The sequence below is a fragment of the Pseudopodoces humilis genome, chromosome 4 (genome assembly GCF_049639895.1).
Source record: "Pseudopodoces humilis isolate 2021_Gansu_Grassland_sample_001 chromosome 4, ASM4963989v1, whole genome shotgun sequence".
NCBI lineage: Eukaryota > Metazoa > Chordata > Aves > Passeriformes > Paridae > Pseudopodoces > Pseudopodoces humilis.
Window position 1 is genome coordinate 49,521,966 of NC_142203.1, and position 104,637 is coordinate 49,626,602.

At 37.1% G+C, this 104,637-nt stretch overlaps 3 protein-coding genes across 3 annotated transcripts; 1 reads left to right on the forward strand and 2 right to left on the reverse strand.

The window, feature by feature from the left end:
* Positions 1-2,433: 2,433 nt before the first annotated feature.
* On the reverse strand, positions 2,434-23,590 carry LOC106628166 (uncharacterized). Its single transcript, XM_014252223.2, has 7 exons — positions 23,538-23,590; positions 20,355-20,525; positions 18,345-18,467; positions 16,326-16,373; positions 13,880-13,968; positions 12,494-12,586; positions 2,434-5,021 (listed from the first exon to the last, which is right to left on the reverse strand). Exons 2-7 carry the CDS (start codon positions 20,464-20,466, stop codon positions 4,833-4,835), a joined length of 654 nt encoding a protein of 217 aa, XP_014107698.1. The 5' UTR covers positions 20,467-20,525; positions 23,538-23,590; the 3' UTR covers positions 2,434-4,832.
* An 11,836-nt stretch (positions 23,591-35,426) lies between these two features.
* On the forward strand, positions 35,427-84,514 carry BRD10 (bromodomain containing 10). Its single transcript, XM_005522755.3, has 8 exons — positions 35,427-36,163; positions 38,441-38,641; positions 45,316-46,745; positions 53,879-53,955; positions 59,299-59,388; positions 71,106-71,221; positions 77,903-78,090; positions 80,281-84,514. The coding sequence occupies exons 1-8, from the start codon at positions 35,427-35,429 to the stop codon at positions 83,883-83,885; spliced, it is 6,444 nt and encodes a 2,147-aa protein (XP_005522812.2). The 3' UTR covers positions 83,886-84,514.
* Positions 84,515-96,446: 11,932 nt separating this feature from the next.
* MLANA (melan-A) lies at positions 96,447-103,250 on the reverse strand. Its single transcript, XM_005522684.2, has 5 exons — positions 103,208-103,250; positions 102,301-102,390; positions 99,688-99,784; positions 97,558-97,659; positions 96,447-96,606 (listed from the first exon to the last, which is right to left on the reverse strand). The coding sequence occupies exons 2-5, from the start codon at positions 102,372-102,374 to the stop codon at positions 96,538-96,540; spliced, it is 342 nt and encodes a 113-aa protein (XP_005522741.1). The 5' UTR covers positions 102,375-102,390; positions 103,208-103,250; the 3' UTR covers positions 96,447-96,537.
* Positions 103,251-104,637: the final 1,387 nt, after the last annotated feature.

Genomic DNA, 104,637 nt, shown 5'->3' on the forward strand with positions numbered 1-104,637 from the left:
GTTCATCTGTATGTTTGTGTAGCTTCTATTGAATTCTTTCACTCTTTGGATTAAATGCTCTGTGAGTTCCAAGACACAGAAGTGTCCTTTGAATCATAGGATCACAAGGTATTTTATGTTGGAAGGACCTGCTGGAGGTCATTTTGTCAAACCACCTGTTCAAAAGGGTTACCTTCAGCATCAGATGAGGTTGCACAGAGCCCTGTTCTACTGAATTTAGAAAAATTCAGAGCATGAATACTTTGTAATCACAAAACCTGCTCCAATTCCTGTATCCTCTGTGTTTTTCTTTTTCCTTACAGGCAGTGAGAATTCATAACTTGTGACTTCTGTCTATTGTTCTTCCGATGTGTACCTCTAAGGAAAGTTTGGTTCCATCTTCTCTGTAATCCCCCTGCAGGCAGGTGAAGAGCTTGCTTCTAATCTCCAGTGTCAACAAAAACTGCTGTCCTAGCTCTTCCTCCTCATGTGCTCCATCCTCCTGACTTTCTCATGCCTCTGCACAGCCTTGTTCTAGTATGTGTTGGAAAGTCCAAAACCGAACACAGTACAGCTGTGTCATGGGTGGATTGATGCACTGCACTTGTAATAGAGATGTAACAATGTGGTTTTTGGTCTAAACCAGTTATTGAACAAAGTTTCATAGTAAATGTGACAGGGGTTTTATTAGATTCGATGGAAAAGAGCTCTTAAGTGTTTTCTGCACAAAGGACAGGCAGAGCTATCAGAGATTGTGCTGTTGAGTCATCAGGTTCAGAAAGGACCCTGCTGCTTTCTAAACTTCTTTCATGAGGGGAGGTCATGCAGCTACATCCAGACTTAGTCCCAGAGCTGGTCACTCTGGGAGCTGGTCACTTTATGTCACTTAGGCAGGATTTCAAAACTTAGGATCCTGTTGATCACCTTCCAAAGATCTGTTACAACAAGGAATCTCTCAGCCTTGAGGATTAACCTTGAAAAATGTCCCTGCTCAAAGGGAGATCCTGGCTGCAGCCTGTTGTCCCATGGGAAAGCTCAACGAGCCCTGGGCTGTCCTTTGTTTGTGGAGGAGGATGGTTGACTTACACAGCTGTATTTGGGGTTTCCTCATACTCAACTTGCCCTTGCCTGTTGAACAAGAATTATGGACCTTGGCTGCTGAGCAAGAGTTATGGCCCTGAACTATTGTATCTATCAGTCAGATGCACCACAAACATCACTGGTGGCCATTGCTTGAGCAGAAATGGGGGAAGTGAGGGCACACCATCACATGCAGACATAGCCTTAGAAATGCCAAATAGACGGGGAAAGTTTTCTTTCCTTCTCCTGCTAGTCTGCACCCTTTAGTCATTCCAGATACAGAAGATCTAGGCTCTATGTAATCTGGAAATTAATATCCAGGTTTGGAAAAAAATTGGTTTTTTTTCTTCTCAGCTAATGGAAGATTTTTATAGCTTGCTGATGTAATGAAATGTGGATAGCAGTTTACAACAGACCACGAGATGGTGCTAGAGATGGACTTCAAGGAGCTGTACAATAGCAGCCCCTGTGTCTTTTTTCTGGGCACCAGCTAGCCCATGTAATTTGCCAGAAGCAATGAAGGGAGGGGATGGTAGAGAATCTTCTTCTCTGCAGTCTCTTTCTATAAACAGCAAATATGAGGAGTCACATTTAAAGCACAAAAACTATGATTTCTTTGGTTAGACAAATTATGAATAAGCAGAATCAAACCAAAATGACACTAAAATAATGTCTGTTTATATATATCTTCAAAATTAATACCATGTATATATAAAAGTAGCATCACTTAAGGCAGAGTACTCTTCTGTTAAGTCATATGGGAATTACAAGACACGCATGTATTGTATTTACTGTGATGGCACCCTGACCACATCATTCTATCTAAGTAAAAAGAACCCTTGGCATAAGATTGTGAGTGCAAGGTGAGAATTTAACACCAGGGAAGAGGCATAAATGAGTCGTTCTACTGAGACATTGTGTTACTGAAGATAATGAAACTGCATAGTTTGGATTGCTTACAAGTTTTAGCATAATCGCAATTGCACCAATGGGAGATTAAGATTTGTTTAGACTGTAGAGACATTCAGTGTCTACTGAATGTTGAACAAGAATTATGGACCTTGGCTGCTGAGCAAGAGTTATGGCCCTGAACTATTGTATCTGTCAGTCAGATGCACCACAAACATCACTGGTGGCCATTGCTTGAGCAGAAATGGGGAAATGAGGGCACACCATCACACGCAGACATAGCCTTTAAAATGCCAAATAGATGCAAGAAAATTACAATTTCTAATTCTAATTTCTAGTCCTTTTGGCTCCCTGTAATGAAGGGAGTGTATGTAACACAGAGAAGGATCACCTACTTCACAGTTATTGTAGTTCTTCTCACAGGTTTTATTGTAGAAAGTCACAAATATGGTCAAAATACTGGAAGCTATATATGAAGAATACTTGCGTTACATTGGTCTAAGCAAACAAAATGCAGTACTTTATTTAAGGCACAGCTTTAGAAGGGCAGAAATACAAGAGCAAAATATATATTATTATTTTAATAATTATCACATCTGTTAAATGAAAGTTAAAGAATACCATATTAGTTTTGACAGAAAAATACTAATATTTCATATTAAAATGTTAGACACATTGGATTTTTTTAATTGCAAAGTATTAGCAGCTATATTATCCTAAAAGGCTAACTGGCTTTCATTTTGTATTTTAAAATAAAATTTCTATGTGATTTCCACCTCACATAATAAAAACTTATTTGCCACACACAAACTAACTTAGGTTAGTGGAAATTGGAAAATGTCCAGTTTGAAGAGATTTTATGGTCAGAATAAGACTCCAGCAAAGATTAGGATAGAGAATTTTTTAACTTGCTTTACTAAGTAGATTTAGAGTTACAAAGTTGCCTGACTTTACTGTGTTTTATGAGAAAAGGAGTCCAATGACATTACTATCTCAGATATAAAATCTGAAATTTCATGAAATTGCCACTTCTGTTTTCCATAAGGGCTTATTTTCCCTTGAATTGTTAAAAAAAATTAAGATGGAAGATGGCAAAAGTACAAAATTCTGCATATAACCATAACTTAAATTTTAACTATAAAACAGACTCAAATTTAGCTGAGATAAATGTTACTTTTGTGGTGATATCAGCAATGCTGATTTCATTCATTGCTTTGTACAAGCTTTATGGTGACTTGTCATATTTTCATCAGCTTTCCATCTAGCTCATTCTGTAATTTAGTGAGGTGATTACACTACCAAGAATAGATGTATGACTATGAAGTGTTAGTGTATCAGATAGTGAAATTAACATGACTGAATCTATTTCTTGTGCTGAAATAACTTGATTCTAGTGTGATAAATGCTGAGATTAATATCTAGAGTTTTGGAGTTTTTTCTTCATGCTAACTTTATTAAAAACTTGGCAGGTCCAGAAGTTTTAAGTATTATTTAGAAAATACTTAAAAGCTCTCTTCAATGAGCATAATCAACATAAAGAGTTTTGCTATTTGAAGAATACAACAAGCAAGCTGTGAAATCTCTTAAGGTCTCACAGACCTTTGGAGTTTAGTTTACAGCAGAAAATTGCCTTATTGCAATGTGCATTGGTGTGATCAACTGACTGACAATAGGATTCCTATTTCAGGTGTGCATTGTTTATTGTACTTACACAGGACTAATCCTACAAGTGTTGTGTTATCTTGTAGGCTGTTTTGTTGCAGCTAGGCAGCAGTCTCTTGGCATAGATGTGTCATGTCTAGAATTTATACACATACAGTCTCAAATTACTTACATCACAGAAAATTGCTACTAAATCAGAGTGGAATTCCATGTACAGCAATGAAGAACCAGATCTTTAACACCTAGTGATCCTGATAACTTTCAGGTTGTTTTCTCAAGTATTTCAAATATGCTTTGCAGGGTATAGTCTATGGGCATTTAAGCGTCAACATCTTCCATTTAACACTGACAGACCCTGTTGTTCAAAGGTAGGTACCCTTATGTCTCCTCCAGTGTACTCCACCACATAAGCACCTAGTGTTTATTTTATTCAGTAATTTTGAACATTATTATTTTTCTGATGTTGTTCTGCACTCTGCTTTGCAGAACACACGATTGCATTTCCCTCTATGACTCAAAAGTGGAAGCCAATATGTCAGAGCAATTTTCTGCTGTGTTTGCAGGCATCTGTTATGGCCTGTCAGTTCAATGTGTCTCCTTCCCTCTGCCTGCACATTGCACATCTGATGCTCTGTATACATCTTTTTCGAGAGGTGCCATGCTGGAGAGATGCTGAAATTGCATAATGGACTATATGGGCTGACTTGGTGCTGTCTTCCAGCTTCCAGCATCTTCCCTTATCCCCAGACAGACTCAAGACACCTTTTCTACCTCTTTCTCAAAGTCAGTCAGTCAGGATTTGCACATAGGCATTTAACAACTTCTGAAAGTTTTCTTGTCATATTCAGGTGAACTTATAAGAGACAGTTTTTAAAAAGTAAAATGTTTACCACATGGAGAACTAATAGTACATTTTATGATTATATATGTTCCTTATTGTTGCCATCTTTGACATATCCCCTGTATATTTTCCCACACCAGAATATTTTGTTTCCTTAAAAACATAATTGTGTAGGTTGGACTCAGAGATTGATCAGTTACTAAATTTTTCAATTCCTCTTTTGCTATTAAATGTAGAGAAATAAAGGAAGTTGGTGACTTAGAGATTATGAAAATGTAAGTATTTATCTCAAACAGAAATTAGTTGATATCAAACTTCCTCATCTTCTTAGGAGGCGTACTGCCTCTGAAAGGTAGGCAAGTTACTTTTCCTGTAAATATGACACCCTGAAGTAAAAATTTTTGTCCTCGTTGGGCTCTTTGTTTTCCAGCTTGCGAATATCAAGTGAGTTGTTGTTCACACACAGATAGTAACTTCTGTCTTCATAGCATTGGAACTGCACTGAATCTCCTTGGTAATGCATGATGAAAAAGTTATTATCTTCACTCAGCTATGGAAATACACAAAGTGAAAAACACATTATATTTCTAATGCCATTCTATAATGTTAAATATGACAAAAAATCACAGATGTTGTTGGTTTGTTATATTTTATGTTTGTTATGCTTTTCTGCAGTGAGTCATATTTGCCGATTTTTAAATAAACCATAGGCAAAAACTAATCATTTTGGGATAGATTCTGTGATAGCTATGAATAAAATAATACCCACCTCCCAAAAAGACTGAGTAACACCAGACAAATAGGTGCATTCCTTTGCTTCACAAAAACACTGGCACAGTTTCCCTGTAGTCATTACTATAATTTAGGTTTTTTGTCTGGTTTTAGGCCTACCCTGTCAACTGCCACTAGCAATAAAATGTCAATCCACAGTTTTTCTTGCCTCTTTTGAAGTAAAATTAGAATGTTACAGTAGAAATTACTCTTAAACAACTGCTGTATTACCTATGGCTTTTTTGTATATCTCTGGTTTCCAATGCACTTTTTAAAAAAACATACATCTCTGGAGAAATAGCTATTGTCTAGAAAGCTCCTCTGTCTGTGCGTGTGTATGTGTTTGGGCTCACTAGGCACCTCAGGATGGGGATGGACAAATAGTTACAAAAATTCACGCCAGAGAGAGAGAGAGAGTATGTGCTGAAATCTGCAGAAACTGTTAAGTTTGGGGCACCAAAGGGCTGCTGAATCTGATCGTGGTCTCCAGCACTCCTCCAACACCTACCACAGGTTGTGTAATCCACATCACATCCAAGGGGGCAGTGGCTGCTGTAGTGGGACAAAGATTACAGAGAAGTGTGTGTGAACACAGCTGCTGAAACCAGGATCCCTGGGTGTGACAGGGCACAGCTGCTTGGACCCCACTGGGGTGTGGGTATGAGCCCCTGCTCCTGCCTGTGTGCACTGAGCAATGGAGTAACTGAGAAAACTGTGTAAATGGTTATCTGATGCTAACAGTGTAAGACATTAATTAATAGAAGGTTGAGATTTGTGTTTCCACCAACTTACCCTCCTGCCAGAGAGCAGGAAATTTATAGTATCTTTTGGGAAAGACTGAACATACCATAATCAAATTATTTAAAATTTCCCTTTGAGTGAACTCATTGAACATTCATATTCTGCCCATGAGACAGTTCTACAACTCTGACTAGTCTGCTGTGTTATCATTGCTTAAGGGGACCTCTAAAAGGAAACGGAATTCTTGAGGGAAAGCAGGAGCACATTTAAGGGTACCAAGCTTGCTGGATATTACAGCATTGGCAATAACCACCTTTTGACAGAAGGAGCAATGTGTCCTTTCAGCCCATATGACAACAGGAGATGGAAATAAAATGTCCTGCAGTTATTGCAGAATACCTCAAGGAAATTTGAGTATATACCTTCTGTTATCAGCAAAGCTATAATGGGAAGCATTGTGTTGTGATCAACTCAATGTAACAACAGTGTATCTGCAGCTTCAATCAAAGAAGTCTGTTTTAAAAAATACTATGAAGATAGTTGAAGAAAATTTGTCTTTGGGAAACAAATACCTTCTAGGGACTCAGAATTGTAAAAAGTAAACATAAAAGGAATAGGAATGTTTGGTGAAAGTAAACCAGTAGAAGAAAGGAGAGAGATTCATACGTACAATGTAGAGATTCATGCTAGAGCAAGGGAGATTCCAGTGGGATCTTGTAAAGCAAAAATTACATACTTGCAAAAGCAGATTGAGATCCAGAAATTTAAAAAATATGCTGCTGTACCTGCATAAAATGATGGAAAATTAGATGGAAAACTGTCACAGGAAAATTATTTGGAGAATGACATTATGTGACTGGGAGACGAAACATCATTAGGGCTGGGAGGTGCAGCAGGTTATTAAAGAACAAAATTTTTTGCAAGAAATCATTTAAGATGTGATTTTCTATTATGACCTATAAAGAAGGATGATGAAAAAACCTGGAGAACTGCCATATAAAGTTCCTCCTGACAACAGTTTCTACAGTAGCAGTCAAGACAATTTGCAAGTTCCAAGAAACAAGCTACTTATTTTTAGTTACAATCTGATAATTTGTTTTCCATTGCATTAAATGAGGAACCAATTTAAAGTTTAGGTTTCACATTTAATGACAAAAATTACACTTTTATTCATGTCCCACAAGTGATTCACAATGCACTTGAAATAGAATACATATGCTCATGCTGGAAATGTGATACAAATATTGTCTTTGGAGGGTAAAGAAAACATGTCAGTGATGGGAACTGAAAGAGATGTGAGTAGTAAAGTTTTAAAATAAATAGACTCAAAATTATATAAAGGCGATCACATATGACACAATGAGCATTACTCCAAGCTAGGGTCAAGTTCTGTACCTAACTTAGGAAGAAACTAGAAGATAAAAAGGAATGGATTTGAAGGCCAGCAGAAAACAGAACATCTTGTGTTGTTATGATAAGTTACACAAAGAGGTATAGAGCACACTGCAATCTACATTTGCCTCAGATTAAGCAAGGAAATGATCAAAGAGATATGAGTCATAAAATGATGATGCAACCAGTAAAACTGAGCTGCCACCTTGATTGCATTGAAGAAGCTAAGGACCCTGGAAGGCATTATGTGGATGCTAAATGCAAAATGCAAGCAGGGGACAGAGACTGTGTGAAACTAGGTCACACAAGCAACTCACTCTGGCCTGAGAAAGCAAAAGAAAGAATCCAAACAGTCCTTGGTAAAGCACAACAATCTTTGCAGGTGTTGTTTAGGAAACAGTCAAGGAAGGGGTGGTGTTCCACTTATCCCATAATGAGTTGTTTTAATGACCAATGAGAGTTTTACCTCTCAGACCTTCTTGAATATGTCTATAAAAGAAGAACTAGAATAATTAACTTTGCTCTCTTGGACAATGAAGCTAAAAGAGTCATGTTGTGCTTCTTGCCATTCCTAATATAATGCGACAGCATTACAAATTAGTTATGTGGTTTGTGGCTAAAACAGGGTTGATGACACACCAGCGAAAATTTTGGCTGCTGTTGTGCAGTGCATGCAACATCATGAGCTCCTGTGTCTTCCCACTCAGCCTCAGTGCTGGGATGGGGAAGAAGGCTGGGACAGAACACAGCTGGGACAGCTGTCTCAGAGTGGTCAAAAGGATACCGTACGCCATGTGATGTCATGGCCAGTCATAAAGCCTGGTGTAAAGGATGGAGAATGTGGGTGTATGCTTAGAGAAGACTAGTGCTTAGAGACTGGCTGTGCATTGGTCTGTTTATGGGGGGAGATGAGCAAGTGCTTTTGCATCACTTGTGGCTTTTTCTGACCTTCACATGTTTTACTTTTGAGTTTTTTCTTAAAAGTTTTCTTACTTTTGCTATTCTGTAATAAATGGATATTGTGATGGTTGCTCTTATGAATGTTAAATATATGTTACAAGGCTAAAAGAAGTTCTGTTAAGATCTGGTGTTTTTTCATACAAATTTTGTCATGTTGAAAGTTGATCTCTGACCATTGGGCAAGTCAAAGCAAGAAGGACTGCACAGACTCTGAGAGGCAGGATGAAGGAGGAGCCAGGTCAGAAGAGTGACATATGCATGAGTGTGGGGAGGGTTGGCTTAATAGGGGGTTGGCTTGTCAATAGCAGATATAAGGATTGTTATGGGTGTGGGTGGTGTGCCCCTGGCTGCACCTAAGCACCCAGCACTGTTTCTTTTTCCTTGTTCAGTCCCGTGTTGTGGTTCGATAAAACTTTTGAAATTTTAAGAAGGGAGGTGTTGTTTCTCACGTATTCTCTCCCCTGTCCACTGGCAGGGAATGGATCTGCATGAACATCTGGGGCAGGGGCTTGGAAGCTGGCTGGAGCAACACACCTCAGTGTATTTTTTTCCCACAGATGTCCTGACAAATGGTAGGGCTGTTCTTCCAGCCCTGGGTCAGTCAGCTCTGGGTGTACCGGACATCCCTCCACTGAAAGTAAATTTTGACCTGCACACTGCTGCCACAGTGATCAAGAAAAATGTTTTGGCAATATCAGCTGTAGCATTCACTCTGCCACCTTTTATTCCATTCATACTGAAGGTGCAGGGTCTCTGATACAGCAGCCTTCAATGATGGTGTGACTTTGTTCAGCCCAGAACAGTTCACTTTCACCCACCATCAAACTTCTACACTGGCCATACGTGACTACTGAAGGGTGAATGAGGCTTGCAGATCCCTCCTTGGCTTTTCAATAGATGAATCACCTTCTGGAGCAAAAAAACCCAATAATCCTCAAGCTGCATGCCAAAAAGGACTGTGCTCACACCAGCCTGCTGCCAAGCACAGTAAAGATGGCATTGTCACTAGTTACAAGGTCAAAACTTCGGAACCAAGGCATCTTGGTGAGCCACACCAAAATTTACCTGTTTAGAATTTATTTTGGCCTACTTAACTGGAGTAAAAAGTAAGTCTATTAATAAAGTCTTTCATGATTGCATAGCCTCTGGTATAATCTCTCTGTTATCTACCTTCATCAAACTACTCAGTAAAACAGAGAGGACTGTGGAATAAAAACTGTTACAGTTCTCAATAGAACTTTTACAGCTGCAGTCCTTCAGGTCCCAGTCCACCCACGCTGGAGTATTCCCATCAGAATTTTGGGAAATGCTATCCAGATACAATCACCTAATAACCTTGCATTATCCAGCAAGATAATGCTTGAAGAGAAGCAGCCAGATCCAGAAATTGAGATGGTTGAATTCTATCTTCAGTATTCTTTTAAGAAAATGTGTTAATTTGTGGAGATTTGAAATGGAGGGAAAACTGAGTGTTACTAGTACTTAAGAAAAGCTGAGAGGGTAAAGAATGCATCTTTGAAAGTCTGAGGGTAGTAATGGGTCAAGAATAGTAAAATATTATGATTGAAGAGAAGTTACACTAAAGTGAAATACTATATATATGTACTGAAGAAGATGTGTATTTCTTAGATAACCATTATATACCCACTAATTTCTGTGTGCACTTCTGGAAGAGTAAAAAAAAAGAAACAGCAAAAATTGACACATAACTAATGCAAATGGTAAAATGAGAGCTGTCTTGCCTACTGGGAGAATTATCCGCAAGGGGTGGGGGAACTGGGAAAACCTTTTAAGTGGAGGATCTAAAGGAAAATACTGTTCTGTAGCTGAGATCATTCTGTTGTGTGGTTAACTGCATTTTCTTTTATGATATTATTAATTATGATAAGCATGCTCTATTACAGAGTGAAAATAATCACAGATGTAAGTAAATGTTTTTGAGTGAACCACTGGCTTCTCCACTGCTGCTCTGGCTGGGATGCTGCCACTTTGTGAACTGTGTGAAGCCATAGCTGTGTCTACAGTGCAGTTTTCCATTCCTACCACAACAGCATTGCAATAAGTATTGGTTGTCACCTGTGCTGCCTTTCTGACTTAATTCCCAATCAGAACCAGATCTTATTGTAAACTATTACTTGCTGTAATTAAAAAAAAAATCTATTGTTATTACAACATAATTAATATTTTTGATTAAATTTAATAAAAGATGTTTCAATTAATATTGATTGTGAACCATGTTTTGATAGCCTTGGTTACAGATATTAATGTTTACACCACTATGTGCACCTATTCCTGATATATGTATATATATAATTGGGTCCAAAGATTCTCATGTTTCTGCTAATTCTACTGGCAGTCTTCAAATAGAAAGAAGGAAATGTCTGTCTTCAAGATCTACTATTCAAAGCTAGAAGAATAAATATCACATTTCAGCCCTGCATAGCTTTGTCATTATCTATGAGAAGTATTTCTCCACCTCAGTGCACTACTCCCACGCCCTCTCATCCTAAGGACAATGCAGGCATTATTCATCACACTAGAAATTATTTACTGGTCGGTTCACTCATTTTAGAAGATTTATTAAGAATCTCATGATTCAGAGTTGCCTCTGAATCTTGCCTCTTTGCCCTACTGGATATGATTCAAGTGCAGGCTTCTGATTTCTCCTCATACAAATAAGTAACAATTTTTCTTCCCTTTCTTAGTATCAGCAAGAAATGACGATGAACAGATAATTTTCTGTCTTGTTAGGTAATGAATGGGCTTCCAGAAAGAATTTTTTCATTTTAGCTATGTTTAAAAACCCAAAGTGATATATAGGTCTCTACAGGCAATTGTTACTGCTCTTTCCAGATGTCTCCCAAAATTTGCAGGAATAAAGACATTAAGTCTCTGTGAACAGCTCCACAGAAAATGCATGTATTTTTATGTTAAAAAAGTGTATGAAATAAAAAAGTGTATTAAATATAATTTGCAAGATTCAATATGACTGTGATACTTTACAGCATACAAGGAGAGGACTAAAAGTTGCATTAAAAATATCCTAAGCTTTATTGCTTTCTCCTTCTCTGTTGAGCCAAGGAATATTAGTGGCAGATGGGTAACTCAGCTGAGCTTAAACTGAAGGACGCACTTAGATTTTCCAGGCCCAGAAGACAGGAGATTTTTTCAATAATTATTAGTAGTGTAGCTCATACCTTTTGGAAAACATTTCAGATAGACTTCAATTTACCAGAACTGGTAATTCAATACTTTCTGATTTAGGAGAAAGGTTATCATTTTAGAAATTTTGGGCTGGGAATTTCAGGTTTTCAGGGTTTTACAGTCCCTCTTATGAAGTTCTGAAACTACCTGGGTCCAAATAACTCTAATTTTGCCTATTGAAATTGGAAAGATTGTCTTTTCAGTTGCATAATAAACCCACAGGGCTACAATCCTAATAAAAATTATTACTAGTCACATTTCCTTAGTTTTGCATTTTCTGTAGGGTATAATGTCTATTATCCTAAAGTTTAGATATCCCAAAGAGCAACTAATTTCCTTCATGTGCCCACTAAGTTTTATCAATTCTATCTAGAGAAGAGCCAACAAAACCAAGTTTTGTCACAAAAAACATGATAAGAAACCACCCAGCTATCTGTATTTCTGTCCACAATGCATTACTACTGATTTATAATCATCTGATGATAAGAAATTCAGTCTGAAAATATGACATGGCTTTATTACTACTTCCCAGAAGTTTATGACTGATGGATTCATTGGTTCTTAAAACATCATAACTTTTGTAATCTGATCCTTATAGATCTGCTAATATACTCATCCAGATTTTCTGCATCTAAGAATTTGTACCAGATAAAATCTACTATGTATCTCCCTCCATTTTGTATAAGCATAGTAATACAGGAAACATATCCACCTTCCATGTTTTAATTGAAAGTCAGATATTTTGCCTGGAGATTGAAGGATGTAGTCATAAATACAAGTCAAGGGAAATTTTCTTATTTTCCTTTTCTGATAAAAACACAAAAAAAACAGTTGAAAGAAAAGTAAGTAATTTGTCACTTAATGAGTAACAGGATTAATTTAGCTGCCTTTTTACACACCAGTATTTGCATACACAGTCTCACACACAGGTGTGATTTAATCATGATTCTATACCTGTTTAAAGTCAGGATCTTCATGGTTGCATGTTTTCATATTGCATCTCTCCACTGAAGGACAATCTGGCTCTGAACAGGATGCTTTTAAGACCTGTATTTACAACACACAGACTTGTTAATTTTGTAATTAATTTGGCAATTTTTTCTTAATATTTTGATTTTTAAACCCATCAAATGTGGCATTAATTCTAAAGGAAGCAATATTTTGTTTTGAAGTTCATTTATTATTAAATTAAAATAACCAAAATCAATATCAGTTAAATTTAATTATGAAATTAACAAATTCTTGGAAAACTTCCATTAATATATTCCTCTTTTATCATTTGCAATGCAAAAAAAAATGGGTTGAAAGCAAATACTCAAGACAGTCCTTCAAACTGTGTAATGCCCAGTTCTATTTAGAAATGCAGCCCTGATTGAACCATATTGTACCAAGATACCTAAACTTTATCCCAGACAAGAAGCCTTGTCCTGTTCCATACAAAAATCCCTGTTGAGATTAAGGAAATTACTCGTATTAGGCTGGAAAAAGAAAGGTCCATGATCTTTCCAAGGTTTTTACACATCTGGTGGACCAAAAAACCCATATAATTTATGTCTCTTACCGCATAGATTACCTTAGAAAAATTCAGGAAATAGATTTTATGGAGAGTCATTTGTGAGTTAAAAACAAATGAAAAGCATTGAAGACTTTTTGAGGAAGCACTTGGTGTTTTACACCATCATGCATGACTGACATTAGATAAAGGGTTATTTTTTATCTCAACATTCCTGCGTAAACAGAGCTTCTTGGACCTTTGCTCTGTTTCAGACGGTAAATTGCGACATAGCATTCTTCCTCACGCAGATTTTAGCAATGGTTATAATCCCTCGCAGAGTAAGACTAATCTTGCCATCTCTTCGTTTCAGAAACAAACCACTACAAGGCTGGATAAAATGGGAATGCTTAGACACCAGATGGCAAATGTTCCAAACAGGATGTTCAGCTGTGTTTTCTTTTCATCAAATTCCTTATCTCATGATGTGGGTTCATTGGAAGAAAATAATTTCCATCTTAAACTCATCTCTTTCCAAGGCAAGATTCCTGCTTTTTACTCCCCTCTTATTTTCCTGTATGTTTTCTGGCTAAGAAGCTGCCTCTTCCTCCACAGAGAGTGGACTCCAACATTCCTGACTGTCTTGTAGTGGCATTAGTGAACTAGCCAACCCAAAAATTTTTGCAATAACCTTCTCTGAGTATTACCCAAGAAAGAATAAAAGGACATACTTGGATGTTATGAAATGTGGAAGGTAGTAAATAAAGTGAATTTGAAAGGATCTGGGGGAAATTGTCTTATAGTAAGAGAGCACCTATAAGTTATAAATAAAATAAACAACTTCTTACCTTCAGAGAGAGATGCTTCTTACCCTTGCACAACAGGACAAATTCATTTAGCTTTGATCTCTGTGTGAGGATCACCAAATTTTTAGAATCTGTTTTACACAGAGGAGAATATTGTAATAATATGAGTATCACTTTATAAAATGAAGAAGAGCTGAATATGCTCTACAAAGAGAAAACATCATTTATAGGCATAGGAATAGAAATAAACACAATCACTCTTGATACCATTCTCTTGTCTAGTATTTAAAACCTGTGACTTTGTAAGACTTTAAATTTGCCATATATATAGTTTATTTCTCTACTTTTATGATCAATGTATGAAATATCAGTTATACATTACTACACATCATATGAACTACAGAGGCATATGTAGTAGTAGAAAAAATGTGTAATAAACATGCTTATGGTGTACACCTGACTTTATACGTGCCAATATGGAAAATGTAGCATTTTTTCCCTTTTGTTTTCTGCATGTTTTTAGATCAAAATCCTTCTACTATCAGAATTGTGGATCCATTGTATTAATTCAATTTTTGAGCTAATTATGTTTTTTCAGCTACAGGAAGTAAGACAATATCAATAATATCGGACATTCTTCAGCCTAATAAACTGACAATGTTCATTGTTACCTTCTCGTACTTCAGGGCCTCAGCAAAAAGGAAATAAATTAAGGTACCCTTTGCCAACAGACACAGCACACAAGAGCATTACCTAGCAAAACCCATGACATTAATGACTACTCAGTGATGCTATACCTATCTGACTGGCTTACAAACTTACTTCAAGAATTACCATTTGTGCTTTTAGAAGTAACTCAAGTGTACCATTTAAGGCTAAAAATATAAAAGAAAGTGGCAGCTGATCTTTATGTTTAACAACACAGCAACTGAATACAAATTTAAAAGATATTAGATTATTATGCACTAACACTTGCAGTTAAGGAGTCTGTAGTTTTTTTACACATTACCAAAGGTATTTTTTAGCCTCGGAAGGGTATTCAGGATTAGCAGAAGGTATTCATCCTGCTTGACTGATTTTATCTGCTGTTTGCTCTGATTTTTGTTGCCTTAGCTTTCCTTTATTGAAATGCTTTTGTATTATTCTTCTGAAGGAATTTTTCTGAGGCAGCTGTAGTATGAAAATAGCATAAAGATCCTTGTTAAAAGTTGAGAAAAACTCTCTAGCCTAAACTGAGTATGCTTTATTCAGCTTACTTGACTATTCAGATAAATATGGTAGACTGTAGGTCTACGATTCTATCATTGTTATTACTGCTTGTGACATCACCTTAGATTGCCTCAACTGCAATTGTCCAATTTCAGTTATAGCATTTAAGAGACACAAGCCAAGAGTTTTTCCTCTTGAACGCAGGAGTGACAACAAAAGAGGTATGCAGGAGTCCATCCAGTTGAACAGGGACATCCATCAACATGACTTACATCCTAACTATTCTTGTCCATCTCCATCTGTAGAATTTATTGTGACTTGCTTATACATTGTTTAGTCTGAGCAAGTCCAAACTTACTCAGCCCAACTTCGTCTATCTAAAAGATGTGACAAGTGGTCTATCAGGCATCCAGAGAATGGCAAGGAAAGTAAGGAACCTTTCCATGATTGTATTTCACTTTCCATGGTATGTTTTCACTTTCTGATGGCTTTCAAATTAATTACCTTGTTTCTCTAGTCATTAAAACCTTACCAGAGTCTAAGGGGCAATTTTAAAATTCATGCAAAGAAAATGGCTTGAAATTATATGAATTAAATAACTTCTTGCTTGGGATATCCCTAAAATACAAAGCTTTGGGATTTGGGAGGACATCAGTATTTTTATACTGTTCCCTAGAAATCCTCATTTGTCCCTTCTTCAAGGTGCAGTACTGGACCAGATGGATATTTGCTCACATTGGTTACAGGAGCCCTTGAGGACTGGAATTAGAGTGTATTTTTCTTCCACTGTAATACCTGAACTAATATATCTTTAATTTTTACAATCATTTCTCAAGTGTAAAATATGAAAGTTCCAAAAGTGTGCCTTCTCTTTCTTCATATTGATTTCTTTTTGGTTCTCCTTTCCTGCTGAAACAGGCCTTTGCTATTTAAGACTCATACGCCAGCAATGGAACACCTACACTTTTCTACAAAAAAAAATGGTATGTTCCAGTTTGTATACAATATATTCCCTTATATACATTCATGTTCAGTCCAAGCCACTACTCCTAATTTACAAATTTTGTAACGTTGAAGATTTCTTTTTATGGAACACAAAAAGGTCATTTTATTTTCAGACCTGTTCAGTAACCTGAGCGAAGTGAAAAATCCGATATATTACTTCTAATGTCAAGTCTATGTGTAAAATACTACTACCTTCTTTTCCTACTTTCAAATGTATCTTCAAAACCAGACCCTAACAAAGAGATGATACCTTTTTTCCCCACAAGACGCTTACCAGTAACTGCTGCTTCACTCCTTGTGAACACGCTTAACCACGCAATATCTAAAACAGAGGTATTTAACAAATATGTGGAATTAGAGAGCTACATTCCTCAGATTTAGAAATAATACAAGTAATTTAAAGAATTGTTTTGAAACATAACCTGAAAAGGAGTGTGTAATAGCAACAGATATCAGATTTCTTTTCTTGAGGGTCTCTGAATTCATTTAGCCCTGGAAGGCTGTACAATTAGACTTGTGGACAGGTACACTGAAGCCTGAATGCTGAGCCTAAAAACTGTATTGATTGCTTAATTATCTTTTGCGACAGAGAATGAGATATAAGAGGTTGGTGACCATCTGCAAAGCCTAGTATGATATTAAAGAGGAGCCTGAAGTGCTTTGGCAGGGAAGGTGAGTACCCTAATAAGAAACGTATGGGATTGGAAGGGAAAAGATAACAAGTAGCAGGTGGTTTCTGGCTTTTCTAATATGAGCCTGAATCCCACAGCCAGTCAGCTGGGGAAAACATCACCCACTTCAGGTAAAAATGTCACAAATTACAACTGGTTGCTAATATTAATTTGTCTTAACTGTATCACGAATATATGTCTGTGGTGCTTGTGTGCACAAGAATATTACACAACATTTCCTTTTTTTTTTTTTTGTCTTCTAGGACTATCACTTCTGCATCAGGCTTGTCAGGTTGTGTATCTGTTCACAAACTTCTTCCACTGTTCATCTATACAGGTTTTGGTTCTGTTCATAAATTAACATCAATAATTTTCCGAGTGACTTCAAAAATTTTAATGGAGTTATTGAAGAAATTATACTGAAAATAATACAAAACACACTTAAGTACACTATCAGTGTAGCTGTCATTATTCTCAATTTAATAGAATAAAAGTTTAAGTAATTCAATAGCTAACTTAGAGATTTTAACTTTTTCCTCTATTTTGGTTAAAAATAGGGTTTTTTTGACGGGTTTTTTTTTTCCTATTTTCACACCTCTGGAAATGGTACCATTCTAGAGTAACTGCATCATTCTAGAATAATTGTATTTGACAGACATTATTTAACTCTACCAAAATTATATCCTCTAACAAGTCTTTCCATGATGATAGTTATGATAACATCTTTGGTGTCAAATACAGAAGCCTCATTTAAGACAAAAGAGTTTGATGAAAAATTAAATAACCCCACAAATTCTAAAATATGCTCTATTCTCCATTTCACGTTTGTTCTTGTATTTTGCATTTGTTCTTGAGCATTACCTTTCCTTTCTCTCTCTTAGTGCTGTATGTCTAGACTACACACTAAGTCAAATGACCATGAACAATGTAATCTCATCATTTAAATATATATCATACCTACTGTAAATCAGGATAATCAGGATAGAAGTTTTCTTGTATCATTATCAATATTCATTAAGATTCAATATATTGTTATGTTTACAGAGAACAGGATCATAGAATCATTTAAGTTGGAAAAGCCCCTTGTTATCATTGCATACAACCATAATCTGACACTGCCAAGTACACCGTGTTCCTGATAACCACTTTCAAAAACCTATGTCCCTACAGGGGCAGAGACACAAACCCTTCCCTGGGCAGCCTGTTCCAAAGATTGGCAGCACTTGCAATAGAGAATTTTTTCCTAATAATTAATCTTCAGGCACAGCCTGAAGCCATTTCCCCTCATCCTGTCTCTCGTAACCTGGCAGAAGAGGCTGACCCCCGCCTGGATACACCCTCCTGTCAGGCGGCTGTGGAGAGTGATAAGTGCCCCCCTGAGCCTCCTTTTCTCCAGGCTAAAAACCCCCAGCTGCCTCTGCTGCTCCTCACAGGACTTGTGCTCCAAACCCTTCACCAGGTCCACTGCCCTTCTCTGGACATGCTCCAGCACCCCTATGTCCTTCTTGGAGTGAGGGGCCCAGAGACACATGACACATAATAGTACATTTGAAAATGTCCTGTTTTCCATACTATAGAAATATACAAACAGTTGGTGAGTTTTGGCACTTAAAGAACAGTACCTTCATGGGATTGTGAATCCTTGGTACATATTTCGTGATGACCATCTTCATCTATATCAAAATGCACGGTTTTTGAATCTTCAGTTAGGATATAACATTTCACTGTTTTTCGCAGACTAAACACTAGTAAGAAATGAGTTATAATTAATTTTACTATCAACAGAGAAATTACAACATTACATTGGAAAAAGATCAAGTGCATATTTTTAAACAATCTTTACTTGATAATCTATGTATATTTGAACTATGAGCAGTATAGCAAATGTATACTAGAAGTTACCAAGTGGGCTTAAGCAACTGTTTTGAGGGTTTGGTGCTGGTGTGAAGAAGGAAGATAAATATTTCTTTGCTTAGAAGGTTATGTCAGCTAACAGAAAAGATCCATCTCAACCTTTCAGAGAGATAACATGTGAAAACTTGAGTTTGACAAAATAGATTCCAACCCAAGATCCTGAGGAATAGTCCAAGAAAGAAGGATGGTGGACAGCATGCAATGTGTTGAAAAAGACTAAAGACTAATGGGGACAGGATGAATTTGAACGTGGGAGAGTGGGTCTGCATTTGCATTTGGCTGGTGAACAAGCAGACTTAGAGTAGCCAATGGAATTCTGTGGAAAGCCTGAGCCAAAGGAAGGCTGTTTACAGAACTCTTTGAATGGAGAGATATGAAAAATAAAGTTGTAAGTTTCATTATGAAGAAAAGAAGAGATAAAGTAGGGATTGTTTCTCTGCATACTGTTTATAGACTAGTTTCCTGTATTTCATAGGTAACTACTTGTCTGTTTCCCAATTTTGCACTTTGAATTTTGGATCCAGGTATAAACAGGACTTTTAGGTTAGAGTGCTTATGGCTACCTAAAATAGCAGCATTTAGTTTGGGGATCAGACATCTCATACTGAAAATAAAACAAAAAATCCCAGGTCTTTCTAGCTAAAAGTTTCCATGAGGAAAATTGTTCCCTTTCATTCCTGAACACAACTGTGTTGTTCTGGATATCAGAAGGATGAATGTCCAGACACTTGGATATTAGACACCTCCAGAATAACACTATGAGGCAGAATTTTGATTATGTTCAGCTGAACATTGTTTTACTGGAAGAGGTTTGATACTTTGAAGTGCAGTTAAGACATTTCTGAGATCACACAGACCTCTGGGGCATGCTGCAAGATAAAATCTCCTGTCTTTGCCAGAATGATTAGGCAAGCAAAACAATAGGATACACAGAATGCATCAGCAGTGGCATAATGTTCTAGCAATGTTTGACTTCATCAAATATCTCATTTTATAATGAAATATCTCCTCTGAAACCTCTGTATTTAGGCAAATGTTTTGAAAAAATTGTATTGTTGCCAAGAAGCTTTCTTTCCACCCTGTTTGGGCTGAGCAGAAATTCTGCACACACAATGAGACAGAAGGATGATGCACATTCTGACCACCAGAGTCACACCCTCCAGAATTGGCAGGTTCTGTGTTGGACCTTTGATTACATGCATAGCTTGTTTATGGCTAGACAAAGGTTTCCTCTTTAAAGGCTGCTGGCAATCAGGCTTCCAGAAAAAAAGATGGGTTGTTCTAAAAAGCAACAGGACAACAACTACAATAATCAATACAGAAAACCTTTTAAAAATTTTATAATGATGTAGTAGGAATATAGTAGGAATATAGTAAGAATTCTATTTGCAACTAGAATTGCAAGAACTAGTACAGTGCCCAAACTAAAATGATTGGCAGGTCCACTTACATAATTCACTCATTTCCAGGGAGATACATTTGTACTTCAGGAATTACTGGCCTGAACGTGATGGTGTGAAAAATGTCAGTATTTTAAGGAGTATTTCTGTTCTGGTTATTTTAAAGGTAGCTTTTGTGATCTATTTTACACCAAATGTTGTTATTTTGGCAGAATTATAGAAAAGCTGTTCCATGTGCTTAATTTCATTGGAATTTTCTTTGAATTAGAATATTCTTTTCAAGATTACAAACATACCTGTCACTCAGGTAAGAGTTACCTGGCTTTCCAGGAGTTGTTCTCATATGTTCAAGCAGAAATTTCTTCTTCACAGGCTGCCTTCTCTGGCGAGGCATTTGATACGGCTTTATACGGCCTGAGCGGAGCAGCATTGCATAGGCACTGGAGAAATGCTGCTGCTGATGATCTCAGTTGACTTCCTTTCTGAGTCCTAAAGTAGGAGTTGGAATTTGTCACAAGACTTTGTGTTTCCATTGAGAAACAACTGTTCAAATATAATTTTGATAAATGTTAATGGAAGTTGATGATTTGATGATTTTGATGTTTGACTGCTTGCATGACCCAAGCCTTTGTCTTGGATAGCCAAAACACTGTGTTTCCAGTGATCATAAATCAGTTAACTATCTAAATTTCCACTAAGATGCATGCTAACATGGATAACACAGTTGTGTTGAAGGAATGTATTTTGAAAGACTTCTCCTTAGATGAGATACAAGAAGTGTTTGTTTGTCTTCAGTTTATGTTTGTCAATCATAGCTAGCTACATTTTGCTGAGTTGGAAAATCTCATTCATTTTGTGAATACAGTCTAAGATAATTGTCAAAGTATTCATAAGTGATTGAAAATTATGCAAACTTCAAATCAGCATAATCTGACTCTCAGAGGTATATGCAGGTATATTGCAATCTTAAACCAAGGTTCAGGAAATCTTGCCTTAGAAATGAGGACTGGAATTTGGAAATTTGAGGAATATATTGTAGTTTTTAAGGAATATCAGTTAGCTTAGATTCCTGAAGGAGAGGCTGATGTCTAAGAAAGTGAACTACTTTGATGGTGAAACCACCCAGGCAGTAACTAAGGTATCCTGAAGTTGCAAGCTAAATCACTGCATTTCAGAAAAGCTAAGAATTTTATTTTGATTTAAAGAAAGGGAAACTGAGATTCTGAAGTCTACATGCTCTCCTGAAGTCACCTGTTTATGACAAGTGTCTATGGCAAGTGCAGACCAAGAAAAACAATGAGCTTCAATTCTGCCTGGTATCCTGGTGAATGAAGCTTGTCAAGATGGGTACAATTTTAGCCCCATGTGGCTTTCAACAGAGTAACTAAATATCTATCAGATCAGAGAGATCACAGCTCTGACACAAGTGTTATGGCTTGTAAATTCACCCAAGGGAGGGGTAGGGCAGTTTTGTTTTCTCGTTTGGTTCACTTCCCTGATTCAAAACTTCATATTAATTTTGTATACACAATTAAAGATTTATGTCCCTGGCAATTCTCCTGTTCCTGGACTAAACGAGATAACTAAGGCTCTTATTCACTCTCTTCAACTCTAGTTATAACAACGTTCAGTTAGATCACTGAAAAGTGAAACACTTATTTTATGGGATTGCCCTTCCTTGTAAATAGGGCTCATATAATGAACAATAACTTGCAGTCAGGGGTAGAAAGAAGAGACTGGGTTTTCCTCATCTTGCTGAAACTGCTTTATCACTGAGCATTCTAAACAAACAAAAACATTTTTTGTGTTTTTTCACTAGAAACTCTGGAAACTTCCACCTGAATCGGACTCTGGTGTGTGTGGACAGTAATACCACCTTGTGGATCCTGAGAGATATAACCTTTAGGTGTTCATTAAAACTTTGCAAGGTCTATGAGGCTTAAAAACAGACAGTCACTTACTCAAATTTCCTTCTGAAAACAAGTATAATTCTAGTTTGGTTGCTCTTGATCAAAGTTCTGAAGATCCCAATTGCTGATTTTATCTATGTCAGAGTCTTGCACCAGCATTACTTACACTCAGAACAATAAGAAAAATAAAGGAGTTTTTTCTATGAAGGATTCCTGAAGAGGGCAGGCCAGTTCAAAGACATTTTCAGAAACATATTTAGGAAGTGGATTAATTCTTAAGAAACATTCTACAATGAATGATGGATAGGTAATCTTGATGTTATGAAGGACTACACTGAAATTTAACTATTTTGTCTTGTTAAAACAAGTAGAACGTAGAAAAGCCTGTGTTAGAACTTCACCTCTGTTGGCTCTCCAGAAGCCAATTAATTGTTCTCCAGAAAAATTAACGCTCCCCTACAATAAATAAAACAAGCTTTCACACCTTGAATTGCCTCTTATATTCCTTAAGACTGAGTGACATATAACTACTCCCATTTCAATAAACTTTTCCTGTCATTACATGTCGTTATATACATGTCACCTATGCTCACATTTTTCATTCTTTGTAATAGGTTTTTATGCTGTGTATATCTCCCTATGTTGATTTCTCTATCTTAATGTCTTTCATATATATTTCTTCAGTTTTTTTACCTGTTCTATATGTTATACATTGAAGAGGACTAGGACAAATTGGATATTGCTCTTGGCTGCAGGCCTGTCAACCATTGTTTTGGAATCTTGGCTCTGATTTGTTTCATTTTGCATCTAAACTAAGTATAAGGGAATTAAAGCTCTTTAAAATACTGAAACTAGCAGCGGTCTAACTACTCCTAACAAACTAATGAGTATGCCTGTGGCCAATGACAACAAGATCACACTAAAAGCAGAGGAAATTTGATTTTTTTTTCCTACTACAAAGACTACATGAATGCATTGATATGAAGACAGCAAAGAAAATCTGTTATACAATGGCCTCTCTTGCTCCTGTTGTGGTCTTGTTTGTTCTTAGCCATCATTCTCTCTTTCTTTTAACCCCAAGACACATGTGATAATAAAACTAAATTAAATAAAATTCAGTACATGAAAACAACATTTAGAATGTTGGAGTTAATTCATATGTTCCAAATATTATCTCATATTGTGTAAATAAATTCATAACAAGGTATGTCTAAGATACTTGCAGGGTCAGAACTGTTTTAGTTGAGAGTATTTGGTTGCAGCTGTCAGTCCTGCTAGCAAAGATAGAAATTCCTCCAAGTTTATTCCAATTTAACAGTGGATTAAAAAGAATTTTTGTCATCCTATGGCTAATAAAAAATAAGGTTATAGACTTTCAAAACAGAATTTACAAAATCTATCATCTAAACTAGACACAGGAATATATAAAAATGCACATAAACTAGATGAAGAAAGAGATTTCTTAAGAAAACTTTAAAGTCAACTGAAAAACATCATTATTTCATAGAATCTCAAAAAACATTTAGACAAACAGTCTGATAATATAATATTAAATTATTTAATCCTGATGTAATCTACCATTCTTGCTTACCTTATTTTGTGTATTTTTTTCTCTGTTGGGATACTTCTACTGAACAGAATGCTAGAAGGAGCTCTGTTACAGCCAATTTATTGCCTGAACAGAGGGCAGGAAGCCAAACCTCTGAATAAAACAAAAGTCTGACGCAGACCAATCTTCTAGATCTCTACTTTTATTTATACCGACATTCCAATGGTTGTAATTACTCCTGGAATTACAAGAGGGCTGGAAATTGTAGGAAAAAAACTTTTAAATGTCTGTTTCTGTAAGATGCCACAGAAACTTTTCTGCCTAGAACTGCATGCAAATTTTTAGCCTACATACATAGTTCTATGTATTCTATTCCTATATTTCATGTCACTAATATTGTTCTTGTTATCTGTCATTCTTCCAGGGCTGAGTCACATGCAGATACTGGGTTTATAGTAATATAGACACATTAAAAATAGGAGTGTAGCCTAGTTTCCATAGTTTCAGGGAGCTCAAAACAAATGTACTGCTTAAACATTTACCCAGCTATGAAACAGGCATCAGTGGGAATACTTGGACTGCTTGTGACATGAATGAACTGGTGAAAGTGGATGTGATACATTTCTTTGCCCATGAAACCCTGGTAATATCTATATATTGAATGCAGCACATTCAATTGGCCTAATCTATCTACCTATTTACATTTCTAATGTTTCACTCACCTATTGGTGAGTCCTCTCCATTCATATTATCTAACTTTTTTTTTTAATTAGTGAGCCTTGCATTTTTACAGGAGTGAATCACACTTTTATTTACCTCACTGAAATGATAAAAATTCTCTAAAAAGAATTACTCTGACTATTTTTCTTTTTGCCAAAGTTTTCATAAAATCAAGGAGCTACAGTTTTTATCTAGATTTTGTTCACTGTGTAAAGAAAGTTCTATGTTTTACCTGTGTTTGGTTTAGGAAAAGTGTTTTTTTAGTTTACTAAGCTCTCACCAGACACTGGTAATCTCACCGGACTTTATTAAAACATACATTTACTGACAAAGCAATGTGATACTTTGAAATATCAAGTCTTTGCCTATTACCCGAATAGTCTGCAAAATGTGGAAAAGTTTCTGAATGGCATGACCTAAGATTGTCCTTTCAGTACACAACTGTCCTGATTTTGTGTGAGATAGAGTTAATTTTTATGCTGGTATATGGTATAATGCTGTGGTTTAGATTTAGGATGAGAATAATATTGTTAACAGGCTGATGGGTGAACTGTTAAGCATTAAGACAAAGGTTTTCTGTTTCTCACATCACACCACCAGTGAGGAGGCTGGGAGACAGGAGTAGCCGGGAGGAGACACAGGTGATATAGCTGACCATGAGTGACTGAAGGGACATTCTGTACTATATGGTGTGAAGCTCAGTAATACATCTAGAGATAAAGCTGGCCTCGGGCTGCTGCTTGGAACTGGCTGTGCATCAGCTAGCAGGTTGCTAGGAACTGCATTGTGCATTACTTGTTTTGTATATTCTAATTTTTTAATGATAGCTATTTTTGTTCCCCCTCCTGTTCTTGCCTATTAAGCTGTCTTTATCTGAATGGGTGAATTTTATGTTTTTTCCCCCAATTCTCTTACCCATCCTAGAGTGGTGATAGGGAAGTGAGCAAGTGGTCTGTATGGTGTTTAGCTGCCTGCTGGGTTAAACCACAACAGTCCCTTTTGGCAACCAACGCATGGGGTGTGAAGGGTTAAGATAACCACTGTTCTGATGTGTTAAAACAAATTTGATATAAGCAATTAGTTGCATTGGTTTAATGGTTGCTGGCCACAATGTTGATTTATTGGATCTCAATGTAGTTGCGTGTTCTCAGAGCTGCATTATGTAACACCTTACTTGTTGTGTGTGTTCCCCATTGTGTCATTTCTCAGCTCTGGGGTAAGGTTATGATGTTGTTGTGCTTTTTAACACGAGTTTTTCATATGATAAGATGCCTGTTGGCAGGACTGAGGCAGTGTGTGCACCCGGCATCGCCGCTGCACCCGCTCAGCAGGAGATACCTGTTTGGAATGGCACCTAACTTCACCTCCAAGGGCCTGCCCACGGGAATGGTACCCTCCACCATCCTTCCTTTCTCCTCCAGGCAAGTTACAATAGCTCTTGGAAAGTATCCCCAGGGTGTCCAAACCAGCACTTTGCATTGCTGTGATGCATGAATGTGTCTCACATCTCATGTAAGGTTACACAACTGGGTAAGAACATCACCCAGGGATCTGCCCTAAGGCAGTGTAGGGATAAGTATCAGGGAGTGTGGGGTGGGATGGGATGGGCAAGTGCCTAGGAAGTGGGCACCTTCCAGTGTTTTGTAACTTCACCTCTGAAAAATGTGGAATCCAGAAAAATTTATTAAAATATTTGGAAAAGATGAGCTGACACCAGATAGTTCCAGAGAGACAGATATCACTGCATTGTGAGGGGGCCTTGTCTGGGCTGACTGAACCCTGTTCAACAGAGCTCAGTGTCCACTGAAGGAAGGGAAGGTCTCTGGGACTGAGAGCAAAGTGACAGAGTCCGTGGCTGAACCAGGGAACCAACCTGTGCCAGTATTATCTGCCCTTGTATGCAAGGAGAAATGCTGGAAGCAAAGGTGGATGTATCTAATAATAGATGAAGGAGCTGCCTCTAAGAGAGATCAGAGAGCAGACTACTCTAAAACAGGGCTATCACAAGAAAATGGTGAGGAAGATAGGTACCTTGGTGGGCCATTAAGAAAGAGAGGCAATGTACAAATGGATTTGTGAATGAGGGATGGACTTACCACAGACTTTATTCAATACCATGCACCGTCTCTTCAGCCCTGAAGGTCTAGTATGACAGAAGAAGCCTGGACCCATGGACTAAATTTACCCAATGGACATTTTAGATGGATGAACCATAGACTAAGGGAATGATATCTGTGTGTATATATCAACAGACAGGGAAGGACACATTGAGTAGAGTGGAACCTGGGCATGATATAAATGATACAAAATAAAGAGAGGATATTTCTCTGGTTTTACTGGGGACACAGTTAATTTTTGCCCTTGCTGGTGTAATACTGAGTGACAGATTGACGATAGGAATAATGTTGATAGCACAATGATGTTTTAGGTTTTAATAAGTGGTATTTACACTAACTCAAGGAATTTTCAGGTCCTCCCACTGCCACGCTAGGAGTCTGGGACACAAGAAGCTGGAGGGGACACAGGGGGAGGGTGGTGGTGGAAAGTGAGCCCACAGCTGTTTAGCTACCTTCCAGATTAAACCGCAACAGGGACAAATGCTATGAAAAATGTATTATGTGGCAAAAGCATTTTAATTTGTCTTAACACAGTTGTTCAGATGCTATACTGAGTCAAGATTTGATGCTGCTTCTGTAGCTGCATTTTTTTAGTAAGGAGCAGATAGATACAGGTTGCAAAATGTAGACTGCATGTCACATAAACCGTGCTTGCAGGCTGTGCATGTACCTGGGCCAGGAGGTAAAATTCCAGGTTTAAGTATACCATCCCTATAGCCACAGCACAGAACAATCCCTTATTTTAAAGGAGCAACTGTAGGGACATCATAATGTGCTACATCAGCACTACTCTTGAGGAGCTAAATAACAACATACACCATCAGCAGCCACACACACAAAAAATCTAATTGTAATTGATACAGTGTGGGTGGATTAAGCCATAGAAATATTGAGAATGCAACTACATTGCAGCTGACTTTCCACCTTAACCTTTACAGTTTATTTTAAACCTTATTGTTTTATTGGTCCCATCAACAATAACAGAACCAAGAGCAGAAAAAAACCCAAAGATGGTTTTGTGCAGACATTGATGAAAAGTATCAAGTTGCTATGTTAGAGGTGAAACAGAGGAGGACACCATCTGGGCAACCCTGCACACTTCTCTTCTAGGTTGGCCACTGGGAAGTATTTTCCATCCTCTGTCTCTTTCCAACACTACCTACCCCACCCCTGCTTCCTGGCACCTATGTCTCCCTTTCTAAATCTCACACTCTTTTCTTTCTTTGCTTGCTTGCTTTTCTTCTCCAAGCTTCACCATTAGAGTTAATGTATTTCATTGGTATGGACCCCTCTTAATAACTGTATCACTACAGTTGCAACATTAGGTTCAGTCCATTACAGGACAGGTTTTCAAAATTCTCTTCTAATTCAAATTAATATGTCATATTAAATTACTGAAAGGCAACAACCTCTCCAAAACAGTGATAGAGAAGAAAATATTTATGAAATTACTAAAAAAATACTTTATGTATAACTATTGGCATGGAAACTAGCAAGAAAAACATCTGCCTAGAACTGATTTGGGGTTTTTTTTTGTTTTAGATATTCATCTGCAAAAAGTAAATATTTGCAGAAAAGAGAAGAAGGAAAAGTTTCCTGGTACCACATGCTACTGCATGAATAATTTTGAGCTTACTGTAAATACTAAGCATTTTATCAGCCATTTAAATGGCCAACAATTTACCAGAAATCTAATTCAAAATCTCTCAAGCTGGAAAAAACCTGGGACATAGTCCATGGACTGTACCACACAAAAAGATCAGGTACTTATAATTTGGACTCCAGTGTATAGTCAGATTTACACTGAGGAAAAGGTTGATTACAAGTAGTAATTGTGTGAAGAAAGCTTTTTCTAAACATTTTCAGTGAACATGATTGAAAACATTAAAATAGATTGTGCAAGGTAGGGTTTTCAGATTTTGGAGATGTCAGCTCAAAAAAACCTTCTCTAGTTTACAGTACAGGGTTTTATTCTAAAGTCCAGAATGTATATTAACATTGGTATAAGTTCTTTTTCTTCACACTGAAGTCTTTCTTCCCTAAAGGTATAAACAAACAAACCAAATATGTTTAGCAGTAATATATTTTCAAACTGACAGAAACTGGCATGGTAATCTATCAATGCATTTTTTTTTTTCTTGGAAACTGCTGGGTTTTTTTAATATTCTAAGAACATTTTAACATGAGCATTTAACTTCCAACTTAATCTTACTTCATATCCTGTTTACATGGCATGCCAAAGACATATATAGGACTAAACAGAGCCTACTGTAGCATATCTATTGCTCCCAGTACTTCCAAACTGTCATTAAATAATTCTGTTCCATGTGCAGTCAAGATCTCTATTACTGAAAAGAGCAGGGACTTAAACCTTCATGTGTTTCTGTTTACAATGGAAGACTTATGACATAGTAATGTCTATGCTGACCACTGCTGTAAAATCTACAAGTTTTTGGAAGTTTGTTCTCAAAAACATACACACAAAAGTGAAAAGTGGCATGTATAAATGAAAACTATTTCTGCTTAAATGCTAAATTACTGTTTTGTAACATTTCTCTAAGTCTAGAGTTCTTACACCAAATGTTACTGTAAATGTTTTTTATTCATTAAGGTTATATTATTTTTGGTGTTTCTCGGAATAAGAGAAGGATGATCCCTATTGAACTTGATGGCAAAAGGTGTCCTCTCTTCACTTGCTAGGGGACACACAGGACCAGGCATACAGCAAAAGGGTCCACTGGACAGTAATATTTTGAAGCCATACAAGGTGTGGCTGAGGTCACTTGTCCTTTCCAGTCTGGAGAAGAAGAGACTGAGGAGAGTCCTCATTGTAGTTACAACTTCTTCACAAGGGGAAGATAAGGTACTGATCTCTTTACTGTGTCAGGACCAGTTACAGAATGCAAGGGAATGGCCTGAAGTTGTGTCAGAGGAGATTTAGGTTAGTTATCAGGAAAAGGGTCTTCACCCAGACAGTAGTTGGGCATTGGACAAGGCTCCTCAGGAAGTGAGGAAGTGACAGAGCTAACAAAGCATTTGGAGAATTATCTCAGGCACATGGTGTGACCCTTGGGATGTCTTGAGCAGAGCCAGGAGATGGACTGAATGATCTTTGTGGGTCCCTTCCAACTCAGGATGGTCTATAACTCTAACACCCTGGGGTGCTATAAGCCATGCACACTAACTGCAAATAGGGGAAAATATAGAGGCTGTCAGGGTATCTTCTTGGACTACAGTAGTTTGTCTTTATTGCATGCAAACCTTTCATGGAGCCTCTATCCTTGAAGGTATTCAAAACTCAACTGAACAAGACACTGAGCAAGCAGTTCTGTTTGCCCCTACTTTGAGCATGGAGGCAACAGACACATGGAGATCTGTTTCAACCTCAACTATACTGTGATTCTGTGAAATCAATATTAAGAATATATTATGGGTTTTATATTGATGAATTAATTACTCTGACTTTTCTAACTCTCCTATTTTGCTTTGAAACAATTGTATTTTCTCTTTGAATGTGGAATAAAACCAGACATATAGAAGAGATGTGTCTGAATGAGACTAAAGACTGTTACATTTTGACCAAATTTTGCTGATAGATTCCTGTAACTTTTGTGACAACACTTCAGAACAAGACTCAGTGTTTGTATAGATAATCCTTTTAATTTATTCTTTCTAAATATTGCCCAGTCTTTCCACTATTCCTCACTGCTGGACTAGTACAGTAGCATGTAGGAGTTGTCTTGAGAAGTGCTCTTTGTGTGAGGCATGTCTACATTTAAGGTGATTACGCATTGCCACTTTCTTTTCTTTCACATCATCCACCAGGAACAGTGACATACAACACATACTGTAGAATTGTGGATATCATGAGCATATTTGGAGGAGTTCTCTTTCCCCCTGTCAGAAGCAGACATTCATATCTGTGTGACTACAGTTTTAGCTCTTGCCCATAATTTGTCCTCTCAGATACTGCATAACACAGTCTTTACTGTTAATGATTATATAGGAACTGAATGGGAAATTAATGGAACAAATATTTTAGTCATCCAAACATTGACTCTCTGTGCATTTTAATCTTTGCACCTAGTCATTCTCAAAATCTCTCTTTGCTATGAAAATTATATCCTTGTATTTTTTTCTCTATTCTCCAGCACTGGGAAAGGGAAATAATTGCCATTTCTATAATACCGCAAAAATGAAAAAAAAAAAAAAATAGTTCCAGGTCTGCAATTACACACAACAAAGTATAATTGCAAAACCTTTCACATAAATAAATGTTAGATCTGTATGAAGCAATTTTGTTGCCTTTCCTGTCTTGCACAATTACAGAGAACAGAATAAAAATAAACAGTGTTGGAGATTACTAGGTTCCTGCTACCAGCTGTCTAAGGGACTAGGCATATGTAGTTGTGTTGTCTGACTGTTCTATCCAGCCACTTTTTAATCTGCTGGACAATTTTAACTAAGTTCGGCAAAGGCATAGAAGGAGGAAGCTTAGTTGAAAAAAAGGACACATATTTTCAAGTTCTGCGAACATCAGCAGATGAACAGCAGAAAGACTGACAAACATTGCTAAATGAAATACTGCAGCCTGGTCTCATCAGTTATGCCTCCAGCTTGGCTAAGGACCTAGTTTTCAGCTGGTATGTACAGGATGTCCAGATGTCAGGTGTAAATGGCAATCATCAAGGGATCTGAACTCTGGAGTTTATTACAGAACCAAAGAGATTAGATGTTTACCCTACTTGATTATCTGCCACAATCATTCCCTCATGTCACATTCCTAGGTCTCAACCTGCAGGAAGGTCTCTGGTGGTCTGGCATGGTTGGGGAGGAAATCATGTTGATTCCTGCTGTGCCACTTCCTGCAGCAGCCAGCTGCCTTAGGTATTAGTGGTAAAACTCCCTGGGCATCCTACAGCACTCATCTTCATACATTTCTCATGCAGAGGACTCCAAAGGCCATCTGGAATCAAGAAAAAAAAAAACATTTGAATGCACACAATTGCTTTATTCTTTCTCTGCTTCTAAAAAGACATCATAACAGAATTTTGGATCATAACATGTCATGTTAATTAAAAAAATACTTATTCATGGTCTTTGTTAGAGAGTGGATTTTTGATGCATTGTAACACATTGTAAAATTTTAATTCTGCCTTAAGTTGCTGAGAATTACTTATTTTAAAGAGAATTGTAATTTTTCAGTACTAAATGCTGCAGAAGCTTAAATGCAAGACAGTTTATGGCTTTGAGGACTCAAAAAGGGAAGAATGTCTCTAAAGTGTAGAACTCAAGGACAGTTTCTTTGTTTTCTGTTTGTTTGTATTCTAGTTGGCATTGAGGACATCACTGGCACTAGAAAGTAGCACTGTATCCTTAAAAGGGAGAAAGATGCAAGTAAAGGTGGTGGGAACATGAGAGAGGTTGAAAAACATCAGCAGAATAAGTCATCTGAAACATTTCAAAGATGGATTATTTTCTCCACACTCCAAAGCCCCTGCTTCTTCCCCAAGAATTTTTGTGCATCTCATAAAAGGAAACTTCAGGTGGAAGATCTGCAAATGGAAAATACATTGATAGTGTTTTCTAGAGTTTGGTGTTCATTTTATTTACCATTTCTATATGTAAGCAGAAGGAGCATGTAGCTACTTGAGCATACAGTTTAAATGGCTCTGGTGGCGATGGTAATCCAGTCACCTCACAGTAAAGTTCCAAGGATCCTTAATGTGGGCTATTTTCTATGTCACCATGAAGGTCATCAGGAGCAGCAACCTGTACTTTGGACCCCTGGCTTTACTGTATGAAACAGAAGAAGCAGAATGAAGGAAAATGGGAGCCACTCAGTCACTATTTATGACACTGCCAGGAAAAGAAGAAAATTATACACTTAGTGAATGTATATGAGATATAAAAAGATTTTTTTCTGATTTGTGAAGTGTAATATCCAGTATGGGCATATGATAAAAACTTATACCCAAATCAAGGTTTAGGAAGAGACTAATTATTTACATTAATGGGGTGTCTGTAGAAATTGTGGGTGCTTTCATGGTCAGGCTGAGATACTGTCTTTACTTTAGATCCCTGAATGTGACCTCCATGACCTGCCAACACTCGGTCACTCAAAAATCACATCAGAGGGGAAGGATACTGGTCATGTCTGACAGTTGTCTCTTTTCCTTTGCTAGAGCATCCTGTCATTTGTGAACTGCATATGGAAGATTTCTGTTTCCCAAGCATGTTTCTCTCTTTCTCATGGTCTATCTTTATCCACTTGACATTTGCACTGTTCTGTACCCACCTAAGATGCTGTGGAGAATACTATCATGACAAAAATTCTTGCTATCTTGCTATCTTTGTGATGAAGGCAGAGATGCTCACTTAGTGTAATATTCTTTGAGAAGATTATGCATACTTGCAACTATTTTTTGATATTAAATGTTAATTAAACATTAAATTATGTAAATATCTAGCATGCCATTTTACAAAAATTGTATATCCAATTCAGATGTGTGGAGAAACTGTAAATATTTATCAGCTCTATTTATTCCAAAAAGTTTGGGTTTTATTCTGATATAGAAGTCATAGCTCCTATCAATACTGAATATGTAAAACGGAACCCCATTGTTACAGGTTTTCCAAAATGTTTGCTTCTGCTTTAGCAGTTCTACCCTTGTTGCATTGAGTTGGGAGTGTTACCTCTAATTTAAGGCAGGAACGGTACATGGCGTTTATTCAACAGTGCACTCGTGTGGCAAGACTCAGGAAGTACATAGATAGTGTATCAGAATTCCTTGAATACAAAGTATTTTTCTTATTACATGAGAAAATACAAAAAAGTTCTTATAGATCAATACAATTATATTTCCCAGTACAATCTTTTCTTTTTTTTTTTTTTTCTTTTTTTTTTTTTCATTATTTTTTTAACCTACTTTGATTGCATACCTAGAAAAAAAGTCAGAGCTCCCAATACAGGATATTATCTTGTTTGGTCATATGTGAGCCCTTCTTCACTGAAACTTAATTTCAGAGTGTAAACTCGATATCTTCATTTCTTTCATCACAGTAAAAGTTCAAGTTTTGACAGGAGACCTGAATATAACTGAGATGTTATCACACCAAAATCTCTGAACACATTTTGTGGTTACTCAGCCTATGAATTGTATGCAGTATGATGACTAAAAGTTCCCATATTCTCAAAGCAGGGCCACATATATAGCAAGAAGCAAAAACTGCTAGTAAGTTACTGGGTATTATTGCAGAGAGTATAAATGAGCCAGGAAGTGAGTGTTGCAGGCCAGACATCCAACAGGCACAAAACTTCTAAAAGAGATGCCAGCTGCATCTCGTTTCATTTAATTTATACTAGAAATTCCCACTCTACTTGAATGGTTGCTTTCTTCAATTATGTTTTTCCCACAGTTGATTAAATCACCAAACATGTTGCTGGAGTCCATCCACCACTCCTGTCCCTCTGCTGATGACCCTCTACCTTCAGCTTGGAGTGGACAAGACAAACACTATTCCTGAGATCAGTTATTAAAGAAAACACAGCATTCCCTCTGTTTTACAACAGGACATACAGATCCTTATGATCCCAGTACAAGAAAGACTCTGCAAAGTATCATTTCAAAAGCAATTTCTTAGATATAACATCATAAGGAAAGAGAGAACTGTTATCCTAGAGCATTTCAGATCCCGGCAAACCACAAGCAATGCAGCATCAAATGGGTCTGTAAAGGGGGTGCATCACGGAGACCCTGTCTGTGGAAGAGCTATCCCATTGCAGTCATTCAAGCTATACGAGGTTTTCCTTAAAAGAGAACAACTTTATTAATAATTTCTACTGTCAGAGAGGATGTTTGAATAAGGACTTCTGGCTGCAGCTTTAGGTAGAGGCAAGGTCATAGAGATGCCAGTACAGTGTAGGAGCTGCCCACAGCTGCTCTAACAGTGCACTGCCTGAATTTATCCTGTGGCCGTGGGCTGTGCACAGCACAACGCAGATTTGAAGGCTACACTTGGGTATGGATCACTACAGTCTCTGCACAATGATCCTTCCAAACAGGTCCACCTTCCTGCAGGATGGAAGCTTTTATTCCTATTAAGAGAACTCCATTGCAACCAAGGTCTCTGGAGTGATCTCTGAAGAACAAGAATGCCCCTACAGAAACAGAGAGGTTTTCTTCCTGCTCCCTTATATTCATTCTCTCCCCCTCCCCACCCCAGAAGGGTGCCCTCAACTTTTCATATAGTTAGCAATGTGAAGTGCGTAAAACCTAAACCACACGCAGAAGTGTGTCTCGAGGTGCTTTGCAGTGCTGTGGAGACAAGTACAACTGTGGAGTTCCCTGGTGCCCGAGCAATGTCCCTTAGGATCTCGTACAGAGGTGAGCAGGACTGGACAGAACGTAAGGGCAAACGTGAAAGGACGACAAGTGCACCCCAGACCAGAAAAGCGTCGTTAGTAGCAGCCTCCCCTCATAAGGCACTAATTCCGAAAATAACCCGGGCAGAACAGAGCGTAGAATTGATTGCTTTTGTGAGCTGCTGCCTCGCTTCGGCGGCTGAACACCTGTGGTGGCACACCTCTGACATGAGACAACAGACCCGTTACGGGGCCGAAATCTCAGCCGCAGCAGCACAGGATCAGGGCTCTGCGGGGCCGGAGTGCGCTGCCACGGCCACCCGCGGCCGGAGTAGCCTCACCCAGCCCGTGAGGGGCTCGTTACCCCGGCCCGGCCCGGCCGCGAGGCCCCGCCCCGCGCGCACCAGCGACCGCCCCTGCGTCGTCCTCGCCGGCTCCTAGCTGGGCGCCCTCTACTGACGTCACACCACACCCGGCGCTACACTCCGCCGCGGGCGCACCGCCGCTGGCCGGGTGCGCGCATGCGCGCTGGGGTGAGAGGCTCCGCGTCCTTTCCCGGTCGGGGGGGCCGCGCCCCCTCTTTCCCCTTAACTCGCACTGCCCGGCGCGACGCCCGTTACTCGACGGACGCCGCGCGGGACCGGCTCGCACCGCCTGCCTGTCCGGAGCGCGCGCGAGCGGCGGGAGGTCCCCGCCGGCCCGGCGGGAAGGGCGCACGCGGGGGGTGGGATGCGCCGGTGCCGCCGCCGGCGGGTGGGGGAGAAGGGGGCGGGCCCTGAGGGCGAGGGCGCGGTCCCCGGGCGGGCGGGGCCGCGCGCCAGCCCAGTCGGTGCCTCCCTGCCGGCGGCCGCGCCCCGCCCCCCGGGCCGGCGGGGCGCTGGGCGGGGTCTGTGGGCGCAGGGGGGGCCGCTGTGGATCCCGCAGCCGGGCGAGGCGCAGCGCCGCAGTCCCCGGCAGGTGCCGGAGAACGGGCCCGGGGCGGGAGACATGGAGTCCCGCGGAGACCTCCCGGCGGATCGGCCCTCGGCCCTTCGGAGTGGGATAGAGGAGCCCGAGAAGGAGACAGATGATGAGGGAGGGAAGACTGCCTGGCAGCAGAGCCTGAATCCCGAGCTGCAGCAGGGGTACCGCATCCTGCGCGAGTTCCTGCTGGAGAAATACCGGCCTCTGACGGCGCCGTTCCTGAAGCCCCTCGCGGATCAGGCATTTTTCGGGGAAGAAGGCGCTGGCTCCCTCTCGGGCCGTAAGAGCAGCCAGTCCTTGCAGCAGCTGCCAGCTGGAATATGGTTATTGAAAATGGAAGAGAAATTTTCCAGTGGGCAGTATACAGGGATAGCAGATTTCGTGTGTGACTTCAGGCTTATGCTGGAGACTTGCTATCGGCTGCACGGTGTAGACCACTGGCTCTCCAAACAGGCCCAGAAATTGGAGATGATGCTGGAACAGAAGTTGGCGCTACTATCCCGGTAGGTGTAGAGAGCTGTTGGGGCCGTTCCGCGTGTTCTTTACACAAAGTAGAACAGGAGGGTGTGTTTCTTTACGTAAAAAATCAGTTAAAAGAAAACAAGCATCGAACAAAACCCCACAAGAGAAAGAATACTGGAACTTTCAATACTTTCATGAAGATTAACATTTCCTATTGGGAACTATTCAAATCTTAATTCAAAACGCTTTGCAAATTCCAAACCTCAAAATGCCAAATAGAGCACAGCATTTCCTGGCTAAGATTTTCCTTCTGAAAGAAGCCTTCTGTGAACATGGAGAGACACTTGTTTACACAAGATGTCAAATGCTTCTTTCTTTATTTTATTCTGTCATGAAACTGCCTGAACTCTGTATGAATATTTGGCTCTTTGAAATTGTTATTTTTGCAAACAGTGAAATTTTTACTGCTCTTAAAATCGTAGAAATAAAATATTAAGCCGAAGTTACCTGCTTGGAAATGGTGTATTTTTTGATAATTATGAAATAAGAGACAATGCTTAACGTACTATAGTCTTAAAGGGCAAAATGAAAGTCACGGTAAGTTGAAATGTTAAGTTCCTGGCAGGAACTTTCTTACCAGCCAAAGCAGCTGAAACATAGAAAGCTCTCGAGCTGTATAATTTAAATCACAACTGAAGTACAGGCTTTCTTGTGAGCTTGTCATAGGCATAGTTTAGTCATTATTAGAAAACCATGGTGGCTTCTTACAGTGAAACGCCCACTGGTCTTCTGAATGACAGTGTTCTGCATGTATAAACCAAGAGGTGTTTTTGGTGAAGGACGGAGGTGAAGAAGGAATTGGAAGAAGTATTGGAAAATATGTAAAACTCTGTGTCCATCAGCTTCAAGTTTCCTAGTGACTCACAGAATGAACTGATAAGCTGGTAAGAACGTTGCTTGTGTAGGAAGAGCACTTCAGGAGAGTGGTGCAGAAGTCACCTGAAAGCAGAGTGGCTGTATAAATTCAATATATGTTGCTGTAGCAATGGTATATTTGAAACTGTTTCTGTGAAACAGCAGTTTTGGGGCAGTCTGGTAGTAGAAGAGAAGGAGCTGAATGTAGTGCTTCTGGTTTGCTTGAGTAAAACCTGATATTCAAAAAACCCTCACAATTCCTGGCTTAATAGAATTACTGCTGGCAGATAACGAAATGCAACTTGTAAGATTTTGTGTTTTCAAATAGCAGTATAGGTATTTACTAAAAGATAAATTCAGTTGCTCTTGTCATTCTTCCATTCAATCCACGATATTTCTCAGATAAATATTAGGAAATACTGAACTGTGTGAAGATAATCCTTTCTCAGTGTATAGTAAGTTTGTCTTGTATTAACTCTTCAGAGATTTGTAAAGATTTTTTTCATGATGTCTGTGTGCACTAGCTTAGTAAAAGTTTCTTGGAACTCTAATTATAGAGGATTATGGAAAAAGTCAAAGTTCTTTTACAATTTTTAATTAGACAAATTTGGTTGAACGTTTAACATAATTTTATTTGTAACATGAAATTGAAGAGCTACTTCTTGGAACAATTGTTCTTACGTCATTACATAGCAGTGTTTGAGTCAACGATCTCCTTCAACTGATTCAAGGGAATCAATCAATATTGTATAATTCCTGTATAAGTTCTGGATGCTGCAAGCCACAGAAAATTACCTTAGAATGGAGGTTCCTTTTGAGTAGAGGTGGGATTTTTCTCTGTCCCTCAAATCTTTTTACAGGTGGTGAAAAACTCATACTAGTTTTAGTGGAGTATTTTGAAACACTGTAAGAGGAAATGTAACTTTGCAGACAAATTTGTAGTGTTTTGTCTTTCAGTTTTTGTAGTTTTAACTAGGACAAAACCAGTGTTTAACATATGCTTCCCCAGCCTAAACTAACTAATACATCTTTCCCCTCACCACCAAGCCCTCTACTTTTAGGATTCTGCTAAAAACGATATTTTCTTATCTTAGGTCTTGTGTAAGTTTTTTTCTTTCCAAATACTTATGGATTAAGATAGAGAATTCCATCTCCAAATTATATTTGGTAGCTTGTGGTAAATACACTGTTTTTAACTGGTGTGAAAACATAGGTCATATTAGTGTGCTTGGTTTAAGTTTAAAATTTCTTAAAGGAATTTTCAAAGTGGAAAAAATTGCAGGTAAAAAAATACCTGATTTTTTCTGAATAAATAGGCTCAATCCATGGTTTATAGGCTAGGCATTGAGGTGCTGCTGGTATTGAAGTTCATAGTTGTGAACTGTCTTGCTTTTTTCTTCTAGGCATTTAAGAGAGAAAACATCATTAGCTGTAACATCTAGAGGATGCTATGGGCAGGATGAGGAGAAAACAACAGGATGCATTTCTACAAGACGTCGTTCCACACCTCGCAATTTAGTAGGTTTGTCAACAGGCATGTTTGAGTCTGTGATGGTTCAGGTTCTAAGACAAGAGGAGCAACTGAGAGCAAAAGAGGAAAAGAGGTAATAAGTAAAACGATTTTGTTTTAGTTTTAAATAGTTGTGTCTTCCTAGTTTTCTAGAGGGGCTAGCTTCTTATGGCTTTTTTTAGGTTAATAAACATTGTGGTGCTCTTGTCGTCTTAAGTTTATGAGTTCAATACAGTGCATCCACAAAGCAAAAGAATGGGTACCCATTTCTTGAAAAAATTAAAGTTTTAAATTAAATTACAGCTGCTCTTATTTTAGTGTAGCAAAGCTTCTAATATTAACTAAAAGCATCCACAGTAATTTCCTGCTAGTGCATTGTGGTTTATCATATGTATCCTTGGACAAACTACCAGAATGCTTAACTGCAGTCTAATTCCACGATCTTGTCACTGCCTCTCTCACTGATAGCCAGAAGCAAATTATCTCTGCCAGTGCCACTGCTGTTACCTCACTGATGTGGCATTTCAGGTTGTCAGTTAAGTAACAATTTTAGATGGTATATATAAATAATTCTGAGATTTTATGGTCTTCTTAAATTTAAGTTTTATATTTCCAGGCAGTGTTTAATTGTAATATGTGTCACTTTGAGGAAAATTAAGCTTATATGTTTTTTTACTCTAACAGTAATTTGAGTGATTGTGTCTAAAAATGGCACACAGTGGTGAGACAGTATTTGCTTCAGAAAGCAAAATGTTGCAAGCTTTTTTTGAAGTTTACAGCTTTGTAGTCTTTTCCCCATATGCAACTAGCTTGCTTTTAATTTTGCTGGTATTCTTAATTTTCAGCAGATTTGAAGCTATATGGCTGACTTAACTCTTAAACTGTTAGACAGTACTTTTTTTTCTGTAGAACTGCCTTCTTTTTTCTTATCACTAATGTTCTCATCACACTTCGCTAAAAAAAAAAAAAAAAAAAAGGAAAGATCACTAGGGTTATTGTTTCTTTGGTGAAATTCTCTTGTTCCAGAACTCAGAACTTGGTAACAATGTTAGGAAAAAGAACATTTTGATTGGATTTTAATTCATTGATAGAGTGTTAAACAGTTTGCCAAACAAAATAAAAATTACGCATTCATACACCTGTTTTAAGTATGTTGCTGCAAAACTGTAGTAATTAACTGTTAAATCCATGTATCTGGATATACTCAGAAATAAAGTCAGTAAAGTCTTACTCAGTAAGATCCTGGGCAAAAGATGATTGATTCTACAGAATGTTCCACAATAACACAAAAACACCACAACTATCTTGCCTCTTTATGCCCTAAAATTTTGAACTGTACCACATATTAAGAAGTAATAAAAATCTGTCAGTAGATAGCTGGTTTAATGTTTGACTCTATTGACCTCTCCAAGTAATAATGCTTCAGACATCTTCTCTCACTATTATTTCTTAATCATACCATGTTTTCAAAGTAATTGGGACCTCTCTGTACCAATTCTTTCCCAGCTCACCAAAAATGGCCCAAAAGTACCTTTTCCGAGCCCTTTTATGAAAAAAGCTTGGAAGTTGGAAGCCCTATAAAGTTAGTTGCACATTTCCAGTGAAGATCATATTTTACAGTATATATAGATTTTCAAAGTGTACATATAAATGTACACACTTTCAACACTGTTTTTAGTTGAGAATGTATTGCAACTTTCTCAACTTACTTTGGCTTATTGCTAAAGTATATATTACGTTATTAAGAAGAGAAAATGTTTTTTCTGATAAATTTTTTTATTTTCTTCAGAAATCTGATATACTGAGGTTGGTACAGAAGAGGTACTTTCTAAACAGTATGTAAGATTGCAGCCTTTGGTGTTTTAGTTGGAGAGCACAGTGCTGGCAAATGAGTTGTGTTTGGATTGGCAACATTTGCTCTTCACCCAACTTTAGAATGAGTTACCAGGAACATAAAAAAAGGGCTCAGTTTCTGGCCATCTAGTGGGTGACTTAGTATGCTTGTAGTCGTAATTTATGCTTGTAGCCATAAATTATCTTTGTTTAGAATGTCTCAGAGTTGCATGCTCTCAGTCCCAGAATAGTAAGATGGCAAATGCAGGGGCCTTTCTATAAAATTTATCCTCATATCTAAAGAAATTGCCTGTTGAAGTCCAAGTTTATATGTAATTCTTTGCTTTAGATATTTAGATACTTTCATAAGACACAGGCATCTTCTGATGAGAATTAAATTAAAATTAAATTTAAAATAGTCAAACATATAAATAAATATAATCAGGTATATTATATAGGAATAAAACTAAAATACAAATTAAATTAGTAGATTAAATCCTTGAAGTACCTTTTGATTATTTATTTTCCACAAAATCCTGGAAATTTTTTATTTTTTTTTTTCAACTGCATATTCTGGAAGAACATTCTGAAGTGGGTTTTTTTATCTTCTCTTCTGTAGTTAACTTCAGGGAAATCCTGCACCAAATCTTTTAGTTATACAGGTATCCTTTGTTGAGAGTTCTCTTTTTCTTGTAATTTATCCATTTCTTGCATGATCAATTTCACTTTTATTTATGTAATGTTTTATAACTTTCCCCAAGTGACAGATTCATGATGGTAGACTTGACATATAAAAACTTAAAAGATATCATTGCGAAGTTGATTTCACTATTTTGCAACTAATAATTTTTTGTACAGCAGCAAAAGCACTTCCCCCCACTAAGGTGCATATATGAGAACATCTGATTTATGTTTATTGTCAGTCTTTCTTGTCAGCATTCCTTTTGTTCAATTGTTGTAATTACCAGAATATTGACTATCTTCTTCAAATTATTAATTACATTTCTATGAGTTTCTACTGAGCTGCTTGCTTACTTGTTAAGTAAGTAATAAATCAATTAATTTATATATTAATTAACAATAAATAGTTGTGCAATTATTCTATAATTGGAAATGATTGACTAGTTAGTTAGATACCGAAATATAAAGGTAAATTCCTACTGAAATTTTTAAAACCACCAGTGAATGGCAGATAACTGGTTAATTTCAGCGGGAATCAAGTGGCTTTGGTTTGTTGAAAATTACATAGGCAGTTCTGTATCTTTCATCTCTGAAAACATGTGCCTGGGATAAATTTATGACATTGCTTAAAACATTTAAAGAATTGAATTCTAGCTGCAAGTTAGTAATTTAATTAAGGAAATTGTGGAATAAGGTATGCTTATATAGTCAATTTTGCTTTTTATGAGGATATTAGCATGCAATTAACTGGATCCAGTGGAAAAATATAGTGTATGTAATAATAAGATATAAGATACTTGAGATTCAGAAATAAAGTTATATGGGCTTCTCCAAATTTAGTATGTTCTAGCTACTAAATCTTGGCTTAATTTAGAATAATATATAATATTGCTAATCTGTATGTAACTTTCCATTTTATTTTTTAAAAGAAAGTTTGTAGAAACGAGTTATTGTGAATTAAAATAGTTCTCTGTGTCTTGTCTTTAAGAATTCTGGTGTCTGACCTTTAACCTGTGAATCAACACTTAGGTTATTAGACTTATACCTGGTTACACTAGACATGGTAATTGGGAGAACAAAATTACATCTAGTCTTTGTCTCCTCTCCCCACCAAGAAATGTTGCAAGCAAGAAGCAATTTGCTGTTGATATGAGTCTGCTGCCTTAAATAAGGGAGGAAATCATAAGAACAAGGAATTATGTCTGGACTCTGTTTTAGGTGTTATCTCTACTTGCATATCATGTTTGCTGAGTTTTAAGGTCAGATGCCACTCTTCTTATCCACTAATGTTCTCATCACACTTTGCTAAAAAAAAAAAAAAGCAAAGATCACTAGGGTTATTCTGCAGCAAAACAGCTGCTGCAGATATGTTCTAGGAATATGGCTGTTGTTAGTCTAGAAAAATCAACTTCACCTTAGAATAGTTTTGTTACTACTGTAAGTCCAATACATGTATGCAAACATATTTCTAGTAAATTTAAATAGAAGTTTGAAACAACAGGATATTTTACAGTTGCTGTCAGCATGAAAGCTAAATATATAAGTCCAGAGAATTTCTCAGTATAAGGATATTTGTGCCACTAAAATATCAAATGTCTTCTTCTTACCTCCCTCTCTGGTTTCTCTCTTCCTTCACCCCTGCTCCCTTGTCCTGTGTCCTATTCCCTCTTTACTTCCCTTTATCCTCTTGAAAAAAGCTATGCCTTTCAAAAGATGAGCAGGAGGACCTCAATAATGAAATGAATGAAATGAAAATGTGCTATCATTTACAATTTTTTCTTGAATGTCTGCTGAGAATGGAATGACGACAGATATTGTGATAAAACAACAGCTTAAAAAGAAGACAAACTTTTTACATGAAACAACTTACAGTTTTCTTTTTAAAGAGCCTTTTGAAACATTCTTAAAAATGATATAATAATTGTAATTTTATCTAGGCAGAGGTGGATCTAGGATATTGTGTTTATCTTGATAATTCTACCTTGATCTAAATTTTCACTTGGTAAAACATTGAAACTGCTTGCAAAGATGATATTTTTGGATTGCCTACAGCATACTGAAATGCTTTTGTTTCTACATATGTTCCATCTCACCATGTACTCACTGTTTAGTCTTGTTGCCATACTATTTTAATAGAGTTCACACTGTTTGGAGGCAAGAGGTTATTAGGAAGTATGTTTTACATTTAGGAGGAACGAGGCAATGGGATCCAAAAGTGCTGTGAAATTTATATTAGAGACCACTTTCGTGTAATATAATATCTTCCTCTGCCTCACTTGGACATTAGTTATTTTTATTTATTATATCAATGCAATATTAGCATATTTAAATAGAACATAAATCAGAATAAAAATAACACTCACTTTAGATGTGCAAGTAGTATTGTCAAATGTAGTGGTTTATTCACCAAGAAAGGCTAATAGAAGTTTGTGCTGCAAAGTGGGATTTTGTCTTTATATTCCATCCTTTATATTCTTAAGTTAATGATGCATTGGGAGACTGAAGTTAAGAATTTACTGACCTGTTTGCTTTTACCTTTTATGTTTTACATAAGTCTGTCTTTCTGAACTTACTAGATATATAAATAACAAGGATGCATATATGTGGTATTAAGAATTTCTGTTCAAATTATGGTAACAAGTCACTGAACATTTAATTTTATTATAGAAGATCAAGTATTTAGTAAACTCTTCCTGTGTTTTATGTTATTTTGCATACACATGACATGTTTCTCCTGTGCTGATACTAAAGTGTGGACAGAGCTACTTTGTTGCATTTATTGCATTGTTAAGATAGCTAGTCAATAGTTTATGCTTGAAATACATGCCCTTCAAGCTAGAAGCCACTATCAGCTTCATGTTGCCAAAAGAAAGATTTTAATTTTTCATTACTATTTTGCTGAATTTGGAAGGCATTGATGCTTTCAATGGATACATAGCATTTATTTGCTACTTGTTTATGAAGAAATAATATTGGAGATTACCAATTTGGAAATAAGGATGTGAAAATTCCAGTAGCAGGTCCCATTTGTGTTAGAGGCAGGTGATAGTTTTCACTAGTGATAGAAGCTTCAGAGAAAAAAGAAGCTTAGGATGAGCTCTAAAAAAATTTTCTGTAAGTACAGCTCTATCCTATTCCTGTCTTTTGTAATCTGGTTGTGCCTTTAGGCAAAAATGTTAGTTTACTAGTGCAGCAGCATTGAAGAAAATTTCCTTCTGTTGGTAACTTTTGATATTTGTGTGATTCATGCAGATGTCCAGTTTTCTGCTTTGGAAATAAATTGAGATATCTTGTATCTTAGATGGTAAGCTACATGTAATTGATTATCTGAAATGGAAGCATTTCTTTTTCTAGCATGTGTTGCCCTTAAATTTCATGATGAATTTACAAATAAAAGCAAATAGAAGTTCCCAGTCTATCATAAAAGGTTTACATACTGCTGTTATGTTTCCTTTTGCTAGTGGTTTGTGTGGACTCCCAGATAACTCAGAAGTTTTTACAGGCCTCTGGTTACTGATAACCTTTTTCTCCGAATGCATGTTATTTCTGCTCTATCCTGTTTTTTAGATAGGGGGACCAGAACTGAATACATTTTTTCAGGTGAGGGCAAACCAATTAATCTAATAACAGTTTATTTTTGGTATTATATTCCATCACATTCTTTGTGTGTCCTGATACCTGTTTCTTTTTTGACCACCATTGCAAACTGACTAGTAACATACCTCGGGATGTGAGCGAAAATGGCTCTTGTGCTTGTAAATGAAGCACTTAGCAATTAGGCATGTATACTTGTGTGCTGAGGAAGGGAGGTACAAGGCTAGTGATGTGAGCCACAGGGCAACCATTTGAAAACAAGATTTATGTGGAATTTGTTTCAGAGATTTTTATATGGATAGTTTCTTGTAAATACTCAATTTTGATTAAAAGGGATTGAGGAAGGAAATACATTTTTTTAATAACTGAAAATCTAAACAACTCAAACTATTGATTAAGTACATATGCTGGGCTTTTTTCTTATCTTTCTCCCTTTTTTAAACTAGTGGTTATAGAAAAAAAAACCTACAATAATTTCCCATTTTGGTTGATGTGTTTTGCACTGCAAAGTAAGACAGACTGAAGTAAGACTTCAGTTTTACTGTGCTCTTTATAACTTCAAGATAAGTATGTTTGACATAGTATAGTCCTGATGTTTTTTTCCTCTCTCATTTCTTTTTTCACCCAATATCTGAATTTTCATGTAATTTCTTTTAATAGGCAGAGAGATCAAGAAAGAAAGGAAGCCGAAGAAGCTAGTCAGAAAGAAATAGAAGAATGGGAAAAATCACTTTTAGCTCAAGCAGCACCTACAAGGATGGAGACAATGTGGGAGATTCCAGCTATTGGTCATTTTCTTTGTTTAGCACAACAGATTTTAAATTTACCTGAAATAGTATTCTATGAATTGGAACGTTGTCTTCTGATGCCTCAGTGCAATGTTTTTTTATCAAAAATAATGACTTCGTTGTTAAGTCCTCCTCATCGCAGGCCTACGTTGCATCGCAGGCCTACATTCTCCTACAGGACTTGGGAAGCAGCACTCAGAAAGAAAGTGCAACACTGGTATACTGTTGTGGGGCAGACTGACAATCCTAATGGTGCTGCAGAAAAACTTGGATTGTGTCCCCAGTTTTTCAAAGTGCTTGGAGAAGTTAATCCCTTGGAGGAAAAACCATTTCATGAGCTACCATTCTACCAAAAAGTATGGCTGCTAAAAGGTCTCTGTGACTTTGTGTATGAAACACAAAAGGATGTTCAGGATGCAGTGCTAGGTCAGCCTATCCATGAGTGCAGAGAAGTAATTCTTGGTTATGACTGCTTGGAAAATGCATACGTTCACTTTCCACAGTTCTGTGGTGCAGATGTTCGAATTTACAAACAAAAGCCTTTTCAGGCTCCTGAATTCCCGTCTCTTCCCATCAAAGTTAGAAAAGTGCAACGTATTAAATCGGAAAGAGTAAAACATGAATATGGAAGCAAAAGCAATGGGGAGGTCAGTTCTGCTGGGACAGAACTGCTGTGTCATTCCAAGACAGAAGGAGAAAAAAGTACGGACATTGTTATCTGTCCAGAAAAAAGAACACGTTTAGGTAGCTTTAGAGTCACTACAGAGGAGATGAAGATTGATTGTGAAATAAAAGCCTCGAGAGTTTGTGACATCAAAAAACCTGGTTGTTATAAAGAGAACTTCAGGAATTTGATTACTTCAGGAGAGATTGTTAATATAGGTGTTCACCCTAGTTCAGAAGAAATAAGAGATGTGGAGAATGGACAAAGTTGCACTGAAATGACCAGAGTAAGATCTGAGCTGAGTCCGTTCAAGGAGAACACACTGAAAGCTTGCCAAATGCATATCAATGGCACTTATAATGAAAACCAGGGCAGAAATTACCATGAATCTGCTAAAGAAACAGTGCTAGAAACCTTGATGCAAAATAATAAGAAACTAAATAAGATGCTGGCAAAAAAGAAGAAAAAGAAAAAAAAGAAGTTGAAAGATATTCTAAATGAAAATTTACAGAGAAAACTTGATGACTTGCAAAGAAAGCGTGAGATTCATATTCATCCATTCAAATCATATAAATCTGAAATCCAGAACAAGTTATTTATAATTAAAAAGAAAGCAAAACATAAGAAGCACAAGTCTGGTAAGTTGACATTTTTATTTATAGGAAAAATTAGGAGGATATGGATTTATTTTTTTTTTTATAGTTGTTTTCTTAGCTGATTAGTCTACATTTTATTTTGTGAGAAAGGAGAGCCTTATTGCATTAGACAATTTGGATATTAATCTTAGAGTCAAAGTTACCTACCCAATAACACAAGCATATAAAATGTGAGCGGATTAAACTGTGATTCATTTGCAGAATGTATCTTTAGAGAACATAATTAATTGGAAGGGTCAATTTGCTGCAAAAAATATTCAGGAGAATGAAAGTGACTGCCTGCTTAGCATCAGACAGTGTCACTTGAAGGCATTTCATAGTATCTTGTATTATAGCAATTATGGAAGTGTTTCTCCCTTTTCTGGTAATACTATCTTATCCAACTTATGAAGAAACACAGAGTAATTACATGAGATGATGAATCCAAAGTCACTCATAATGTAACTGTGCAGTCTTAGGTCACCAAAGAATACTGCTTTGTGGGCCTCAGTCTAACAATCAGGGTACATTGGTATCAGAATTTATGCTGATGACATTATTATTACAGAATTGGGCAGCATCTAGTTAAGCGTTTCGGGTAAGTGAAACCCAGGTTTCAGTTAAATCAATGGAAAATTTCAAAGGTATTTGCAAACAGTAAAGTTACGAAAACCTTATGTCAGTTCAAGTTGTTCAGGTACCTGTAGTATTTTTGATGTCATATGAAGCAATGTAAAAGCTTAATCCTTTAGAGTCCTGGACTAAGTTATCTGTGCTAGATTTTAGCAGACTCCTTCAAACATTATATTTTTTGAAGTGACAGGCTGCTTTTCAGAACAGTGTAGACTGACAGATAAATATTTGATTTCATCTGAAAAGCAAAAAGCCAAAACCAAGAATCTGGGTGACAAAAAAATATCTTATGGAGGTTAAGAAGCTAGCCAAGGTCTGATGGCAGGGCATGTAGCTAGAAATCAAAATTTAAAGCTAAGAGAACAAGTAATATTTAGATCCTAAGTATTTGCACATAAAACCCCAAAACTGTCTTGCTATTCAAATCACAAATTCCTCCTTCCAAAATATTTCACTGCCTACATCTAAACAGAAGTTTTAAGAGTTGCAGTTGAAGTTCATATATGTAGTATTCAGGGAAACTGATGTATTTACATTTTCTTTTGTGACTGTTAGCTCTCCAAATGTGTCACTGTTTTCAGTCTTCTTAAAACCAAGCAAACTGAATAACTGCCCAAATGGCAAGCAAGGAGTCTCATTTGGGGAACTGTTGTCCTTTATGTCATGTTGTGTTGAGGCATTTCCCATCTTACTCTGACTACTTCTTCATTGCTGGAGAAAATTTTGTAATAACTTCACAGCATTGCAAGAAAGCGCTTTTCTTCCTATGTTTGTTAAATGTCCAGTGGTCCTGTAAAATGTCCAGTGGTCCTGTAGCTGCTAGGCTGAAATGGATAGCATTGGATTCAATTTGTGCTAATACCTTGTTGTTTTGTAATGTTTCCTAATGTTTAAGGTTAAGTAGTTCCTAAAGTTTAAGGCTAAGTAGTACTTCTTAACGATTCTCTGAAATTAAATCTTCTGTTTAAAGGTTCCCTTACAACGTAGAACAGAAAAAGTAATTTGATAAAGCTTGTCTTTATCATTTACAAAAATACCTGATTTAAGTCTGATCCTAGCCATAATAATTCTTTACAATGTTCTTTAAGAGTACAGTAAGTAGAAGAGAACATCAGGAATATTAAAGTGAGGACCTTTCATTACTTTTTCAAAACCAACAGTTATTTTTTTCCTGCTATTGGTTCTTTTAGGCAGCTAAATGTAACTGAGTCACAGTTTGTGATTCTATTGAGATGATTTGCATATTCCTGACTTGCTGTGGCAGTGGTACCCATAGTGAATATAGACTGGTCATGCAGTTTTTCCATCTGAAAACTTCACAGAAATATTGTGAACAGAACTTCCTGGAGAATACAGCTATGTTATGACCTCTAGCATAGTGACAGAGTTTTCTTACAATTTATGAAAAGGTGTGACCACTTTATTGAATCTATGTCTTTAAAACAAGGTGATGGTTATTATTGCGGCAGTGTTCTGTGTCAGTATTATTGGCAGAGTAGTACTGAATGTAATGGAATGAGTCAGAGCAGTTCTATAAAGAGCTGCATGCTGTGCATTGATTTTTGTAAGTTATTTTCTTACTGGAGTTAGATAGCTTCAAGTGCAAGGCACAGTGCAAGAGCATGAGAATCCTACAATTGCATGTTTGAAACGTGGATTGGATGAAATTCAGAACATCTGTAGGGTTGAGAAAATAGAAGGGACCAGAGGCTGCTTGAAATAACTGATGTGCCTGAATCAGAGGTTGAAGTAAGTGTAAACTGAATCTCTTTTTATTGAAGTTGGTATAGAAAATACCAGTACAGCACACAACTTTACGAGAACCTTGGATGTAAATTCTGTTTACTCATGCTCTGGAAAATTCATGGTAGTCTTCCTGCTTGAAGCCCATTTTACTATATATTTTATTTTTTAGAGTACCATTGCATTTTGTACATGAAGTCAAGCATTACTTGAATATGGTAAAATTAATTTAATTTTTAAAAAAATTAAAATTAAAAAGCAGCAATTTTTAGTGCCTGGTTTACTGTCCTTGGGAGTTTAATCTACGGAAGTCTCCTGGAGACTCTTCTCTTCAGTGTTGTAAAAACTTTGTTGTGTTGTCTCACCTGTAGATAAAAGAACAGCCTGTTGATCACCTTGAAAACATTAAGTGAGGTATTCCAGCAAGTAACAATGTAGACCATGCATAAAGCTTCAGTGCCACTGTCTTCAGAAGCATGTACCACTGAGGTTTTATAAGGTTTCAGATGTTCTGTACATCAGGAATATTAATGCACTTGTTCAGACTGACTTAGATCATTTGACCGTATAAAAGTGTATGATGGGTCAATATGGAAGCTTCAAAACTCTGTAATAATGCTTCATTTTCCAGATTGTATCATGATATATCTGCTAAAAGAAGAGCTGTTGGGAGCAAGATAGAAAAGTAAGAGATTAAAAGGAAATAGGATATATGCAGTAGTTGCCAAATCTTTGAAAGACAGGAAGTGTGTTGTACAAATTTGTTAACAGAAAGATACAGGGCCTGTTAATTAATATGAGAGCACTGCAATTGCTGCTAAAATGTACTGAACAAACAGAAGTTCTTGCAGTCGGACAGGGCTAACTTAGCTGTATTCTACCATGACAAATACTACTGAGTTAGTGTTTGATATTAAAAACATCTGTTGCCCCATCTGGGATAACAAGACTCTGCTCCATATCCAAGAAAAAGTTGCAGTCTTATAAAAAATAATTAGTTTAATAAGTTTTTATTCAAAATTTCTGTGTTGTTACTTTATAATTTGAAGCATGGATTAGCTTTGCTTTTGCTCATCAAGGAGAAGCCACAAGAACTCAAATACCAGAGTTCGTAATAAAAAGTTTTACCAGATCTGTAAAAATGTTTCTGTTTTCAAATCACATTGATCTCAATGTAGAAAAGGTTAGAAATAGGTTGTATTGTTCTTGCTGAAGAAATTGCAAGTGTCAAGAACATTTCTAGGGCTTAGTGTTTTATTAGTCTCATTTTTATGCCAAAAATATTACTAGAAATACCTGAATTATCTCTTTGTTTCCCCTTCTTTACCCTTAGATGGCAAGACCAGCTTGAGGTGGCTTATATTTTAGTTGCATCTAATCTCCGCAATGTGCTTTTTGGATGCTCATAATTAGTCTTCAGGTCCTAGTTGTTGTGTTTGTTAATTGCTTGCATATCTATTCACTGACAGTATCCGTAGAATTTGCCTCGGCTTGAAAGGAAAAATTATGGCAGTCAGATTTCTCCTGGACCTACTGAACTTAAGTTTAATGTCTAAGAATTTTCACAGAATTGGCTAAGGGGTTCTTGGATAATAAAATCTTGACTTCCTATGAATTCCTCTTGGGGGTGAGATGCCTCATAGTCTCTTCCAGTCTGAGCTGAAACCAAACTGAGATGTGAAGCCTTTTGGAAAAGGCTGTGTGGAGACATAATTACTAATTATGGCACAGTAAATTGTTAGTGGATGTAAATTTACACTGGAATATCTTTAAATATGGGCAGGAAGCAGGCTGTATTGAATTGAGTAGATGAACTAAGCAGATTACGTATATGAGATTCTTAATCATAAGTATTTTTCTAGTAAGGATTTAATAAGGTTCTAGTGAGGTTTACTAAGGTTCTACTAAGGTTCTAAGTTTTTTTCTAATTGACTCTTTTAGTTAGTAATTAAGTGTATTTGTACAATAAGTATGCTCTGAAAGGCACAGTGCTCCATGATTCAAAACACACTGTGATCTAACTGCTGTCAGAAACATTACTTCATCTGCTCAGGAGTTAATATAAGTCTTTGAGATAGTTTCTTCATCCAGGATTATGGACAAAAGATCTCTAGCAGACCTTAGTGGAGTGATTTGAGAAGTTGCTTCTCACTGGTGATTTTGATATCCCAAGATGGCATTAGTTTCTGGATGTTCAAAACCAATTACATGGAAAAGATAGTTAAGTTTATTGCACAATTGCATGTCTGGGTGCTGGGTGGAAATCCACAAAACCATCACACCTCTGGATTACAAAACTGCATTTTTATACACTTCATAAAAATGTATTTCACTTATGTAATACATATGAATTACAGATAACTGTCAATTGCGAAGGACTTGGTTTCTGTTACCATCGTTTAAAACTGATAAAAGATTTTTGGAAAAACAGATACCATCTTTTTTAAAAGGGAGAAATTATCAGTACTACCACTACAACTTCCTTCTAATATCGATTTTGTATTTTGAAAGGGTGTTACTGAGGTAGAAGGTGAATTTGCCCTAAGTAGTTTGCTGTATATATTAATTCTCTCCCATGGTACAAGTATCTGTAGGTTTTTTTTAGTTTTTAATACATTATATCAAAAATGCCTGCACCATAGGACAGCTGGTGTCAAAAAAATGGGAAAAAGACTGTCATGCTGCTCTAGACAGATATGTACTTAGCTCATGGCAGTTACCAGCCTGGGAATTTTGTTGGCCTTTTGGTACATATATTCCAACTGGTATGCTTTATATGTCAGACTCTAATTTCATGAGTAAGGCTCATTTTCTTGTGCTTCTAGATGGTTTCTTTTAATTCTTGGTCTGTCTGTAACTCCATATCTTTCCTACTTCATGGTTTTCAGATGCTGATGCATGGAAAGAAATCTTTATTTTATTTGGGTTTCTAATTATTTATAACTCTTCCTAAAAATTTTCATCCTCCTTTTCATAAGGATATATTGGGGAAAAGAGAAAGAATATATCTGTTTAACTGTTACTTCTTGAATTACGCTGCATCGTACATCATATAGCACTGGATGCTGAAAATAGTAAAGTAAATACTTGTTAAAAAAATATTGAAAGTATTCTGTAAAATGAAAATTCTCTTTTAAAGATATTAAAATTTTCCTTTTTGTAAAGAAGCAAGACAATCTAGCTGCCTTATTTTCTGTCGTTTCATTTAATTATCAGACAACATTTTGAAAAAGGGCTATAGCAAGGAGCCAACATGTGACCAGACTCCTTTTTGAGTCAGTTTGTCAAGAAAGCTTTTAAGCATCTACTTTAATTCATTCAATGAACAGCATTGTTTTCAGTAGTAGCATGCATCTGAATTCATAAAGTATGTAACAAAAATGCTGACTTTTTTCCCATTGTCAGAATGTTTGGTTTATTATTCTAATAAATAAGCTTCTCTGTTTTATCACATATTCTCTGATGTGAAATATGTATTTCTTTTTGGTCATTGAGGGCATTTAAAATTTTTAAATATGGTTGGTATGGGTGGTTTCTAGGTTGTTTTATTGATTTTAATATAGCTTGATTTTATGTGGAGCTTCAGATCTAGATTCTTCAAGCCCTGCACCTCGTCCTGTAAGTGGGTTTATTTCAGAGTCAGGTAACATGTTCAGGAAACTCACAGTGTAATAAATTGGAAATATAAATGCCTAGACATCTATGAATATTTGTATGTATGTGTGCATATGCATATGCAAACACATAAAGCATCTGTTAGGAAGAAGGTTAAGTGAAATTTTTGCCAGTATTTTCATTAAAATAAATATTGAATCTGCCTGTGCTTGTACTATTGCCAAGTGCCTGCAATCAATCTAGTTGACAACAAATTCCACATTGGATGATTATTTTCTTCAAGCTCTCTTTTTGTCTAAGGTTTTTAATTATTGTTTAGGACTCCTGAATGTGAACGAGTGATAATATTAGAGTGATGATTTTGGTCTGAGTGAGCAAGTTAAAAGTGATCTTGTTTGAATTTACCACATGAATGTAGAAATAACCATATAAGAAGCTTTGCTGTCATGCTTGATGACATCACTAGATTTGAGAAATGTATATGACTTGTAAACTCCTGTACTGCAGGCAGTAAAGCACTTGCCTTACCTTCACAGAGATTTTTTTCTTCTGTTTGTATATAGCACAGCTGCATGTGAAGTGCTTTATAGGAAGTTTCTTGCCTTTTTATAAAAATGTTAGGTATTGCCACAAGCAGAAGAAACAAATCAATCTAATTTCCTTGGTAAATTCAGTATGTTCAATCAGGGATTTCTAGATACTGCTTGTGTTTTGAGGGTATCTTTTTACTAACAGATACAGAGATGGCAGATCCTAATGTGTAGCTCTTTAGAGTGTTAGAGAAACAAATCTTGCAGGTAAGATGCTCTGTTTCTTAGGTTTGTGTCTTAAGTTTGGGATTTCAATTCTTTGAGAAGAGTGGTGGCAATGTTACTTACAGAACGTATATTTTTAGGCGCTGTATTATTGAAATTGTAGTAGTTTTTTTTCTTTTTTTTCATTCCACTCCACACAAAAAACTGCAGTACACAGATCCTTGTTCAATGTTTGCTTCTGCTGAGTCTAGTTCTGATTCATCATGTTTACATGACTTGCTGAAAACCATATGTTAGTTGCAGTTTAATTTACAAGTTGGTAGTAATTTAGTTTTATTAATAAAGTACAATGAACAGCATTATGAAGCTTTTCTCTTTTAATCTTACAAGGAAAAAAATCACTATCTAAAAAAGCAATCACAAAGAAGAGAAAAGGTGTCAGAAAGTCTACCATACCGGAATTTCAGGTAAATTATTTTAATTTTTGTTTTAAGCACTTGAAATCTGAATGTCTATAAAATAAGTCCTTTCATTTCTGATAGAGATCTTGGAAATATTTACTGAAGCTTCTTCTAGTTTTAAAGGTTTAAGCTGATATTTTTGAAAGTACATTTCTCCTTCTCTTGGTAAAAAATATTTTATCATTTTTAGCATGTGCAGCTTGAACAGTATTTTCAATGTTGTTTATGGTCCCAGATACATTTGTTACAGTATAAAACCTCTGAAAACTAGGACTTGTTAAAGACATTTTTAAGGTAGATATAATTGTTTGGGTTAATATTACTTGGTTTTATATGAGGTGTGACAATGTGGTTCTTGAATTGAAATATGCTTGGTTAACTGAAGGACTTGCAAAAAATTTGTAACTGTGCTTTCCATGCTTGCAGCTGTTATTCCTTATCAGTATGTGATTTCTTGGCTTCTAGGACCTCTTAGGCTCTAGAAAGCAACAAAAGTTTTAATTATGCTCATATGGTTTTATGGTGCTGTAGTAGAAGTGTGACAGTACATCAGTTCTAAGTTGCTCTCTCTCTGTATGCAAAGCTGCTTGGATTGAAGTCCTCTTTTGGCTTTTTTTTTTTTTTCTTCTTTTTTTTCTTTTTTTCTTTTCCTTCAGAGAGCAATCTGTGCAAGTTTGGCCAGTAGGCTTGCATTGAATCACGGCTGTTTTGTAATACCCTCACCCTGAATCAGTTGAGCCCATCATGATCACATGTTTCAGATGGAGCTAGTAGAATTTATTGTGTTAAAATTGGGTACTAACAGTCAATGTTGAGAGATGACTGATATTTAAGTGTACACTGACTTTGTCTATATTATAATGGTGGTGACTGAAATGTTTCCTAACAGCTCCAAAAAGTAGGTACATGTATAATTTTTTTTTCCAAGAATATTATCACCATACCATGGATATATACAGTTGGTTTAGAAATAGTTTCTTACATTATTGAACAATTTAAACTATTCAACTTGTCTGTCTAAAACCTAGCCCAGCCTTTTAGCTTCAGATAAAACATACTTATATCTGTCTAAGTGTATATTTCTCTTCCGTAAAAACCTTATATTAAAATGTAACAAAATACTTCTGGCTCTTTTGATCAAAGCTAGAACTCGTATCTGTTTTAGGTGAGGCTCAGACTGATCAGTATTGAGCAGTTTAATCTTATTGGGGAGATTTTTAACAACAACTTTAACAGCTTAGCCTCTTTCAAAAGGTATGACTGTTAGAAGAATTTGCAAATATTAAAACTTTTATATTTGGAATATTACTAAAACCTTTGGAGTCTAGTAATGTATGCTTCAATATACACTTCCCCACATACATGAATGGTCAAACTATGAAATTACATAACTGGTTGAAGGTAGAAGGATATTTTTTAAATATTTGGGAAATTGGCTTAGAGCTAACAGGCCCTGTGAGATATGCTGGGAGAGTATAACTACAATAATATTGCTACATGTCTGCACATCAGTTCTTTTGGAGTGAAAGTTAATTTATTAAGAAATAATATGTTTCATATGCCTGCAGCCGACAAATGTAAAAAAAAACCCAAACCCAACCAGAAGGCACTGTAGTTTATAAGATTAGGTCTTGTACTTAAGTATAGATCTTCTGAAAATCTTGACTTGGCTTTAAAGATGAGTAAATTAGTATTAATAAGTCTTTTAATATGTGCAGGGACAGAAATCAAAATCAATTATTAATGAAAATTCAGTAGGTAATAGTGCTACTTAATCTAACATCTAGAATGTGATTTTTACAATATATACCTCAAAGCTGCTTTAAAAAAAAAACCTTGCAAACGACAAAATAAACTCAAATCAAAAGCAGATGCAAATTAAATTCTTTTTATCAAATAAAAATGCACAAAAACCAAGTCCTGGTTTTAATATTTTGAAAATTACTGGAGAGGTGAGTTTACAGCTTCACAGATCATGATTTAATTGTCTCTTGCTTATTATTCTGAGTTCCAATCTTACTACTGTTGCTCATTAACATTTTAAAGAAATTAACAGTAATTTTAGTGCTGTACAGAAGGGACACTAATGTATTTTGTGTTTTTTTCCCAGTTACAGAGTACATTTAGGTTTGGTGCTTCACTCAGTCTTTTCTCATTTCACCTCATGTACATTCACATGTAGTTGTATATACCTACATGTATGAAGAAGAAAAGGAACATGCATGCTCTGTTTCAGTGTGTCTTTAACATTTTCAGTTTTATCAGCTACAGTCTAAATTAAATGCAGATCACAGAAGGGGGCTGTGTGGATGTCTTCCACTTGTATATGTCAGTGATAAAAGATCAGCTTCATAGGAAATATAATTATTGAGAACAGTCATTACACAAATAACTTGAAATATTCAAGTGTGACACCTTGTTGAAAAGAGGAAAAATTCTGCAAAAAGTTTGTCTGAAGTTAAGGGGGCAAGGAAAGAGCATCAGTGATCTGATGGAATACAGTGGGTTTGTATTTATCAGTAGATCCACAGATTAGATATGGTTCTATGATGTTAAAGAGTTCATATATAAGTTGATTACAGGAGAGTCCCAAGTTGGAATGGAGCTTGATCCCCCTGTCTTCCTTTAAAAAGTTCAGGGCAGATTTTTTTTTTTGTCTTTCTTCCTTGAAGTCCTAGGAGTCAGTGAGAGTCTTTGAGATCTGAGATTGCATCATAACATGAAAGTTGAACACTGAATTTGAAATCTTACTGAATATCTGAAGCCTCCACTGCATACAATTGAAAAACAGGATGCTTATTGCCTATGAAAAATAAGTCCCTATGTAGCAAGTACTGTGCCTGATATGATGGTGTCTTTGTTGCAGTTAACATGTACACTTCTAATGAGACTATGTTGATGTAAATGTTTATAGCCTGGATCTTTAAGCCACCATGGAGTGTTCTAGGGAATAGGGACTAATCTTTTACTCTCTCAGATAATTCAATACAGAAACATTTTTTCACTTCAGATTAATTTTCCTCATGATAGGTGATTAGAAGGCATGTTCTTTAGAACTACCAGTAAGCTATCAAAATGTGACAAATTATTAGATTGTAACATTAATATTTTTTTTTGGCCTTCATGGTAACTTACTTACTCATCAAAACATACAAAACAGATTAGAAGGCAATGTTGTTTGTAGAAAATTGAATTGCTGAATTCCACCAATTACCAACCATGAGCAAAGAACACTGAAATATGAATAAGAATATCATTGGGAGAAATAGCATCTAGAGTCCATATCAAAATATATTTTCATTACTGTTCTTTTCATCCTACCTTCAAAATGCTAGCTTCATTCTCTAAGATAGGGAATGTTAACCATATGAGAGAAGTTTCAGAATTAACTTTTTCCCAGTCAGTATACATCTTTATTTCCTCATCTCAAATCGTATTGTGAATGAAAAAAATCAATTTTTTTTTTCTTGAACCGTTTTTATAGTGCTTTTCAGTACAGTATTAGAGTATTTAAAATACTAAACTAATTTTGGCTGTAAATCCTCCAAGCCCAGCTGCTGTTACCTTCCTTGTTTTACCAGTAGGTAACTGACACACAGTTATGACCCTCAAATGTACATGTTATCTGATGAAAATTGTAACATAGACACTTGATTACTCTTGCCTGTCACCCTCAGCCCCAAGGCAATAAAACTATTTATTTGCTTTGTTTTTTCCCATTGATGTAGTTTGGATTGGTCTGATAGGAGAAAATAAAAAGCAACAGTAGAATTTAGTAACTGAATTGTCAGGTGTATAGTCAAAAAATGGATTACAAGTGTGTAGGGAAAACCTTTATCCATGCCTTTATTGACTTTTGTTAAGTACTTTGTGATGTACTTTTTTGCTTAATAATACAGTGTAATAGATTTCTTCACAGGCCAGAAAAAGCCAGTATTTGGCTTCAGTTTGTATTTTAGGTATTGGTACTCCTTAAAGTGCAGGACATGCAATTCGAACCTAATAGAGAGTTACCCATAGTAACTCTGTTTTCTGGGTTTCACAAGTAAATTTTGCATAGATGGTCTGTGCAAGACACTGCCAATTTCCTTATTAATTTGGTATTCTACACTTGATAAATGTGAAAACTGTAAACTCTGATTTGAGTCACTCCATTTCCTCAAAGCTCCAAATGTGCACTGTTATGAAAATAGTGACATGTGTGCACTAGAGGTTTCTGAAATTTATTTTACTAAAAGTGTCAATTCAGTGTTTTAATAGTTACTATAAAAGGAGCATTTTTTAATATTAATTTACTGAAAATCTAAAACTGCACATGAATTTGAAGTAAAAATACATTGTTATAAATTACTGATTTGTGAAAAATACTTAACAGTTGTTTGATAAAAACATTTTAGTGAGGGTGAGTTTTGTATGGGTGTTCTAAATTTCATTTTCTTAGGTTATTGCAACATGTTCTCAGTAAAGGAAAACATGTCTACCTAAGGGCATTCAAAAGAAGCAAGTCTTAATAAAGACTATAAATCCAAAAGAACCTAACATCTTAATAATTTTTAGTTTTCTAAGTCTTAACTTGCCCTAGATGATGGCTAGACAAAATACACAGATCAACTTTGGCAATTTTTTCAAGAAAAGAACATCCATTTCTGAATGCAAAAAAAAATGTAAAAAGCTGATTTCTAAAGACAAGAATTAGAAGAATATAATACTTTTTCAAAACATACATTAAGTAGGTAGATCTGGTAGATTACTAGGTTGCCTTAGAATCATCAATGTTGGAAGAAATGTTCAAGAACATCCAGTCCAGTTGTCCACCCAGCACTGCCACTGTCACCCCTATGTGGTTACATCACCAGATCCAGATGCCTTATTGGAGGCATCCATACCCAGGGATGGAATACTCTGTGTAAGCATGAAAATTTATGTTCAAGAAAAGTCATACCAAGTGTAATATGCTATAAATACAGTATACTACAAAGCTAGTATACTTACTTTGCCAGGGAGTTGTTTGGTACTCAAAGATGTTGTAAAGTCATCACTGTACTTGAGACAAATTTGGTAGTTGTCATTCACAGAAGTTTTAAGAAAATACCTACATTTTGAAATGGAAGCTTACAGGTAGAGATATGGTTTATGTTTGAAAAATAAGAGTATTTTCTACTTAGATTTTCTTCCTCTCAACAAGTCCTGGTGGTTTTTTTTTGTTTGATTTTTTTTTAATGTTTAAAAATACTGTAAGAAAATAAAAATCAAATGGTGGCACTAAGTAATAATGTGCTTTTAAAGCTTATTTAATTTCACTGTACAAGTCCCACATCACCAAGTGTTTGTGTTCATTTGTTTTTTTAGCTTATTTGCACTAATCTTGATGAACTCAGGGAATTAATCACAAAGATTGAGAATGAACTCAAAGATCTGGAGGACATTAAAAAGAAATCGGTATGTGACATTAAAAGCTTTCTCTTGTATGGTTATGAAACAATGTCAGTTACTTGCTGAAGCCTGTCAACTGAAGTTTTTTATGGTGTTCCGTAACTGCATGAAACCTCCTAAGGTTGATACCTGCGGACTGTAATCTTAATCTTTCCTGGGTGTAATGTTCTGTTCTCAATGTTTTTATGATAAGTGAATTCAGTACCTGTGTTAGCACTTCTCCATGCCAAAACAAAATATAGATAGTGATAGTACCTTAGAACGAGTAGTTCATCTCCATCAAACATGAGACTGTTTTCCCTTGAGGACAAGTTCTTACCAACAAATAATTACAGGAGAGAATTCTCAAATCTGCCTGTGCAGTGTTGATCAGAACTTCCAGTGAGCTAGAATTCTTAATTCCTCTTTTTTGCATGTGTTATTAGAATTTACTTTGTTTAATATTTACTGAAGGAGTTTGTACCAGAAAGCACGCTTTTGATATCAGATTGAGATAAAATTTTAGCAATATACACTATATCACTGAGTCTGTGCAACTGAAAACCTCCAAGGAGTAACAGATAAGAGAATCCAGCATGTCTGACCTTTTGTAGGAGGCAGTGATTCTTATTAAGATGATGGATGGGTTTAAATATGTGAATAGTATTCATTTAAACAGCCCTCTATAGTGAGCTCTTACTACTTTTTTCATTGCAATTCTGTTTATTGAACCTTTCATAGGCACTTCTATGGTGGCATTTCTATTCTTCTAGTTAGAAGTGTTGATTTTTCTATATTAGAAGTCAGGCTGCTTTTAATTGAAATGAAAGTTTATAGCCTCCTGTAGAATTGATATATTCTTAAGTTATTTAAAAAGGTGAGAGAGCTGTGGTAGAAGAGAGACAAAATAAATTAGGATTCTGAAAGACAAGTGTCAGTGTAGACAATTAGCATAATAATTGTTAATGTAGGCAAAGGAATAATACCAGCTTAATCTTGAAATTATTTTGTAGTTGCTAAATTGCAAACTGCCTTTATCATAAGAAGGTTATGAGAAGGGCTGTGTCAGCAATAGGATAAAAAGCCAAAAATTAGATTGAAATGCTACTAAAGCAGATCAATAATCTTAGTGTAGTTGAGTCTTTAAGTCTGGTAGAAAACTGTAGGAACAGGACTTCTTCAAGGGTAGACAAACGCTAAATATGTCATAATTGCACTTTAAACTGAAATCTGATAATGTCATTATGTAAGTAAGTTGCATGACTTCAGCAGGAATACTATGTTTAGTTCTAATCATACCATCTTAAAAAACCCAAACAGTTAAACACAGGGGAATTAAGATACAATTCATTCAGCATTCAGAAGTTGTGAGGTAAGGACAATCTTTTGTTGTGCTTTTATAGACCTAACAAATCATGATTCTGTGTCTCTACACACGTGTGTTGTTAGAAGTTCTATGTAAAGAAAAAAGGTTAGGATTAATTACTGAAGAAGTGGTTATGAGTAAACAGTAAAGTGAAATACCGATTCTGAAAAAAATATTTGTCAGGGAAATGTCACATTTACCTTTTAAACAAACAAATAGAAAAGTGCTATATTAGGCGAATTATAAAAAAAAACCCCTCCTTTGCTAAAATGAGGTTTTGCGTTATAAGGAAAGTCTTTAGGATTTCATTTTTGATGTCTAACACCATGTGTAATTATGTTTGGTGTCTGAAAAACTGGAGAAAATGCAGACTTTCATTCTTCAGCTCTAATCAAATGACAGTGGCAGTTTCAGAAGCATCCAGAACTGAGTTTGTCCAGTTTTTCTGAAGTGCATTTGTTAAGTAAAACAATATTCTAATTTGATAATGGAAATTTGACCTAATGTGAAAGTTTATTTTAATAGGTTGTCACTTACTTGCTGTTCATGGACTTCTTTCTTGTTTTGACTGAAAGATGGTGATGTTTTTACTACTTCATGGTAATTTAATATTGATTTTTGTTTGCAATAATGACCTGGGTGAAGCCATGGGAATCTTCTTCACAAGTAACTTCCCTGATAATTCCATGTTGCTGAGCAAAACCTTCAAGGCGGCTTTAGAAGTACACATTTTAGAAGTACAGCTTATTTAACTTTAAATTAAGACTTTCAGCTATAACCTTCTCTTAGTTGTAACCTCCCTTTTGTTACTTTGAAGACCACAGTCGAGTACACAAAAGGAATTCTTTCTCCAGAATTTGGAAGTAATGGGTGCATGATTAAAGAGCTGAACTACAGGGCCTTTTTAGTGTGAATAAACCTACACTGTTTTCCCTCATTTTTTTTAGGTAGTTGGACTGGTGGTATCTGATACTTTACACAACATCAGCTTGAGATAACAAATGACCTGACAGATTTTTGTGTGGCAAGTTAAAAGAAAATTAGAATAGGGTTATGTAATGGAAAGTAATGGATAATTTTAAATGTGGGCATTTCCACAAGTTTCTTTTACAACAATGAAATTATAAACCTGTTGGAAAGTATTTTCGCAGATTGGTTGATTAAAACAGTTTGGTTCTCTACTCTTATACACCTGTATTATCTTTTGAATTAGCTATGTGTAATATTTTTCCTTTTAAAAAGCCTTGTGCTTTTTCTTGATTACTGGTGAGTTTGTTATATCTGTGATGAGATTTGCTTTGTGCTAGTTTGCTGTGACTTTTTAGAGTGGAAAATTAAATTTGACCTCAGTTCTTTAATTTTGAAGAGTTCAACTTTGTACTTGAACTCTAGACACTGTTCTGAAGCAATACTGCAATTTCACATATGCATTCAACTGACATAAGCCAAAACTGCTGCCAAATAAATAGTTCTTACTCCCTGTGTCTCTGGAAGATTCTGTTTTCTGTGCCATCCCATGCAAGAGTCTAGCAAAATTCTTTGTTCGTTGCAAGGTGAGAGTTAAGTACTTTGATTTATCACATTCTGTTTTGGTTGGTGAATTGTTTATAAGCCAGACCAGTTTACTAATGCAATTTATCATGGAGTTGCACAAATACCTGTGCTTCTATTCTGCTACAGTTTGAGTGGTCATTGTAAGAACAGAAATGGCCATCTACAGGCAAAAGGAAGTGAGACAGATTTTGACAGGAAAAGCACCTTTGTGTAGCAGGTGAAGTTGTATGTGATATTACTATTTTGGGTGTTCTAAAAAGTCTGTTCCTTCAGCTACTGAACAATTCCTCTCCTTACCACATATTACATATCCAGAAGGAGAGGAGAAATGAGTCAGATTTGCTATTGTTTGAGTGACTGACTGGAAATAAGAATGTGAAAGGTGCAGAAAGGGGACTTAAAGTTTAATGTTTTGTGTACTGCCTAGTGAAAGGCTGATTCCCTAAGGAATGTCTAACCTAGAATTTCTTCTAGCTCTTGTACATTGCTTAGGACATGTGAAGCTGCATTGTTTAATTTTAAAAACTGGAGTGAAGGTTGAATTGATAGAAAAAAGCCCAGAATTTACATTAGTGAGAATTAGATACTAGTAGAAATTAGGCTTCTTTTGTTGCTAATACTTAGATGAGGCGTGGGTGAAATTACAAGCAGTCAGTAAAAATTATAAACCTACAGTAGGAGAACATACTGGCTAAAAATTCTATTGATTTTTTTAATTGCATTTTTAGCTCTTGCTTGTTTTTTTATAATTTAGACTGTGTATGTAATATGCATAGCCATTCTGTTGAATGTGAGCTTCTAGAAATTTTCTATAACTAGCAAATTGACCAGGATATGCAAAGTAGCCTAATTCCACATTTGCAGTGGTATTGCTGAAAAAATAATTTTGACAAACACACATGATAGGGAAGCATTTTGCTAGTATATTTAGGATCACATAAAGACTTCTATCTAATATATGAAATTTCTTTTATGAGAAGAGGCAGTGAAGTAATGCATTTGGATCACTACAGAGGATAACAGCTACCAGTCTCTGACATTTTGGATCCCACTTTTTCCTAGGTCTTCTCTGTATGGTCAAATCAGTGGGACTTGCAATGTGAATGGAAATCTTCTTACTGCCTTTCAGATAATCTCCCTCTCATGTGATGTGAAGTAATTTTTTGTGTGTGTGTGAAGCTGTTAATTAAGCTGCTTAGTTGATAGGTTGTATGTACTTAACTGTTGCATATCATAGCAGAATTTTTATTTATTTTTTTATTTTTTCAAACCCTTCTTGACATTGTGTAGTATGAAAGTGACAGGACTGCAGGTACTTGCGTATAACAACAAACTTAGGGCTTTTTTGCAGGTGCTAGCTGAATTTGTATTAAAATGAATGGGGTTTTAAACATGAACATGGAAAGATTTCTTGTTTACTGAAATACAAGACTTTATTTTGGTAGCACTATTGGATTTGAATCATGCCCTCTAAGTCTAATTGATAAGTGCATAGCTGTCTAGGGGGTGAGAAGGAAGGCTGGAGCCCAGGATTCCCACAGTTAAGAGAAGAGAACCTTCCCACAGAAAAGGTTAAAACAAATAATGGGCAGTACCTTCCTGAGAAGGAGACTACATCATCCATCCAGAGAGAGAAAAGTCAGACAAAGATTAAGGGAAGGAGAATTTTTTAATCAAAGGACACCAGCCAAGGTAAACAGGTAATTATGGTTTGGAGAAAAGGCTTTATTGTTTGCAGAGGTCTGTAACACCCTGATGTTCTTGACTTAATAGCCAAAAAAGTAAAATCCTCCCTTTAAAGGTTTTGTGTTGCTATTGTTCCCGGAGCTTATAATGAGATGGTCCCAGGAGGTTGAATGCCTTTGTCTTTGGAAATGGATATTTGTTTTAGGCAGGTAAGTCAAAAGACCTCAAAGCAAGCTAAGGTTTTCTGCAGCAATAAGTCACCTGCAAAAGTATGTATTTCAGAGTATACCTGAAAATTTAAAGTGAAATACCCAGTGGTTTAGGTCAGAAATAGAATTTCAGACAGAAATTCATTTATGAGGCTATTCAAAGGAATATATTTCAATGTCCAGGGTGGAACATACTTTCCATGTTTGTTTTTTATGAGATTCCAAATAAGCCACTGTTAAATTTGTTCATGAGGTGTAAGTATCTAAACTAGGAGACAGCTGAGACTTCTGAGGTTTTTCATTGATTTGCTAAATTTGGTTTTTAAAATATGTTAATACATGGAAAAAATAAGGCAAAATGGTTCATTTAAAAAGTTTATAAAATATTCCCTCTCTGTTCAGTGAAGAAATGGGAAATACTATCATGTTTGAAAATGTTTGTCAGGGAACCCATGTTTGGATAAGAATCTACAGGGACTTCTGAAGAGCTTCCCTTCAGCAGACTCATGTAACCATCAAAAATAGTTTATTAATATTTTAGTTATTCTGACCTTAACTTTGCAAACAATGAAATGGAAAAACCTACTGTGTCTTCTCATTTGCGCCCTATTATTTAAAATCTTATTTAGTTTTTATTCAGAGGTTGACTTCCTCTCCCCATTCCTACCTCCTCTTGTCCTGACCACTTCCTCCCTCCCCAATGAAATATGTGCCATGCTTGAGACTTTTGCATGTAAAGGGTTTTCAGTTATACTTGTTTTAATCAGCATTACTGTGTTTACATAAATGTACACTCAGACAAATAATGCTATAATCTGAGAAATCCGTGTATGTACACCCATATGCAGGCTTAAACTGCAGGTAAAGTGAGCTACAATAAAAGAGATTCCAATAAATACTAGGGTTTGAGGGTATATGCTCTCTTTTTATGTCCTTATCCTGAACACTTGATTTGTACTTTAGTCGCTTCCAAATGCTGTTATTGCTTCTCTTGAAAACACTAATATGAACCCAAGATACTGAATTTTGAGACAGGAATTTACACACTTGCATCCATGCAGCTTCTTGTACTTCTGAGGACAAATTGAAGATGTGGAGCGTTTGTAATATTTAGTTGTATAATATGAATGAATAAGGCCAATTTTAGGTTTCAGTTTTTGAAATCTTCTCCACAATATTTGTCTTCTCTGATATTTTTAACTTTGGCTTATCTCACTGGCATTCAATATTTTTGTCACAGTCTTCAGTTTTTCTTCGCTTCTCCTGTTTTCTATCTTTATTATCTACTTTTTTTACAACTATTTCTCTTGCTATTTCATGCTTTTCCATGTGTAACTGACTGAACCTCCAATAAATGTATTTTGTTGGAGAAGGTTTCTTTAAACCACTTTTGCCATACACCTTTCTACAGTTCCAAATATGAAAGTGTGGGTTCTGCATCAGAGATGAATGTGTATTCATACATTTTTGTCACAGAAATACGACTGTGTATTCAGAACATTTCACAATGCTTTGGATTTTGGTCAGTTAGTATGTTGTTTTGAAGAAATAATTCAAGGCATTCCTGTCAGCACACAGCACTAGCAAAACAGCTGCTTTTAGGATGCTCATCTGAAGAACACAGAAACACTTGTATATCCAGAAGTTAAGAAGATAAAGATACTCAGATATATGAGAGGGAGTTAAGTAAGATCTTAATAACTTAGAAGACACAGATTTTTGTACATAGTTTAAGATCTACATATATCCAATTGCTTTGTAAGTTGCAGAAGTGTAAGTTATTAACTAACTTCGAAGTTTTTCTAATGGAGGAGTAAAACATGACAATTCAGTGCTGTATAATTTCACTGTTCTAAGTTCAACAGTAAGTTCATGCTGGTAATATTTCTCTTGTGTTTTTATGGCTTATATATATTTTTTATATATATTTATATATATTTTTTAAATTTAGAAATATATAAATATATATATAAAATTTAAAATCAACACAGTGATAATTGTGTAGTCTAAAGAAATCCAAAGAATCTAAAGAAAATTAGAATGTGGTTAAACATCTGAATGAAAACAATTTCATAGTAATGAACTAAATCAGTCAAAGACGAAGTCTTGGTAGTAAGAAATTTATTGCACTTTGTTTTGGTGGTGTTGTTTTTTGTTTGTTTTACTTTATTTGCTTGTGGTAGAAAGAAGAGAGTGTGAGATCATTTAAGGATATTACTTGGTGTGATCAGATATCTAGGTCATGGAAGTACATGCTGGAGCCAGGATTTTCATGAGCTGCTGGTAAATGATCAAATATAAAATTGATTAAGAGATGTCATAAGTGAATTTGTTTTATAATTTATTGTAAGTTATTCTTCCTGACTCTGCTTAATCACAGTGTTCAAAGAACATCAGAGGTTGGTTAGCTAATAATGTTCAGAATGATGTTGCTGAAAGTAAAATACCAGATACTGACTTTCAGGAACTTTTACTGTAGAAGATAACTCTAAGAATTTTCAAAATTAAAACACTTTCAATAATGGATAAGTTTGCATAATATAAATACATGGTCTTGTCATGCATTCTTATTCAGTCAAAATTGGAACTAAGTGTCTGAAATTGTGGTATTTGGCCCATTAATTAGTTATTAAGAACATTCAACATTAATCCACATATGATTTGAAAAAGTTACTGATTTCTTTTCTTTAGGTATCTGTTGTCCAAAGCAGCTGGAGATCACCAACTCCCTCTCTGTGTGACATCACTAGAAAACGCTAGACTGGTGATGTCACACATACCACAGAACCCTGCAGCAGAATGGAGCAGGCATATTAAGGGTAAGTTTTCTCCCTCCACCACCACCCCTTTTCAACAATATTGCATGGTTTTATAAGATTACTATTTTTCTTTACTTTATATTCCTGGGATATAAAGTAAAGATTACAGACAGTCTTATAAAACTGCATAATATTGTGGTGTTGTGTGTGTGTGTTTATTTAAAAGCAAAACAAAAACTCCTATAAAAAGTTCAGTCCTTACCCCATGTATCAATATCCTGGCTCCAGTCTGCTTTGGGATTCCATGATAAGTATGCCAGAATAGTGTATGTTGGACCATCAATCACAGAGAGTGGAGTCAGCATTTCCTGGCTGCTCTGGATGTCAGAAACCTTGTTTTAAAAGGTAAGTTTTCAGTTGAACATGTTGAATGCCTCTCTGCATTTATATGAAAACATTCAGCCCATTTATAAAATGTATTTTTATTGTGCTTGCATTTTTAAATTTTACTTGTAACTTGACATAGCTCAAAGTCACATTTTATACTTCCCTGTCTAGTTTTCCTCTGTTATTTTCCTATGTTAATACCTTATATTGTGTTTCCAGAAAAAAAATAGTCTTGTTTGTCACTACTTAGAGCAAGATGGTAACTAAATTCTGTTTAATATCATTCTCAGTGATCTGGACAAGGGGATCAAGGACAACTTCAGTCAGTTCACAAACAGCACCAAGCTGTGTGGGAGTGTTGATCTGCTGGAGGGCAGGCAGGCTCTGCAGAGGGATCTGGACAGGCTGGATCATGGGCCAAGGCCGTGCTGTGAGGTTCAACAAGGCCCAGAGCTGGGTCCTGCCCTTGGATCACAACAGCCCCAGGCAGTGCCACAGGCTGGGGCAGAGTGGCTGGAAAGCTGCCCAGAGGAAAAGGCCCTGGGGGTGCTGGTGACAGCAGCTGAACAGGAGCCAGCAGTGCCCAGGTGGCCAAGGAGGCCAATGGCACACCTAAAATCCTGTGTTCAGTTCTGGTCCCCCCACTGCAAGAGGGACATTTTGGTGCTGAATTGAAACCAGAGAAGGGCAATGGAGCTAGTGAAGTGTCTGAAATATAAATCTTGTAAGAAGCAGCTGAGGGAGCTGGGGGTGTTCAGCCTGAAGAAGGAGGTTCAAGGGAGACCACAGCTGCGTGAAAGGAGTGTGTAGCCAGGTGGTCTTCTTTTCCCAGGGAACAAGTGCTGTATGTTTCTGATTAACTTATACCTTTGAAGGTCCAGCCTAAACCTCCTAAGCTTCAGTTGAGTTTGTAGCTGATCTCTTGGATTATCATTTGGTATTACTGAGAATTTACAACACAGGCATTTGTGAAAACAAGTTTATTATTGATAGAAATTTGTAGGCAGCTATGTAATAGGGAGTTAAGTCATAACTTTATTAGCCTTCCCCCACCCCCCCCCCCAATAAAAGACAAACACTAGACTCTGTTGGAGAATCAAATTGCATATGAAAAGAAATGCTAAATTTTGTAGTGATAGGTCTTAAGATTATATATAAATTTTTTAATGTCTTTTTTAGTGTTTCATATTAAAGGTATAATAAGATCTAGAATTTATGTGGTTGCACAGAAAGCCAGCTGAACCACAGTAATTTAAAAGATCAGGATTTTTTCGTTTTCCCAGTCTTTTTTGGCCTATGCTTGTTCTGTCCTGACTACTTCTGAGGAAAAAAGATTCTTCTCATGGCTAAAATTTGTTCATGCTTCCATTAACAGGTTTATTGTCAATTCCAAAACCCCACTAAGAAAAGTATTTGGGATAAAGGGAAATAATTAATCTCTGTTTTTAAAAATTATGTTGCTATAAAATTTTCATTAAAATTACTTGGAAGTGTGGTTCCTCTTTGCCTGTTTCTCCACTCTTTTGAGGTCATTCTGAAGGGTTGCACAGCTCTCTGGGGTATTTGCCACACTTTGCAGCTTAGAGCTTACGGAGGAGACATCTGCCCCTTAATCCAAGTCACTGATGAACAAGTTAAACAATACTGGAGCAGTAGTGAACCCCTGGGGACACCACTGGAGACAGACCTCCAACTAGAGCTAGCTGTAGAATTAGGGGCCAGGAATCTTTTTATGTGTGCTTTTGTAAGCAGAGAGAAAAGAAACATTTGTTTTTCTGTGAAGTAGTAATGAAGTCAGTAAAGTCTTGAAGTCTGTTCTTGACTAAACATTGTACATGTGCTGGCTGCCTAACGGTTGCTGCTTCAAATTTATTCAGTGGTCAGCTGATAATTATCTTTCTCATAAATACTCTTCTCTTTCTACTTAAGTCAAAATCTTAGCCTTATTTAAAGACAAATTAGGCTCAGAAATTAATAATTTCTTGGGGTTTTTACTTTGTAGTGATTTTTCATATTTTTTTAATATTACATTTTCATACATTTTCTTTGCTAGAACAACTGCATGTATAGCATTTCTATTTCACAATAGTAGTAGCATTGTTTATTTTTGCTAATTGATTTTTGTTTTGAGACAATGCACTAATGCTCTGTAGTATATAAATACACTATTTTAAAACAGCCTGCAACATGTTTTATCTTACAAGAAAAATAAATCTGTGCATGTAATATTCTTTTGTATGTTAACAATTCTGTTGATTGCTGATATTAAGAGATAATACCAAGTGCCTTGGTGGACTACAGTATACACAAGGTCTGTTTTTATTGTAGTGATTAGTGACAGATTTTATGCATGTGACTGTCCACAAGTGAAGGAAAGTATAATACAGTTTACTGGCTGGTCTGTATGTTTGACACTGATCATTATGTCGTAATGTGGCATAATGATCCTACTTAAAATCTTTGCTTTTGTAATTTTAATTGAAGAATGAAGATAACTATTTGTTTTGTTGTGTAACATGTAAATGATTATCCATAAAAAAATAGATCCCCAGTCTTCAAACAAGCATTCAACTTGAGTGATCTTGCTGTACATTGGAGAGATCTGCTGAAATGTGTAGAGAGAAATTGTCCAAACTCCTTAGGAAGATCATTCTTGTAGACTGAAAGGCAGCTGTGACAAGCTTTATCCAGATTTTCCTGCCTTATGTTTTTTGGTGTGCCAGACCACAGGAAGTTGTGAAGGATATGTGCACTATCAAAAGCTAAATGTGTATATGAAATAAGTAAGTTCCCAAGTCTTATTTTTCTGGCAGAACCATAATCTCTTTACATCTTCTCTGAACTAGTCAAGAGCTAAAATCTTTGTTTACATAAAATGCACAGAGTTAGTAGAGTGGCAGAAGTACTATTCCACATCCCTTTTATAAGTTACATATATATGCATTGTACAGTCTTTTATGCAATGAACTACAGAATAAAGTTTTGGGAAGAAATATATACAAGGGCTATCTGTGATTGTTAAGGGGTGTGTTCTGCAGCACCATGGCCACCATATTTGTCATTTCCCAATGTTTTCTCTCCTAATTAATACTTTCTAGATATATGAAAACATGAATATAAGCTTACATATATCAGTTTTGAAAATAAAACTTTTTAATTACGTTTGAATTAAAAACTTAAAGTATTTTATGTTGGAAAATTGGTCTTTGCTGCATAGTCTATTGCTTCATAAATGACGAATTTGCTAAACTTCGCTTTAAAAGAACTTTTTTCTATAACTTTAAATAAAATGTAATGAAAAATTTTTATCCTTGAATATTGTAGTAAAGTTTATTTTGCAAATAATAATGTTATAATTGATACCACTTCTCTTAAATGAGATTAGGGTGATATTTTCTTTAAAAATTTTAATTCAGAAAAGTGTACATATATGGTTGATTTCCCTGACCTGAGTGGATTGCTACCTATGTTAGTTACTCATTTAATTTTAAACACATGGTGTATTTGTAGAATCCTGTTTCAGTTTTAATTTTCACCTGTAAAAAGTGAGTGTTCTTGCAGTATTACTTTTCCAACTAGGACATCATCCCTCTGTAGTATTAAAATTAATGTAATAATGTCCTACATAGGTTAAGGGTAGATGTAACTCTGAAAATTTCTGATCTTCTATTCTGGTTGTTTTCCTCATGTTATGTCAGTGTTCCAGGATTATTGTAGTACTAATACAATCTAACAAGGTTTAGGTCTAATGCTATGATAAATAAATGGAATTTATGTTTTCAGGGAAGATGGTACCACCGGAAGCAAGCAGTAAAGGAATTGCATGGTACATTGTTACGACTGCTTAATGAACTGTTACCATGGGAACCAAAGCTAATTAAAGCATTTCAAAGAAACAGGTAATTACCTGCTCTTTTTTTTTCAACAGTGGTGCATGGGATGAAAAACAGAACAAAATTCACCTTTTAAAAACTGATCAATAAGTTGACTTCCTAAATAAATAAAATTATAATAGTTTGAGGAGAGGAGTGAGGCACTGGCAGTACTTTAGTTGGAAAAAGTATCTTATTTTCCAGAGTTACTGTCTCCAAAAAAATTTGAGCGTAACCCACTAGTGTTTCTTACCTCTAAAACACTCCAGAATCCTCAAGCGTGCTGATCAATAATATATCACAGTACAGCTAGGATTTTTATTGCTGCTTATTTGGTTAAGAAATGCTGAAAACCTTTCTTTAAGAACTATACCAGGGCTTCTTAGAATACTCTGACTACTTACTATATAAAGCCACTTATATGAACTATTAATGAATTCACTGCAGAGCAATTCTTGAAGCATTGTTTTGAGGTCTTTGTAACCTCAACCAGTAAATTAGAAATGTATCTGGAAAGATGTCAGAGGAAGATAAGTGAAGTAGTGACAGGTTTCAACCTAGTAAAGTGCAAGTATGAAGGTGCTACTCTGATTATAAATCATGGAGAGATTAGATACTGTCTTGAACCTCAGTGCCATTCTTACCTCTTAACTCTACATCTGTTGCTATAATTGCACCTTAGTTTTGCCAGGCAGACAATTAAAAAGCAAGGCTTAAACTCTGTGACAAAGGATAGGAAAATAGACTGATTCTTAAATGTTGAGTGTGATAGAAGCAAGTTACACTGTTATGTGGTACAGAGCTAATGCTGAAAAGTGTAAAAGGTGTCATGTTTAAAAAAACACAACAACATAACACCAAAGGCATTAAACTGGTTCCTCAGTACCTCATTTTTTGACTATCATGCATGAATTAAAATTCTTATTTGGAAATTTGGGATACTGTTGAATATTTTGCTTTAAATAATGGACCAAAGTACAAGTTTTGGTTTTTTTCTTTTCCTTTCAATTCTCATTCCTGTTCATTTACCTTAGCTGTTAATTTTTCTTCCTGTTTTTTGCAATTCAGAATCCTTCTGGAAATGTGGCAGATATTATTACTGTAAGGAAGAATTTGTTTTCCAGTATGTGAAGTTTACAATTTTGTCTTTTTTGTAAATTCTATTGTGGAATGGTTTGCTGCTTAGTAATCATGTCTGTTAAATCACAGAATCATAGATTGGTTTGGATTAGAAGGGACCTTAAAGATCATCCAGTTCCAATTCCCCTGCTGTGGGCAGGGGCACCTTTTGCAGACCAGATTCCTCAAAACCCCATCCAATCTGGCCATCCAGGAGTAGAGTTTCAACAACTCTGGACAACCTGTTCCAGTGCCTCACCACAGTTGCACTTCAGAACTTTTTCCCAATTTCTAATCTAAACCTACTGTCTTTCATTTGAAGCCACTGCCCCTTGTCCTCTCACTACAAGTTCTTGTACAGGTTTCTCTCCCCAGCTTTTTTTGAAGGCTCCCTTTAGGTACTGGAAGGCTGCAGTTAGGTCTCCCTGAAGCTGCCTCTTTTCCAGGCTGACCAATCCTTCTCAGTTTTTCTGCACAGGAGAGGTGCTCCATCCCTCTGATCATCTTGGTGGCCTCCTCTGGACTCACTCCAACAGTTCCATGTCCTTCCTGTTCTGGCACCCCAGAGCTGGTGCAGCACTGCAGTGGGGTCTCAGCAGAGCAGAGCAGAGGGGCAGAATCCCCTCCCTGGCCCTGCTGCCCACACTGCTCTGGATGCAGCCCAGGACACGTTTGGCTCTCTGGGCTGGGAGTGCCCATGGCTGGGTCATGTCCAGCCTCTCACCCAGCAGCACCCCAAAGCCCTTCTGGGCAGGGCTGCTCTGATCTGTTCACCCCAGCCTGTGCTGAGACTGGGGATTGCCCTGACACAGGTGCAGCACCTTGCACTTGGCCTTGTTAAAACACGAGGTTTTCCTATGGACCTGCTTTTTAAGCTTGTCCTGGTCCCATGCACTGTCGCTGTTGAGAGGGACACAACAGGACACTAGAGGTTCATGCAGCAGTAGCAAACTTCGAGTGCAGCTGCTTTTTACAGGGTTTTCAAAAAACCCACCCTTGGTTCTGATTGGCTGAATTAGGTTACCACCCAGATCACTGGCCAGTAGTTGTCCATGCTGTTTGGGGGTTGGCTGGCATCTGTTGTTTGAATTTGAATCTCCCAGCTTCTCAGTGCCTTCCTTCTAAGGATGTTTACCTCTTTTCGTTAACGGCATAGACTTGTCAAGTTATAATTAAGATTATCTATAACTGTTAGGCCTCTAGGCAGCTGTTAGCCACCACAGTCCTATAAGGGTGTCAGCTGCACCACTCAGTTTGGTGTCATTTGAAAACTTGCTAAGAGTGCCCTCAATCCTTCTGTCTGTATCATTAGTGATGATATTAAATAACTCTTGTCTGAGTATGGACCCCGAGGGACATGACTAGCCCCTGAAGTCCATCAGGATTCTGTGCCATTGACCACTGCCCTCTGGATGCCAACATCCAACCTATTTCTTATCCATTGAATGGGTCTGCTTATCAAATCCCAGTCTCTCCAATTTAAGAGACAAGGATGCTGTGGGGAGACCATGTCAAAGGCTGTACAGAAGTCCAGATAAATGACAACTGTAGCCCTTCCCTTGTCCACTGATATACTCAGTCCATCCTAGAGGGCCACTGAATTCATCAGGCAGGACATGCCCTTGGTGTAACTCTGCTGGCTATCTCAAATCACCTCCCTGTGCCTTAGCAAGGGTTCTAGGAGGGTCTGTTCTGTGATCTTCCCAGGCACAGAGGTGAGGCTGACAGGTCAGTAGTTCCTAGGGTCCTCCTTTCAACCTTTTTTAAGATCGCTACAATGTTTTGCTTTTTATTGCTATCTGGGACTTCACCTAACTTCCAGTTTTTTTTTTTTTTCAAATGTCATGGAAAGTCCTTGGTAAATACATCAGCCAATTCCCTCTCTTCTGTACATTCATATTCTTTGGGTGATCATGAACCTGATCTTTACTTACAGTGGGAGGGACATTATTCTCCCAGTCCCCATCCTGCTGTCCATCCAGTCAAGAGGTTTGTGAAGAAATACTGCCCTTGAAGACTGAGGCAAAAAGCCTTTGAGTAACTCAGCCTTCTCCTTGTTCATTGTTACCAGTTTTCCACTCTTATTTATCAGAGGGGGTCACCTTCTTTGGCCTTCCTTTTGTCGTTAACGTGCCTGTAGAAACCCTTCCCGTTACTCTTTGTGTCCTTTGCCAAGTTCAATTCCAGTTTTGCCTTGGACTTCCTCACCCTGACCCTGCACAACCAAACTCGATCTCTTCAAGCTCTCTTCAAGCTCTTCTGGTTTTAGCTGCCTGTGCACTTGCTTCTTTCCCTTCAGTCTGACCAGCAGCTCCCTACTCAGCCCTGCTGTTTCCTTGCCTTCCTTCCCCAGTTTCTTGCTCCTGGGGATTGCCAGCTCTTGCACTCTGTGGAAGACTTCCTTGAAGATCTGCCATCTCTGTTCCACTCCCTTGTCCCTGAGGGAAGTCTCCCAGTGGATCCCACTGGCTATCTCCTTGAAGAGTTGGGGCTCTGCTTTCCTAAAGTTCAGGGCCTAACTTTGTTCCTCGCCCGGCCCATACTCCTCAGGACTGCAAACTCCACCAATGCGTGATCACTGCAGCCCAGACTCCATCCAATCTTGACGTTCAAGGTCAGCTCACTCACACTGGTGCCCATCAGATCCAGAATTGCATGTCCTCTGGTAGGGCTGCTGTGTATTCCTTGGCTCAAGAAGGTATCCCTCATGCTTTCCAGGAGTCTCCTGGCTTGCCTGCAGCCCACTATGCTGCTTTCCCAGCAGATTTTGGGGTGGTTAAAGTGCCCCAGCAGGACAAGAGCCTGTGATCATGGTGCTGCCTGTAGCTGGAGCAAGAGGGCTTCATCAATAGGGTCTCTTTGATCAGGGGTCTGTACTTAAAACCACCCACAAGGTTCCCTTTCTTGCCTTGGTCCTTAATTCTTACCCGCAGGCTTTTGACCTGCTTGTGGCTGTTCCTCAGAGACAGCTCTTCACACTCAGTCTACCTGCTGATGTAGAGGGCAACCCCTCTGCCCCTCTCTTTCCTCACCTGTCTCTTCTGGAGAGCCTGTAGCCATTGATAGTCACACTCCTGTCACATCCCACCAGGTTTCAGTAATGGCAAGAAGGTGACAACTTTCTAGCGTCACAGTGGCTTCCAGTGTCTGTTTGTTGCCAGTGCTGCATCAATGTTGTTATGGAACACAGAACTGTGGTGCTAAGTGAACACACTTATGCTATATATGAGCTGTGACTGATAGGAGTAAATTTTTGTCTGGAACAGGGTAGTTGAGATCTTATGTATGTGTGTGCTGGTAGGAAAAGAAACATGCACTTGGAGTGCAAGGTAACTTCCGAAATTAACTGAATTCAACTCATGTTTTAGTATTTATGTTTTAGGCTGCAACCCTAGTTTAACTGTTTGGACTTAAACATAGCATACCACGGACCAGGTCCACCTGAAGAACGATGTTTACAAATCATGGGGAAGAGAGAAAGATAGATGGAGGATTCTAGGTCACTGTCTTGGTCTGATTCATTATGCAGCTGCTAGGCAGTTGTGTAGCAGCAGTGACAGTGGTGAAGAAGGATGTGGATGGGAAAAAGCAATTGAGAAAAATTTGCTTACAGTGGTGTAAACATCCATTCCCCATAAGTCTCACTGTGGTTGCTCCATCCATAGGGTGTCTCAGTGAGATACTAACATCTACTAATTGAATTACAGTGTTAAACTTCTAAGGTGTGAAGGGCTGGGCAGCACTTCTTCTTCCAGATGCCACAGTATGGAATATGAGTCTGGAGTTTTGCATCCTTCCTTAGTTATTGTCTTTAACTAGTGGGAACACACTCTATGATCAAAATCCTTTTTTTCCCCTTCTGAAAGATTCTCTGGCTTTTTCAAGATTATGACAGAGTATAATGTTGAATTGTATTTGAATAGCAGCAAGGTTTAAAAGGGAAGGTTAGTTATGCCCACTGATTACAGTTGTTCACTGGCATCACAGCAGAAGTTCCTGAAAAGACAAAAGGAAATTACATCCAGAAGTAGTAGTAGTACATCCAGTAGTAGTTCCCTGATGTGCTCCTATAGTTCTTCCACACCTAGACTTCAGTCAAAATCCTGATGGCAGATTTGAAGAATTATCCACACTACATCTTCATACAGGCTTCAACGTCTGCTCTCAATGAGAGTGTCAAAGCTGGGAGTAAACAATTAGATCTCACTGACCCTTATCAGCCCCACCTGGCTGTCCATCTATGCCACCTGTCATGGGCCTAGGTTCCCCATTTCAGGTCATTCTGCAGCCTTCAATCTCTGCTGCAGGTGTGCCACTTTCCAGCTCAACTACAGCAGTTACTGTGTCTGGCCATGGATCCTACTGATCTGGACTGACCCTCAGACTGACCTTCTACCTGCATCATCACTACGGAGCTGCCCAGAAATCACTCAACTGGGTCCTGACTCTGGCAGCCATCACTGCTGATGGCAGTGATCTTAAACTTTTGAATTGATTTCCCAGTTTGATCTCAGAATGCCTCAGCACCAGGAACTTGCTTGTTGATCTGGGCTCTTGGTTGAAGCTGGTTACCGCCCTGCTGCCTCCTTCAGGGGGAGTGGAATAGCTTTTACTGACTGGTGAGGCTCTTGCCCTACCAGCTGTGACATTATTCTTGGCTACTCCCTCTCCATCTCATAGAGGGCAGCTGGCCATTGTTGCATTCAATGCAAACAACTGTTAGACTAATGCAAAACAATGAATAAATTTAAGATCTTATTGTTATAGGTTCATAACTATCATAAGAGTTAGTCTAGATTCTATTCCACACAAGGTGTTAATTGCTATAATCTATTTGCTAAGTAATCTTTCTGGACATTGTGTTGGTTACCGCCAGCAGAATCCTGAAGTTAAATGTATTTGAACACAAAAATAGCTACTACATCCCATCTAAACAATGGTTTATAAGAGGGGACAATTAAAAATATGTAGAGGTTAGCAGTATCAAGGTAAGTGGATGTGTTTCTGAATGGTGTTGAAGTGAGTGAAGTACCCATGTATTTCTGTTATATGCACATTCTTTAGTGGAATGTGAACCTATGGAAATGGTAACAGCAGCTGTTCCAATGGGCCGGAGATAAGGAAGTGTTCTTAAGGAGAAAGTTACGGTAGTCTCATAGCTGAGCCAAAGGTATGATGTGTTTAAGAAAAACAAGATTTACTTGATTCTCTTCTTGCAGTTGCCTTAAAAATAAGGAGTAGACTTTTTACAGTTAATACTTAAGTCCATACAAGTATATTTGTCATGTGAAAGGAGAAGGAGGAAAAGGAATATGGATGCAGTGAAAAGGTGATGGTCATTTGACTCAGTCTTTTTGCTATTGTTAGAGGACATAATGAAATAGAATTAAGTTTGGGTAAAGTAAGGCACATTGTTGTCATTTCACATTTTCTGTATTTTAGAGATTTGCGAAAAGAGCTACACTGTAATTATTTGAAGGGCACAGGAAATTAAATCTACACCAACTTTTAGTTTGGCAGCAAATACAAATAAAATTAATGTTTAAAACAGTGTGGTTTTTTAGTAAAGTTAGTTTTGTTATTTTTAAGGTCTAGATTGAAGAAGAACTATGATGACTTTAAAAGACATCCAGACCATGATAAATTTACGAGAGAATTGTGGAGTAATGATGAAAGTGAAGCTGATTCTGGCAAAGAATCTTTTGCAGTAGTATGCGGTAAATCATCAGAGTCTGCAGAACATATAGAAGTTCCCAAAAAAGATCACTCAGACAATGGTAAGCATTTACTGGAATTCAGTAGCTTGAACTTGATTCAGGAGCTGAATTGAGTTGATTTGGGAACCTAAGTTTTCCATGTGAGCTTATGTCCTACTTTTTACCTTAACTCTACCACTGTGAAAATAACTTGTGGTACATATCTGTCAGATGTAGACTTGAAGAGGGCAGACATGACCAAGATGAAAATTCTGCTGTACTGAAGTGTTGGCCATTTTTTGTGCTTAACTATTTCTGTGATAACATAGTAAATCTGTGTGGAACTTACTTTTATGGTGGTTGACCTTGAATGGCTGCCAGATGCCTACCCAACTGCTGTCACCCCCCGCTTCCTTAAGAAGGGAGGCTAGGGAAAGAAAACAATATGGAAAACCTTAACGGTCAAGATATAGACAAGAGAGATCACTCATCAGTTACTGTCACAGTCAAAACAGACTCGAGGAGAATTCATTTGTTTTCAATTAAAAATAGAGTTGAATGGTGAGAAACAAATACTAAACTCCCCCCCTTTCATATATACACCTCCTTCCAAGGCTCGTTTTCATTCCCAATTCTTCCATCTCCTCCCTTGTGAAATGGCACAGCAAGGATTAAATCTGGTGACTGAGGTCAGTTTGTAACAGTCCCTTCTGCTCCTTCCTCATCCCTGCTCCAGTGTGGGGTCCCCCCTATGGAATACAGTACTTCACAAATTGCACCGTTGTGGGTCCTCTCCATAGGCTAGAGTTTTTCAGCATAAGACTGTACTAGTGTGGATCTCCCATATGCCATAGTTCCTGTCAGGAACCTGCCCCAGGGGTGGGTTCTTTATGGGCTGCAACTTCCTTCAGGGCATTCTACTCACCTGCTGTAGAATGGGGTTCTTAAGCATCTGCAATACACATACCTATTCCAACATGGTCCTCCATGAGAGCAGGTAAACCTGCTTGATTGGGAGTCTTACTGGGTTGCAGAGGAATCCATTCCAGTGCCTGGAGCACCTCTTACCCCTCCTTCTTTGCTGACCTTGATGTCTACAGGATTGTGTCTCTACATTTTTTCCTCAGTCCACTCTGTCACATGCTTTTGCAAAGCGTTTTCCATGAGACATCACCAACTTGGCTGACAGGCTCAGCCATGTCCTGCAGTGGATTTGTTTTGGAACCAGCTGTGGCTGGCACAAGGCAGTTTCTGGCCTTTCTCCTCAGAGAGGACCCCCTGCAGTCCCATGCAACAAGAACCTCAATGCATGGCCCTTCTGTCCACCTGGCCCTCCTGGATGCATTCTAAGCCCTCTTACCACTTCATGCATCCCTGCTCACTGGCTAGTCTAGCTTAATGCAGTATGAAACATGGTGTTTACATCTTTGTCACACAGGCATCCCCCACGCACCTGTTAGGCCAACGCAGACCCCCAGGCCCTCCTGCTCACCAGCTAGTCTACCTTGAAGTTTACCACAACTTCAACACACACACACTGGATTTGGGGAGGATACAGACACTCACCCTCCAGCAGCTGGCACTAGGCCCACAGCCTGTAACCTCTTGCAGCTGTCATTGCAGCTCCCCTTACCTCTACACACTGCTTCATGGGTTTGTATAGCTGTACCAATTCCCTTATCCCCCCCTGGCTCCATCTCCAGGATCTCCCCTGGTTTATTATTATAAACCATTATTATTATAAACCAATGGTATTAGGTTCAAAAAGTTGATCTTCCTGCAAGAGGCCTCTGCAGTTTCCTGAGAGCCCATCAACTAATGTGATTGGTGAAGTTGTTTCTTGACATTGTCTCCATTTTTGTTTGGTTAGATCTGTGTCTCTGTATATTTTTTTTCCTGGCTTTTCCCTTTTCCGCTCAAGATAACCTTGCTCAAATATACATTTTCATGCTCTCATATACTGTCATGTACTCTCGTATACTGTTATCTGTTAATCTGATTGACCGGGTTTGGTTTTCCTCACTGCCTCCCATTGCTGGTCAGATTTCAGTCGCTATGTTCTTGTTTATTACTTCCTCCTTTCTTTATTACCCCCTTTTTGTATTGCAAAAGTCCTTGACCAGATACTCTTTAAAAATTAGACATTTCCTTCCACATACCTTTACTCTCGCAAACTAGTTTATTGCCTTTAGTGAGACACTGTAAAACTGTTTTATAGGGGTATCAGTTGCAAACATGTAAAACACAGTTTCTGTTTTAATATCCTTGCAGATGAAATGAAACTATTAGAGATGAATTTACCTGCAGGAAAAAACAGAATTCTGAAAAAAGAATCAGCTTCTAAAGAGATACAGAAGACACTGCCCAAATGCATTAAACGACAATTCAAGCAAAATAGTTGTCTGGATCAAGGCACTAATGAGCTTTCACCAAGGAAGAAAGCTAAACTGAGCACTAACGAGGTTGTGGTCCAGAGTTCAGAGAGTAGCCTGCAGTCAGATAGTTGCTCGACTGAGCTGAAACAATTTGAAGGGTCAACTCAAAAGTTACTTTCCGTGACAGATCCTGCAACATCAGTATCAAACTTTCTGAAAGGGACCAAACCCATCCAGGCCTTGCTTGCCAAGAATACTGGGAACAAAGTGACCTTAACAAATCAACTGTTGCCTCCTGCAGGCATGAACATACCTACTCCTGAAAAGTCAGTTTTACCAGCTTTGGAATCATCACTGATCAAACCAGCATTGACCTGCCAGGCCAGTTCAAAGACTCCTTTACAAATGGTATACAAAATGCCAAATGGCCACTGTGTACCAATAGACGTTCCTAACAGCTCAGTGAAAATTCAAATGCAAGCAATGATTGACCCTAAAAATGGAGAAAAAGTCATGCAACAAGTTCTTATTTTACCTAAGAATTTTCTTCTTCAGCAGAGGGAAGAAAAAATTGTGTCCAAGGATATTCAGTCACAACAACAAAAATCATTTGAGATGCACTGTACATCTTTACCAAAAATGTCAAACATCAATGTTTCTTTAACACCTGTTCTGGTAACAGGCCCTGCAAATGCCACTCAGTCATCCACTACAGTTTTTTCCAAGAATACTACCCACTCATCACAAGTGACTAGTCCAGTGAACACTACACAACCATTGCCGAATGTAACTTCAGCAGATAACTTATCAATAATTAAGGTAAGCCAAAGTGAAAATGACAAAATCAAGACTACAGTTTTGACTGCTACATTGCCTGTGTCTTTGGCTTCACCTACTCTTTCCACAGCTAGCCAGTCCTTGACACCAGCAACAGCATTAAGTGCATCTACAAACGCTGATTCTGCCTCTAATAGTCTTGCATCACAGCAGCAAACCAACTCGCCTGAAACAAAGCAAGAACTAAAGACAGTGTGTGTAAGAGAATCACAATCTATTCTGGTCACAACACGAGGTGGAAACACTGGAATTGTTAAAGTGCAAACAAACCGAGACCAGATTTCACCCAGTAGTTTATGTCCTACTTCAGTTTTCACTTACGCATCTCAACTTCAGGCTTTCCTTGTGCCAAAAACCACAGCAGTATCACACTCTAGTCTTGCATCTGTAGCAACAGCCACATCTGGTCTCCCACATGTTGGACAATTATCTCCTTCTGGATTTGTCCCCTCAACAGCTTCTGTTAATGCTCCAGCTTTCCCTGCTGATTTTACCCAGACAATGGAGAAAAATACTAAATTCACACTACGGCAGCCAGCTGTTCGGGATTCTTCATGTCAAGTAAGAGAGAAGTCCTGCCATGTGTCTTCTTCTTTATCATCCATTCAATTAGCTACCAATTTGGTGTCTCCAACTCCAAACAGCCCTGTTAGTGTGACTAGCATTGGACAAAGTAATGTTGTCAAAACTCCAAATTCTTCTGTGCACCATCAAGGGGACACCAAAGTGAAAACAAAATCTGTTACACAATCTGAATCAAATTCTGCAACAAATGGAGAGTTATTCAGTGGTGCTCCAGTCCAGAAATTTACATTATTCACAAATCCACCCATTTTATCTCCCTCTGGGGCGTCAGGGGTCAGTATTATACCGTGTCCAGCATCCACTGCTGTTAATGCTCAGAAGCTGCTTTTCATTAACACACAAATTGCCAATGGCCCATCAACCACCAATCTAGTTGCAGAGTCATTGAAACAGAACCTTCCTTCTTCCCTAACCAAAACCTTTGTTAATGCCACAGAGCAACCACAGTTGGTTTTGATCCCATCTACAGTAGGAGCACCAATAAGAATAAACTCATCACCAACTATTGCTCAAGTAAAAGATGTGAAAATTGGACTAAATATAGGTCAGACCATTGTAAATAATAAAGGCAGTGCACAGGAGGCCCTACCAGTTAATATATTGCACACTAGCATTTCTAAAGGAGAAGACAAAAAGAGGACAGCCTTAGCCCCATCCTTGACAAGTAGTACTGTGGTTCCTGTTCCAAGTTTTGCTGTGTCAGCTAATGAATCTGTATGTGTTACAAAAGAAGCTGAAAACGCCTTTACAATAACAACAGCAAATGCACAAATAGAATCTGTTTCAGTAACATCAAGTGGAACTTCTTCTGGGACCCAGTCTACTGTCTTGACTGGTGGCAATGATCCCTCAAGAATAAGGCCGGTTCTGTGTAATCAAATTTGCACATCAAATACTGGAAATACTGTGGGTATGTCAACTGTGAAAACAGGACATCTTGCTTCATCCATGCTGATTTCAACACAGCCAACAGTATCTCCGCAAGACTTAGGATCTGCTCTGCAATTTCCAGTTATTAGTTTGCCTGGACCTGCAGCCACCCCCCACAAGGTGTTACATACAGTTCCTCAGTTGGCAGCAGTTCCAGCTCCTTTTCCAGTACCAAAAAGACAGTTGCCCACACTGGTTCAGTTTCAGTCATCAGGAATGTCAGCTGCTGTGTCAAGTCATGCAAGTATTCACAAACCTCAGAGTGTGTTGCCCCCACCATCACCAAATACAGGTGAAGTAATTAGTTTTCCCAATCTTTCTTCCCTACAATGTCAGCAGGTGCCTCCCAGTACAGAGAAAGAAAGTCATGATTACACTTGTGCTTCTACTGTTCAGATGTCTGAGGCTTCACCCCCTGTAACAAGCAAAACAGGAGGAGTTCCATTGAATGAACCTTCCACTCAACAGAAGATAGTCATTAATACTTGTATGCCTTTGGCACCTGGAACTCAGATAATGATTAATGGTACTCGTTTTGTTGTTCCACTACAAGGCCTAGGAGCTGGCAGCCATGTTCTTCTTCTCTCCTGTAATACAAAACAGACTCCTTTAACAATTAACCATGGTCAAGAACCTCAAGGTGTACCAACTGTTAATCCAATAACCTCAAAAATCATCCTAGCACCAAGTCATTCATTAAGTTGGCAAATACCAAAACATCCTTCGAGAAGTTCTACAAAAATTGTGAACTCTTTTGGAACTGCAGATGCTTTACCCATTGTACATGCAACACCGCAGATATTTAGTACTCCAGCTAGCTCATGTACTCCACTGTCTGCAGTAACTGTGTCTGTGTCTTCAGTGACAAAGTCTCCCATTAATGTAGCTACATCTTCTTCTTCTGCTGTTCATCCTCCAAATTCTCATTTACCAAGCAACACGTCAGTGTTTCAGCTAGACAGTTCTATCAAAAAACTGTTGGTCAGTCCAGAGGGAGCCATACTGAATGCTCTAAATACTTCAGCACCAAAAGTTCTTCCCCTGTCTTCATCACTGCTTCCTGTTGTTTCCACAAGCAGAAATCCTACCGTGGTCTTCCCTGCATCTCAGTCATCTTGCCTTGATAAACCTGACAAAGCTGCATCTTGAATTTACTGCGAATGAGCCACTTTGAAATTCTGGGGCATTCTTCGAACTTTGGAAGTTGTAACTATTGAATAATTTCTTACAATGTTTTAAACAGTTGATTTACTCAATATTAACAAGGTTACAGTTCTTACCTGTTTACCTGTGGGGATTTGGAGAAAGAAAAATTTTAGTTTGTCAGAAGTTTTCAGAGAGTTCTCTAGTAAAAGGCTCAGAAATGACCAATGAATTCATTAAACAGTTTGGAGAAATCTTGCCTTTTGCACATGTTCCATCTTACTCTATGGACTGTTTGCCAGTGTGGTTATGACAGTATATATGTCCTTTTTATTTGTCGAATTTATTTTTGACTTGTTTCTTTAAAAAAAATTATGCATTGTAAAAATGCAGTCTATAGTATAGAATTGTACATATTCCTGAACTCCTAAAAACCTGAACTGAACAATATGTACAAAGATCTATGCTGTCTTATTTATGTTTTGTTTACATAATGTATAGTTTTTTAAGTATTTTAGTAACTTTGGACCAGTGTACTGTTTAGCAACAATGCAGAAGAATCTGCATGTAATAAATCAAGTTGCTGTACTGCTTTGTGTTGGCAGTAGTTAAAAATATGTGTATCTGTTACACTATGGGAGAATACATACATACATACATACATATATACATGCATACATATGTGTGTGTGTTTGTGTGTGTGTATATATATGTATCTACATATATATGTGTTTGTGTGTATATATATGTATATATATATATATATGTATCTCTTTCTTTTGGTGTGTGGTAGAATGAAATTATTTAATTCCTTCTGTTCTTCTCTGATTTTACATTTCATGTGATTAGACAGGATTTGGAAGGAAGGCCTCCTTATTGTTCCTCATGATATAGGGCAGGATAACCCATACTTCATCCATTCTTAATGGTTTGGTTATGTTGCCTAAATAACTCCAGTGAAATGGTAAGACTACAAATGGCTTCCTGGACACCAGTCTAAGTCACACTGATTGCTGTTAAGGACTGCCATGCTTTGTCTTAAAGCTTAAAGATCTGTTGAACAATTCATTGTTCTCTGTTTTACAGCCTTGTATGTATTTCCACATACCTGGTAACTGTAACATGGTCACTCACTAATCTTCTGTCTAGCCATAACAACTACCCATTTTTTCCGCTGGTCATGCTTTCTAGATCTGTATTTTTTCTTTAGCTTATAAGTGGTTTGTCTGGAAGGCGAGTGTTAAAACATCATATGTGATTAAAATAAGCTTTATTAGTACTTTGAATGGGGATAATTCACATACTGCATAGACCTTCCCTTTTTATACAGAGTGTTTAGTATTTATTAGCTTAGTTTCAGCATTTGATCTGATAAAACCTTTGGGTTATTTTCTGCAGATCAGCACTGCTGCAGTGCTCATGGAGATAAGTTTTTGATATCTTTTGTGATTCTGCATATAGAGAAAGAGTACCCATCTTATCTTATGGAAGGTGATGATTTTAGAATTGTCTTCATATATGTTGAACTTTTTGTGGAGTTTGTTGGTTTGGGTTTTTTTTAGACACTAGAAGGGAAGATTTCAGAAGAGCTTATGAATGATAGTTGCCTTTTAAATAGCTATGACTTCAAAGGGGATAAAAGCTTACATACCTGTATTTAGCTGTGTTTGTAAAGTGAGTTTCATAAAAATGAAGCTTCAACCTTTGCTTCTCATCCTGTTGAATTTTCTACTTCCCTTCCCCTTTTGCTGTACACAGTTTTGCAGTTCAGATGTTGAGTTAAAGAAAAGGACCACATCTGTCAGCTGCCCTTTAAATTGTTCTGAAAAGTAACCTGGTATCTACTTAGCTGAAGTTCTGGGAAAGTGAGGGGAAGAAAGGCTTGAGCCTTCGGTAGGAACCTTTCCTTTTGCACTAATTAAAAGAACTGCTTTGGGAAATTGTATCTTTCTGGATGAGAAATCTCCATCTTATCTCAGGGCTGGGAAAGATGGACGCTGTCAGTTTTGGAATGAAAGAAGATTTGGTTAAATTTAGAAAAAGCTACTTGCTACAGTTTTCCTACTTGAAAGGTTATTTTGTAACTGATTTTGAAGACACCTGGTAGTAAAGGGTGCCTGCTTGCCCTGGCAGAGTTTACAGTAGTAAGGATTTTTAAGTGTGACTACATTTTACAGTTGAATGCTGCAGGTGACTTTTCCAACAGAGAGAGACAGCAGAGAATGGCAGTTTCTTCATGGACATTTTACATAGCCAAAACCCATATATACCAGCAACATAATTTATTTCCATTTCACTGGTTGAATCTTGGGACTCACTTTTTTTGAATTTTGTCTTTTCTTGCAATGATTGTTTTTTCCTTTTTTCTAATTTATATTTACTGTAGAGTGAGTTGTCTACATTGTTTGGAAAGCTCAAGACTAGGTTCTAGTATTGAAGTTGTTCTTGATGGAGAAAAATTTCTTGCATGGCATTTTTCTGTGTGCTAATGTAATAGAAAGATTTATGCTATAACTGATTCTAATAAAGAGAAAAGTTAGAAAAGCTGAACTTAGGAACTCAGGACTCAAGTAACTTGCTTGAATGATTTCCAACATTTTTTTGAATTAATATGGCAATATTTTATTATTTTCATAAATATTTTATAATTTGGCAGATATAAACTTTATAACATGGAAAGTTTGATTCCATTTGATTACAGTTTTCATGGATTTTTATTCTCAGACATATGTTCACAGTCCAAATCCTTCTGGAGAAAGACTTGAGACTACTATGTAATGGGCTCGCAACATTCATTATGTTAAACCAGCTTTTAGTAATTTTTTCTGAATAAAATTCCTATTCCCAATACTCTTCTCCAATGGTACAAATGTCAGTCAGAGATAAGGCTGTTTTTCAAATGAACATCTATACCCATTGACAATTTGCTATGTACCTTTTGCTCTCCACCAAATATATGGTGCTACCAGTAGCACAAAGAGAACCATAAAAAAGTAGATTATATTCACAGGCACAATGAAAAAGCAGAACTGCCTGCATTTCAACTTGAAGTTAAAAAGATACTTAATGAAACATATAAACACAGATATATAAATCAGCCTTTTAAGAGAACATGTCCAACTTTTCAGAGCTTGTAAAATGCTGTGCTTTTGGATGACCTCTGATATTGTATACAAGTATTCATACACTATATTACATGCAAAATCTTAGTTTTACTAATGACTTTGAATATCCTGAATGACATCCTTTTGTTTACCTGAATGGACATGTTCTGCACAATAGTTTTGCTTTGCTATGAGTAGAAAATGACACTAATATTGCTTCACTCTTCAAACACCCATGTGTGTGCTGCCATTTTCTTGTAGGGATTCTGCTACACTAGAAGTAATTCAATTTGACAAGTCTCATGGGCCATAGAAGTACCTATTCAAACCACATCTTTCTGTCAAGTCATTCAAACGTGCTGATTTCACTGTGACATAGCAAAGGGTTTAATGTGAAAAGGGAAGCAAAATTTCTCCTGGTGAGTGAACAGAAACTAATTTGTCTTACGGGAGTAGGTCAGAAAACTAAAAGTTAGCATTTGTAAGGCATCTACAGCTGCCACAGTGTGTGTGGTTCCTAGTTGATTTTGCTTATACTTTGTGGTAGTGCAGAACTTTAGTAGTCCAAATTAATTCTAAAGTAAATGAATAATTTTTATTAAAGCATGAATATTTGTTATGTTTAAGGACTTCTTCCTTTAAATAGAATGGCCAGAAGTGCTCACAAAAACTTATTCATGTAGACTGCTCCCTATAAGCTGCACCTCAAATGAGTTTAGGGACTCAAAATAATAAGAAAAATAAGATTAATAATGCTGCATTATTTAAGGTCCATCTATCCTATTATGATGGCCATCAATCCCAGCATCACCTAGTCTCTTGAAGCACTCAACAGTAGCATTCCAAAAGAGCACAGTATCAGGCCTGAATACTCTTTTTAGTATCCACTAATCTGTGAGCCAGAGTCTTCCTCACACAGCTGTGATTTTTTTTTCAATTTAATAGCTTTCTGTATATTTCTCTTGATGAAATACACCAATTCCTTTCTGAACTCATGGAAGTATGTAAACAGACTATTACCATTCACAGTATTCGGTGGTAAAGAGTTTGTAAATAAATCTTTTTTTTTGATTTCCAAACCTGGCACCTGCTAGTTTCATTTGATGCAAATAGTATTTATATTGTAAGACACAATAAACCTTTGTTCTTTGCTATTTTTCCATGTGACCTATGTAGACCTTTGCCATGTTGGTTATCTCTTTTCTAGAATAAAGAGAAATCGTGAATTCAATTATTTCTTTCATGGAAGTATCAGTTGCTGTCATTGCTGTGTATACCTTTTCAATTTTATGCTATCCTTGAGGTGTGGTGTCAGAAAAGTGCATGTTCTAAAGGCCCTATGAGCTATTCAGCAGTTTGTTGATGATTTTTCTTTCAGAATAATTATTTCAATGTTTGTGGGTTGGTTTCTGACTATCATTTAGCCTTGTACTAACTTTTTAATAGAAATATTAATTGTAACCCAACTTCACATCGGTGACAAGTCTGGCAATCTCTGTTCCTATTTCTGCTTGGTTTATGTCTCTTGAAGATGTCAAATAACAAACTGCTGCAATGATTTTCAAAATGATACTTTTTAAATCTCATTGGTTTTGTGTATAGGATACAAGTCTGTATATTGTCATTTTATACAGATTGGCATCCAGATAAAGATTTTCTAGTTGTTGAAGAAGCCACTTTGTGAATGTGACGCAGAGCAATGTTATTTTAAAAATTTTTCCTTGAAACTACAGTGGCATAAAAGCAAACTTTAGAATCTTGATAAATCTTGGTGCATTTTCTTGTTTTCTCGAAATATGTAATTGTCCAATCAGTAATCACACCTGAATGTCTTGAGTAAACTTGGAAACCAGGGTAGTTCATTGTTTGGTCATGTGACTGGTTCAGAAGTTCTTCAGAAAGTCGGTGTTCTTACTGCGTCTTTTATTACAATCTCAGCTGAACTAAACACATTAAATGAAAATGGTATGTAAAAGTAATGCAAAGAAAACGTAATTAATTGCTTAGAGTATTTCTTGAAATGATGTTTTTTACGCAGGTCTATTAAAATGTACATAAATGTGATTTCCCACCTTTTGCAGATGAAGACAATGAAGTTTGGAATTCTCATACCAACATGGAAGAACTGGGAATAGAATTCTTGGTCTCCCGACTCCTTCCAGCATCCTATCCGTAATTAAAGGTTAGACACCTAGATTACTGCTTTATCTTCCCCTATTACCACTTTTTACAATTAAGGAAATATTTGGAAAATGCAATTGTTTTAAAGAATCTGAGGAGCATTGACAAATAGAATTTATAAAAATTAAATAGCAGAGGGAAGCTGTTGTGTTCTGCTTGCGGTGAGGGGCACAACAACTCCCCTGGGCCCTGGAGTCTCGGACTCCAGCCAGCCACTAATGACCAACAGGAAATGAAGACCACAGAATGGTCTTGCTTTAGCAAAACCTGGGATCTTTTATTAAGCCAGGGACCAGACAAGAACGAGGCTAGAGTTACAGGTTTTATCTGCCAGGGTAGGGGTAGAGTTTAGGATCAGGGTCCAATAGTGAGAGCAGCAGTGGACTGCAAAGGGTTGGGTCAAGGAGGACAACCAATGGGAAGAACTAGGATGGGGACACTGCAGTAGAATTTAAACCAATGAGGGTACAGGAAACAAAGAACATTCTGGGGCTATTCCTTATCTAGCAAAATGGGGTGGAGTGTCTTTTCCCAGGCTTGCAGGGGCACGCCCCATAGGGTCGATGGGTCGATGGGAATCTTCTTTAAGCCATGGCCCTCACCTGGTGCTGTCTGTCTAGGTAGAATCCCTGCCTCCTGGGGTGGGGGCACTCCACAGGAACCAAGATGGTAAAGAAACAGCTGTGGTTCTTGTGATTGTCTTCAGGCTTTAGAACTTTGCTTGTCAGTGCCCATGTCATAAAAACAAGACAATAGACTCATTTATTTTGTTGTTCGTGTTGATTCCATCTCAAGTATAAATCAGACTCTTCTGTTGTTGCCATCTGGTACCAGCATATACACTGAGACCTGTCCTTGTAACCTGCTGTTATGTGTAGAATCATTGCTCATTCTTTTTTTTTATAACATGCACTGGTGAAATTAAGTAACACAGAGGAATTAGTGACTGGAATTACTATGTAGCCACAGGGTGTCTTCCTTATTACACAATGGAAGAGTAATATCATGATGGATTCCATTTACACAATATAAAAAGCAGGTATTTTTAGTATTATAATCAATTCTAGCTACTAGGAAGGAGGAATTGCTTGTGTCTATTTTTAAAAAACATTGTCAATTCATACTAGCAACACACCAATACTAAAATTACAATAGTTTGTTTGAGCCTTGTCTGGACAGTATTCTACAGCTCAACTACATGTTATGCTTTCAAAATATTGTTCTTGCCAGTAGCGTGCTTTTTGTAATGTGATCAAAGAACAAAAAGTGGGAGAGGCCTGTCTGTAGTATTTGCCTCCTCCAAGGCCTAAGAAATTAATGGAAAACCAATACTTTTTTTAAAAGAGAGCCCATGTCTGAAAGTAAATCTCTTACTTACATGAAATGCAAGTGATGTGGCTGGTGCAGCAGTCCTGTCCTTGTATTAGCTGTACCTTGGACTGGACATTTCACTCACTATAGTGGCCTGTAGAGAATGCTTAGTGGAAAAAATTATGAAATAGATCCAGTATGAGTTAATTTTCCCAGTATGTATACACAGCCTACAGTACAACATTAATTCCAGGAGGATTGTATGAACTCAGTCTGAGCTTATCTGTGACCTATGAAATAGGTCACAATAGGTGATCTATGAAATAGCAGATTTTGCAGCCAAAGAATCAGGTACTGGAAAAACATGAGCATTAATTCAGCAACGCAGAGCAGAAAAAACAGTAATATAAAAAGCATAAAACTTCTTCTCCATTATAAGAAGTGATAGGAGAGGTGCATGAATCCTGTTAAACAGCAGAAGGTTTGAATGAGGAGTTGACTGAAATTGTTGCTGGGGAAAAAATCCAGGAAGTGAAGATCATGTGGGCTGCATATCATTGGTATTATGAATGTGGGAAAGACAAGCTTCTTAAATCTGTGTTGATACCTAAAATGTTCAGGTTGAGTTTTCTGGAGATAGAGAAATAGGAGTAATTTATAAGTTAGACATCTGACCCCTTTTAATCCTTGCAAGGATTTCTCTACAGCATATTAATGTCAGGGAATATTCACACTTACCATATGATTTTTTTTAATTTTAATGCAAATTCTGAAGCAGTTCTAAGGCTTTTCTTTTTTATGGCTTCCAGATGACAATCCTAAGATTCCTCTTGCAAACAACTGCAGATTCAAATCTAGTACTGAACTGTGTCAAAAAAAAGGGCCACTCTTTTGCTCCAGAATGTCAGGAGCAGTGATGTTTACATGGTGCTATGGAAAAATAGAAATAAATTACTTTTGCCAGGGTGAGTGTGAAAGGACAAATTGATAGAACTTGGAAGACAGCATATTTTTCTTAAGAAAATTATTTTCAACAAAAGTAAGTCAGATCTTTCCCCTTATAGCTACAAGATGATAAAAGAATTGTGAACAAGGAAGTCTGCTTTTCTGTGAATGCAGAGAACATTGCAAACATGCAGCAGAGAATTCTGTTTTTCCCATCCAGAGATGGAAGCTAGTGAAGTTGAAAAGACTTTACAAAATTAGTATTGACAGACTGTAGTATTTATATTAGGCCATCACTCTTTGTTTTGTACTGATTTGAACTCATGTGATGTATCTCTCAGTAAAGGAGCAAATAAAACATGTGGTCCAAACATCTAATTGAGGCTATACTAAAATGGTTTGAAAGTGTGAAGGTACATGTGCCAATTAAGCATTGTTCAGATTTTCACCTGTGGGAATCCACCAAGAGTGAAGTTTGCAGCTATCCCATGTGAAGAGCTTTCTGGGGAAACAAGAGAAGGCAATAACTGTGACATTTAATGTCAATAGTATTTGTAACATTTAATGTCAACACTGTTGCCACGATAGATTATACATTCTGCCTTTTTTACTCTAATTAAATTTGGGCCAGTAGTCTCTGGTTCTTTTTTTGATGAATAAATGTCATAGAATCACAGAAGCAGAGAATGGGTCAGGTTGGAAGGAACCACAGCAGGTCACCTGGTTCAATATACCTGCTCAAGCAGGATCATCCCAGAGCACATTACACATTGCTCCAGAATGGTTCTTGACTATTTCCAGTGAGGGAGACTCCACAACCTCTCTGGACAACCTGTTGCAGTGTGAGGGACGTGATTCGGTGGAATTTGAGACCATGAGGCTCATGGTGGGTGAGGATGAGATGGATGAGCCTTTCTTCTTCCTATTGCTGTGAGCACATGGCAGTTAGGAACACCACTACCCCTGAAGATGTAGTCTTTTGTATTGGTACCAGAGTAGAATCTAGAAGAACTACATTTTGGCAGCAAGGGAAGGAATAATTCATTCTGTTCATTAGAAATCTAAGGCTGCTGCCATTGAGCCAAGGACTTTTCGCTTAAAGGAAATAAAGTAAAAATTTGAGGTTCTCTAAGGATGCAAAATATAGAGGGTCAATTCCAAAAAGTGCACAAGTGCTGGATTTTAGCTGGCAGCTTATATGGGATGTGTAGATAATACCTGTAGATAGCTTTCTAAACTTTATATTGCTGCTAGTTTAGCTTCATTACTACATGTAAAGTTCAGTGCAAATATGTGCCCAAAAGACAACACTGGAAATTTTCAAGCACTTTTCAGCTCTAATGGGCAGTAAAATATGTTTAATTAAATGGCATGAACACACAACAACCTTTCAACCTTGTTGCACAATTTAATATGCAGTCAACAGAAATGTACAAGTGCATAAATGCTACTTCTCCAAAGACAAAGAAACTCATTAACCTTTTCCTTTACATAAGACATAAAAAGAAGTTTGCTTTTAAAGGCAAAAAAATGTACTCACATCATGTGAGAGAACACCAACAGAGTAATGGGTATGCTACCAGTATTAGACAAAAACATGAATCAAAGTATTTCATTGAAAAATTACAATCAATATGACTAATGCTAATACAGTTCTTAGGGCCAAGATAATATACATACATCCCCAGCTGTAGCAAGAGTTAAGCCAAAGGACATTGCTGAGGTGAGTATCACTGGATTCTCCTAGCAACCAGCTGCAAATGCCAGTTATTTACAATAGACTAGTGAGACACTAAAAAAGCAAGAGTGTGGTACTCTCTTTTATGATAACTGTCTGACATGTGTAGACTATACCCTTTGGCTCTTGGCTCAAGAGACTGTTTTGCTACATGGTGGAGTATGCCAGGAAGATTGAACTCATCAGGACCTGCTGCATTTTACCTTTGTTCAATAGCTTTGAAGGCTACGTTAGGGTTTGTAACTGCATTAGAAAGTAGGTGATCCAACAGGATCATACCAGAAATCCAAACATAGACAGTGTAACTGCTATTGCCATTCTAATTTATAATCTGACCAAAACATGCTATATTAGCAAGGGTTCTGTTTTTGAAGTATTTCTTGCATCTACATAAGGGTTCTATGCATAGCTATGGAGAAGTTCCTAAGGTCCTATTGTACAGATAAGAATTAATAACAGTGTGTCTGCTGCTATGATAGTGCAGATAAGAAGCAAGCAGAGCTTTATTCTCCAGCTATGACCAGCCACCTCTTCTTCAGCATGCTGGGGGAAAACTCAAATTGCCTGTGAATTTTTTCATTAGCTTTTTTTGATGGAAGAAAATGAAGCACAAACATCATGTTTGTTCAAAATTATAGTTGTAATAGAAAGCATCTAATAGCAAGCTGATTGCAAAGAGAGTAAAAACCAGAGAAGCAGAACATCTTTGACTTTTACATGGTCTCTATTACGTACATGACCAAACTAAAGAAATTATGAATCTAAATTTTGGTGACCAGTTGCTATTCTGGGGTGATACAACTGTCTAATCTGAAAGACTTCCCAGGAAGGTTGAACAACCCTGTACCATGTTCTCCATGTATGGTAGTTAAAAAATTTTGGTGCTTTTCTTTTTAAAGGAACAGATGTCCTTGAATGTTTTAACTAGTATTTCGTAAACTGCAGTGTTATTGAGTGTAATACAAAAGTACCAGTTCTTGCATCATGCATCTTTGGCAATTACAGGTCTCTTGTTTTCAAGGTCTGACCTGTCTTGTATCAGTGTTTTTTTTTAATGTGTCAGCAGTCAGGCTCTGCCATGTTCCATCACTGGGTATAGAGCCAGATTTGAAAAACGGAATTAGAATGGCATTAAGAATGAGTGATGAAGTTTACAACTGTTTGAGTGCTCTGTGAAGCTGTATTTCATGCTCTTATTTTAATGCACTTTAATCTGAGACCACTGTCTTAACTCTGTCTATAAAGCAAAAATACTGCTTTCACCAGTAGAAAAAAGGAGAGGACTTTCTGAAAACTAAGGATAGGGTTCCAAGAGGGCTTATCTATCCCTCAAGTATCTATAAATTCAGCTGAAAGTTGAATTATTCCATTTCTGGCTGCTGAGGAGTTTTACATGGTTCCACAAAGAAATTTATATTTCTACTTCATCAGTGTTAACTTCCTCATGAGCTTTCGCAACATCTGGTAATATATTTAATTCTACGCAATTAACATTACTAAAAATGTGTGTAATCAAGTAAAGCTTTTTGAACTCTAAGCACTTCACTTCTTCATAGTAAATAATCTCTGTTAATTTTTTAATTGATTTTTTTCTCACACATGAGGAAATATGTCTGCATATTTCAGTTCTATTCCACTGTAGCACTACATAGTTTTTTGAAGGGATTTTTAAGAGCCTTTACTCTGCCCCAGAGCAGAGAAATGCAGAGCACTGAGTTGCTAAAGATATCAGCCCCAAGCTTTAGCTTTTACCAGTCCTGCAAGAAAATGATTCAGCCATTGTGTTCTACATCTCTAGTGCTTACTAGCTATACGATGGCATTTTTTATGTTCTCCTGTGTATCCTTCTTCCTATTGCTAAACAATTCCAGATTTTTTTTTCCTGACAGGGTGGATATTGGAAATGACACAGGTAAGACAGCTTTTTAGGTTAAAATACATCTCTAAGTTTTTAAATAAATAGATCAACTAAATTTATAAAAACATAAGGATGGATTGTAACATTTCACAGCAATTACTGATACTTATTAACTTCCAACAACTATTCAAACTATCTATTCAAACATTTTTATTACAAAAGAAACATTTCAAAAAACTGTCTTAAACTCCATATATGTTGATACATATGTTAGGTAAATAACTGTGCCTTGTGTTGAAAACTTTTTGTGTTTTAAGATGCTTGTATTTGCGTATTTGATGACAAGGAACTAAATTCTTTACTAATAGCAGTTAATAATTGCTTTATGAGATCATTTCTCTTCTGTAACTACTTTTGATTTTAGTGAATGTTGCACCATTTTAGCTGCCTTCTGCTGTGAGCCTTGTGCATAAATGTATTGATCTGCGTATAATCTTAAGTAGTAATCTGGCAAGCAAGGAGTAACAAAAAGGCTGAGTAAACAATAACTATCAAATGTATGTAGCCAATTAATGCATATCAAAATTCTTCATTTTTTATTACTGCTAGTGTTCTGGCGAGCTTGGAAAATTAACATTTAGGAGTCTGTTGTCTTTGGTAATCTGTAAGAAACATGGTTTTCATGCATTTTCTTACACAGTTTCATCATATTAGAAAGAAATTACTTGTAAATCTTCGTATTTGCAAAGTTCTTTTGCTCTCTCACGACTGCCACAAGGAAATGGAAGGTGATGTCATTGTATCCATTCACTGTATGAAATAGTACGGACTGCAAGCAGAAACTCCTAGATTTCTTAGACTGATTGTGTTTTATAAGGAATTAATTCATTATAGTTACATAAACAAGTGATGTAAGGTAAAAGTGTGTTGTAAAACATAGTCACTTTTTGGAAGTTAATTTTGAAACTGCTGGTGAGGAAAACAGCCTGTAAGGAGTCATGTAGTCAAATGGTTCATTTTGTGACAGATTCTTTTACATTACATTCTAAGGAATAGTTGGAGGGTTTTTTTGGGGTTTTTTGCTGTGGTGTTTTTTTTTGGTGTGTTTATTTTTGTTTGTTGTTTTGGTTTGGTTTTGGGGGGTATTATTTCTTAAAGAAAGGGAAACTAAATGAAGAAGATGAAAACAAAGGTGCCATCACTTTTTACTCTGATTGATACTGAATAGTGTGTGATTATACATCTGTGTAGACCTATGAAGGATTCGAGATGACCAGACCATAATGAATTAATCTGACTACAAGAAGTGAAAAGCTTAAAACAAAAGCGCATTCAGTTTATTAAGGCATTTCAATGACCACTTCTGTAAATTAAGCGGGAACACTTTTCAGCCACTGCTAGTGCAAACATGTGTTTTCTTTTGTAAGATTTTAGCTTTAAGAAAGTTAAGCGTATACAGGAAATAAAGAGTGAGCATGAAAAAATGGAATCAGTATGTTTAAGTTTTCAAATTTCATGTTGTCATGGTGAATAAGGTGGTGGTGATGGATCTGCAGCAATTTTGTCGTAAGCTGGTGGAGCATCAGGTACCTATGGTAAGGAAAATGGGTGTGAAAGATCAAAAAAAATCCCAATTGAGGTACAAGAAAAATGACAAGAAAATTATACTGAGCACAGAGCAAGCTATTTACCACCATATTAGATACAGTTCTATGACTTAAAGAAGCTGAGCTCGTTCATTGTGTCTGTTTTATAAGGTTACTTTTTTGGTAGTATGTTTTCTAGTTTTGCATCAGATTCACTTTATTGCTATTGTTCATCCAAAGAGAGAATTTTCGGCGTTACAAAGGCAGGAATATTTTTCTTATATGTATGGGGTGTTTTTAAATTGATAATTCAGACAAATATTGAAGCTTTTCTTTATGAGTCTTGATGCAGGCATGTTGTCTTATTTCTAGTGGTAAAAATTTGAGTAGCTTATATAAAATTGTTCAAAGTTAGCTTCTCGATTCTAAAGCAATTTAAACACACCCATTTATATATACTTATCACTTAATTTACCTTTTTGAAAATTGAAAGTTTGAATGTTCATCTTTCCATAATGATTAGAAGAGCTAACACACTGAAGTTTTATAATGTTCCCTGATAATGCTTGTCAGATTATAGTATACCAGACACAATCCATTTGTTTGTCAGAATGGCAGAAAATCAATTAGGGAGATGTTTGGGCTTTTCCAGTATATTTCAGCATTCAGGTGTTGCATCATTCTACTAGAATGCAAAACGATCATACAATTTAAGAATAAATATAAATTGCAGACAGTCACTTTTAAAATAAGCATTCTAAATAGTAGATTTAATTTAAAAAAAAATAAATTTACAGTACAAATTTTTCTAAATACTACTTTCTAAGTTGATATTGAGGTATTGAAGACTCCAAGTATGAAAGAATACACCAGGGGAGAAATCAAGTGCTTGTTTAACAGTATAATCTCACTGTGTCTTACTCAGTTTTATGTGAGATCTTGATTTGCAACTTACCACAGAATTAAAGTCTCTGTAGTCCTGCAGAGCCATTTTGCAGTCCAGTATTTCTCCCTCACCTACCACATTTCGTATTGTGCTCATACTAGAGCTTTTGCTCTGTGACAGATCATAAAGAAATATAGAGAAGGTGAAAGGAAGAAGAGACTGTTAAGTTGGAACGAAATTTGACAACACATATACAGAATGTATTAGAATCTGGGATTAGAAACAATGCGAGTAAGGAAGATACCTTAGCTAACACTTTTTGCTGTGTCTGCTGAGACATATGCTCTCTCTCCTGTGTAATCCAATTACATTGCCAGAAAATTAAGTATCACATTTTTTAGGTCACAGGCTGATGCAGAAACTGACATCTCATGTATCTGAATTCCTCCTCTTTTTTATGCCACCCATTTCTTTCCTTAATCCCCAACCTTTTTGTTTTACATTTTGTCAACATTTCTTTTGTACACATTCTGTACTAGTTCTCTCCTAGCAAAAATAGCCTAAGAAAAATATGATCTTCAAAACCAGAAAGTAGCAATCTGTGATTAGAAGGAATTAAAAAACAGATTATGCTTTTTGCCAGGATATACAAAGCAGGCGTTTGGTTTGATTTGTGAAGGTTTTTTTTTAGAATTACCTTCATTTTTGAAACATTTCACTAAGAAATGTTCATGTTTTAGGTATTCCGCCAGGTGATATGTGTCTTGGATAGATAACTGGATAGGACAGAATTACCAGAAACAGCAAGAAAGTAGATTTGCTGACTTAGATGAGAGCTTTGCTGGGTTTTTCAGTCCCAAATAGTTACTTATCTTCTTAAAATATTAGGATAACAAAAAGATAATGTAAAACATATGTTTGGATAAACCTTTGTCCTGGTTTCAGCTGGAGGAGAGTTAATTTTCTTTTAAACAGCTGGTACAGTGTTTTGTTTTGGATTCATTATGAGGCTAATGCTGACATAATAACACAATGATGATTTGTTTTTTGTTCAGTAGCTCTTGCTCTAAGTCAAGGACTCTTCAGAGTGTCTGCCACAGAGTGGGTCCACTAGAAACTGTGAGGGCTCATGGCTGGGACACCTGACCTGGACTAGCCAAAGGAATATTCCACACCAGAGAACATCAGGCTCAGTATATAAAGAAGGGATTTGGGAGGGGCTGATTGCTGCTCAGGAATGAGATGGATATCAGTTGGGGTGGTGAGAAACTGTATTATCAATCACTTGTTCCTTTGGGGTTTTACTCCTCTCCTTCTCTCCCTTTCATTACTGTGATTAGTAGTAGTAGATTATTATATTTTGTTTCAATTATTCATCTGTTCTTATCTCAACCCATGAAGTTCACCTTTTCTTTCCAATTCTCTTCCACACTAGGGTGGCAGTGGGAAGTAAGCAAGTGTCTACATAGTGATTAATTGCTCTCTGGGGTTAAATCATAACAAGCTTGCACTTTAAAGAATTAAAAATACCTCCCTTTCATAGGAGAGGGAGAAAAACTTCAAAAATAAAGCTTTGGGACTTCAACAACAGATGTTATGAGAAGGATTGTACCTTTTTAAAAAATATTTTCGAAGAAGATACAAATGGAAGTATTTTTAAAGTAGTCTTTAGAAAACAAATCTCAAACCCATCCCAATTTTTTTGTAAATCCTAAAACTACAAGTCAAATTTTATATGGATGAAGCACACATCACCCATATTTACCTACTTGTCAGTTATTTTCCTTCTCTGCTTCCTTGATTTACTCTAATCATATCTAACCTTATTTAGGGGTTAATCTGATGAACAGTGAATATATTACTTTTATTTAAATGAAAGGACACAGAATGTTTCTTGATTTTGTGTAAATATAAATAGAAATTTAACTTTTTTTACTGATGTGTTGTGCAAAGTTGGGCAACTGGTTTCATGTCCCTTTGCTTCGGATTCCTCTTACCCCTTTGTCTGACTTGCAAGTTCTTTAGATCAGGTAGTGTTTCATATTGTGTGGTTTTGTCTGTGACACGTCAGTGTAGATACTGCCTGAGATAATGACATCCTCTATAGATTTGATGTTTTTCTCTGCATTAATAAAATGCAAACCAAGGCAATATGTTGTCAAAATAATAGCATGAGAGAAAATGAGCTGCCACACTTACCCGCAGACTTCTGTAGCCACTACGTCTTTTGTAATACCAGCAGCCAAAGGCAAGTAAAATTGCCAGCACCAAAATGAAAAGTCCAATACCCAGAGCTCTGTTGGGAAAACAAAACAAAATAATTTGCACCACAACTAGATGCATCCTCCTGGGAGCAAGAATGGTTAGACCAAAACTTTGTGTCATTGTCCTTTTATCAGAGGAAGGTATGGAGCAGAATTTACCATAGAAAATAGGCAAAGTATCAATAACTTCAGCAAGTTTGTTTAGATTTAGTTGTTAGCTAATTTCTCTATCAAATTCTGAAACATTTAAAAAATGTATTTCTTTGAAAACAATTATCTACCAGTGACTACTGATTCCAAAAACACCTGTTTACCTGTCTGTAAATCTAGCAAATCACAGCATTGTGATACTGCAAGTGAATGTGAAATAAATTAAATGCGGCATCGTCAATGATGCAGCTCATGTTTATTTGCTAAATTTCTCTAGGTAGCAAGTACTTAAAATGTATCCTAATTGCATCATATTGCAACAACTTCTAATGATGGAAGGGTTTTTTGATGCATAAAACATATTACAACCTTAAAACATGCCTAAGAAACTTTGAGTTATTCATAAAGAGCTCCATAAAGATTTAGTTCTTGCATGACATACTAGGCACAGTATTGGTGTCACTGTGTTGTTTTAGGGAAAGTATGCTTTGCAAACTGTGCTGTAAAGCATCCTTCCCACTGCTCACTGGGGACTTGGCAGAAGCAGCACAGTTCCAGTCCATGTCAAAAAGCAAGGTGACAAAGTAATTTGAAATTTCCTGATCAGAAAACCCCTTCCTTTAGTGTCAATATCCTCCCTGTTGAGACATATCAAATTCATTCTTTTATTTGTTCTTTGCCTGTTCAGGAACAGAAGAATATGTGAAATGATTAAAGATGAAAGAGCATGGTGGAAAAAATTACTCTGTGAATCAGGATGAACATTCTAACACACTTCTGTATATCTTATGCCTAGTTGCCTAGGAATTACCCCAAGCTTTTCCAGTGGGACTGAGTTGTGGCATATGTGACTTATCAGAGAGCTTTTATATCTATTTGCTGTCATTTTAACTGACCCCAAGTCTCATGAAGGAGTAGTTCCTTGTGAGCTAAAAAGCCCGAAAGGAGATGCGAACAGATTTGTGTGGCAGAACAGGCTGCCTTTTTGTCTGAACTTCCTGTGTGCTATTTGAAGCATGAAACCCCTTGGAGACAAGGGGATTTTCTTTTTCCCAAGTACGTGGATCTTTTAAGTCTCCTGCCCCGTAAGGACTCTGTGTGGCCTGCGGGTCAGGTTGTGTTCTTAACCCAAGAACAGAGCTCACAGCACTCACTTTCTGATGCAAGTTGTGAGATTGCTCCGCTGGTTTTGCTACTCTTGTCAGTGCAATTGAAACTTGGAGGGACTACTTCTCCAGGCAACTGGTACCCTCTCTACATTTTTAGACTTTCTGCATGTCATATGTTGTGGTGTTTAAGCTGTCCATTAGCCTGTATGGCCCCAGAATGTGTGTCATTTCTAGAGCTGGTACTTCTGACTGCACATTTGCCATTTAACTACTTCCCTTACTACTCAGAGGCTAGTATGGAATGTGTGTATACAATTTCTTGCAATTCCAGTTACAGCTGAAGTTCTGCTGCTAGGAATCTGGGCTTATACCTAGAATACTTCTGGTAGGGGAAGGATAGTGTCACTTTTGCATATCTAGAAAAACTACTTACAGTTGCAACCACTAGAACTCACAGCAGTTAGAGGTAAGCATGCCTAGTTTCAAGTGCTGAAACATGACTAGCCAGGTTTTTTTTGGGTTTGTTGGTTTGTTTGTTTGTTTGCTTGTTTTCTTTTTTTGAAAAACTGAACTGCTTTGGATGGCCTATTAGGGAGCTTTCCCTTTTGTTAATTCTTTTTCCAGGGCTGATGGAGGAGCAACTGTCTTGTAGTATGAGTGTTTGCAATAAGTCATTAAGTTTGGGGCCCAGGAAGCCAGCACCAGCAGCACAATTCACTTACAGATATCCCAAGCACACTGGAATTACTTATGTGCTAAAACATCACCAGTTGGCTGGTGTCTCTAATAATCCCAGACCAAACATATTTTATTGTAATTCAAAGATAAAAAATAGTTGCCAGAAACAATTTAGGAGTCACATTTGTATGGCATTGATGTATTTTGGGTTTTTTTTAACCTGGGGGTTTTCCCCCTTTCTTTCATTCAAAGAACAATGTCCCTTTGAGATTCCTAAGAGAGGTCTGGGAATCTAGAGATTTAGTATACAGGTCACCTTGCAACAGGCTCAAAAGTGAATTCTAAATAAGCCTCTAAATAAAACTGGTAAAGGCTGATGACTTCTGATCATATGATTTAACTCTAGATTCTTGAATTCTGCAATTCTGATTTTTCTTAATATTGAGGGCTCTCTAAGATTGCACTATGACAAACATTAGAACTATAAGATAATCAAAAGGCACTCTATCTGTATACAATAGTGACTTTTTTTGAAACAATTTTCTGTTTTTCTTTCAATGCAAATTCCTTCACCAGCTTACATGCTAACATAGGTTTTGATTTATGCTTACTCTTCTGCTGCAAAATAGTTGTGTCCTTTCCCTCTGAAATGGTTGCCATCCACGTGGTTATATCTTCTGGGCATTTTGTGAGGCTCAAACCTACAGGGTAAAAACGTAGTGTGCCAGTGTGATAAACCTTTAAAGCATAAGGTTCTTTGTTTTAACAGGAGCATTTTAGAGAGGCAGGGTAAGCTGGTTTCTTAAGAATCAAGTAGATCCATATACACACACAACTATCCCAATTTAAGAAAAAGCTCAAAACCATAACTATAGTCTACATATTGGTGTCACTACTGACATCAAGGTTTTTTGCCACTGAGTGTAACAGAGTTTGCAGAATTTGATCTGTTTAGGTACCAAGTAATGGCAGACTTCTGAAGCAAAATCTAGAATATCAAAAAACAGACAATTTACCTGGACAAGAAAAACAATTGAGTTTTCACAAAAGTTGTTTTTCTATTCAGTTATTTCCTGTAAACACTCAGGGGACAGGTTTTCTGCCACTGGAGACTCTCAGAGATCTGTTGAATTTCAGATAGGAATACTGATTTATGTCTGCTGACAATAGAAACTCAAATGTATAGGGAATTTATATTACAATCTTTATTTCCAGTCTTAAGGTGATAATCATAGCTGTCTGAACAGTTAAAAATCTACTCAACCAAATATAGTGAAGAAGAAATCTACATGTTTCCATAATATGAAGAGCACAACAACAGCTCCTACTTGATAGTATCCCTCTAATCTACCTATCCTATACAGGTAAATTATAAAACACTATGACTTTACTAAAGAAAATTCTAGCCAAGGAAAGAAAATACCTTGAGTTCGCTTAGAGATAGTCAAGCCTCTTCTAAAGCAAAATTTTTAAGCAAAACTGAAAATTTTGTGTAAAACAAAAAAATATAAATCTTACCTCCTTCAGACCTGTATTCTGTCTGCTAACTGAAGGCATATGCAGCTTTCTTTGACTTAGTCTGTTTTTTTCTCCTTTGATCTGTCCTCTTATGACTATCACGAGTTTGAATTCCTTTCAGTACAGCTTCTGAATGCATTAATTAGCATGAAAGGGGCACGGAGACAACTTCTCATTTTCTTCTGCATCCTGCCCTCTTAAAAAGCAGCAGACAAATCTATTATTTCTTGGTTAATTACATGTGCTCTGAGAGACAGCCTCTTTTTTACCTGCCCAATAAGTACAAGCTCCTAGAGTGGACAGACTGTTTCTAGATTCAAACATATTATGGTCTAAGGCTGCTTATTTTGTTACAGAGGACTGGTATTTTTGCATGTACTTACTATAGCTTTTTTAATGCACACTTTTTTCACCATTTTAACACTCTGCAAACTAGTATATGTGGACCAAAACTCATTACCCTGTGACAGAAGTGTCTTAGATTACGGTAAATACAGTTTAATTCTATTCTGAGAAGCAAATACTGCAACAAAAAGAGGGTCTGTCCCATGGGCTGCAGAACTAATGAAGCCTGGCCCTTGCCTATGCTAACACTATAGTAATTCCATTCCAAGGTCAGCCAAGAAATGGCAGTGTGTGATTGATTCAGAGGTCTGGGTGCTATGATATACCAGCAGCTTGTTACTGCCAGAAGAGCAAGGAGATAAAAGACCCATGTTCTGCTTGTCATTCGTCCTAATGAATCATTAATCTGAGCCTCTCTGTCCCTCTACAGATTTTTTTAAGTTTAAAGGATTAAATACTTTAAGTTTTCACTTTTCTTTGAAGCGGTGCACTGGGCTCTAAATATGGTGAAAATGACTGATAGACTCAAAAGAAAAGAGGGGAGAACAGATAGTGTGAGTGACCAACATCCATTTCATTAGGAAGTGAGGTGAAAAACATTAACATTGATATTTTTTAGCTAGTGTAGGGCTGCTGCTGTATTTTTCCTAATTATGGTAAAAATCTGACCTGTCTTTATATATTTTTCCATGGTGGTGCCTAGTGACTGGACCAGAGGCAGTGAGCACAGACTGAAACTCAAGCTGTGCTCTCTGAACATCAGGAAACCTCTTTTTCTGTGAGGGTGACTGGGCACAGGCACAGATTGCCCAAAGAGTTTGTTGATTCTCCCCCATTGGAGATTTGCAAAAGCCATCTGGACACAGTCACAGGCAGCCAGCTCCAAGTGGCTCTGCTGCAGCAGGGGGTTAGACCACAGGAACTCCAGAGGTGCCTCCCAAACTCAGTCATTCTGTGATTAGTGCCAGAAGGATCTAGCTGGTTTTGCTAGACCCATTAAAGTTTGAAGCAACAGTTTTTGCAGAGGGGGAAATAAAGGGTACAGGAAGAATGAAGAGTAAGGAGCATAAATTTGCTAATTTGGG

What these genes read in the sequence shown, in the direction of transcription:
- LOC106628166 (XM_014252223.2), bottom strand. Translation starts at nt 20,466, where the DNA reads ATGCTGCTCCGCTCAGGCCGTATAAAGCCGTATCAAATGCCTCGCCAG. An exon ending in AACAACTCCTGGAAAGCCAG is followed by an intron (nt 18,468 to 20,354) that starts GTAACTCTTACC and finishes ATTTCTTACTAG; the next exon opens with TGTTTAGTCTGCGAAAAACA. An exon ending in AGAAGCATCTCTCTCTGAAG is followed by an intron (nt 12,587 to 13,879) that starts GTAAGAAGTTGT and finishes TTGTAAATACAG; the next exon opens with GTCTTAAAAGCATCCTGTTC.
- BRD10 (XM_005522755.3), top strand. Translation starts at nt 35,427, where the DNA reads ATGCGCCGGTGCCGCCGCCGGCGGGTGGGGGAGAAGGGGGCGGGCCCT. An exon ending in AAGTTGGCGCTACTATCCCG is followed by an intron (nt 36,164 to 38,440) that starts GTAGGTGTAGAG and finishes TTTTTCTTCTAG; the next exon opens with GCATTTAAGAGAGAAAACAT. An exon ending in AGAGCAAAAGAGGAAAAGAG is followed by an intron (nt 38,642 to 45,315) that starts GTAATAAGTAAA and finishes TTCTTTTAATAG; the next exon opens with GCAGAGAGATCAAGAAAGAA.
- MLANA (XM_005522684.2), bottom strand. Translation starts at nt 102,374, where the DNA reads ATGCCCAGAAGATATAACCACGTGGATGGCAACCATTTCAGAGGGAAA. An exon ending in GTGGCTACAGAAGTCTGCGG is followed by an intron (nt 97,660 to 99,687) that starts GTAAGTGTGGCA and finishes GATCTGTCACAG; the next exon opens with AGCAAAAGCTCTAGTATGAG. An exon ending in ACAGAGACTTTAATTCTGTG is followed by an intron (nt 96,607 to 97,557) that starts GTAAGTTGCAAA and finishes TCCTTACCATAG; the next exon opens with GTACCTGATGCTCCACCAGC.